The sequence below is a fragment of the Pteronotus mesoamericanus genome, unplaced genomic scaffold (assembly GCF_021234165.1).
Source record: "Pteronotus mesoamericanus isolate MK-2021 breed Mesoamerican mustached bat unplaced genomic scaffold, CSHL_Meso_final contig_20, whole genome shotgun sequence".
NCBI classification, from domain to species: Eukaryota; Metazoa; Chordata; class Mammalia; order Chiroptera; family Mormoopidae; genus Pteronotus; species Pteronotus mesoamericanus.
The window spans coordinates 68,711,839-68,850,994 of NW_026555085.1; the positions used below are offsets into that span (position 1 = coordinate 68,711,839).

Genomic DNA, 139,156 nt, shown 5'->3' on the forward strand with positions numbered 1-139,156 from the left:
TAAGCCTAGAAATGACCATAATATAAGCAAACAAACACAAGATGTATGTAAGTTAGCTCTTCACTACTTACATCAAAGCGATAACCCATTTGGTAAGGGAGATAATAGGATATAAGAAATAAATCTGGAAAATCTCTGAAACTCTGCTGTGTACAAACCATTTAGATTCAGATCAATTAAACATACCACAAGCTAATGATTTCAAGTTTATATACTGTTTCCATTATGGTTAGTGCTGTATATTCTATAAAAATAATTAACATGTAAAGAAAAATTTCAAATACCTATTTTCAACATGGAAGATATGCTTTTCTTGGTAAATGCTAGATTTTTTTTTTTTATAAACCCCAAGGCTTTAAATTATGCATAGAAGTGAATCTGCCCTGGAAAGTTATCCCTAGAGAGAAGTGTATGTCCTTTTATTTAAAAAATTTTTACCAGAAGACTCATAAGTTTAAGTTTCTTCAGCAAATTGTGCCTTTTACTGCTTCAGAACAAAAGTTTATAAAAAGATGACAAGTCCTCATTATAGAACTCCTTGGCTTTTCCCTTAGTAATCCTTTTCACCCTCTCTGACACAAGGTTGCAACAAATTGCACTCGCCCTGCTTCAGCATCCTTGTTTGGGAGGTGTCTTAACACTACCAGATGCCACGAGGTTGAGTTGCTTCTAAAAAGGCACCGCCACTTAGACTTCTGCTGATTCAGAACCCGAAGGCCTGGAAAGGTTGATACAGAGGCCAAAATAGAGTCATTTACGGGATGAGAGGATCCTGTTAAAGATCTTCTATTTATAAAATATTTACATATGGCATCTCCTTTAATCTTCACACAGATCCTATGAGATGTCAGATAAGCATTAGAATTTTTGCTTCATAAAGGAAGAAACAAAAATCCTTGACTATGATTTCAAAAATGGTCAGGGGCAATATTGAGACTCGATTTGAGGCCTCTTGGCTGCCAACATTTCCTTCTTTCCACCACATCATATTTTAACAGAGGCAAATTTTGTTCATGATAATATTTTTTAAAACTTAAATATTGAGTGTTTAATGTTCCAGGTTTTTATATGATTATAATAAATTGACACAGAAGAAATATGTACTCTCTTCTCAGCCAGGACATTTTCATCAAGGTTAAGGGACCAAGATATTTATGAATGGGATCCTTAACGAACAAGTTAATGTAAAATAAGTTGCTAATTATAAAACGAGGTCAATAAATTCAAAAGAAAAAAACAAGTGTGAAAGCTGAACCACAAAATGAACTTTAAACATAGCCTCTATGTGAGAATGGATTGATGGTTTCCACTAGCACTGGAAAATGGAAATTGTTTGACTTTTTCATTTAAGGGGGCAAAAAACAGGATTAGAAGTAGACAAAGCTCTAGAGACTGATATGCTACCTAGAAGCCCTATAGCTGTCTGGTGTTTCATGGCTGAAACTTTACAGACACCGGGAAAAGCACAGCAGAAATGCAATGTGAATTATTGAAGTGGTGCCGCCATTTCTGAAGCAGCTGGGGCAGTCCGTCCATAAAACATTAACGTGACTTTTTTGAGTTTTGACAGGTCATTTGGAAGAGAAAGGGTAAAGAATACATAAGCCCTTTGGTGGGAATGGAGACATTTGTTCAGATAAAAACAAACAAGCACTATGGCTGGTCTGCACACCAGCTTTCACTGAAAAACAGGAAGAAAACATGAAAATTTAAAGCCCGACACTGTAATGGATTAAACGTGATTTGTTCACTATAATATAAACAGGCAGGATTGGATGCATCTAGTGCTTTTTCTCTCCCTTTACTTTCTCAAGAAAGAAAGATGCCTGCCACCTAACCTATGCTCAGCATTTAATTTATGCCTCTAGTAAATAATTGAGCCACATGCCCTTTGTACACAGTGTTTTAATGTGTTTATCCATCATGACTTGAGGGGAATAAAGGATGAAAAGTATTAGTTTCCTCAGATGGCAAAAAAATTCCTTTCTCTAATAATGATTTTTCCTAGTACTGGCTTGTAGGCAGGGTCAACCTTGCTTGCATGGAAGCTACCATGAAGGTTACTGGCAAAGGAACACCTGCCATAATATGCCTTCCACCAAATAATCACCCCTAGAAACCAGGATCACTTCTTTGGATATAGGCACGAATGTTCCAAAAAAGTCCCCATCTTTCACGATAGCACATTTATTATGATAAACATACGCAATGCTCTGAGTGTGAATTCATGGATGCTTAGACCTATTTCTATTTAAATAATCTACACACATATACAAACCCAACCATGTTATACTCTCTTAAAGAAAAGTTTTCTTAATACTACCATATCTTCCTCTATATCTACCTCTATAAAATACAAAAGCAGGGCATTTATGGAATAAAACCTTTAGGGCATATGATGAAATAATTTTATAGATAAATATTTTGCCATATTGGCATAAAAATTGGCAAGAAGGCATAATGTGTTTCTTCACATTCTCTGTATACAAATATAAGCGGTAAGCCAAAGGAGAAAGCCAAATCACAAATAAGTGGATTAGTAGTGGTTGTGATACTAAATGCTAACATTCTACAGGGAACATTTTAATTTCTTTTTTTATTTTAATTTTTTACAAGCTCATTTAATTAAAAAACATAAAATTGATCAACTCAATTAGATTCATGGTGCCTCCATTCTAGTATAGTTTTCCGAGAGTGACATCAAGATAGATTCATGACAGATGTGATTGTTACACAGAAATCAAATTAAAAAATGTCTTTGATATGTGTTTCAAAGAGCCCTGCCCCCCCTTAAATTACTTATTAAGAATCCAAAATCATTTAACTTATTTAGACTTGATTAGAATTATTTATTTTTCATGTTTTCTCTTTTCTTTCATGAACATAAATAAGCAGAAATGTTTCCAAGTTAACAGATACAAATAGACTATATGTTTCATTCAGGAACATGTTCTCTACGTCAGGTCCAGTATTTTGGTTCCTTGCTACAAGGGCACTGCAAGAACAAGATTTGGGGCCATACACAGGCCACAAACCTGTATATTCAGTCCTAGTCCCATCCTGGGAATAGTTGGACCCCAAGGCCTGAATGATAAGACTTCCTTTGCGAAAATATTCAGACCCTCAGCTAATTGGCCCTCCTAGTCTGACCTCATGTTCCCATGGCACTACGTACTTGGCCGGGTCCAGAGTTGGATCTGCACCTCTTTTCCTTGGTTCCCTCCCTGGCTCTCCATTTCCTCCCTTGATGCCTTCCCAGTTCTGTTCCAGTACCGAGTGTTTTTTCTCAGCCCCTCTAATGGTAGTCCCATGGAGTTGTTAAGCTCATCCAGCTACAGTTTCACCTTATATCTCCTGTTGGACTCTGCTCTTACCTGTGCCCTATCTAAGAGGATCCCTGTGGCGTCCCAGTTCCAGTCTTTTCAGATTTGATGTTGACACTAATACGCTAGTTAGGACAATGAGTTCTATGTGGCTATCACAGACATCTTTACATTATACCCTTACATTTATATAAAGCTTAACCTCTATCAGGTTGTAATAGAGGATTCTTTATACTTGGGTTTGGAATTTGATAAATGATCCCCTTTTCTTTTAAATAAAAGATCCAGCACAAATAATGTCCCTTTTTTATTACAAAATCATAAGCATGTGATTCTGTAACATAACAATATCACACTCAAGCACATCATATGACGTTTTAGGTGAAATGTTCAAATTAAAACTATAAATTATTACACCCATATTATTACCCTACCAACCACACTCAAGCAGGCATTACTTCTGCTGGGCCCTGTATTTTATTTACTTTGCTTTTATTTTAGAGAGCAGGGGGAAGGGAGGGAAAAAGAGAGAGAAAAAAACATCAATGTGCAAGAGACACATTGATCAGTTGCCTTTCTCACATCCCCAATCAATCAGGGACCAGCCTGCAACTCAGGCATGTGCCCTGACCAGGAATCAAACCAGTGGCCTCTCAGTTTCGTGGCTGGTGCTCAATCCACTGAGCCACACCAGCCAGGACTGATAAATGATTCTTCATCCTGTCTTTTATATTTTTTTAACTTCAACTATTTCTCCTTTCAGCTTGGCTGACCAAATTAAACAATCCTAATTCTGTCAAAGTTCACCTTCAAAACTTTAGCTTCCTCTTTGTAGTCCTTATATAATTCCCTTATGCTTTCTTTTCAAATAACCAATATTACACATAAAATCCAGGGAGAGATATCCACCATATACATGGAAGATTATGTTCTCTATGATTTACAATTTGTTATTAGGTGTTATCAAACATTTTATTGAGATTTTTATATATAATAGTGCATCCATTTATTCAACAAATATTTCCTATGTACCTCATATATGTCAGACCTTGTTCTAAGCACTTTGCATAATTCAGTGAGCAAAAAAGTCAGTGATCCCTGCCCTAATATATATTTTAGCAAAGAGATATAAACAATAAAAAGAATACAAAAGAAGTTCCAGAGTAGTGAAAAAGTGATAAGTAAACAGAAAAAAAAGAAAAATATATAACAGTGTAAGGTGCCTGAGACTGCTGAAGGATGGGGAAGAACACTGAGGAGGTCAACTAAACTGAATATGATATATATGTATATAATATATGAAATATGGTACACATATTATACATATACACATATGTATACATGGTGTAATTTTTCCCATATAATGCAGATGAAGGCATCAGTATAGAGTTGAGATGGAAGTTCATGATTTAATCAATACCCCAGGCTCCTCTCTTTCTGCTTGCCATTTTCATGGCCCCAATTTGGAAAGCTACCTGGTGATCACAAGATAATAATTATTCTCCATCCATCATGTCTGCATTCCACGTAAAAGGAAAGAGAAACAGGCACAAAAGGCACCTGCATCTGAGTAAAGATTCCTGCATGTAGCTCATTAACACCTGTATCTAAGAGTTTGGGAAGGGTCATTTAGCTGTGTTGATAGCCACCCATTGATGTAGAGGGTCAGGAAGGAAGGAGGGAGGGAGGGAGAGAAAGGAGGAAGGGGAAAGAGGAAGAGAGAACGAGGGAGGTATAGGGAAAGAAGGAAGTGGGGGAAGATACTGGGTAGGCAATTAACAATTTCTACCACAATAGTTTTAACATAAAGTTGCAATTATTCTTAGCCTTCCCATCTTTAAGTCTTAAACTTCTAATATAAATTTTAGTATCAGGTACTTGGGAATTTTTTCTTCCAATTATTGCCTTAAACAAAGAACCTAAACAGTCATTTTTCCTACTCATTCAACCAGTTAACTTCCTGTTGAAGTTTATTCTACTCACTTAGCATTTTTTCTCAGTCTTATGCAATTGTTTAACAATCAAAAATATTTGATATTTGCTTTAGTAAAAAACATAGGGAAAACTTTCATATTATTTTCCATTGAATTTATTACTGATCTTTAATTTTAAAAAATCACTACATATTATAGAAATTCTCCATCAATTATAAAATTTGTTAAAGGGAGTAAAATTTCAAGAGTAGTGACTACCAGATCCTCTATAATTAAGGATCTCCTCAGCTGGATTATGCCTAATAGGAATTACATATCTCTCAGCATCCCCAGCCCAGCTATAACACTTTCTAATTTTCTTATTAAATGTTACATTTGTATGTCAACATATTGCATATAAGTATCACTATGTGACTCCTGTTTTTAAAAATCCTTGGGGAAAATTTAAAAAATATTTTTTACTTAGATGCATAACACCAAAATACCTGATAGTTTCTTTTTTCCATTTTGGAGGAAAAAGAGAGAGAGAGATGAAGATCTAGAAATAGAGGAGTCGCAGATGCAAATGGAGATGGAGCTGGAGATAGAAACATCATGACTACATTGCCCACTCCATCTAAACGAACTGCTCGTAAATGAAAGAGATACTACTGTTATCAATTCATACAGACAAGCATAGTGGGAAATTGTGGCCACTAAGCTCTTGGTTTCTCAACTATATGCTAACAAAGATCTTGATCCTTTGTTCTCCATATGGACAAGAGATTCACAGAACTCCTGAAGGAGAGAAATGGGTATCAACACTGAAGGAAAAGGAAAAGAGAATGAGAAGAGGGAGGAGAGAAGGGATAGAAGAGAAGATAGTAGAGGAGATGCAGGAAATCCTGGAGGACTGAATAAAATTTTCTTATCACTTCTCCATTTCATTTGGGAAGCAGGTTGTTTGATCTCTCAGTTTCTCCTGATCCTTATCGTTTCTTCTAGAGGAACCAGAGGAGCCAACTCTGAGAGAAATGGTCCTTCCAGCTACACCGCTGTGAGAAGGGAATATTCCCAAAAAGCAGAAATCAGTCAAGGACTTAATCCCTCCAGATACTCGCCTACTCCCACCCTCCATTAGATTCTTTTAGTCCTCTTCTCCTCCTGTTCTAAATACTTGTACATGAAGCAGTTGTAAATAGAGAGGAAAGTGGCCTGTATATGGGTTCCTAGTAACTGAGATAGATTCCTCCCCTTCCACAAAGAAGCAAGATAATGCAATGATTCAAGCCATGGACTAAAAGTCCAAGGCCAGCTAGTAGTCTTCCCTCTATCACTTAACAACCTGCAAGTCACTCAACCTCCCTGAGTAAAGATTTTAGCTATAAAGTAGTACAAATTATTTTAATGATCAAGTAAGTTGTGTGTTAAAACTCTTTTTAACAGTATATAATGTTAAAGCAATTTAACAAATTAGCAATAATGAGATGATAAGTAAAATAGTGGATTTTGAATATGTCTTAGCAATTGTATGAGGTCTTTGAGATCAGTAATACAACAAAAGATAAAGCTGAATGTTATCATAATTATAATCTTAGAAAACTAAGGTAAATATTCTTGAAAACTAATATGTTTCTTAAATGTTCTTTGTAGAAGATAGATAACAGAAAATCATAGCCATGTGAAACGAAACCAACTTTGGGGGTTTTATATTTGCTTTTTCTTATTTGCATGAGAGAAGTTCAAGAAATTATGACCACAATGTTACATTTCATGCAGACTTTATAAGCAATAATCACTTAGGTAAAATAGGGAGGAAATAACATAATAAGAGAAAAATAGCCAAAATTGGTTAAATTCTTTTCAGTGACTCATTAATACAATACCATATGTTCAGAGTGTGTAGCTTCTCTTGTAAGGTAAAAACGCGTTCACCTCAAGAGTCTGACAATCATGACACACCTTAGAATGTTAGTGATTAATATAATCACTTTTGCCAAAGAAACATATGCAAGATTGTATTTAGTGTATTCATAGTTATTTACATCAAAGGGAGTGCTTGGATGAGTACAGCTGAACAGTGTGAGAGACAGCATCCCGCTGTGAGGTGACAGTAGTTTGGATCCTTCTTTTCTAGGAATAGTGTGCTCCAGTTGGTATCTGAAAGGATCCTCATTGTTATGGCCTGTTCCTGCCTCCAGGACAGCCCCTTCCACAGTCCCCCACTGATGGGGCCCTCCATCCTGCAATGAGCCATCTGGAGAGGAAAGGCCGGTCCCAACTCCCTCTGGAAGTTGTTAGCTCTGTCCCCCAGTCGGCGCTCAGGGGCTCTGGGGAGTTGACCTCTTCACAGCCTTTCTTTCCATGTCAGGAAGTTGATTGTGCCCTTTTCACTACATTGTCAGCCTCTACCAGTTCTCCAAATTATAGAACAAATCTCTAAAGCAGATATGGGCTTCCCGTGGGAAATGCAGGCTGCTGCCCTGAGAACCCTTCTTAACAAGCACAAGGACCTTGTGGCTTAATTTAAAGGGGGGAAAAAAAAAACCCGCCTTATTTCCTCTATGTGGCTTTTGAAAATAATTTAAAATCCAAAATACGTACAAAGAGAATGAATAATAGAACAAGCCAAATAAGTCTCTCAGTACAGTAGTCTATGATTATGAGCTTGGGAGTTACAAAGGCTTGTGTGACCCATTATTAACCAGCTACATATGTGTTCTCAGGCAAGTTACTTACCTAATCTTGCTGCTCCTCAGCTTTTGCATTTATAAAAGGCGTGTGTGTTTAATAAAAGATTCATAGAAGCTAGTTAGCAGTTAAAACTATCATTTATTAGTATGAAGATAAAAGACTATTACTAATCCTCAACCTCATTTTTTCACAAAAAGAACTTAATGTCCCTATAGGTAAAAGCACCTGTATGAAGTCAACAAAAAGAAACCTACCTTCCTTCCAGGGATTCTTTCTTTAGGGGTGATATGAGGCTAGAAAAGTACTAAGACAGATTTTAACAACAATCTTTCACATTACTGAAGTCAGGATTGTAAAATATCTTAAATAACTATGAGTTTAACCCCTTACTATGCTTAGATTCCTTCTCTTTACTGTCCTTACTGAAGAAAATAGAAATCCCTCCCCTGATAATATGAGACAGCTCTACATAACTGTCCTTAGAGAAAGTTCAAGCTTCAGCAACATGACAGTTGCTTACTCATTATAAGGCCCATTTAAAATGTATGTGATCAGCAACCTTTGCAAATAGCCTTTTCAAGTTGACTCACTTCAAGGTTCACCTTCTCTGCTGCTTAGCATTCTGAGTTCTCTCGGTTCCCCAAGTGTCCTGGCATCCCTCCTGAACTGCTAACCAGCAGGCAGTGGGGCAGGTGATCTTAAGTAGCACTTAGATAATAGAAAACCTGCAGTTTTGATGAGCCACAGAACTCGGGTGCACGGCCTCCACCCTTTGTTTCCCCTGCAATGCACTTCTTTTAGAAGCTGTATTTCTACCGTAGAGCCCCCTATCCCCAGGCGACATGTTCCAAGACCCCCCATAGTTGCTTGAAACCTCAGATAGTAACAAACCCTTTACATGCTATGCTTTCTCCTGTACCATGCATACCTATGATAAAGTTTCATTTACAAATGAGGCACAGTGAAACAATAATAATAAGAGAACAATTATAACAATATACTGCAATAAAAGGTATGTGAAATATAGTACTGTACTCACCCTTCTTGTGATGCTGTGAGATGAAACACCTGCAAGAGGCGAAACGAGGTGAGTGACGTAGGCCTTCTGATGTAGCAATAGGCTACTATGTAATGTACGATGAGTAAAAAGCACTTTATGGCCTCTCTCTGACCTGTCCGAACTGCCAGCATCACTACTGTTGCTCTGTTGGGCCATTATCAAGTAAAAAAAAAATAATAATAATAAGTATTACTTGAACACAAGCTCAGAGAAACCACAACAGTAGAGTTGATCTGATAACCAAGATTCCTACTAATTGACTACGCGGTGAGAGCTTCTGCAGCGTGGGTACACTGAGGAAGGGATGAGGCCCCTCCTGGATTGGGCCTGGTGAAATCCAGAGACCGCGAGATTTCATTGCGCTACTCAGGAGAGCGCACAATTTAAAATTTATGAATTGTTTATTTCTGGAATTTTCCACTTAATATTTTTAGTCTTTCGTTGATTGTAGGTAATTGAAACCATAGAAAGTGAAACTGCGAATAACGGGTGGAGGGGGGACTACGGTATTTTAAATAAAATGGTTTCTTCCTTATATATACTCTAAATATGCCTTCCCTTTTATTCTCCACAACACTATGGAGTAGTCACGCGGCCTGCCTGGGCTTGAATGTGAAAGCTTCGGTTAAGGTTCATTCCCTCTTTATATCAGCCACCCTGCTAGAAACATCTTTCTTATACTGAGCTCAGGGTTGTTGGTATACTTTTCTTGTCACATATCCTACCAGCGCTTCTCTGACCCCGATGCTCCCACCAAGACCATCTGCTTGATGTTCCTCACAACTCAGCCATCTCTTCTCTTGCCTGCATCTCTCCTCATGCCCTCCCTCTCTCTGAATTAGTCTTCCTTTCTCCCCTGCCCTTCCCTTCTTTATTTTAAAATTGAGTTAGGAATATTACTGTCCAGGAAGCTAACTTTGACCCCTCAAACCCACAAATAAACCTCCCCCCAGGTCTGTTCAGCACTCTCCAAACTTCCTATGTCTGTCTCTAGCGTTGTGCCAGTTTTGTTATATTGTGATTATCTCTGAGCCTGACACTCTGGTTCAAAACCATGAGCCTCTTGAAAGCTTAAATCTTGGCTAATTTCACTTGACAATCCCAGTACCTGCTACAAAAGAGTCTTTTGAAAATGTTTGTTGAAAAGAACAAGCATTTTTTTCTCTTCCTGTATCTATCATTCATTCCTTCATTCTACTGTGATCACATAGACCTGAAACAGGGCTAATTCCTTTTTGACACAAGAGTCAGTACATTGGAGGAGAGATATCAGTTCATGTCATATCATTCACATATTCATTCATTTATTCAGTTGATCGGCAAATATTTAATTGCTAGTATTCTACAAGACAGTTATTGCTGATATTATAAAAAAGAACACATAAAGGCAGTGCAAACCCTATCATTAGGAAAAATATAATTATTATAGTGTCCCTGGATCTTATCTTCTCTGTTATAAATTTCAATCACCCACCTTACCAGTCTCATTTTTTTTAATATTTTTTTTAATTTGCTAATACATTCACGTGGTCAAATGAAACTAAATTTAAAAGGATACATTGAGAAACTTTATTCCTACCCTGTCCCTGTCTATTTCATTTCCACTCTGCCTGCTATAGATAGCCACATCTTTTAATTCCTTTTTATTATTTTGGAATTTGATTTTGCAAATAAAAATAAATATGATTATATATTTATTATTTCTTTATTCCTTTCATTTCATGGATAAAAGGTAGCATGCTACATATACTACTGTGAGCATTCATATTTTTTTTTTGCTTAACAGTATGGACTGAAAATCTTTCCCAATTAGTACACAGAGTATTCCATTATGAGAATGTATCATAGTTTAATTAGTTTTCTGATTATGGACTGTTCACTCTGCCTCAATTTCAGATATTTTACATACCTTTCTGGCATCATTAATACATAAGTTTTTTATCAAGTAAGAGATGATAATCTTTTCCACATGAAATGGTATTAAATCATTTTTCCTCCATCTGTACTTTAAATGATTTATTTTAGTATAAAGAATAAATTTTACATTTATCACCATGAAACTTCATTCTGTTTGTTTCAATTCATCATTCCCACATTCCAATATGACTTCTTGAATCTTAACTCTATTATCAATCATATTAGCTACTCCTCCCAGATTGGAAGCATGCACAAATTTTATAAGTGTGTTTTCTATTTTTATTCAAATAATTGATCTACCACAATAAATCTCTTTCTCAAAGGATGATATGTCCTTCCTCATTCCTGCAACTTTCCCTTCTTCCTGGACCCTGACTTTTATTCCTTCCGGTTCCCTGGTTTGGTTCCATGTAACCTAGTCCTGCTCTTTCCATAATATCCTCTATGTTCCCTCTTCACTGATGTTACTCAGAAAGATTCTAACCTCAGAATCTTTCCTTTCCCTCTTATATCCATCTTAAAGAAGATCCCCTAGACCTTGCTAACGCCCTAATTTATTTTCTTCCTTCCACAGGTAACCTCTTAAATACACAATCTAAACTCATGAAGGGTTTCTAGCCACCACATGACTGAAAAATGACCACCAATGGTACCAGTTACCCCCAAGTCACCAGAATCCTGTGCATTTTCCACAAATGTTGAAGTATCAGCAATTTGTCAACACAAGACTTAGAAGCTTCCCTAACATCTTGCTGTTGCTGAGTACTAGATGCCTGTTTTTGACAGAACATCGTTCTTGCTCTCACCAAACTTCCTGTTGTCTTACTCCTAACCCATGTCACTCAATGAATTTGTGACTCTTCTTTGAAGTAACAGACTGATTTCTGAATAAATACACCAAAACCACTCCAAATGACCTCTTCAAAGCAGTCATCTTTCCATACTATGCATTTATTCCAATGATATGGCAATTGCCTAAAGTATTTTAGCAACCTATCTATTCTTCTGTTTAATTTTCCTCATAGAAAATCTTTTTTCTTCTTGAATGATATATTTAAATTTAACTTTTAACCTGAAGTTATTTGAAAAAGTAAATATTTTAATTAGGTTAATCATGCTTTTGGTCCAAAAAAAGTAATTTACATTGTAAATTTTTTCTCATGAAACTATTTTAAAAGACAATTCTAAAAGAGGAATAAAAATATTATTTGAATAATGGCAGTATTTTTATTAAACTAAGCATAGCTTTTTAAAAAGCCTTGCTTATAAATCAACAACACGTTTAATGTCTATCGTTTGGTTTGTTTAAAAATAAAGCCTTTTTATTACTTAACTGTAGTAATAAGCCTTGCCGTGGTTTGTATGAAGCTAAGGGAGTGGCCACTGACAAGAGTGTGGCCTGGTAATTGGGGGGTTTATATTGCCAGAGGGCCCTAGAAAAATAGATTAATCACTAAAGGGGAGGGGAGGAAAGGGAAAAGTCACCCACACTGCTCTACATTTTAATTTGAAATCACATCTTTATTGTGAAATACAATGAACTTTGTAAAGTATGAAGCAGATATAGAAGAAAATATTTATCTGTTCTCTTACTGATTTAGTATAAAGTATCAAATGATGGCACTGGCCTTACTGGCCTTTAGGCACGCCATAAAGAACCTCAATTAATCAATCAAGCAATCTCTCCCCAACCCCCCACCCCTGAGAAAAGAATTGGAGAGTTGGATGTTCACGCAATAATGGAAACAAGCTGGAGACCCAAGAGAGCCAATGGTGAGGTTCCAATCTAAGTTTAAAGGCCTGAAATACAGAATAATCTAGGTTACAGTCTGAAAGCTAGCAGGTTTGAGACCCAAGAAAAGCCAGTTTTTTAGTTCGAATCCAAAGGCTTGAAATGGTCAATGTCCCAGCTCAACCGATCAGGCAGGAAAAATTCCTCCTACCCAGTACTTTTACTCTATTCAGGTCTTGAACCGATTGAATGGGGCCCACCCACGCTGGGGAGGACAATCTGCTTTACTCAATCTGCTGATTCAAATGTTTGTTTCATTCAAAAACACCTTTACAAACACACCCAGGATAATGTTTAAGCAAATGTCTGGGCCCCCTGTGGTTTGGTCAAGTTTACACATAAAATTAACCATCTTAATACATAAAAACCAACATAATACATAAAAATTATTTATTTTTATTTTTAAAATATGGTTTCTGGTTTCTCTTGGCATCATTTAAATTGAATGGCAACACTAGACACTCCTTTCCATGTAGTAACAAAACGATAGCGATGATGAGTAAAGGTTGTCATAATCCCTAGCTCTCCCAATGACACTGTGCTCCCACATTCACTTGCTTTTCCTGACTGGCCTCAGCACACATTTGAATTTGAGACTCACTAGTATAGGCTGTATTGCCTGTGAAAGCTAATATTGGTCTTTGGGAAAGATGTGCATGTGTGTGTCTGTGTGTGTTCTAATAGTTATTATTTTAGACATGAGAAAAACTAAGAGGCATATATACAAGTTATACTAATGGAAAGACCTCAAAGGATAACTAAAACTGGGGTACACATGGCCACCCCAATTTATTCTAAAGGATTTGAAAAACCAAGATCCCTTCTCCTGTCCCCTGACTATCCTAAGGTGCAGTGAATAACAAAAGCCACCCCAGACTGTTTTATTGGAACTCTTGGGGCATTGTTCTAGGCTAAATTATGCAGACACAGGAATATGTTCTGCTGGGGAAAAGGAAATAGATGTTGAGAAAGAACAATAAATTCTAGAGCTTTTGTATTGACTGAAATAGAAGTGATTCTAAAAGTGAGTAAACACCCTAAGAGATTGATCACTCTGCACTTTTTAAACATTGATTTCTCAATCCTTAATTTCAGATAAATATTAGCTGTTTCTTAATGCTAAGAGGCATAAGTAAAGATTAAACACTAAACCAGAGTGCACTTTTGGGCTAAAGGGAAACAAGTTCAAATTTCCTTTCAAAGTGTTGAACCCAAGTACTGAATCAATTAATCAGCTACTTCTATGTACATGGGTGCTTGGGTTCCTCTAACACCTTCTCCCACCATTCACTACTAAATCTCCAGATGAACTTTTGCAGCTTCATTTTGAACCCTGGTGGACTCTAAGTTCCTGTAGGGAGAAAAGCATATCATATTCTTCCATTCCCCATAGCTCTTAAAAAAAGATGTTCACATAATAATAGTTCAATAAACATATATTAAGTGAATAGATTTAATTCGTTTATATATATTCTTCATAGTTGAATACAGCATTCAATTTAGCAAAGGGCTATTAACTAGAAAAAATAACATTGTGAAAGATAATCACACACACACACACACACACACACACACACACACACACACGCACGCACAGCCCTAAAACACCCTGCCTTGTTGTTATTTAATCAACATGGTGAATGCAGGAAGAAGGGGTCAATTCTCAGTCACGTGTGCATAATCCCTTCATAATATATATTAACCAAATTTTCCAAATATTAATAGATTTCTAAATTAACAAGTTTTCTCCACCAACCAACACGTTCACCTAATTTATATTTGATGGCAATGATATAAATGGAATTTCTGATTCCTCCATGTACATAAGATAATAAAGAAATCAGAAAATCAGGTACAGAAGACCCAAGTTGGGGGGAAAAAAATGAACAGGAGATTCAGGATAAAGAGAACAGAGATAAATTGCAAAGTACTCTTTAAAAACGAAATAACATGATGACTTGGTTTTCTAGGAAAAAATAATCTTGCAGCTTCTTCAGACTTTCACCTTCTCAGGCAGGGGAGACAATAATCCAATGATCCAGGTGGGAGAGAGGGGGCTTGTATTACCATGTTGCTGGAGAGAATAAAAAGACAGTGACATATATGAGATGTTTTGAAGGGAAAACTGACAAGGATTCAAGCCTGATAAAGCGGAGGTGATTAAGAAATATCAAGTGCAATATCAAAGTTTCTACCCTATGTGACTGAGATAATGAGAATTCCATTGGAATAATAAGACTGATAGAATTATAAATGGTAAAATTTGTCCTCGATCTGCTAAGTCTGAGATGACAATAGAACAGCAATTTTCAACCAGTGTGCCTCAAGAATTTTTAAAACATCCAATACCTGACCATTTAGTCAGGGGCACTGACCTCTTTTCCCTTATATTGTCAAATAAAAACTGATAACAGCCAACACAATAAAAGCCATCCAGGATGAATGCCCTGTTTTGAACCATAAATATCAATATATAGATCATATACTAGAGTTGCACCTTATTGGTTGTGATGCATAATAAGGTTGCATCTGATGGGTTTTCCTGGTAGCAGAAATTCTTACATACAAGTTGCACCTGATTTTTTTTTAAGTCACGTCGGAGCAAAAATTGTAGGTAATTACTACTTTTTTTGTAACTCAATCAAAATTGTACCTATTTTTGTCAATCAACAAAAAATATATTTTGTCGTGTGCTGCAGAACTTTAGTAATCAGTTTATGTGTGCCATGAGATGAAAAAGGTTGAAAATTGCTGCAAAAAAGATATCACTTCTCCATGCCACAGTTCTGTCCTCTATAGAGAAAACAGCATCTGTTTTTAAGATTTTAATGAAAATTAAATGAGCCCACATACAGCATTTACAGCAGTGTCTGGTACTTGGCAAGTATTATCTAATTCTTTGTTGAATATATAAATATTTATCTATAAAAAGTTTCAGATGTTAAGAAGAGACTTTAAATGTAAGGTCAATCTACTCAGATATGGATTTAAGTGTTACCAACCTCTTTCCTGCCCCAGGCCCTTTGCATTTGCTTATTTTTTCCTGTCCTTCAAAGGTCTGGCTTATTTATAATCATTACTATCTCACCTCATTTGTTACCCCCACAGGAGTATATATTCATGTCTAAATTAGCTCATCCTCCAGTCCCCACATATGCTTGTCCTTTATAACCCCCCACTGCTATCATAAACCTCACCGCAACAGTCTTTGTTGTTTTTACAGGGCACATACAAGAATCAACCAGTGAATGCGTAAATAAGTGAAACAACAAAAAGTATCTCTCTCCCTCTCTCAAATCAATAAATAAAAAAATTTTACAGTGATAAATATCACTTTAAAAAAAGAGGGAAGATCATTTGATTGCAATCATTATACAGTTAAGCAAATTACTCTTACTACCTTTAAACGCAAACTTGGAAAAGATGAGGTAAACAAATATCAAAATATACTGCTTTATTGGAGAAGTCAGGAAAGGAGAGGAGTGAAAAATCATGAAAAACATAACAGACAAAAGAGGGAGGTCCATTTTAAACCTGAAGACTTTAAAGAGACATTTCCCTACTTAGAGATGGAGCAGGCTTCCACTGAGTAATTTTAGGAGATTCATGCCTATATAGCTCAATTACTATCTAGAGTGCAATCCCTACACAGAGTTAATTAGAATGCCCGCAAAGTGTTGGAGATTCACAACCCAAGACAGCCTCTAAATTTTTTGGCAGCAAGAGGTCTCATAAGGCACTTCTCAGCTTTGGTCTACTGATCAGATGTTTAAAAGATCACAAAAGGGATTTTGTTGTTGTTGTTCTGTGAACCGCAGAAATGCTGCAATTGAGAAAACTCAGGCCCTCACAGTAGAACTGAGTGAAATGCTTGTCCAGACATCAACAGTATTTCCAATTTCTCTTTTATAAAACCTATAATTGCCAGCAGTGCTCTGTAGTAACTTCCTTAATATAAAGTATGATAACCTAAGCTTTGAAACATTACATTTTTTGCGAAAGTACTAAACATAGGCACTAAGATCATTTCATAATTTTCTCTAGAAATTTTCTAGGATGAGACAGAAATCTGGTAATCTTTATTTAGCCAAAATATGGGATTATCAAGTCTCTGTTTTCTAAGCATAAGGATGTTGAGACTGATTTGAAACTATCATCAAGCCCTTGGAATTTGGTTTGAAAAAAAAACTCAACTATATGTCAGGGTAAGTAGACAATTAGAGTTTTTAAGAATTTGGAAGATTAACTACATAATTGGGACTATTTTAGCTCCATTTCACCTTTATATACCCATGACATTACCCTCCTAGTTATAGAAAGTGCAGGATTCAGGCAGGACTGCTGGGTCAGAGTAAGGTTAAGGGATAAATTGCCTTTAGAATGTGGGGCAGAGACTTGGTCCGTTTGTCCCATTATCCTCAGGGCTTAGAAAATACCTGGCACATAATAAGCACTCAATAAATAGTTCTTGATTGAAAAATGAGTGAATGAATGATCACTTAACTAGCTCTAAAACATCCATCTCCAAAATGGGGAAGCACTAACAGTGAATCATCCTGGGACCTCGAGTGAAAACTTAGCCTGAGGGTAGCTGAATTAGGTTATAATGATGAATGTGTTTGACCTGAAAACTCCTTTCTGGTTCAGGAAGCTCTGCTTAAAGAATTAGTCCATAGCATGGAAACTTTTCAGTCTATGATTTGACAGACCACTTCTTACCCTGATATTTGTCTCCCTAAATTATTGAATCACCAGCCTGACAATCTGATATCAACAATAACAAGGTTCATACATACTTAATTGTTCTTAGCATAGGTGAAATTTGAAACAACAAAAGTTCATTTATCTACCTTATGTAAGTGAGATGATCCATCTTCACACTAAATTCTGTCTCTGTTGATTCTACCCACAGGTAATTTCTTCGATTTCACATTGACAGAAGGGAATGGAGATAAAGATTCCTTGAAATATTCAGGCCTGAAAGAAAGTGACTTTTTTAATCCATTTTTTTTTTATTTATTGTGTAAGTGGATATTCTAATAAATGGAGTCAGGAACTCTGTCCTGCCCTTCCTGGTAGAAAGCTTTCAAGGAAGGATTCAGCACCATCTGATTTTTTTGTAGAAGTAGAGCTGTGAATAGACAATTAGTAGAGCTCATCTTTTGACTTGGCTTTCAGGCCACATTCTGCACATTTACTCTGGTACCAACTAGATGATGTCTTACCTGGAGTCAGAAAGTTATGCCACTTGGCCACCAGGCACCAGCTAATCTGAGTATAAGCAAATTACACCATCTTTAATATTTCCTTAAGGAAATGTTTAACTCACCATCTCCTGAGAGGCCAGAAGCTGTCATTTTGGTTGTGGAGGTTTGGGCTGTCTCACCCTTTCATTTATTCATGCAGATAATATGTATTGGTCGCCTACTATGCACCCACACTATGCTAAAAGTTGACCAGTTATGGGGTGAGGCTAACTCTCTCTAGAATAAGGAAACCATTGCAAAGTACAAAGGGGCTCTGTTCATGAGCATGAATGAGATTCAGCTCATACTGTTCAGAAACTTCCATGTGCGGGCCACTCCCACATTTACTATTCCATGTGATATTCTTATTTTAGAAAATCTTCAAAACGAGATTAGAATGCTTAGTCAGCTCCAGATAACATAGTTAGGAAACAGGCCTCCTCCTCCTCCACATGCTGTGCTCTCTCTATCAAACCTCATTCTGCTGCATTTGCCACCCTAGAACTGGCTCCCCTAAATCAGCACTTTCTCTTCACACTTGAACAAAAATGTGAGACAAAAACCTATTTTATAAGGGTAAATAAATTCCAAAATTCTCTAAAGAAATAGATTAAAGTTTAAAACAGGGATAAAATTCAGAAGATAAGTGTAATAATTTTGTAACGGTGGGGGAAAGTCTGAACAGATTGCTAGCGAGTAGAGGGTGCCCAAATCTGAGGAAACCCCAATCTGGCATGAGGAGCTGCCTGCCCTGGAGAAGGGAGGTGGGGTTGGGGAGAAACTTGAAGGCAGCAAGAGAGCCTACTTTTCTGGAGAAGAGAAGGGCACTGAAGCAGGGAGGTTTCCCAGGCAACATTAAACAATCCAGCCCAGCCCAGCCTGAGTTGCCCCAGCAACTCAGAGGGACCCTTGAGGTTGGTTGGGAAGTGCCAGAGACACCCTGGGACGGAAATTGGAGCTGGAGTGTGCCTCCCCATTCCTGAGGGAAAGTAAACAACCAAGGCAGCTCATGTCACCCCTTGCACAGAGCCTGCGCAGGCTGTGGGGGCTGGACACTCCACCCTGGGCCAAGATGTCTGTGCCTCCGCACTGGCTGGGAAATTCCTACGCTCTTCCGGATAATGGTGGCCAGAAGAGAGGCAAAGATGCTGTGTGTGCTGACCCTCATGGTGTAAGTTAGCCTGAAATTGGTTGGGATTTGGACACTCCCACAGTGAATGGGATTTTGGGGAAAAGATTTAAAATAGAGGACATGCAGAAGCTCCCTCTCTCTTCCTTGCCCCTCTCCCCTGGTCGGAGTCGGGTGCAGAGCATATGATGGATCCACAGAATGCTGGGCCTTGCTGCGGCTCCTGTCTTGTCTTACTCACACAGTCTGGATGGAGCGGGCTGGCATGGGATGTGCACCCCATCAGCGGCAGGCTGGCAGGATGCTGCAACGCGGCATGCATGGCGCAGGATTCCTGGACTGCTTCCGCTCTCTTGCCCTGAGAACAACACACAGACACATGGGCCAGGGAAGTCCTTGCCTCCAGAGGTGCAAGCAGCCTTGGACACCAGTGCCCCATGGAGGGAGCCCCTAACATGGTCAGCTGCTGTGATCTAACAGTGAGCCCCAACCCATGGAGAGGGGGAAAGCTGCTACAAGGCAATGGAGATTCTGGCCTCGCAAGTGCAAATACCAGAGAGAGAGAAAGTCTAGAGCTAGAGAGATGGAGACCCACCTGTGTAGCAGCCTTGGGCTCCAAAAAGGACAGATAAGCTTGGAATTGGACCTCTGGGCATAGGTTTGGATTTTAGTCTTTTTAAGAAACAAGGGGATTTCTGTGCTTTGCAGAAGAGAAAGGCTTGGAGCAGGGGAGATCTGAGTTCCCCCACGTTGGGCACCCTGTTAATGAAAACCTTTTTTCCTTTCCTACCAATCTATTTTATGGTTGTGTACGATGGCAAGTGGCCAGATCCCAAACTGCCCTGTAACAATTTTGGAAACCTTGCTAATGAAGGTAGATAAAAATAAACTAAACATAAAACTATCTTTTATATTTTTGGTGAGATAAAGGGATCTCTGTGAACTAAACCAAATCTTTGATAGACTAAGAGTGTTAAAAGCTAAAGGTGTAAAACTAAGTTCTTTCATGTCTTAGGAGAGGAGTCACAGGTTGAAAACCCTAATTAGAATGTCTGGCACAAAGGCCTCTTGAGCCTGAAATTCAGACTAGAGGCCTACACATCATATACAAATATTTTTCAGACTAGAATTATACGGTCTTCGGTTTAGCATGCAATTCCCTTCAAAACCTGGTATTGATATCTTCTTTCTGATTTTAGTGTGTCTCCTGAGCCATCATGATAGCCCATGCACATGTGGGTAACAGTACTTACTATACTATGTTATGGTCATCGGTTACCATATTCCCCATAAATGACTGACTGCTCAGAGAACAAAGACTGGATCCTCACATCTAATGTGTATTGAGTGCATATAACTACGTGCCATAAACAGGCTTACTTTTCTTACTTAATTCTAAAAATAAGTCTGTGACCTAGATAATATCCCCACTTTTCAGATAAGAAAATAGGTAACAAGTAAGGGATTAAGTAACATGCTCAAGGTTGACAACTAGTAACTCAAATCTAGAATTCAGATTCAATAAATCCAGCTTCAAAGCCATACCATGCAACCACGCACGGTTTCCTCTATTATTCTTTTTTCTTATTCCCAAGCCCTACCTCTGTCCCTTTGAGGAGCAGATGTTAAATAAGTATTGGTCTGATGATTGACTGAAAGCTCAAAGCAGTTCCTCTTCTACCACTCCCCCACCACCTTATATCTCAACCTTCATAGCAGGAGATTTACTGCCAAGAGTAAAATTAAATTAGATTGCTTTCCTTAACTACGCCCTGACTAACTTGTAAAGGGAGACAGCTCAGAAATATATGACGTGGCAAGGGGATAGCAGACCAGAACCGAGTTTTCCACACATAATCCACTGAGTGGTATTTGAAAGTCGGCTGTCTTTGCTAACACATATCCAAATATCTCAAGATCTTCATGAAATATTCATGGCTTTATGTTTATGAAACCCTCATTGCAATTCATAAATACTAACAATAATATTTTACCAAGAGCAAAAAAAGGCTTATAGAATTAAGTGATTTGACTTGGCAAAGATCTGTCAGTAAATCTCTGGCTGAGGCTGAAATAGAGACTATAAATCTGACCATGTAGTCTCAAGAGGGCAAAACTCGTTTCCTATCACTAGCTCACCATCTTGCTGCTTAACTACATTTTTCTTCTTCCTAGTTTACTTTTTGTATTTTCCTCTGATCTCATTTCTACCCTCTGCCAAACATAGGGAGTATAAAATAGGAAAAACAGGACAACCCCTATAGGATGCATAAAGAAAAAAATTCCTAAATTCCTCAGAGAATATTCACCCTTTCCCTTTCTACTACCTTTGTCTTTTCCTGAAACTACTTAGTAGTTATAACCATGTTACTAAAAGCTTACTGTATAGGTAAATCAAGTGTTCTCTTAAGTGGGCCCAAAGGCAATATTTTCTTAGCACAGCAATCTATCAGAACCATATTGAGATTCTAACATTCTGTATTTTCTCATCCATCTCACCCCAGAAACAATGAGACCAACAAGATGTAAAGTCAACCTTCCTTTGGCATTTTTCCAGTGTTAACCAAGCACTGCTTTCCTTTATTAAAACCTTCTCACTATGTAAGAGACTGCCAGAATATAACCAAGTAATGTCAAAAATGAAAAAAAAATATGTAATTATATCATTTTCATGAATCATTCCAAATCTTTTTCACAGTATTAGAAACTCATCAGCCCTGGCTGGTGTGGCTCAGTGAATTGAACGCTGGCCTGCGAACCAAAGCATCTCCAGTTTATTTCCCAGTGTGTGGCACATGCTTGGGTTGCAGGCCAGGTCCCTAGCAGGGGGCACACGAGATGCAACCACACATTGATGTTTCTCTCCCTTTCTTTCTCCCTCCCTTCCCTTTCCTAAAAATAAATAAATTTTTAAAATCTTTAAAACAAAGAAACCTAATTATTATAATAGAATAAACCTAAAGGACATAATTCTTCTTAAGTCAACAAATTAACTTAAAATCATAATATTGAACACATAATGAAATACAAATCAATTGGTTTTCAGGTCCACCAAAAAGTATCAGTATGATTTAGGTAGTCTTAAAATGTTAACAAATAACCAATATTTGATATCTATTTAAATTTTACTTTTAAAATTCATTAAAGATTTAATGAGAGAAAATAAAATTCTAAGTTTCAAATTAAATAGAGTTAATGCCACAAACAACATATCAGTTTCACTGTTTTCTGAACTAAAAATTGTAAAGCACAGTGGGAAAATATTGCACAATTTTTAACTGGTATAATAATAATTTAACTCTTCTATGAGTGATGATAAAGTGAACTACGCTTAGTTGTCAGCTTTTTGAGTTAGTATTGAAAATGTTTTACTTTTTCCATTAATAACAATCCAAATGCTTATAATTTTTAAAAATTAATTATACAGAAGTTTATTCACACTTCTCTGTTAAAAGAGTGAATAGCCAAAGAATCAAGCAAAGGTATATAAAAAGTGTTTCAGTGCTTCTGAAATCTAATTGGGCATATTGGAAGATATTCAGTGTGCATTATAAAAATACATATAAAAGTAAGAGCTAATATTAGAACACTAGAATCCATATATCAAAAAAGGAACATTCATAAGGGCTATGTGCCCTTACCTGTACTTTTGTAAGGAGCACTCAAAATTACTTACATAATTAGGGTTTAGTGAGAAATGAACTATGTAATTTTGTATTTCTCTAAAACTCGAGTATTATGTTGTAATCTATAATCAATGTCTTCATTGCAGGTCTGAGCATAGGTATTTAAAATCAAGGAAGCTTACTTCCAGAGCTTTTCTTACACAAATGAATATATGAGAATTTTAGATTGCTTTTAAGGTTTTTTCTTTTTTTTCTTCTAATCATAAGTTCTTAGGCAGCAACCTGGGCCCTTCTGGTCAACTTGAAAATTCGTAAAATTAATCTATTTTACTTCTTTGATTTTTGCTGTTACAGTAGCCCCCATTATCCATGGTTTCATTTTCTGCTGTTTCAGTTACCCACAGTCAACTTTGGTCCTAATATATTAAATGAAAAATTCCAGGAATAAATAATTCGTAAGTTTTAAATTGCGTGTCATGTTGAGTAGCTCGATGCAATCCCAAGCTGTCCTGCCCCACCGTGCCCTGTTTGTGAATTGTCCCTTTGTGCAGCATATCCACACTGTACACACTCCCTTCTCACTTAGCCTTCAGAGTTACCAAATCAACTGGCACAGTATCCCAGTGCTTGTGTTCAAGTCACCCTTGTTTTACTTACTAGTACTATAGTCACGCTTTTATACCTTCCGTTTTATTATGTTATTGTTGTTAATCTCTTACTGTGCCTAATTTAAAATTTAAACTTTATCGTAAGTATGTATATATGGGAAAAGACATAGTACATATAAGGTTCAGTACTCTCGAAGATTTCAGGTGGCCATTGGGAGTCTTGGAACATACGCCCCATGGATAAGGAGGGACTACTGGACTTGGTGTTGGCCCTCATTCCCATTTCCACAATATTACATATCTTGCATGCTTTAAAATATTTTTAATGTGCAGGCACAAAAATCAAATCTTGAATTTTATCTTTGCTATCCTCTACATTAAGTGGCATAAATTTCTCTAAAACAGAAGGAAAAGACAATTATAAATGAAGACAACCTTATTTATGCCTAGTCTTTCCTTGAAGATTTGCAAATAATTCCGTGTATTTTGAAGAGTCTATGAAGCAGTTTTATTTGAAAATAAAATCTCTCAAATGACTAAATTTTCCTTGTTTTTTATTATTTTTGCTTCCAAGTTTTGTTCCAAAAGAGAGCAAGTCCTGAGAGACTAACTATATAATTTCTAAGGTTCCTACCAGCTCTAAAATTCTGTGGTTCTATGAAAATAGATTAATGAAGATAATGCCGAAGAAATAGTTTATTGCAAAATCACTTCTATCTGACCCAAGTCTTAAAACTTGGGGTTTAAACTAAAAATATGTTAAAGCCAAATAGAATGTTTCTGCATTATGCATAAGTTGATTAACCAGATAAAGGAAGAAAGATTTCTCCTGAGACTTTGAAGAAATGTTTTCTTTAAAAAGACTTGCATTCTTTTGTTTTATTTTCCTTCTTTCTTCTTCCATTTTTTTGTTATAATTTTATTCTTCAGGGTGATTCAAATGTCTTCTGCCTGATATATTAAAACTCCAGCTTCTTATCACTTCCTTGACATTATTTTAACATGCTCTTAAATGGATTTCATCATTCATCTACAATGAGCCATATTGTTTCATTCTGAACAATTAGAACTGGCATCCATATTCAAGGAAAATGAATAGATATTTTACTGGGAATTACTTGAATTTTTTCTCCCTATTCCTGTTTCTATAATTCAGATAAGACTTACATTTCTAAAGAAAAGCTATCTATCTACTAAAAGAATATTAACAAATTAAATCAATCTTGAGGAAACAGGTAAGAAATTAAACCATAAACAAAGTAAATGGTCCTGGAATAAGAGGTGTATTAGTCCAAAATAAGTTTCTGGACTGGCTTTAGCTCCCCTAAAACAATTTATAAATAAATTTGTAATTGGTATATTATAAAATCCATACAAATTCAATGAGCAAGATAGCAGTTATTCTTACAGATATAACTGAGTCACAAAATGTTCCTACACTAATATTCTACTCCTGCTGAAATAACTTTTAACAACCATACTAACAGCATTCAAACAAGATTTAGTCTCTCTGATTTTTAGGAAGACACACTCCCCTCTGAATCCCACATTCACTGGTTGCTGTTTGTCTCCTCTTACGTTCACAGCCACATGCGGGAAAAGCTGACAGGGTCGTAGATGCTGTCCCTACTCATGTCTCACTTGTGCCCCAGTCCCCCTCAGTTTCACTTTTGCTGCCACTTCTCCAGTGAAAGTACACTTCCTAAGGATTACTTAGAGCTAACGGAAAACTTTTACCTACTTCTCTGGCTTTTTCTCCACCCAACTTTAAATGCCCCCTCCCTTCAGAGACTAAAGTTAATGATTTTCCACCCTCTCCCTCAGTGCTCTTCCTCCTTTACATGGTTTTTCTTACGTCAGCTCCTCCTTAATTTATACGTGGTTTCATACTTCATTTGTGAGTTCCAGTTACAAATATTCAACTCCTTCATTAACATTTCAAGTTGGATGTTTCATAACAACAAGCCAGCTAAGTAGCTCCTACAATCAACATCCCCTTTACCCACATTTTTTCCATGGTTCCATGTTTAATTTCTCTTAGAGGACACATAAGATCATCCTTGATACTTAACTTTTCTTTATCCATATGGCCAAACAGTTCGTAGGTGCTGCTCATTCCACCTCCCAAAGTCTCACGTTTATTGTTTTCTCTGTCTCCGCCATCAACTCATCAGACCCACCATCCCTCTCCCTCAGACAACTGGTCCTTCTAAATTGTCTCCCATATCCATTCTCCATATATTAATGAAAATAATACTTCAAAAAATTCGAATCAGGTCATGCTACCAATTTAAAAGCTTTCAATGTCTGCCCCCTAGGATTAAGAATAAGATTGCAAACCTGGGCTACACAGCCCCCATGATTGGGACAGGCTTTGCCTGGCCAGCTACTTGTGCCTTTCTTCCTCACTCCATACACACCAAACTGAATGTCTTTCAGGTCTCCAATGGCGCCATGCTTTGACTATGTGGAGTCTTTGTCTTTGCTATGTCTACCTTCTCCCTGGAGTGAGTGAACACTTTTTCATCCTTCAGACCACAGTTAACATCATTTTCTCCATTTCTTCCAAATCCCCAGACCTGGTTATGGGTACTTGTTATGCACTCCCATAGCATTCCACATTTCTCTCATAATACTCAGCACAACAGTTAAGTAACTATTTGTGTGATTTTCATTAAATTTCCATGTGTAGCAGAATATGTTAAGATATTAATTGATGTTTTTCTTAAATAATTTCTGTTTTGCTTTGGTCCTCCCACATCAGGCTCCCAGACCATGAGGCATCTATTATCTAAACCGGGGACGAGGTAGATTTTTACAGTAGAAATTAGAAACACAAAAGTCAAATTCTTGTCTTTAGACTTTTAAAATCCAAAGCTTTTGATATGCAGCCATCCGTCTTTGGGTTCATCACACCCAAGGGGAGAATGGAGCCAATGGGATGCCCTAGATGTTGGTCGGGCCTTATTCTGAGATGTAAGGAGAAAGAATGGGAAGACTTCTAGATAACGCAGGAAATCTGAGAGCAGTATTGGCAAGCAGACCTTGGACAGGAAAAAGCATCACAGAACTTCCTGGCACGTAGCAAAGGGCAGGAAGCTCTTGGCTGAGCAGCTCTTGGCTGAGAAAGCATCTAACCAGAGGGGCCAATGCTTCTTCTGGACCCCAAAAGAGCATGGAAATAAGTAAAAAAGAGCTGAGACCAAGAGGTCACTTCAGATGGAAGAAATGATATCTCAGTGAATGGCTATATGAACCTGATACCAGCACCAGACAATTTCTCCTCCCAAAAGCCTTAACATATCATAAGCACCCAGTACTTGGGAAAGAAATACCAGAAATAACTGAGACTTATTTTTCAATACCTGGTGGAATAAAGGTTTGAAATAGACAATGTACTATTCAGAAATTAGATGTTGCAATCTCTAGAAATAAAAGGTTGAAAATAACAGTTGCTTAAATAGCATAATGTTTCTTTCTCTCCTATAGTAGTAAAATTTTTGAGGTCAAAAGTTTAAGGCAGGCATGGCAGCTTCCCTTCATCAAGGACCAGACCCTGCTGACAAGAGATTTCCATCTATAGTAAGGCTTCTTTTTGAACTAAGAGAGCCACTAAGTCCCAGGCCTAAAACAGAACAAAAAGGGGACAGACAAGCAAGGATCGATGCCAGTGCTCTGTTTACCTGTCATGGGGCCTTCCTGGAAGTCCTGCCAAACAACTTTCTCTTACATCTCTTTTGTAACCCCTAGCAAAAAAAAAAAAAAAGAGAGAGAGAGAGAGAGAGAGACTAAGAAATGTAATATTTTATCTAGGCTTCAATAAAATAGATTCTGGTGTTAAAAAGCAAGGAAAGAGTGAATCTTGGATTGCAGCTTACACACTATAAGTTAATCCTTAGAGAGAAAACAAGAAGGTAAACTTGTGCTTATAGATTTATGAGCTGAGACTCATATACCCTAATCTGCCTCCCTTGAAAGATTATAAATTTAAAGAAAACAAGGTCTATTTCTTTCTTGTTCACAATTTTATCCAAGCACCTAACCCAATGTCTACTACTCATAAGCAATCAATATACATTTACTGAATGAATTAATGAATAATTAAGGAAAAGGAATGGATAAATCTGTATGTATGACCTTCCCCACTAAGTATCCCTTAAAATTTACTTGATGTTTTGATGTGGTGTAATAGTATGGGTGCTATTTATTGAGTATCTCTGGTGCCTTACCTCTGGTTACATGGTAGGAAGGCATATCCAGCACTTCTTGTGTCTAGGCGAAGCCATATGATTGTAGACAGTAAGTTTTAAGTGGAAGCTGCAAATGCATCTTCTGGGCCCAAGCAATTAGTTGCCAAAGTGTGCTCACTGAGGTTCTCATTCCCACGACCAGAGCAACTTACAGCATAATGGCTTACTGTTTTTCCATCAGATTGGGTCCCAGAGAAAAGTGACATTAGGCAGCCGACCTGCAGTGAGTATGTGGCATGGGCAATGCCATAACCCCTGGATTCACAGACTCACCTTCCTTATCATCCATATGCAAACTCTTTCAATGTAGTCAACTGAGACATTTTACTTGCTATGAAATACATGAATTTAAGGTATGGGTCTGCAACCAACTTGACCTCTAAAACAATGAAGTCAGCTTTAAAAAGTCAAGTTAAAAATAATCAGTTTGATATAACTAGCATAATGTCTTCAGGTCTAATACTTAAGTGCTTAATCCACTTTGAATTTATTCTTGTGTGTGGTATATGAAGGTGGTCTAGTTTCATTTTTTTATCACTTAGCTGTCCAATTTTATGAACACCATTTATTGAATAAAAACTATCTTTAGGCCACTGTATGCACTTGTTTCCTCTGTCTAATGTTAAGTGACTATAAAGGAGTGGGTTTATTTCTGAGCTTTCTATTCTGTGTGTATTCATTGATTTGTGTGTCTATTTTTATCTAAGTACCACGTTGTTTTTATGCCAATACCATGCTGTTTTTCTTACTTATGGCCTTGTAGTATAGTTTGATATTACATAGCATGATTCTTCCAACTTTGTTCTTCTTTTTCAGGATTGCTGTTGCTATGTGATACCTTTTGCTGTTTCATATAAATTTTTGAAATATTTGTTCTAGTTCTGGGAAATACATCATTGGAATCCTCATAGGAGTTGTGTTGAATATACAAATGGCTTTGGGTAGCATGGACATTTTAATTTTGTTAATTCTTCTTATCCATGAATATGGTATGTGTTTCCACTTATTTGTATCTTCTTCAATTTCTTTCTTCAGTGTCTTATAATTTTCTGAGTACATGTGTTTTACATCCTTGGTTAGATTTATTCCTATGTATTTTATTCTTTTTAAAGCAATTGTGTATGAGATTGTTTTCTTAATGTCCCTTTCTGTTAATTCATTATTGGTTCATCATAAAAATGCACCTGATTTCTGGATATTAATTTTGTGTCTTGCTACTTCACTGAATTCATTTGTCTGTTCTAGTAGTTACTTGGTGGAATATTTGGGGTTCCCTATGTAGAGTATCATTTCATCTACAAATAAAAAGTTTTACTTCTTCCTTTCCAATTTGGATGCCTTTTATTTCTTCTTCTTGTCTGATTGCTGTGGCCAGGACTTCCAGTACTATGCTAAATAAGAGTGGTGAAAGAGGACATCCTTGTCTTGTTCCCAATCTTAAGGGAAACACTTGTAGTATTTGCCCATTGAGTATGATGCTGGCAGTGGGTTTGTAATATATGGCCTTTATCATGTTTAGACATCATTCTCTCTATTCCCACTTTGCTGAGAGTTTTTACCATAAATAGATGCTGAATTTTATCAAATGTTTTTCATAGGCAGTAAAATCTCAGACATTGTTCATAGCAATATTTTATCAGATATATCTCCCTGAGCAAAGGAAACAAAAATAATAATAAACAAATGGGATTACATCAAACTAAAAATTTTTGGCACAAGAAAGGAAGACATCAACAAAATAAAAAGACAACCCACAAAATAGAACATAGTCACCAATATATCTGATAAGGGGCTAATATCCAAAATTTACAAAGAACTTAGAAAACTCAATACCAAAAAAATCAAACAACTCAATTTAAAAAAAAGGGCAAAGGAGCTGAATAGACAATTCTCCAAAGAGGACATTCAAATGGCCAATAGACATATGAATAGACAAAAGATGCTCCATGTCACTAATCATCAAAGAGAAGCAAATTAAAACCACAATGAGACATCACCTCACACATGTCAGTAACACTATCATCAATAAATCAACAAACAACAAGTGCTAGTGAGGATGTGGAGAAAGGGGAACCCTTTTGCACTATTAGTGGGAATGCAGATTGGTGCAGTCACTATGGAGAATAGTGTGGAGACACCTCAAAAAATTAAAAATGGATCTGCCTTTTCACCCAGTGATCTCACTTCTGGAAATATGTCCAAAGAAACCCAAAACACTAATTCAAAAGAACATAAGCACCCTTATGTTCATCGCAGCATTATTTACAATCGCCAAGATATGGAACTAGCCCGAGTGTCCATCAGTAGATGAATGGATAAAACAACTATGGGACCTATGGGACATTTACATAATAGAATATTACTTGGCCATAAAAAAGATGAACATTTTACCCTTTGTGACAGCATGAATGGACCTGGAGAACATTATGGAGAAACTACTCCCATTCTGGTTCACACAATATATGCTAAGTGAAATAAGCCAAAGACAAATATCATACGATTTCACTTATATGTGTATTCTAATGAACAAGCTTAACTAACAACCAAAATAGAGACAGAGTCATAAATAGAGAGCAGGATAAGAGCTATTGGGAGGGCAGAGGTTAGAGGGTGGAGGGATTGAGCAAAAAAAGAAATGGAAATGAACAACAGTGTGGTGATTGCAGAGGCCAGGCAGGTATAAGGGGGTGAAGAAGCAATGGAAAAATACAGTAAAAAAACTCTGAAAAAAAGTAATTAAATTTTTAAAAAAGAGATAACTAGCATAATGAACAAATCACATGTGAAAAAAGGTATAACACATAGGGTAAAATATATTTTCAAGAAAAGCCTTTTTTCTGAGTACTTTAAAAAACCCAGAAAAGAAATATTTTTGAAAATTAAATAGTGGCATTTGAATCAGGAAAGTAATAACATTATAATAACAAGTGGTACAATTAAAAGAGGTGTGTTAAATCCTATTTGCTACATAAAATTAATCATATGTAATATATACTCACATGTAATTTTACAATTATATAAATAATATAATAAATATTATTAAAGGGTACAATATAGAAATGCATATATTTTAGAGGCAAAAATCTCACTGTGGTACCCTCAAAGTGTACTAATCTGGCTAATTGCTTTTGTTTTTCACTTTCTGAATTATAATTAAATATAGATTTTGAAAAATGACTAAAAACTATGAGATCTTTTACCCTGAAAATGTGTGGGCCTTAAAAATTAAATGTAATTTGGTTAATACCAAGCTTTGTTATCTTTCACAAATAGTACAATCAAAGCCTGTATTCTAAAATTTCAGGAAATTATTATTCAAAAATGTTTAGCTTCTTCCAAACTAATCACTTTTTGATACTTTTAACCATTTTTCCCTAACATGAGACTTCATGATTATTAAGTTATATGACTTGAGTCCCCTGCAGAACAATACACATACTAGACACTTAAGGCATGTCTCACATTGGCTATCTTTTTCTGAAAGAATGGGTTATTTTTCATAAGGATAAAAAGATGTTACATTGAAGTCTGTTTCTTTAGATGATCAATGAATAAACCCAGGCAAGAAGAGTAAATAGAAATACTTGATGTCTCTTTCCTTATAATTTAATACCGTATATAAATAGTGCCATTGGAGTAGAGGTTGAAGCTAAACTTGTTAAGGACTCTTAAATTCAAGGTTTGCATACTCTTTTTATTCTCTAGTTTATTCCTAAATGTATTAAATAATTTAAGAGATTTACTATCACTTCTTTAATATAAAAAAGGAAAAATTTAGAGTTTAATGGGGCAATATAGGTAGTGAAAGAATGATGTTGTGAAAATTAAAGTATTGTTGGAGTCATGGATTTAAAAGATTTATAAGTATTCCCTGTCAAACTTCCTAGAATTTTTTTTTTACGATACTACAACAGTGAATATTTGAATCATGTTGAAGATTACAGGCCAAAACTTCTCTGCAATAATGCTAGGAAATATATGAACCCAATATTTTCACATGAGCTTACAGGCGATTCCAATGCCCAAATATACAAATCTCATTTACTTTTTCTTTTAAAGGTGGCCTTCCTCAATGGAAGAACACAATGACACAATTTAAATAAGTGCCCAAACTACTCCCATTCTGGTTCACACAATGTATCTTTTCAAAGGGTCCTGAAAAATCTCCACAGTCACATTACCCACCAGACTGTTTGATCTAGAAACCGTATGCTCAACTGGGCCTTAAAAAACATTATTGCAGGTAGGACACATGCTTGGCAAGGCCATGGATCACCATCTGGGCCCTGCTTCTTCCAGGAAGCTCCAGCTGTGTGACAGAATGGCATCTTTCCAAGGGCAATGGTCCCTTTGGGCCACCAGAGAATCAAAAGAGTTTGGGCCCTTATGGTTCAGTTAGTCCATGGAGTCACCAAGCAGACATGTTATGAGTAGATGTTGTAAATGGGCCCAGCCTGGTATTTCCACACGGCCTATTCTTTGGTGTCCTATAAATATCCCCATTGCCACAACCCAATTTGAAGATTGCTGGGCACTTTGACTTTTTAATGACAAAATATTCACACTTCACAACTATATGGAGTCTACACTGTGCCTCTTTTGACCTTAGGTAAGGTTAAACTATTTCCTTCATAACCTTCTTAAAGAGGCTTAATGGAATTTTGAATTTTTTTCTACTACAAAAATTCTTAGGTTTTTGTCAAAAGAGATTTGAAATACCATATGAAATCATGTAGTCACATCCTTCACCACCACCTCCAAATAACTGCATCACATAAATAAAACATTACATAGAAAGTGCTTTGCTACAATTTATGGGTGGTAAATTTAACAAGAGCTGCTTCATTGTAGGAAAATTCAACTTATCTTTTCCTGATCTTTTTATTCTATACAGAAAAAGAAATTTATGTCAGTTTTTAAAAAATCTATTACTGCTTCTCATAACTGAATCCATTCTTTTTCTCCATGATCAATCAGGTAAAAACAAGAATAATAGATTGCTTTGACAGAACCTTGAACATAAACATCTCCAAGAATCAAATGCAAAAAGTTAAATGGGTTCCAGGTGGTATTAAAACAAGAAAGGACCATCTTTATATATTTGAAAAATCAGATCTTACTAAAATAATTATTCTTATTCTTAGCTGCTATGAAAAGACAAATTATATAGTATTTGAATTTTCACAATTAGACTCAATGACTTTAAATGGTCAACTGATTAAAAAGATCAGTATTTACCTTATTTTACAAATATTTTCTATTCAGAAAGCAATCAAGAGGCTCTATAATTATTAGCTCCACATGACCCATTTTAGTTTCAGTACACATTGTGTATATGTATTATAGCTACTTCATCTCAGGGGATTTTCTTTTTAATCAGTACCTTTCTACCATCTAATCTTCTCTAATTTTATTCAGATAAGCCAAGCTCCCAACTTGTTTCCAGGAAAGATGATCACATTTCCAACTTCTGCAGCAAAACTTATTCTAAGCCAATTGGCACTTAACAACGAGTCTATTACTGGTCCTGGGCTGGGCAGATGACCCCAATTTGTCTAGAGAGAAAAAGAATGGTTTTTATTCAAGATGAAAGTGCAGAGTGTATCCCATTTTCTCTTACCAAATGAGAAGAGAATAGGGAGCCCCAGCTGCTGCTGGCAGCCACCAGTGGCCGTGAGAATGAGGACAATGCTGGTGGCAGAGGGGAGAATCAGAAAGGACTTGGATCTTAGTGGCTATCATTGGACTACTAATGGCGCTCTGCTTAGAGTCCTCCCTACCTCCTGTCTTTCAGTTAGAAAGTTCACAAATTTACGTATTGTTTAATCCACGTTGAGTTGGGGTTACCATGACTGTTTACACATGATCCTCTTCCCCTTTAAAAAAAGATGACAAGATACACTTTTCTCTGGGCTTGTTTCATGTTACTGTACATCAGAAGATCTTTAAATGTGTATTTGATTTTGTAACTACCTTTAAGAACTCTCCTTAACCATCTAATAAGACACATAATTTGACATACCCACTGCTTAGAAAGATGGTAATATTCTTACAAAGGTTAATGCACATTTAAGATGAGTAAGAACCTTCTTGTCCTACCAGACAAAAAATACAGTTTCATAACCAAGGCCAGACATCATTCCTAGCCTAGATCTGAAAGAGAGCTTGATTTGTTTTACAGTCAATTTTAAACTCTGGCCTATATGCCACAGGTACATTTTTTAAATTATTCAGAAATCATAAGCTATAGCAATCCTACTGGTCTCTTCTTGTTTTCCTAAACTATTTTGACACTTACTTCTCAGTGTCAGGCTACGAGAAGTTTCCTCACATGTTTCCATAGATAATAACTCATCAGGTTTACAATCTGATTTCTTAATATTAAGACATTAAAACTAATGTAGGTGATCCTCAGATGATATATACTGAGATATAGGAAAATTCCATCATTTCCATCTCCAGAATGAGAGAAATTTTAATTCTTTTTCTCAACAGCTGCTTCATATTTTTATGCATAGGAAAAAAATATGTGTGATTATTCCAAGTACAATCAAGTCATTTAACATGGCTTTACCATAATTGTAGTTGCAGGATATTTTAAAAGAGAAAAAAATCTTAAAGCACAGTCCCTGCTTTGCAGCAAAGCAATCAAATTCCTTCATAATTGCAGTCCGATAGGATTCAGTAATCCAGGCAATAATGAATAACCACTTTAATCAGTAAACAGGAAAATGCTACAACAGTTACTGAGTAAAAATTGACTACCATTTGTTGATCCTCTTGATTGACATTTCAAACAATAAATAGAAAATTAAGTATCTTTTAAAAAGAAAAATAACTTTTAGTGGGTTTGATTTCATCAAGCAGTGAGAAAATGACAGACCACATTAGACTCTCCTGCAGTATTGCTCAGTCAATGAAATGTGCAATATTTTTTAATAATACATGGCCAAATAGACCCTATCACTTGAATATACCATGCTAAACTCATTTTGCAGTTGGTTGATAAAGCTGTATTTCTGGACTAATTATAGACCTTCATTTCTACTTCATTTTCTGACAATCTTCTTCCCTGTTCATCCTATGAAATGATCTGTATATGAAGAGTCTATTTCAAAATAGTCCTCAAGGATCAAATACAGCCTCTTAAAACTTGGCCGTTCCTTCGGTTCTGCATTCCAGCACTCCAACATGATGTTGTAGAGTTTCTCTGGACAGTCAGGTGGTTGAGGGAGTCTATAGTTTTGACTCAACATCTGGACTACCTGAGCACCTGTCATACCTAAAAATATAGAATGAAATCAACAAAAGACAAGTTAAAGATAAGATTAAATTCATAGAAACTTACATTCGAGATTAAAAAGTAAACTGATTTCATTGGTGAAGCTATGTCTATCATCTCCTTCCTAGGCTGCAGAGATTAAATTAATTCCTGTAGCAAGTAATGTCTGTAAGACTGCAATTCATGAACAAAGGAGAAGGAGGCAATAAACCGCCTCATTAATGCAAATCATTGTCATCAAATTTTATCTCTTATGTTCCCAAAGGCACATGGTATAGTCATTCTCATAACGCTGCCCACTAACTCTGGGTGAAGCAGTTAAAATCATACCTAAGTAAGTGACCTATAACAGAAAGACCCACTTCAGAACTAATTACTCACCACTATAAGGCATTTTGCCATAAGTCATGATTTCATAAAGAAGGATTCCAAATGACCACACATCGGACTTAATGCTGAATTTATTAGTACGAATGGCTTCAAGTGCAGTCCATTTCACTGGCAGCTTTATTTCTTGTTTAGATTCATAAATGTCTTCATTATCTACCTGCTAATGCATTAAAAAAAATCAAGCCAAGTTAAAATGATATATATAGATATATCTATAGATACATCTATAGATATATCTATATCTATTTGCCACCCTCATTCATCTGTAACCTACTACACATCAAAATTTAGAAGGAAAACATTAAAAATGAGCATAGTTCAATTGAAAACTACAGTACCAAATTCCAAAGCTGCCATACAAGACTGAAAGTTCCATGAAAAGTTATTAATAAAATATTACTTGAGAGCCTACTGTGTACTAAACATAGCCCTATAAGGAGCTTTCTACTGCATATGGGAGAATTCATGTATGATGAAATTGGCTTTACATCTGGTCTTTAACAAATAAAAAAAGTGAAAGCAAAGCCTGTCTGTTTCCTGATTTACTGCTAGTTTTTAATAGCATTTGACTTTGATAATTACCATGCAACCACTTTTTAACACTGAAAAGTAGGATCCAAAAGATTTAAATTAATATATCAACTCACTGAGGTTCTCTTTTTTCCTTTTGACAATTTTTTTTATTGTTTTTCAAGTACAGTTTCCATTTTCCTGCCACCATTTTCCCCTGCCCCACCCACTCCCACTTCCCACCCTCAGTCCTACCTCCCTTTGGCTTTGTCCATGGGTCCTTTATACATGTTCCTTTACAACCCTTCCCCTTCTTTCCCACATTATCTCCCTCCCCTCCATTTACTGTCAGTTTGTTTTTTATTTCAATGTTGCAGGTTATATTTTGCTTGCTTGTTTGTTTTGTTGCTTAGGTTCCTCTTATAGGAGAGATCATATGGTATTTTTATTTCTCTCCCTGACTCATTTCACTTAGCATAATGATCTCTAGTGCCATCCCTGCTGTCATGAAGGGTAGTAGCTCTTTCTTTCTGCTGCATAATATTGCAGTGTGTGAATGTACCATAGTTCTTTGATCCACTCATTTACTGTTGGGCACTCAGGTTGCTTCCAGCACTTGGCAATTGTAAATTGTGCTGCTATGACCATTGGGGTGCACAGGTCCTTCTGAATTGGTGTTTTGGGATTTTTAGGGTATAATCCCAGCGATGGAATTGCTGGGTCAAAAGGCAGTTCTATTTTTAGCTTTTTGAGGAAATTCCAAACTGTTTTCCATAGTGGCTGCACCAGTCTGCATTCCCACCAACAGTGCACTAGGGTTCCCTTTTCTCCACAACCTCACCAGCACCCGTTGTTTGTTGATTTGTTTATGATGACCATTCTGACTGGTGTGAAGTGGTATCTCATTGTGGTTTTAATTTGCATCTCTCTGATGGCTAGTGATGCTGAGCATCTTCTCATATGTCTCTGGGCCCTCTGTATGTCCTCCTAGGAGAAGTGTCTGTTCAGATCCTTTGCCTATTTTTTAATTAGATTGATTGTCTTCCTGGAGTGGAGTCATGTGAGTTTTTTATATATTTTGGAGATCAAACCCTTGCCCAAGGTATCATTGGCAAATGTATTTTCCCACAGGCTGGTTCCTTTTTCATTTTGTTGATGTTTTCTTTAGCCATGCAGAAACTTCTTATTTTGATGAAGTTCTATTTCTTTATTCTTTCCTTTATGTACCTTGCTCCAGGGGACATATAGGTGAAAATATTGCTGCATGGAATATCTGAGAGTTTCCTGCCTATGTTCTCCTCTAGAACTTTTATGGTGTCACTAAAGTTCTAATTAATTTACAAAAAGAAGTGATGAATTCATGAAGATCAAAAGAGAATCATTTATTTATTGTTTCATGACCCACACTCATAATTTTAGGGTAAACTGTAGAAATTAAAAATCAAATTCAGAGAAAAACACTTGATATTATATCTCCTAGATCAATGTTTTTTAGCCTAATGTCATGAAATGGAAAAAAAAAAGGCTACAGGAATTTAAAAGCCCCTGACAGTTGAAAAGTTCTGGCAGCATGAATATTAGCTTGGCATAAAGCGAGCAAATGTAGGTTGGGTAACTGTACCAAGTGTGCTGCTCTTAATAAAAGAAATAGAGGCAGGCAAACAGAAGCTACTAGTACTGATAAATAGATTACTGATTCAACTACAAAATTAATTATATACTCTCCCATCTGGTTGATCATCATTTTCCCTATCTCTTTCTCCTTAGAAACAGAAGATAATTTGTCTGTAAGGCCTTGGCTTACTGAAGCATTCTATGGACCACAGATCTTGGAGAAACATTGTTTTAAAGGATAACAATAAATCTATTATTCTACTGATCTGTTAGTTTTTACCCATTACAAAAACTAATTAAAACAAAATCAGACCTTAAAAACTCTTGCAAGTCCAAAATCTGCCACTTTGTAGATATTATGTTCACCAACAAGGACATTTCTGGCAGCCAGATCTCTGTGGATGTAGTTCTGGGACTCGAGATAGGCCATTCCAGAGGCAACCTGTGCGGCCATGTCTACCTGTTCAGTCAGATGGATTTTTGATCCAGCATCATCTAGGCAATAAGAGAAATAAAAGATTTACTTTGGGGAACATTTGAACTACTGAAGTGAATTCAGGGAACGTTGGTGAATGAGCTAGCAGTGAGATTAAGTGCCATAGTACTGATCTGTAGAGGAAATGATAGATGATGTTAGATAGATAGATAGATAGATAGATAGATAGATAGATAGATAGATAATCTCCACACAAGAGTTTTTTATTTTTTGTAAAGGATTAATAAAGCAACAATTTTCAGAGTCCAAACATATTCCAAGGTTGCAGTCTACCCTTCCCTGGATAAGTGTTATACAGAGAAAGAAACAACAGTATCACATGATCCAAACAGCTGGAAGTATCTGAAAGAGTCAAGAATTGCCATTTTCCATACTCTCATATCATTGCTTCATCCCTTCATGAACATTGTTACTTGGTTGCCTAGTTTTTGAACCTATAAAACAATGCTAATTTGCATGGCTGAGCTGATAAAAAGCTACCATTCTTCCATCAAACTGTTCTTTAAACCTAGTTCACTAACAGAAATGAAGCGTCATTCAGTAGTTATAAAATGTGTATATTACATTTGTACTCCAGCTTGATACATTTTTTTATTTCTCTTTTTTAGCCTATTATTCTTTGAATAGGTTGTTCATTTTGGCAAGTGTGGGTGTAAATAGACATAGTTTCTCCTACTGCTCAAGGTCTGTGCAGCCAAGTATAGGAAATTCATGTTGTAGGGGCCATTTGATATTACTAGAGAGGTTAGTGTTATTTTGTGATGACTTTGTGAAGTGGGGCCAGCCATTTTTTGATAGTGTTTAACTGACAACTCTTAGGAGATATGTTCAGCTTTCCGAATAATTTAAAAAGTCTCATGTAAGTCTCAACTATCTTTATCCCTGACTTAATAAGCCAAATATTGTGAAAAAAAAAAAGTGTGTTGCGCTCCTGGTCCAGAGTCTTAGGCACAACTTCTGACTTGAGAGGCAACTCCAGTACGAGCGCTGGAGCTGGTGGGAAGCTGGAGTGCCAGGCGCTGGGTCAGGGCTCTGCTTCACAGTCCTTTCCTGACTGCAGATAAGCTGCTTAACATTCTTATGCCTCAGGCTCCTTATCTATATAGTGATAGCTGTACTTACCTGATGGTACTAGTTGTTAAAGTGAGAAGTAAAATGATTTAATACATGTAAAGCACTTAAAACAGTGCGTTGTACCTAGAGAGAACTCAGTAAACCCTACCTGTTATTACTATCACTGTTGGTGCTGCCTAATCAGAATTAAACAGTTTAGGATTTGTTAAACTAAAGGTGCATACGGATTACCCAAATGGAAATGCCTAAAAGAAAGAAAGCATATCAGTCTGGAGTTCAGGGGAGCACATGCTGCTGGAGATATGGATTTAACTGTCACAGTTCATGAGTGGGAGTTAAACTTTAGTGGATAAAAGTGCTAGAAAGCAACAGAATCATGAGAAACACCAACATTTAGGGTGAGGGAAAAGAAAGTCACCTCCATTGTCAAATTCTACAAATAGATCAAGCAAGATAAGGATTAAAAGTACTTTGTTAAATATAATAACTAGGGAGTCATCAGTGACTTTGGTGGAAGGAAAAACTGTTTCACTGGAGAGAGGGTATAAGGGGTTGAGGTCTGGATGGGAGCTGAAGACATGGAAGCAGTATGGGGAAATATCAATTTCCAAAACCTCAGTCAAGAGAGGAAGACAACAAGGGGCTGGTAGAGGAACATGTAAGTCAAGGGAAGCAAGTACCATTAAATCCATGATAGTGAGGGGTTGTCATTGACAAAGTACTCAGGGGGTTCCAGAGTGCAGGCCATGGTCTCATTCTTGATTTCTGGTTTATAATGAAGGATAAATTCTACTATGTGATATGTGTGCTTTCTACACATATGTTATCTTTTTCAATAAAAAAATAAAATAAATACTGTCACAGACATTTTTAAATGATAAAGATCTAAGAATGGTGTGTGTGTGTGTGTGTGTGTGTGTGTGTGTAGGTACTTATATATATATTTTTGATGCAAGGAGCATATTTCAATAGAATGCAACCTGAAACTAACTGCTCACTGATCTATTTGGCCTTTTTCTTCCCAAACACAGACTTGTTCCCTATCTTCCCTTGCAGTTACATTGAGTCATGTCATGAGTTCTGTGCACTGCAATGTTTGCAGAGAAGATGCTCGTCACTTACAGGCCTGATCCTTATAATCTCCCACATCTTTGTAGCTAGAAGAGATGAATTTCTAAATGACAGAGCCACATGATGAAAGGAGTCTAAATCTCCATGTCACCATTTGAAGAAGAGGTGGCCGATGCATGTCAAAACTGCATATTTTTTTATGTCACTGGGATTTTTGAATTCTGTGTTATAGCAGTTAACAAGCTGATAATAAGACCCTCAAAACAAGCTTGGCCCCGAGTCAATCTCATTTGGTTCGGAAAAGGCCCAACTTAATCTATCCATTAATTTATTCATTCAGTCAGCCAGACACTGTTCTAGCACTAAAAAGAAAAATAAAAAGCTCTGCCCTCGTGGAGTTGTACTTCAAAAGATACTAAAAATAAGCTCCCTAAATGTCATGCAATATAAAATCATTAAGACCTAAAAGGAAAAACAAAAAGGAGGAAAGAGGAATATAAAGACTCAAAAGAGGGAGATTAAATTTTAAGTAGAATTTAGAGGGTGATCAGTGAAGGACTCAATATGATGGGAATGTCTGAGGATATTTTAGGAAGACTTTCATGAAGTAAAAAAGTGCACTATGTGGATAAGTAATGGGAAACCTATTTCAGATCTAAAAAACAGCAAATGTGAAGTGCCTAAAGGAAAACACATCTAGAAGATACAAAGAGCAGCAAAGGAGGGTGGTGTAGCTTCCAGTGTGAACAAGTGGGAAGATGTGGGAGACGTGGTCAGAGAAGGAATAGAGAAGCATGTCACATGGGACTTCATGGCTTTTACAGAGAGAAAAACCAACAGGAGTCATTGAAGGTTTTAAGCTGAGGAGGGACACAGTCTGATTTACATTTTAACAGGATCTCTCGGGCTACTATATTGAGCAGAGAATGAAGGGAACAAGCACCAAAAGAGGGAGACCAATTAAGATGCTCTTGCAGAATCCAGGAGAGAGCTGATGATGGCTTGGACCAGAGTGGGAGTGTTGAGAGGTGGTAATATTCTGGGTATATTCGGAAAGCAAGACAATAGGATTTCCTGGTTACTTAGACATGAGATGTGAGAAGCAGAAATGATTCCAATGTATTAAGTCTGATTATTGATATTATTGAAGAAAGAAAAACCACAAGAGTTGCAGATTACTGGGGACAATGCTAGAAGATCCGTTTGGGACATGTTTTAAAATGTCTACTAGACATAGGTGGTAGGGCTGTTCACATACACTTATTTTTGTCTCCTTTTAAGAACTTTAGAGAATCATACTCTCTTACTCCCTTTGATTAGGCCCAATGAAAAGGACACAAAAGTCATGTCTGTCACTCAAGGTCAGAAGCATTAAGAGCTAGAATAAGATTAGTCATATCCCCTGCTCTTGCCAAGTGATCAAGAGAGTTGAGGCGCCAGTCATGAACATGTATCATGAGCAAAATAAACACCTGTTGTGTTAAGTCTTCTGGGACTTGAAGGCTATTTCTCACTGCATCATACCTATATCATTCAGGCTGACACAACGTTTAAGTAGAAAAGTTATGAAAGCAGTTGGAGATATGATTCTAAAGTAATGGAGGGATATAAATTGGGAGATTTTTGATACATAAATATTACTAAACAATGCAACTGATTGAGATTATCAAGGGAATTATTGAATTGCAATGTAGTCCTGGAAAATTCCAAGTTATCCTGGGACATGAGAGAAATCACTTAAATTGAGAAAAACCAGCAAAAAACTAGGGGAAAGGTCATTGAGTGAAGATTCGTAGAAGCTATATAAAAGAAGTGTTTCCAGAAGGAGAAACTGTCCATTGAATGAAATACTGCTGATTGGTCTGAGGATTAAAAACTGACTATTAGATTTAACACAGTGAATGTTATAAGTGACCTTGACAAACATTTTTGTTAACAATGACCCAAGATAGCTTCTGTACTTTTATCCCTGGAAATAAGGACAAAAGGGATCTATGGCTGAGGTTGGTTTTTTTATAGTACTTAACGTATTCTGATACTGTTAAATTTTATACCTGTATGCAAAGGAGCTAGGTGTATTTTTGTTTTTAACAGCATTAAATAGGCCTTATGTTCTCAGTTCTTCTAATGCAGTTTTGCAATTGAATACTACCAGTTTCACAAGTCACCCTGAACTTGTGCACAAAAAGCTATACACAAATCTTCAACTATGTAGCAGGTCAGCACCAGTAACCCTACATTGTTCAAGATTAACTATATTCTCTCAGTGCTTGATCTCAACTACTTTGAGCATCTCATTTTAAGGCTTATCATTTGGTGCTTATGAAATTATTCATTAATAAACATGCAAATTTTACAGTGCCCTTAAGTCTTCTCTGACTATAGGAAACAGATGTAAAAATAAAGCAATGGTAGATTTCTGCTGTTTAGTCCAAAAATTCTAATTTTGCTTAATAGTAGAAGTATTTTAAACACCAACAAGTACAAGGTAGTCAAATACTGACAAAGAAAAAATAAGGGTACCTCCCCCTTTTTCCAAAAGCATCTTACATTCCCTAATTCTAAGCCATAGAAAATATTGGTCCATGACCCATAATGCTCAATTAGTTATTATAGGAAATAAAGCATCATGCAAAACATCTATTCTTCAATTTTCCACGTTACATTTAAGTACTTCGATGTGTCTATAGTGAACAATTTGTTCTTCCACTACATAAATATTTTTCCTTCCTTTGAGTGCACAGTATATATCCTATTAAAGAGTAGTTGAGCAATTCAATGTGAAGACATTCATTCTCATAGATATACACATAGTAAATATCCTTTAGGTTATAGAAAGCTTGCTAAATTGACATTTATAGGACTTGCTAAAACTAAATTACTCTTTTTTCCCCTTTTATTAAGTCTTTAGCTTACTTTGGAGATATTCTTGCAGACTTCCATGTCTCATCAACTCTGTAATAATATAAATTGGATCTTCTAAAGTGCAAACAGCATAAAGCCGGATAAGCTTTGGATGTCTTAAGTTCTTCATTATCTGTGCCTCCCTCAGGAAGTCATTTGGATCCATTGAACCTGAAATGAGAAGAGGAGGAAATCACTTTACGCTGTTGAAGCATTCCTATCCTCACAGCAGCCTTGTGGGAATCACCAAGATTGTTTCCTGCCTCTCAGTAAAGTAAGAACATTGGTGTCACAAATCTTTGGACTTATCAAAGAAGAGAATCAGTTCATCCAGGGCAACCTAATAATTGGAGTGTTGGTGCATCTGGGCATGTAGTTTATGCATTATGATCTGTAGGTAAAGAAAGGTTGATTCAGGTCCATATGAAAAACAAACAAAAAAGGAGAGACTGATAGTCTAATTGATAAAACAAGGCAAGCACCTTAATAACACAAAGAGAAGACATCCTATTAACATGAATGTTGGAGGACACTGAATGCTTAACTCCTGCACCCAGAGCTTTTTGGTTCAGGATCCAGGGAAGACTGACGGCTGCGCTGTCCTTGGTACCCACTGTGGGAATAGCTGTATAACAAGCCTAAAGCAATGACATTCAGCCATATTTATGTCTTCAGTTCCATAGGGAGATATGGTTTAGGCCAAGCAGAAAATATTCAAAGACCACCCCCCAAACTTAGTGTTTTTCCACCAGTGTTTTATGTCTAACTTGAAATCAATATTCAACATTTTCTCCTGTGTATTAATATTTCCACAGGCAGGGTCCTGATAGCTTGAACAAATGATGAGGGACACAATATTGGGACCTATTCTGAAGACTTATCTACAATACAAATAAATTGCATTTAAATGGCTCAACTCTGACTCAGCATGCAAAGTGCTAAGCAGTTAACAACAAATAAAATCTGAGAGGCGGAAGAATACCTGGAGTTTACATTTCATCAGTAACTTTTAAATCTTTAACTTCTTGTGGGATATGTTGTTTCAGAGATATTATTGTAATTGAAGAAATACTATAATTTTACATTTCAGTTTTCACTATGAATAGTGCAAATATTTCTGTTGATGCTTAGAAAGTCCTCTCACACTGGAGTTCACAACTGATATTTTAACTGAGGCATGAAGATTAGCTTTGATATCCTAAGGTAACACTCTGACTTGATTACTAATGTGCCATAAAGAAGAGCTACATGTAACCCACAGATCATTTCACATAAAGGATTTGGGTAGTCTATCCTTTAACATGCCCTTTGAGAGTCTAGAATTTCATAACCCAGGCTCAATAAAACTCCAGATTCTGAACAAATTCTGGCTCACTGTGTGATTTTTTGCAAGTTATCAAACATCTTTGAACTTCAGTTTCTCCTTCTCTAAACCATGGCTAATAATCTCCCTGGCATCATAAAATGATTGTCAGGATAATAACAATGCCTTGACCATTATTTGTATTATTATTAATATGCATACTCTGGGATAAACCAAACAAATCAACTGTATCCACTTTTTCACCAGCTGAGGGGAAGGGGCAAGGACTTAAAGAAGGAAGATAAGGGGAAATGGCCTATTTTTCCCATCACATTTTTCTGAGCTTCCTCAGTTTCATCCCTACCATTGGTTTGCACCCTATAATGAAATGGTATAAAAATCTTGAATCATAGTGGCAAAATGGACCTGAATATAAAAAAGGCACTCAAACCATAATAAAGGACTTTATTCTGGGTTGTTACTAGTTTGGCCAATGGTCAATGATGAATATAATGGGATCCTCCTCACCCACAAAAAAATAATCTGATTCATGAAGCTTCCAGTGGTACTAGAAATTATGATCACCATTCAGACAATTTATATATATATGCAATATGTTTCTATGTTGATGATTTGGGTGGATGATAGATTCTTGGAATATAGGACTTTCAAATGATTGCTAAATCAGGCTGTTCACAAAAGTTGAAACCACAATATCTCTGCAGGTGAAGGCTGGCTACACTGGTTACAGCTGACCAGCTGCACAGCAAAGGAGACCAAATCTCAACTCCACTTGTAATGCAACATTAAATATTAATTTCTGCCTGTCAAAGCTACTGTGGGAGTTGATTTCAGGCTCGTCTTTATTGTATGGTAGTCTACTAAGCAATAAATAGCTGCTAAGATTGATTAATGGCCCCCGTGAAGTGAAGACATTTAACCAATCACCAAAGCTGTTTGCTGCTATTGCACTGTAAATCAATAATAATTATTCCTGTTGGAGAGAAAGCTATTATGGTACATTTTTTAATATAAGAAATCTGATTTTTTTTTGTTCTTTTTTGACCTCCAGAAAGCTCTCCTTGGAGAGCAATGTTAGGATGAATAGCTAGCTGCTGCTTCTTTGGAAAAAAATTAGATTGGACATTAAAGTTTAGTCTCAATTGTCAACAAGATTAGAATTCAAAATCATAAACACACGGTGACTGTGGAAATCTCAGGTGTTGGAACAAATTGTCCTCACCTGGGGTACTCACAGGGCATCTGGCCACTTAAAAGTGTTCCTCCACTGTTTCATGTGGCAGGGATAAGTGCTGAGACTGGACTCCTACAAATTTGACAATGGTCAAATCAAAGCTAACATTTATGAAGAATTCACTGCGCATCTTTGATGTAAATTTACTCAGTTTGTCCTTATAAAATCCTATAAATTAGGAACAAATATAATGTTCACCCTCAGATGAGGAGATTCAAAAAGGTTCATAAATTGTCCAAAGTCACAGAGGGCAGAGCCAGGTGACCAAACTTTATGCTCTCCACTGCTATACCAGAGGGCCCTGATCTTACTCGGCTCATGGCACATTCATTGTCTCAGTAACTTTTTTCAAGATGCCCCTTAGCCAAGATGAATATCTAACAGTGCTGTTGATTACTTGGTTAAATTCAAACAACTTGAGAAGTATTTGCATCCCAAAAAAATAATTTTTTAAATTTTATTCTTAACTACAATTAATTACTAAAGGGATATGTGCATCTGCTGAGCTCTGCATGATTTCTTGGGTCTTGGAAGTGGATACAACACTGCTACCTACATTTCTGTTCCACAGTGATTTTTGTGTGGACCAGGCATTTGATCACAGCAACCACCAAAAACCTGATTCACAAAGATAAGATGTGAGCAAAAGGAATAGAACATGATCTAATGCTGAAGCTACAAAGTACTTTATACTGTAGCAGTTTGTGCAGTATTTGAGGTGTTTATCTCAAAAGTTTTAAATATGCTGTGATACCCTGTGAATTCAATGTGTTGCCTTAGTGTGCCTTGGCACACAGTTTGAGAAACTTGGTCTTAGACTAGACTGCCAGCCAGCAGCAGCAGGTGCTCAAGTGCTGCCACCTGGTGGCTTTCTAAACTTGTAAGAATTCTGGACTAGGTAACCAATGGAAGTCCCCAGAGAACTCTGTTCTAGCTTCTGGCTACTATTCTTTCCTATGTTATTAGGAGTAGATATGGAGCTACTATAGTAACATTGCATTTTCATGAAATGTCGCTTCCCTGGGGTGTGATGCAATAATAGCAGATGTGAGTTCAAATTCTAAGTTTGCCTTTTACTAATTCTTTAATAATAATAATGATTATTATTGTAACAGTTTTGATTGGCCATGTACTATAAACCAGACATTATGTAAACCATTTTCACTAATGACCTAATTTAATCTTCATAACAATCCTGCCAGGTTGGTATTACCTCTCTATTAACTCTATTTTGCAAATGATAAAACTGAGATAAGTAGTTTAAAATTTACTCAAGATTATATGACTAGTAAGCCTTAGGAAAGTTACTTAATCTCTCTACATTCTCCTCTCACCTTGAAAATGGAGGAAATAATGTCTGATTAAATAACTTTTGATTTTAGTATCCTTTTAATTTTTACTACAGGGAAAAAGAAGATGGAAGAAAAAATACTTCTTACAATTTCAAATAGGAGGTCTTTTAGATGGACCACTTTGCCTCTCACCATATACAATTAGTATGTAATAAAATAATCATTACGTGAATTAACCCCAAGTTTCCACTGATTTTTTTAAATATTTTAAGTGAATATTTTTTACCTAATCTAGACAAAAGGGGGAAAGAAGGACACTGGAGGTTTGGGTCTTAACCCTAGAGAAGAGATGCCTTATTGAAATCTTACATTGGGGATATATTAGGACTTAGCTTATCCAGGGAGCATGCTCTTGCCCTTACAGTCGAAAGCCTTGGCCTTAGACTGTAAGGCCTAGGCAGAGAGTGATCACAGCACTTGCCTGGTGCCTGATTTGGCTGTCCTGTGACCTCCTGGACACATACAGCAGCAAGTTGAAATTAGAAAAATCAACATATGCCATTGAACTTTGGACGCTGTCATTTTTGTACCTGGTTTTAACGTTTTTACTGCTACTGGAGTAGTATTGTTCCACAGGCCTTCCCACACTTCACCAAACTGACCGGATCCTAATCGCTTCAGAAGCTGTATAGAGTTGCGGTCTATCTCCCACTGGTCCACAGTTTTGTATGACAAATCAAAAGGAGTTGGGACTTGTATCTGTGTCACAAAATAATAAAAATACTTGTCAGATATAAGATTTCATAATTTTTGAATGAAAATATATAATTTTAAAAAGGCTTTTTTTAAAAAACAAAATATTGTAAATTTTATTCTAATTACTTTAAAATGAAAAGCAGGTGTGGCAGAATCTGTATAATTACTTCTTCAAGTTGATCCCCGCCACGTCCTGCTAACTCAGGCACCTGCCGTCCATCTGTCCTGCCCCACACCCAATCCCTCCTTCACACGGGTCTGGCATGATTTCTCTGTGCCTCCTGGCCTAGCTAAATCCTCCCAATTTTAAGGCCAAATTGAAGTTTCCACCTCATCCATAATTACTTCCCAAACTTTTTGGCCTGTAGCATTTACTTTATGTGTCATATTTTTTTTTGCATAATTAGTTTTCTTTTTTGAAATTCATTTATTTGTCCATTAATTCATTTACTTGTTCATTTAATACATAAATATTTTTAAGTACAAACTAGGTTCCATTCTGCTACCAAAAAGGCAAGGCCTCTGCTCTCCTAGAGTTAATAGTCTAGTTTACCATCTACCATTGGAAATTTATTGTCTCCTCCACCAAGTCATCAGCTCTTGAGCACAGAGAAGGTTGTCTATGCTTCTTTGTAAACTCTTTTACCCACTGAATTTAACAATATTGGTTAAACTGAGTATTTTGTAAGCGTGGCATATAAGCTTTGTCTATAAGCTATATCTTTTTAAGCTATGTCCTAGCATGAGCTTAGATACTCTTGTGGGGTCATTTCTGTACTAACATGTACATTTTTATAGCAAAATTGACTACTAGAATTTAACTGGAATTGACTGGTAGAATTTAACTCAATATACCCTATACATACTGGGTAAAATTCTTCAGCTTCTGCTTGTCCATAAAATTCTGATCAGGTGTCATCATGAAGTTTTCATCAGTCACCCAGGTGGAAACCGCAGCACTGACTGTCCCACTACAGTATGTGAGACCTGGACTCTGAGGAAGAGCTGAGGGCTTGCCCCACTACAGTATATGACCAGTACCTAACTTTACATACATTTAGGTAAAGCGTGCAAACAGCTAAATAGTGATGGGTATAGATACAATCTGTAAATGTTATCTTCTCTCACCAAACAGGCCAGGTCAAAAGAATAAACTGTTAGAACAGTTAGTTGAATGATACCTACATGCCAACAACTCAATCGAGTAATTATATATTAATATTTTTTAGTACAGATCTAAGTAAGAATTATATTCTGGCACGTTCCCCCCCCCCCCCACCATATCATTAAGTGCTACAATGGCAGATGTCATATTAATTTCTTAGGGCAAAGGATGAATATTTTCTGTCTTCAGTGATTGCCTTTGGTCAAAGGTTAGCATACTTCCTGAAAAGAATGAGATAGTAAATATTTCAGGCTTTGTGGGCCACAGCCTCTATTGCAACTGCTAAACTCTGCTACTACAGTAAAAAAGCAAAGACAATTTGTAAATAAATGAGCATGTCTGTGTTCCAATAACACTTACAAATGTAAGTGTGGAACAGTATTGGCACCTGGGCCATAGTCTGCCTTTCTATGCCTTAGGTAATCAAAGGACTTTTTTTTTCCCCTGAACTGACCTATCACATGAAAAATATCCAATATCTGCAGGGAAAACGTTAACTTCAAAAACGAACAAAAACATCTTGAAAGCATTTCACCTTTAAGCATGGTTTTTCCAGCTTGACACACAGGCCGTCGCTTGCCTTGGTATAGTGGCTCACAAATTCATTCAGTGTTGAAAAGGTCATTCTCCGAGTAAGGAAAAAGCCCCCTTCATCCAGTCTTCTGATTCTGTAGTGTTTCACAACCCTTCCATATAAAACTGGAATCCAAAATAGGTCCTGTTAATAATCTTCTTGCCAAAGCCAAGCAGATTTACTTATTTTGTGGTGACAGTTTCAATGCATGAAATGAAATTTTCACAAATTCTATTTATTTCTCAACTTTGTTTCAGAAAAGACTTCAGGAAATTTACAAAGGACTTATAGCAGAATAAAAAGAAAAGAGTTGTGAAGTCATAATTTAAAGGAAATATAAGATAAAAATAAAGGAGTGATGTTAGCACAAAACAACATCACTCCTTTGCACTGAGGTATAGTTATATTTGACTAAAACAATCCATAAAATTTACTTTATTATTCTAACAATGCAAAGAAGAAGCATGATCAGTTTCAGAAATCACAGCATTTATAAGATAAAAATCACAAAAGGTATTTAAAAACAGTTCAACTCTTCTTGACCACACCAAGACACATCATAACTAAAATGCCAAAAATTAAAAATAATAGAACTAAAAGATAATGGGAAAATATACAACAAAGATTAAATAAAGAAAAAAGAAAAAAATTTATTAAAAAAAGAATTTTAATAACAGCAATAGAAAAGCAGCTAATTACATGTAAAGGAATTCCCATAAGACTGTCAGCCGATTTCTCAAAAGAAACTTTGCAGATTAGAAAGGATCAGCAAGGAGTATTAAAAGTGATGAAAAGCAAGGACCTACAACTTAGATTACTCTGTCCGGCAAAGCTATCATTTAGAATCAAAGAGCAGACAAAGTGCTTCTCAGACAAGGCAAAGCTAGAGGAGTTTATCATCACCGAACCATTATTATATGAAATGTTAAAGGGATTTATTTAAGGAAAAGAAGATCAAAACTATGAACATTAAAATGACAATAAATATATAACTCTCAACAACTGAATCTAAAAAACAAATTAAGCAAACAAGCAGAACAGAAACACTATCAGAGATTGGAGAACATTGGGATGGTGGCCAGCGTGAGTAGGGGAAGTCTGGGGAAATGGGGGAGAAAGCGCAGGGATTAAGAAGTACAAATTGATGGGTACAAAACAGGGGGATGTTAAGAACAGTATAGGAAATGGAGTAGCCAATGAACCTATATGCGTGTCCCATGGACATGAACAAAGGAGGGGGGATCGCCGGAGGGAGTGAGGGGTGCTACATAGAAAGGGGCAAGGGGGGGCAAAGGTAGGACAATTGTAATACTATTATCACTAAAAATAAAATAAAAATAATATGGAAGAGGGATGAGGAAAGAGTGAAGAAACAAAATGGAGTGATTGTAGCCAAGCCAACAAAATTATGTTCATCAGAAAGGGCTGAAACATAAGAAATAGATTTTATTTTATTTCACTTTAATGAGCTCGAGGACTTAAACTCTTGAAACATTGAGTTTATACATCAGTGCCTGAAAAACATACATATCATATATCTCACACATGTATCATATATGTGTGTGTTTGTAGCCTCTAGATAAGCCTCTGAATAACCTAGGAAAGAACGTTCAAGTACCCAGACTGCCTGACATCTGAAAGATCGCCATCTCAGACCAATCCAGAAGATAAGAATGCAGGACTGATTTTTCTCAAGAATGTACATTTTACTTGTAAAAATTCTCAACTTTTTTCTTTAGAACACTATCTTAAGACCCTTGAATAAAAACTTTGTCATTTAATTCCAAAAAAGAAGAGGGAAAGGAAAGGAAGGGAAGGGAAGGGAAGGGAAGGGGAGGGAAGGGAAGGGAAGGGAAGGGAAGGGAAGGGAAGGGAAGGGAAGGGAAGGGAAGGGAAGGGAAGGGGAGGGGAGGGGAGGGAAGGGGAGGGGAGGGGAGGGGAGGGGAGGGAAGGGAAGGGGAAGGGAGGGGAGGGGAGGGGAGGGAGGGGAGGGGAGGGGAAGGGAGGGGAGGGGAGGGGAGGGGAGGGAGGGGAGGGGAGGGAAGGGAAGGGGAGGGGAGGGAAGGGAAGGGAAGGGAAGGAGAGGGAAGGGAAGGGAAGGGGAGGGAAGGGAAGGGAAGGGATGGGAGGAAAAAAGAAGAGAAAGGAAGAGAGGAAATAAACAGTTCAATTTTCTTGATACAAAGAAAGATCAAGAAGAATTTTCTCCCATGAAATCCTATAACATGGATAGTGAAATAGACTTAACAGTGTCCTCAGTACTATCTGACTGTAACACAAGAAATTCTGCAGGGCCATTCATTATACTCTCTCAATGCAGGCTGATAACACAATGTCTTAGCACATTTCAATAAAAGCAGTTTCACAGGCCCTAAAATGATAGAGTTTATGTATATAATTTTCCAGCAGTTTTGCTTAATCCAAGGGTAATTCCTATAGTACCTAGAGGAATAGACCGTTTGCCCTTTTTTAAGTTACCTGACTTGTAGTGGATATTTTGTTGTTTTTGCTTGCCACTAACCATTTTTCTCCTCTCTTCTGGTAATGACACCCCAATATCCCTTGAAGAATCATTGCTCCTCTAAGAGCATGTGGTTCAGAGGGACCTGGTACCAACCCTGATACACGGAAGGCCCAGTCAGGGCCAAGAAGACTGAATTCCAGGACTTGTATTAGAGAGCTCTAGAAACACAGTAAGAGAATTATCATTGTTGTTGTTTTGGTTTGGTTTCTGTCTAACTGCTGGGAGTTTGGAGCTACTAGAAAAATTCTTGCATTTCAGGGAAAGAAAGAGGTTGCCTAAGATAGACTGCTCAGTGGAAAAACAGTCTTGATAGGAAAAGTGAAGCCTCATCCCTGGAGCCACCCAAGTCTGGTGTGTCAGCCAGAAGCCAATTAATTGAGTTTTTCACTTTAAACTAGTTTGAATGGGGTTTTTCGCACTTGCATTCATAATATTTACTGAAGGTCTTCATACCTACTCTTTCACTTAACAAACTTAATGACAGGTACTAAGCAGCATTTATCAGGAGTGCAGATACTCTGAATGACTTGCTAAATATAGAAACTTATGCTTCAATAATCAGTCAACTTGCAGCAATACTCTCATGAAAGGAAAGGACAAGAAGACATCTCAATCTCAGCATAGAGGTTTACTGAGGTCATGCCAACGGCTAGGATGCTATTTTCCTCAAAAAATCATTGGTGTGAACCAGAATAGCTATAATAAAAAAGACAATATCAAGTGTTAGCAAGGAAGTGGAATAACTAGAATTCTCTCTCTCTACAGAGTTGATGAAAACTGTAATTTTTACAACCACTTGGGAAAACTGTTTTTGATCATCTACTAAAGTTGAACATAATCAGACCTATAATGTGGTAAGTGCACTCCGAAGTACAAAAAAACAGAAATGCATGGTATATTCACCAAAACACATATATAAGAATGCTTTCAGTGGCATTTTTTGCAAGACCTTAACCTGGAAACAATCTACATGTCTATCAACCATAGAATGGACTAATAAATTGTTCTATATTTGTCCAGTGGAATACTACAAAAATTTGTAAATAAGAAACCTATATAAATATACATAATAGCATGAATGAATCTCACAAATATAAAACATTGTTCCATTATTTAAAGGCATAAAAAGAAGGAAAACTATTGATACTAAGAGTTAGACTGGTATGTTGGTAACATTTTATTTCTTAACTGGGCACAGGTTATATGAGTATATTCACTTTGTGAATGAATAGACTTTTATGAATTGTACACTTCTATTATGTGTGTCAGAAATCAATTTTTAAAATATGAAAAAATGATTGTCCTCAGGGAAGATGAAACTGGAGAATATTATGCTAAGTGAAATAAACCAGTTGGTGAAAGACAAACACCATGTGATCTCACTTATGAGAAGAATCTAATACACAAAATAAACTAACAAGCAAAATAGAACCAGAGATGGAAACATAGACCAGACTGAGAGCAGCCCGAGGCGGGGAGCGCGGTGTCATACAGTGGAAAGACTGGGAAGGGTCTAGTCCAAGACTTTGTATGAATGACCCATGCCATGGATAACAGAGTGGGGACTGACTGTGGGACCAGGGCGTAGGCTGGGTGGGGGACGGTAAAGGAAGAAAAATTGGGACAGCTGTAACAGAATAACAATTTTTTTTTAAAAAATGGTCGTTTACTCTAGTTCATGGACAGATCAAGTCCCCAAAGAGTTACGTGATGGTGCATGCTGAAGCTATTAAGGTAAATATTATATATTTATGTCATGGGATATTATTCAGCCTTTAAAAAGAAGGAAATGCTGTCATTTGCAAAAACATGAATGAAACTGGAGAGCATTGTACAAAGTGATATAAGCCAAACAGAGAAAGACAAACACTTTATAGTGTCACTTACATAAGTAATCTTTAAAAAGGGAATGAATTTATAGAAGCATTGTGTAAAAATGTAGTTTCCAGGGGCAAGGGAGTGCTAAGAATTGGGAAAGGTTGGTAAAAGGATGCAAACTTTCAGCTAGAAGATGAATAAATCTGAAGATATGGTGTATAAAATTGTGCCAATAGTTGATAATATTGTATTGTATAATTGAAATTTGCTGAGAGTGGAACTTAAATAATCTCACACAGAAAAGATAAGTATGCAATGTGTTATTAACTCAACAGAGGAATCCTTTTGCAATGTATACATATACCAAATCATACTGTACACTTAAAGTATTTTACAATTTTGTCAGTTATACTTCAGTAAAAATGAAAAAAAACACATCCACATGTAGAAAAATATTTTACTTTCTTTTTTTATATTAAAATACAGAAAGCAAGAGTATACTTAGCTCCTCCAAAAGCAATATAAGGTTCTTAAAGTACAATTTTTTTTAGGAATATGGAGCACATTCTTGTGCTCTCTGATTTGCCAAGTTAGCATTCCCACTAACTATGACTTTGGACAATGGTAATTGGCCTGTATAATCATCACTAAATAAAAGGGTTTTCTTAAGATATAGAGCTAAGTTCATAACAGATTCCTACATATGGATTAAAAGGCAAGCAAAATATCAAAGAAAGCTGTGAAAAATATTAGCCCCAGGTCATTTCATTTATTACATTTTATTAAAGTAATAAAATATTAGAAGTAGAAATGTAGCTAAATATGAAGTATATCTGCAGTTTATATAAATTATTGTCCAGAAAATTCAAACTTTGCCACTTACTAAAAAGAAAAGGGCAAAAATTATAGCTGAGATGTCTAGCTAGCCAACAGGTCTATAATTGGAAATGATGAAAAGCAATAAAAGAAATCCCACATACAAACAAGATGGGCAATATCTGGTTCCAAATTGACTACATGGAAATTAAACATAAACTTAGGAATTCCTTTTATAAGTGCATCACAAAAGACCTAATGATTTCCAAGCTAGAGACTAAAGTCAATAGATGACTGAAGGGTTAAAGTACTTTTTGGGATTTTCCTAATGAGTGATGAAAGTCACAATGATTGATATCAATTATAAAGAAAGCCGAAATAAATATTTGCCAACTATTGCAGATAAAGGCTTAAACCCTCAGTTGTAAAACCCAATACTGTGTAATACATCCAGAGTTGTCAAGCACAATAAAAGTAATTGTATTTAAGTGAAAAGGCTAAAGATGAGGAGATGGGAGTACTAGGTTACAATTTAACTAGTATATGACCAAAACATGTTAATCACACTGAGCCTCTGATTCTTCGTCATTAAAAATAAAAGAGCAGGCTGTAGGAAATCTTCACATTTCCAAATGTTTCCACCTTAGTGTTCCAACATTTCTAATGGCCATTGGTTGCCCTCTTTCAATTCCCGTTTCTTTTTTTAGCCCTTTCACAATACTTAATTCTCAACTCAGAGCCTTGAATGCCACTAGAAAGCTTTTCCTATGAATCTTCTAGTAACCAACACCTTCCTTCCAGTCTCAATTTATATCCTCAGAACCAGCCTTCTGCACCCACCTAAAGGAATATACCCCTCCCCCGCTCCTGTTTAATGGTATTTACATATTTCTAATGTCCTGTGATGGTATTTATCTCAGTAGAAGTAGCTCCACATAGAGCAAAGGCTCTGCTGTCTTAGTCTAGTACCCATCTAGAGCTTGTCACAAAGTAACCACCAACATAAACATCTGTGAGGTGGATTAATGATGTCACTGACTTCTGGATTTTCAGTGAAATATAAGCTTCTGGAATATCAGCCGCAAAATTAAATAGGTAATTATACAAATACTTTCAGGACAAGACTTCCTGAAATTTTCTTTTTTAAAGGGAGGAAAACAAATTTAGCCTGAGGACATAAATACTATCATAGTCATTCATGTTTATATCCAATTTATCTTTTTGCAACATAACACAGAAATAACTGCTCCATCTCTTGCTGACATCAAGGGTATTTTTATGTGGTTCATTCAAGTTTTCAATCTAAACAAGATTGAAAGATATACATTTAAAAATTAGATCACAGGAGCTACATCAAGGAAATTCAATACATTATAGTCAGGATGAAGGCTGTGTTAATATTGTGTTTCTGAATAATCAAATCCAAAATATATGATTGATTTTTAAAAGTGGTTTTAATTTGTCAGTAGTGAGTCCACACATTTTCATTGACATTCTGAATAAAGATTGAATTCAGAGGGTCTCAGAACTAGAAGGAAATAAATTTTCTATTTCTTTTCTGGGTCACTATAATCTTTAATATTGAACCAAACCTACTCCAAGTTTTATACACCAGAAGTGAATGATAACACTTGTGTCATTCTCATTAAGAATTACTGTGAGTTCAAATTAGTTAAGCATCTTAGTAGTTCAACTGTAAAAATATATAAGGCTAACTATAAAATAAAATGGAATCATCCATCAAAAAACTCAGTATCATGATTGAATGAACTGAGCTAAAGGCCAGGCATATCCTGAGTTTACATCTTGACTCTCATGTATGCAGTTTGGCCTACAGAAAAATGTTTCACCCGTCCACTGATTAGTCTACCAGAACATGTCCAAAAATTAGGATATATTGCAAAGATCTAGGTAAGCACGTATGAGGAGTACAATAAAGGTTTGTTGAATATTGAAAGAATTCAACTATTTCTGCTCATAAATTTCTATAGGGACTCTGATATAAGTCACCTGACCATTTGGCCAGCTTCACGCACAGAGTAACTGATTCTGGGGAATTCATGTGACATCAGTGGAGCCTTGTGATTTCAGCGCTATTTGCAGGCCCAGTGCTTTTTTAAGTAGTTGATGGCTGATATGGAAGCCCAACTTTCTCCTAGTGGCAGCATCTTATTTTATACTGTCTCTCGTGGTATAAACAGGACAGTGTTGTGAGATTTTACCAAACGGCAGTTCAGAGTCCTGTCCCCACTCTACCACACCACTGATGTATTATTCAGAACATATTAAATCATTATGAAATCCATGATATTCCAAAGTTAGGATTTCTGTTTGTTTGCCTGTTTGTTTATTTTTTGTTGTTGTCGTTCAACTGCAGTTGTCCCATTTTCCCCCACCACTCTCCCCCACCCCACCCACCCCCACCTCCCACATTCAATCTTACCCCCTTCCCCATTGGCTTAAAAGATAGAACTTCCAGAAATTAAATTTTGAATACAATACATACAAAGTTAGAGTACGTGTCTGGAGCACAAAGACAACCTAGTACACTCAGTGAAAAATATCAGTATAACAAGGAGTTTGACATTGTATAGATAAACAAATGGCTGATTGAGCCTGTTTTTATTTCTCAGCTGGCCCTCTGGCATCATTTGGGCATAGGCTTATTCCTGCTGACTGATAATAATCTGTTCCCATGCTGAGGGAAACAATAAGACTTAGATGATTGAGCAAAAGATTGAAAATCAAGAACTCACTGCCCTAATCTTATTCTGCCAGTGATTTGTTCTTTGACCTTAGGCAAGGAATTTCATTTCAGTTTCCTTATCTAGAGAATGAGAATAATGATCTTATCTATATACCCCCCCATAGGGATAGTTCGAGTGTCATTATTCACAAAGGATGATAGATATATCTAAATGTCCAATGTGTGAGTACTATATTAGAATATCAGTATTATCAAAAAGCATTAGCAGCAAAAGAGAGCCACTTCCAAAGTAAAATTTTCCACTCTTTGAACAATAATGGTTATATAACACAGTGACAACCAAACATATGAAGTGAAGAAATTACTATTAATTCTGTGTGAGAGAACCCCTGCACTTGTAAACTACTGTGTATTTGGTTTTTCTGTGGAAGGTTTGTTTGTATATTTTAAAACTATTACAAAAATAATCATGGTAACTTTTTCCATACCATTGCCTCACAAATTATATTAAGGTTGGTCTAAACCAATAAGTAAATAACCTTTAATTGAATTATTATATTGTATCCTCCACTAAAACAAAATTCAAGACACACACATTTCAAATTGCATTTCGTTCTATAGCAAATAGAACAGGATACCAGTATGTAGTTTGGAAAGAAGAAAGTACATCTGTCTTAAAATATTAAGGTATATCAGGTAGAAGAGTTTTTCTCTCCTTTTCTGAGGGAAAAAAAAAATCCACTGAAACCAAAGGAAACAAACAGGACTAACTCTTTCTATACATACAACTCAAATAGTAGGCCCCCTAGGATGCCTGCTTCCCGCTCAGCATATTCACTATGCTATGGACATCAGTCAGTAAGTTTGACTGTTAAACTGGTAGGTTGAGTTAAGTGAAGACCTATTAAGGGAATGTCTATGTTAGGTTAGTCAAAAAAACTTACTTAAAAAGCTCTTTGAGGAAACATCTGATAGCTCTCATGTCCTGAGGTCTTACAGGATTGTTACTGATCTAGGAGACCAGCTGAGGTGCTCTACAGTCAAAGATGACATAATCAAACCCTACACACAAAAATAGATGACCTCTTTTATATATTATATAGCATAAAAATCATGAGTCTTAACCATATATCTGTCCAAATAGTAATGATATTTTTAAGAAAAATAGTGGTCTTATCCTCAAGAACTGTATAGTCTATCAGGGGTGTCCAGCTTGTGGCCCAATGAAAGTTATAAATTTACTTAAAACATTATGAGATTTTTTTTTTTTTTGTAATGACATGTTGCGATGTATTTAATGCATGGCCCAAGGGAACTCTTCTTCATCCAATGTGGCCCAGAGACGCCGATAGTTGGACACCCCTGGAAATCTTTATAAAAATAGACCAATACCTTATGAAAGTTGGCTGTTAAATTTTCAGAATAGAATTTCAACTTCATTGTTTACATATGAAATCTAAAGATGAGTATCTCTTTAATTAACCATACATAACTGTACATCAGTATTTTGTCAGATAATTTAAGTTAAAAATACCTACCTCAGTATCACATGAAAGCTGCCTTCGCAGCATGATATTGCAGAGAAAGTCCCTGAGAAACAACTTGACTCTTTATTCCTCTCAGGACTCAACTTCTCACCCTGTATTAGATCTACAATAAATCACCAGGAATTTACATCACTGGATTATATTAGCTCAGTTTCCTACAGAAAATCTTTCACTAGGTTCAGATTTACTGCGACGTGAGAGCCAGTGCTTTTACTTTTCAAAACTTACCCCAAGGAAATATTCCAACTCTCGCATGCATTTATTTAGTTATATCTCTGCATGGTTCCAGAAAGATCCAGAGACTTGCATAAACTATGAAATTTTTTTTTAATTTAAATAAATGGATGAAGGAAATAGGAAAAAAAAGGAAAGGAGAGGACAACGACTCCAGGAACAGGACAGATGTGCTTTATGTGAGGTATTCTTTAGCTTCGGTTCATGCCCGGTTGAGCGGGGCAAAGATTTGGCTCTCTGCATTTCTAGAGCCCATAGTCAAGAGAGAAACACATTCAGTCACCTGATTCCCTGAAGAAAAAGACTAACAAACTGTTACTCAAAACAAAAACAACAAAAAGAAAACACCACTCCTGGTAGTGAATTGAGAAAGATATTTCTCACATAGGTCCTCAGAAAGAAAACAGAAAATGCAATGAGCAATATCATCATCAACATTCTTAATAATAACCACACCAACACACTTCAAAGGGTTGGGCCCATTAATGTGGGCTCATTTCCAACATAAAATTCAATAAAAGCATTTGTATGGGAAGCTAAACAGAGTTCATCATCCAAAATAGAAAAAGCTGTCTACATAAAGATGTTTACTGCAGCATTTTTATAGCATTAAGTGACTCAAATTGTAATGAATCTTAAAATTAAGAGTTAAAAATATATCATAAAAATTATAGAGTAACAAGAAAAAAAACATTGTGTTAAGTGAAATAAGTGGGATACAAAATGGAGAGAATAATATAATTGTAAGCATGAGGATACATCTGGCAATACACATGACCTGGGGTCATTTACCACTAAAGGAAACCAGCTATGAGGTTCCTTATAAAAAGAACAATTGCATAGGGGCAAAGATGATTAAATTTGCCAACATGAAAATAGCTGTGTTAGATTGGCAAGTTTGTGCATATTTTACTCTGTTTCCAACTCAAATGTGATGAAAGTATAGGGACTTTAAAATAGGGACATATACACAAGGTTTCCAGCGTTTTGAGAGAGGCAACATGAGAATTAACCACCTGAGACAATGTCCACACTGTCTATTATGATCCTTGATAGTCTTTATATAAAGACACACATGAACTGATATCTCTTTGAACTTCATGCTTGAAATCATAATGCATCTCTTCTCACATAAGCCAGTGAGAATCACTGTTTCCCTTTTTGCCTTATCTCCCAGAGATCCTCCCCTAGCTAACCGGACTCCTAAACTGTGATAATTATCTCCCCTTACCGGCTCAGCAAGATCTATTTCTCTGTTCTTTTTCATTGGTTTTGTCTTTTTTTTTTTTTATGTTTAGCTTTATTCTATACTGCTCCTGCAATGTAAGCCAGCCTGAAACCTTTTATAGAAGTAAATAAACACATGCACAAATGAAATAATAAATAATCAAGTGAAATGACACATCTACTAAACATAGAAAAGAATTTCTAATGAAATTAACTATCCAACAGTGGAATGGACTCTAAAGTTTCTGTTCACAAGAGGTTTGACACTCCTCGTAGGAGCTACAAACTTTAAAAAATTCCCCAGAAATAGCAATCCTATACTAAACAGCCTTTGCAAATTCTACTCTTTTGTCAAGAAAAAGACATAGAAAAGAGACTATGATATGGGAACGACCAGAAAGTTTACAAATAATTTAGTCTAAATTCTTTTTTTACTGATGAGAAAAACAAAGCCCAGAGGCCTGAAATGAGCTGCTGGTTGTTTGCAGGGCTGGAACCCACATCTAGCCACTGAGAGTGTCATGTGACCACAGTAGGAACAGTAGAACCTTTAACCACTTACTTCCTGTTTCCTGTTTTTTAAAGAAAATAATAATTTGCTAATTTCTTGGTAGGCATCTTAGATCTCAAAGCTTTCTGAACGCCATCTTTTCCCTCCCCCCTATAAATTCTCTTCCAATTCCCAGGAAGGTTCCCTGAATTCCTCTCCTCCTCATCCAGTTTCAGTAATTAGCAGACGTGTTAAACAGAATGAACATGAAATTCATGGAGAAATGTAATGTATGGTGATTAAAATAGCTTGGAATCAACATTTATCTTCCTATGAAAATACAAGGGACTTACTGTGTATTAAGTAATTCATTTTCTTAGCTGAACATTGTCTCCTACCATTTTTTCATTGTTTTTGCACATGCAAGACATCTATTGGTAATTTGCTCATTATTCATTTGCATTTCCAAAAGCAGATAGCTCTCATTCTTGGAAATTTCTTCATATTGAATGAGGACCCATGATATAAGCTATGTTCCTGCTTTTTATTTCAGACAAGTATTAGATGAAGGTTATGCAAGGCAGGCTCTGTCAATTTAGAATTAGTTTCATTTGTTAACGCTCAGTGCAAACATAGTTCAGGTAAACACTTCACATAAAGACAAACCATCTCTTAGGCCCAGCCTGCACTTCGAAGCCTGACTAACTGTCTTCCTAATAACTCTTATTATTAGTTCAGGGTGAACCAGGTGAACAACTGTGAATACTCAGCATGATCCATCTCTACTTCCAGAAAAAAACAGTTCAAAGCACATGTTCCAATGCAAAATGGGTCAACACCTCTAACTTTCTGTGCAAAAGGTAGCATTGTTTATGCAATAATAATAAAAGCAGTTGGATTTTTATCGAGCCCTTACCTTAAGCAAGTACTGTGCTAAGTGTTTATTTATGTAATATTTTCTTTAATCCTCATAACACCCCTATGGGATATGGATATTATTTTCATCACTTTACAGAAGAGAAACTAAAATGTGTAGAGAGATTAAGTCATTCGTTCCTGTGTACAAAGCAGGTAAATATTAGTGCTATGATTCAAAACCAGACAATGAGACTATGAATCCCACACTCTAAATCCCTTCACCGAATGGCTCCCTCTATTGCCAAACAGCAAGGAGGTTTAGGTAGCTCTCGTAAGGCGCTGATCACAACTCTGGAAGCAAGTCAGCTTACTGCTACTATTTCATAATAAAATGATAAGTAGCAGATCAAGCCTGTTTCTGCAACTGACACCTTTTAAGGGAAACAGAGGTTGAACATTCCCTCCCTGCAACATTTGGCTGCATCTAATACCATGATTCTACTTTTCTTCGTACTGCTTCTCAGGCTTCTCCGCCTCCTCTGCTCCTTCCGTATCAGAAATCGTATAGCCTCTCACAACTGTTACTGGTTGTGTTGCAGACATTTAGCTTCCGCTGACTGCCATGAACCTGGGATGACTCCCTCGTCTGTCTCTCCAACATGGACCTCACCCTGGTCTTCTACAACCCTGCAGGCACCTACCTCAAAGGAACCAAGTCAAAATATTAGTTACTATCTTATTATCTTATTCCCCAAGTTTCTCCCCAGCTTAAATATTCTATCTCGATGAGTAATACTGCCCTCCTGAAACCCAGACAATAAAGCGAGAGAGTTGGGGGTCACCCTCAGTTCCTCCCTCTCCCTGACATCTCATCTCTGACCAAGTGGGTGTCCAAGTAGGACACCCAGTGCCACTCCCACTGCCACCTCCCTGTGGAAGGAGCCCTAAGCTTCTCTCTCCTGGACTCCTACAGTAAGCTCATACACTGTTTTCCCTATCTCTAGCATCACATCCACCTTCCACAGTCATCAGAGTAGGCTTTTAAGATATAAATCTGAACTTAATATTATTTTTAAAGTTCTTCCACTGCCTAGAGCTCAGCTGCCTTAACAGAGTTCTTTGTGGCACCCATCTTAAGGTATAAACGCTTACCTGTAATTTCCTGACTGCCCCATCCGGATTCCTGTTTCTGCGATTTGCACATACTGTTAGTGCCAATGTAAATGCCATTCTGAGCACATATTACTTGCAAATTCCATTTTTAAGGCCCAGTTCAGGCACCTCCTCCTCGATGTCTCCTCGTTTATGCAACAGAACCATTCACTTGGTCCTTCATATCCCACTGTACACCAACTTCTGCTACTGAATTCATTCCACAGTATTGCTCCTATACATTTGCACATACTATATATCTCCTACTGGGTTTTGAGCCCTTTGTTTGAATTTATTTGTACAAGACATGAGGTCAATAAACTTTCACTTGGCCTTGGCCATAGCTTTCAGTAGGTAGAACATCCTTCTCCACCCCACTGACTTAACATGTGGCTATGTGACTTGCTTTGAAGTGGGGACAAACACAGAATATCCCACACCTTAGAAGAGCTTTAAATAGTCTGAATAGTTTGATTGCCCAGCAGCCTCCCATCTTCTGCTTTTTATCGTGAGAGTGCAGTATCTGGGACAAAAGTTGCCCCTTTGGCCTGAGTCCTAGAAAAAAAGATTCATGGAGATGAATGGAAACCTGCTGCCCCCAGCAGGTCCCCGCCAAGCATAACCAACAAACAGCCCTCGGGTAACATGGTAAACCACTGAGATTTACGGGCAAAAACTGATTAATAGAGGACATTTTAAAGAAAGCAGCATTACTTCTGAATAATATTTAAACAATGTCAAAAGCTCCAATTTTGAAGCTAGCTATAGTCATACCTAGTTGTGTTACCTTGGATAAGTAACGTACCTATTTTGCCTCCAGTTCCCTCAGTTACGAAATGAGTACTCTGACCAGATGTTCTGAAAGTCACTTCTAGATCAAATTCTCTAATTCTACTATTGTAGTAAGGCGCTTTATAGAAATAAACGCAATCATCTTAGTATTCAAATGTGATAGAGAAAAATTATCATTTCTACTTTCTGAAAGAGAAAACTAAGACAGGAACTAAAACATTTAGATAAAACCTGAAAATTCTGCAGACTCATCATTGGGACAGAGGCACATCCATGGAAATGCAGTGGGTTACACAGGGAGTAACGTGCTTGACGCTTGGAATTCTGCCCTGTTCATTGGTCATTCCTCCCACCTTGATAGATATTCCACCAATGTGCCTAATCCTCATTTTTGCAACCTAAACAAACAGAACAGAATGCTGAAGCTACACCACAAATTTCAAAGTGAAAAGAAGAAAACCAGTGTCTTCTTCCTTCCATTTCACAGAGCAATTGTCATAATCTCAGGGTCTCAGGGCACCAAGCTAAGATCATGGAACAAACTCCCTAAAGGCTCACTATTGCTCAGGCTTGAATGCTAATGACAATAGCAAATATTTAAATTGCTTACTTTGTTGGCAATGTTCTAAGTATTTTTCTACTTGTTATGTATTAACTCATCTAGTCTAAACAACACCCCCAAGAAGTAAATACTATTTTTAATCTGCATTTTGCAAAAGAGAACACTGAGACACAAGTGACCCAATGATATGCACAAAGCCACGCAGCTGAGAGAGGAAGAGCCCTAACCCAAGCAACCAGGCTGCTGTGTATTATCTACTGCAAACTGCAATATCATTAACGGGAGAGCCCAACTGAAGTTCGAATTGCCTCATCGTCCAAATCTCCGTAATCTCAGAATAAAATTCTGCTTCCCGGTTTCTTTCAAATTTCCAATATTAGAAAGCAGTCCCCACTTCTACTCCACCTAGTATTATTCTGTGTAGAAAAACAAAATGTTTTCCTTGCTTTTAACTATTTGCTTACCCTTTTTAAAAAACACAGTAACACAACAAATGAATAGATATCTTTCCTATATGAGTGTGTCTTCTATATTTAGTTGGAATCTCCCCTCCACTGCCACTAGAATGTACATTTCATGAGGGCAGAAATTGTCTTTTTTTGCTATTGTACCCCTGCCTCCTCAATACTAACTACACATTGTAGGCATTAAATAAATATTTGATGAATGAATGAATGAATGAACGAGTGAATGAATAAAAAATGATTGAATGAATATCACAAGCTCTTTAAGGCCTGAGTCATTATTTTGCTCAGGGTCAGATGTTAAAAATTAAAAAAAAAAAATTATGCTTACTACAATTATTGAACATAAGAATATAATTTTTGCTTTTTGCTTTTTTGCTTTAATGCTTTTGCCTCCTCCATATTTTACTTCTAACAAAACACTTTTAAAAGCATCTGCAGGTGACGAGGAGATATCTCTGCAGAGAGAGGGAATTTAAAGAAGTCCCTGCTCTGTTGAAACAAATATGAAAATAAATTTAGTTCCTGCCACTCATAGGCTTTTAAGACAACAGACAACAAAATACTTTCTCAGATTGTACTTGTGCCAAAGTGCCTAATAACTTAATGCAAATCATGTTTCTAAAGTGCATTAGAAATGACTTCATGATTGATACGATGCTGATAGTTATAAAGCAGCTAATATGCATATATCATTTTGAATACATAGCTTAAAATTAGAGCTACAAATTTATTAAATTGGACTGTATTTATTTCATTCACTTTTTACATAAATGAACATATTTTGTGTAACTATCACCACATAGAAACCATATACTTAAATCATTAAGAAAATTTAAACCTTGGTCAATTTTTTGACATTAATAAAGTAAAATCACTGCTAGTTGGGTGTGTTTTCAACTAAAAATCAGATATTCTTCCCCTTTCTATAAATGAATGGGTCATGAAACTGAAAAGAAAACGAAGACCTCCTATATTGTTTACATGGTGGATTGTTTCCTGACATGCCAGAAGAGATTGAAAGCCCTCCAGCGGCCAGAAGTTATAAAGAGTGGGAAGCAGAAAGTTGAAGCCCACAGGCGATTTGGTTTTAGTGTAAAGGTACACATTCATAGCACTCACCATTGTAAACAATGTCCCTGTTGGTACAAACACCATATGAAATAAGCTGGTTAGGCTTAATTTTACAATATTTTTTCAATAACACATTTTGCCACTTATAGTAACAAAAGGTAATTGCTTAGATAATATAAGAATGAGGCAGCCTAGAGATGAAAACATGTACTTATTATTTCCCTGAAATATAAACTGGACTAAGTTGTGCAGGCCAGTGGAAAGGAGGGGGAATTGGAAGGACGGTGGGTCACTGACTTTCATTTCCAGGGCAAATCCTGTTCAGTCAAAAACTCAACCCCATGCCTTCTGACACGTTCTTCCTTCTTCACTTTGCCTCCATCTGTCTTCCACTATTCACCTCTTTTTTTGTCCTACCTTTTTTTTCCAGTTTGACATTATTAAATGTATATGTTATCTGGGCCCAAGATCCAGAGAGACCAGGGCTCAGTCTCAGTTCTGTCACTGTTCTTGCTATTCAAAAATACAACCCGTGTTGAATTTATAAGGATCACATTTATAGTATTTCCAATTTAGCACCCTGTTAGTTATTCAAGCATATTAGTGGTAATGGCTAAACAATTTACAGATCTCCATTTTATTTGTTAAAGTTTCAAAAGTGCATCACAGAAAATAAGTCCTCATTTTTAATCTAAGAAGCATCACTGCCTTTTTGAAGTTAAAAATTTCTTAAGAATAGGCATTATCTGAGCAGAAAAGTACATTTCACGCACGCTATTTTCTATTTACTCTTACACACTATTAGGTATAAAGTTGACGGTGGTCTCATTATCCTGTGATGCCTTCCCTTATAGAAATACTCTCTTACAGAAAATAATTATCCTTTTATCTGGGCCCTTAAAGCACTTTGCATTTGGTGTTTTGTGTACATAATAATCAAAGCTTGAATTATTTAGTTGTTTACACAATTTTTCCACATGACAAACACAATCAAAAGTTCTATGATGAACGGGTGACCAAATGAATCAATGAAAAAATGAATGGTTAAAAATATTCCTCCCAATAGTTTTGAAAATTGCTTTTCTATATAATGACAAGACGAGACAAGGGGGGGAAAAAATCAGTAAGCACATTATTAAAACAATTTAACCTTCAGTAAACAAATATTTATCAAAAATATTTTTTCTACATACAAGACATTGTACTAAGTCCTGAGCACCTTGCTCAAAGAAAGTAAAAACAAAAGTTATAAGAAGGGAAATGCAAGGCATAATCATGTAATAGCTGGTGTTTATCCTGCAGAAGCAGAGTTTGGGTTAAGGAAGAATGAATGATTAGGTTGGAAAAAAGGGTGCCAGCAACATCCTCAAAGGCTGAATGTCCAAGTAGGTAAGCGTGTGCATGGTTTGCAAAGGAAAGTTATTAAAGGCTTTTGACTCTTTTAGATGGGGGAGAGGGGCAGGGCAGGGGAGAGTAATGGGGGAAAAATGGGAACAACTCTAATTAAACAACAATTTTTTAAAAATTTTAAAAAGAGGCTAATGAGAAACAATAACCAAATGCAATGCATAATCCTTTATTGTATCAAAAAGCAAATAAATAAAGAGCTAAAGATTTGAGTATGTACTGTATAGCAGACAATATCATTGTATCTGTGAAATTTCTTGGGTATAATAATCATACTACAGTAATGTAGGAGAGCGTCCTTATTCCTGGGACCTTCATACTAATACAAAGTTTTTAAAGGTGAAGTGACATGATATCTGAAACTAATATATATGTGTATCTATATAGAGAGATATACACAGATACATGAATGATGGAGAGAGAAAGTAAATGTCACAGTGTTAAGAGCTGGTGAATTTAGGTAAAGGTACACAGTTAGCTTTTCCACTTTATCAATACAATTAGGAGAGAAAAGAAAAAAACTCTCTTAATGTTTATACTGAGTTTTGATATTTAATGGTGTAGAAAAGAATTCTGAGACCAACTCAATTCTCATTTTGGTAATCATTTTCTCCTGGATGCTCACAGAATTTTCCATTTTTCCTTGACATTGAAATATTTTGAAAAGATGGCTTAAGTATGCATGTTTTCATTTATTTTGTTTGCAACAATTTTGACTGCTTTTAATCTACAAGCACAGATATCTTTTTCAAACTTAGGAAAGTTTTCTTCTATTACATATATAACTGTAGGTTGCACTTAATTATTCCAATAAATTTCAAGGAAATGTCCCCTGTTGGTGTATTATCAGCCCTCACAAATTTTCATTTATTTTTCTTTACTCTCCAAAGAGTATCTCAAATTTGCTCCTTATATCCCTGCAATATATGCAATTTTGTTGTTTGCTATGTCCTACATATTGCCTTTCATGCTGCTTTAATTCCTAATTTCAGATTTGTGTTTTCTTGTATTTTATAATTTCAAATTAAATGCTTTCAAAATTTTTCTTCTGATCCTTTTTGTGAATATGGCTCAAAAGTATGAAATTTCTCTGTATCTACAGATTATTGTTTATCATCCTTTATACTATTTCTTTTATAACTATATCTTCTCCCAAACCCTGTTTTATAGGGGAAAATGGTTCTTTAATCAGGTAGCTTCGGAAACTCTGGGTTGAAAAGTTAAGATTTTTTTCCTGTAAGACTTCTGAGACTCCAATGTGCTTTATTAAGTCAGAATAAAGGGAATATAATATGAGGTGTTCTTCAAAGCATTTGACTTCTGAACCTTCTGTTTTAGAAACTACTTCAGCTTATCAAAGAATTTATGTTATAGAACAGTGATTTTCAACCAGTGTGCTGCAAGAATTTCTAAAAATGCAGTATCTAACTGTTTAGTCATGGGCACTGACTTCTTTTCCCTCAGACTGTCAAATTTTTAAAAATTACAGCCAACACAACAATAATTGTCCAGTATGAATAAATCAAAATTGTACCTCTTTTTTTCAGATAGGCAAAAAATATATTTTAGGTGTGCAGCAGAATTTATTAATCAGTTTACATGTTCCATGAGATGAAAAGGTTGAAAATCACTGTTCTAGAATATAAATTGGGAAGTTTTGTTATTGTGTATCCAGAATTTATGACTTTTCTTTTTTTCATTATACTCATCATTAAAAGAAAAGAAACTTGGCATTTAGGAGAGAAACATAAGCACTGTCCACCTCTCCATCCACTTGGTTGGGAATATGTTTCCCTCTCAGCACACACGCACAGCTGGGCTGCTAATGCACCAAGCTTCCAAGCATCCTGCCAATGGCTGTGCTGGAGGAAGCGTGGACCTTCTAATCTGCTGGTGGCCTGCTCACAGTAAGAAACAGAATTCAGTCCTTTGTAATTACTATGAACTGAATGTTTGTTTTCCCCTCAAATTCATTTGTTGAAGCCCTAATCCCCAGTGTGATGGTAATAGGAGGTGGGTCTTTGGAAGATAATTAGGTTTAGAAGAGGTCACAAATGTGGAATCCTCATAATTTGATTAGTGCTCTTATAAGAAGAGTAAAAGGTCAGATTTCTCTCTCTCTCTCTCTCTCTCTCTCTCTCTCTCTCTCTGTCCCCCTCTCTCTCTTTCTCAAACTATGTCATGAATTACAAAATGGTAGCAATTTCACCGACCTCCATATGACTTATCAACATCTTATTTATGTTATACCTAGAGTTGCTTATTATAAAATTACATTCAAAGAGCAATAATAAGTATCTTTTTCTTTTTTGCTGTGCTTTCTTCCAAATAGCTCAAATTACTAGTGCAGAAAAGATTTTCTTAAATAAGTAAAATAAGGTAAGCAAAACCCAAAGAAAAAATATAGATGAGTCAATTTGTGGTGTTTACAGACAAGTGAAAGAAGAAAAAATCTGACTGCAAACCTCCTAGAAAATACTATGGCCTCCGGAAGTGCTAGTCATGGATTTTCAATAAGATATATGATTTCTCCATGAGGCAGAGCCCTAAAGAAAAAGGTTTTTTGCTTGTGTACCTGTGTGTTTACAGACACAAACACAGATATATGTACTATATAATAAAATGTTAATTTAACTTTATAGAGTATTTAAAACATATGAAATACAATTTACCAGTAGTATTGTTAAGAAAAGGCAGAATATAACATAATTCATGAAAAAGGCCACTTGCTATTATAAGCAATAATATTTGCAATTAAGCTGAACACAACTAAATTATGACTTTAATTAAAAGACATTTTGTAAGATGGCACTAACATGTTTAAAATTTAATATATTTTAACTGCGATATTAGAGTTAGTAACATAAAAAGTTCTTTGCAGCATATGCACTTTTTAAAAAGCATAACATTTTTAACCAATATCAAAATGCTCCCAGAACCCAAAGAAATTTCACCACATAGATTCTTGGAGCAATTTTTTCCAGCCATTTAATAATTGCCCCTACTAGGGATATACAATCATATGCACATTCATGGTTAATAGTAATAGAGTTACTGACACACTCTTGTGTCCGTTATGTCCACATTAATTTTAAATGGAGGATGAACAAATTGCTCAGGGCGCTGACAATGAAGCAGCCTTTTGCCACTGGGCCACTCTCAGATTAGAATGTGTCAACAGATCTACAAGTTTGGGATGGTAGCTCAGTGGTTGGTGAACAGTGAGTTTTTGGGTCTGAACCCAGTGCCAGGCAGACAGAAGATACAGAGCTACACTACAAGGGATATTCTTTTCCAATTTTGCCTGCTCTGCAGAAGTTTTATTACCTGAATACAGCTAGCCTTTCAAGTTGAGAAACTGTCTCTCTAAAACAGGTCTAAAACACAGCAAATAGGAGAATTATATGGTCAGACTACAGAGGTTTAAGGGAGCGATGATGGCCTTATCTTTGTTCCTGAGAGAATACAGGGTAAAGAGGTGAGTGTTTGAGCATCAATTATCATTATAAACAATACTGGAAACTAGGGAGATAGGGAAGCAGCCTGAAACAGAAGCAATAAAAGAATCTTCTTTTGCTCAAGAAGCTAAAACTTAGTGTGAGAAGTAAATTTTAGCCTATGCTGAAAGAGTTACTCATAAATATAAATGAATCTTTGAATATGTAAGTTCAACATGAAGGATACACACAAGGTCAACATGAAAAGGTATACATCTTCCCCGATGAAGCTACTGTTGTTCTCATTACTTCTTTAATTGCTTTCGGAATTAATTTATAAGACAGGCAGAAATGCTTACAAAGTAATAAAGTACATGGTGTCACTCAGGTTAATCATTCAGATTATTCAGAAAGTTGCTTCAGATAATTCTAGCCATTTTCAAGTATCCTTAATGAATACATAATTGCCCCAGCTCAGAGCCTTTAAAATACAGCGATATCTTTTCTTTAAAGACACTTCTACCATTTGTGCAATACTTTGACCACTTTCAACCTATTACATTGAAGAATAAAACACATACTTGGTTATAAAAATTCCAGTACACTTATTTTAAAATTAAATTATGTCACTACAAAGGCATATTTCATATCCTCAACAAGGGACTTCATAGCCACCACAAAGTATTATAAAAGTCCTGCATATTCCATGGGACTTTCATGGTCATTGTAATGGAAATTTATCATAGTAAGTACTCTGCTCAAAACCAGCAGAAACAAGTCAAAAACACAACAATGGCTACTTGCATGTTCACCTGCAACTGCCTCACACACCACTGAGCTTATTTCCTTTGTTCTTCTCTCCTCTCTCCCTGTACATCATCCCCTCCTATATACCTGGTCTTGCTAAAGTCACCACTCTGCCCCAATCACTCAAATCAGAGATCTGAGTGTCAGCCTAGAGTCTGTATTTTCCCTTATTTTACCCCATTTATGATCAGCCACCAATTCCTATCAGTTCATATCTTCTAAATATTCCTCGCCTCCATTCTCTCTCTCTATATGCCACACCTCTCCCCTAGGTCAGGCCATCATCAGTGGAGATGGCAGGAATGTGTAGTAATGAACCCTGGGAGCTTTTCCTGGGACCACTGGGACTGTCCTACCATCACCCACTATGCCCAGCAAGAGGGGCTGCACCTGAACTCAACTCCCCTCAGGTCCCATGGTTTCCTCTTCCATGAAAGAGATAGGACAAGCTCCCACAGCACCCAAAGCCTGTCAGTGCTGGGACTTCCAAACAACCCTGCAATTAAGTGATGTCCAAACTCACACTACTTAGCACCAAAGCAAACACTTTTCTTCCTAGTCCTAGGGTCACTCCCACACTTGTCTCATGAAAAAGGAGAGCAACAGAAGGGCCTGTGGCTCCTGGGGATGTCCTGTGCTGGAGCCCAGCCCTAGAGCAGCCCGGGGAGCTTCGGTCCCATTGCCCTTCTCTGCAGAATGCACACAAACTCTGCTGTCTCGCACTTGTTATATCACACAGCAGCCGGTTATGCCACTGCATTTGTCTCTCTCACTCCTCTCAGTCTATTCTCTATAAATCTCTTACCATGTTAGCAAAGGTCAGACCAGGTCACTTTCTGCCCAAGACTTCCCTCTATAGAGTAAGGGCCAAATTCCTCAGCATGACACGCAAGGCCCTGAACAATCTACACACACACACATACACACATGCACACACTAAACTCCACCCTTCACTCCCCCAAACATTGGACACATTCAAAACGCCGTGCATTTGCCTTGCCAGGACTAATCTTCCCACACTGCTACCTCATAACATAAACTGGTCCTGAACCCAAATGTCCTCTCCTCTGTGAAACCTTCCTCATCCCCCCTGGGGACTTGCCCTCTGCCCCCTCTCATTTTACAACAAAGCAGCTGTACTATAATTTAATCCTCCTGCAGACTGAGTTCAGGGCGTGAAGCCTTGAGTCTTTGCTGCCCTTCACCTAGCAAAGGCCTGGCACATAGCAGTTACCTTGAACATTTATTGAAAAAATTAAAAAATATGGAAATAAATGATCTCCACTCCTAGATGCATCACCCCAAATATTTTTGATGAGCTTTTTTGCCTCTTGTCCTCAATGTAGAGATTTTTCAACTATAAAGAATCTGTTATCACTTGCGTTTGAGAAGGTATCACTGAAGATGAATCCGCAGAGTTGTCTAAAGTAAACTAATAGTGCGCAATGTGGAATCTCTTCTGAAAAACTCACCTGCAGCTCAGTTTTATTCCTCCAAATGCATTTTCCTTAAAATGCACTTTCAACAATAATACAAACACTTACAGGATGCCAAGCATCAAATTAATATTAATGATAAAAACAATAATAATTTTCTTTAAACGAATTGATTGAAGTCAAGAAATAGCCAAACCATTTCACACGCAGTCAGAATTTTATATTTTTCATCAGAAAAACAATTCACTACCAATGACAAATAACAGTAGGGCCACTAAAACTACCTGTCATGCATCTAATGAAGACAGATGCTCTGGCTGCCACATATAATATATGTGATATCCAAAAGCGCTGCTGTAATTCACAGCTAATTAGTGTCTTGCCGTTATGAGAGGTGTCACGGCCCTAACTCTCTTCCGAGCTCTACTCAGACCTCACAAGAGCCCACAGCCACACAAGGACCACAACAAGCCAATTAGCAGCCACCCCAGCTTTGGGCTGCTGCTTCTGGAGCACCCCCTCCCAGCCTCAGTAAATCATCAGCTTGTTTCTGACAGCTGCAAGCCATGGCCACCCAAGGAACAAAGACAATACTTCTAAGAAAACTCAGGTGGTAAAGAGACAGAGATAGAAAAGAGATATTATTTGCCTGTATTGAGCAGCACAGCAGTCAGCAAAACTGAAGACCGTCAATCAATTCTGACTGCTTAAGGAGACAACTGCATCACAAAATAAATCCATGAGTGGTCTATCTGAAGATCCTTAGTGGTATTCAACAGTCAGCAATTAGGCTGTTTGTTTGTTTATTTTAATGCAGATGTACTGAAGACCTTTTTTTTTTTTCATTTTTCTCCTGTATAGCTCTCCTTCTGGCTAATAAGAGAATTTTCCTTTCAGTAGAACATAATGGTCTGCATTTATTTTGTCCCCCATGAATACACAGCAATCAGATAATTGTTTGAAAGACTCTAAACTGTGTGACTTATTGAAAAAAAATCTATAATGAAATGGTGATCTCCAAGTAGGGCCTACAAAGCTTACTAAATCCGTAAGCAAGCAGTAGAGTATTCTCAGCACATAACAGTCAATATCCTTGTAATTTTGTTCGAAGCCTATAAAGCCCGTTTTGTCCCATAGCATTCTACTTAGAGGGTTTTCAGAATAGTCAACTGTAGCTCAGGCATTACTCAAAGATATGACTCAGCTAAGTCTACTTTTAGTTTATTTTCCTTATAGAAATATTATTATTCCTTTATATTTTAATGCTAATCTAAAACATTTAATCTAGCTTGTGGCTATATATTGACTACCTAATTTGATATGTAAATATTGGCAAAGGCAAATAAATAAACATGGATTCATTTAATCTCAACAAGGAATTCCCTTATAGCCCTTCTTATCATTAGACATAGAAATTTCAAAACAATTTATTTTTCTTTTTCTAAATATAGTATTCTTATCGAAATCTTTAACTTTTCAAACACTTGTCTACAAGGATATGCATTGCATCATATTTTATAACAGCAAAATAACTGAAAATATATAAAATATGAAACAGATTAAATAAATGATGGCCCCAGCCCACCATGGAAAATAACATGTCTTCTAAAAATAATGTTGTAAAAGTATTAAATAATGTGAAAAATGTTCACAGGATACTGAGATACAAGAAAAATGAAGCCTAGATCCATATTACATACACACATATACACAGCCAATACTTACAGATACACATATATGTGCATCTATATGAGGAAGAACTAAAAAAAAAAAACACCAGAATTATCTTCTGCAGGGTGGGCTCCTTGCAGTATAGGTCCCCCACTAGGTGAGTGCTCTAGGAACCCATCTGTATCAGTGCACCAGTTGGCATTGTTGTAAGAGGTTGCATTTGGCTTCAGTGAATTTTTTTTTAACACTTTTTCAATGCATTAGCCCATTTCATGATGGCTGATTTACGAGTGCACCTGCCCACATCAAGCAGAGTGTTCAGCAGTTTTTTGACTAAAACCAGCATGACCCCGTGCCCCACCCTTCCTATTCACTTAACCTTACCCTAAGTGACTTTTTTGTTTCCCCGGATGAAAAAATTCCTCAAAGGGAAATGTTTTGCTGATGTGGAAGAAGTATAGCAAAAAAAGGGAATAGCACTCAAAGGCATCAAAATTGATGAGTTCAAGAACTGTTTTGAGCAGTGGAAAAAATGTCTCAATAGGTTTATTACATTAACTGGAGAGTACTTTAAAGGTGACTGAAGTTTAAACATGTAAGAATAAATACACAGTTTTTTATAAATAAATTCTGGAGTGTTTTTGTGTCCCCCTTCACTTGTATGCACATCCACATATATTTATATTTTTATTTATAATATGATCTCAATTTTGCTTTCTATGTGTGCATTTTTCTGTGTGTGTATTCAAATTAATATACTTGAATGTTAAGCATAGAAAAAAGCTTGCCAGAAACATATTTGAGTCTTAAAAATGTATCTTCAGAAGGTTATATTGTAAATTATTCTTCTTTAGCTTTTTGCTTCTATAAAAATGTTTATATTACTTTCATAGTCAGAAAAAAAAATCTATTATACATAATAAAATGTTCACTTACGTCACCTGGGTGTACGTAGGTGTAGACCGGTATGAAGGCCCAGCCTGTTTGGGTATCAGTTCTCAGTACCTAATGCCTATCATATACAGTAGTCATTAAAAATGTTATAATTTTTATATGACTGGGTTTATATGGCTGGGTATAACCAAAATTAGAAGAGTCAGTGTCACATCATGATTGGGAATGCTTCAAGAATGGTAATTAGAACAGCATTTTCTAACTGAGTAGGGGTGGAGCCGAATCTACAAGACTCTGTAATACTATATTGACTCAGTGTCAGAACAGGCAAGAACTGAATGACAAAACCTGAAACACTTGCCTCAATACCTCCACCCTTAATTCACTTCAGCTCTAATCCACCTGCTCTGATATTTGGGACAATCAGGTATAAGGAAGAAAATGGGTACCAAACACAGCATCTGGCCTTCGTTCAGGTCAGATCAAAGTTCCCAGTACATGGGGCTCAGGACCACATTCCATATTGTGCCATGCACTCTGTCCTGACTTCCAGCTCAGTGAGCGAGGCAGACACAACGAGGTGTGTGGGCATCGTGTTTGATAAACTTCTGTTGCAGGGCAACAGGGATAAAAGAAAGCAAAATCTCATCTCAAAAGGTTAACATCTAGCTGGTGAAACAAAATATATACTTTAAAAGGGATAATCACACAAATGATTGAACAATATAGAGATCAAAGAAGGGCAAGAAAAAGGTCTCACATGAGAGATGGACTGGAGTAGTCTTTGAGAGGACATTTTGCAGCATTGGAACATACATACATCAAGAAGCACAGATTCTTGAAAGCAGAGACATGCATATACCTATCACTCTTAAAGATAATTGTCAGGTCTTCTGTGCTTCTTTCCTAGAGCACTGTAAATTAAACATGTACTTGACTCTTAGCTGAAAAACTACATTTGACAAAATGTTACAAGTCATGGAGTTAATTAAATGCATTTGGATTCAACATTTCAATTCATTTCCCATTTACCAGTCAAAGACAAATGAAATGCAAAAAAAAAAAAAAGTATTATGGCAAGATCAATTTTGACAACAGTGTAGTTTTTGCTTCTTCCTTACTATTTCCCTTGAAGGATGGGATCCTTGATAATGCAAGTGAGAAAACACAGGCAGATCCATATGTTTTTTATTTCAAATTTAGAGTACATGTTATTTGAAACTGTTTATAGAGACTTCTAGCCATAGATATAAATCTCTTGCTAATTTTTATATTACTCTGGAGTAGCTCAATAGATATAATTTTGGTACTATTGTAAAAATAAGAAAAAAGGCCAGCTTAAAATTAACATGCCCATAATCACACAGTAGGTTCATGACTATAGCAATCAAACCCATAATAAATCATACAAAACAATGGCAGTACCTGAAAGAACGAAATCTCCTTTCTGACTTTCACTTTCTCGGATTAGAAAAGCACCTGTCTGATTTTCTGAGTATAATAGTTGTTTTTCTGCATCTGCTCTCTTGATTGCTCCAAAGAACCACCTACAAAAAGACAGACATGTAAACTTTAATTAACCAATCGACATTCATTTTTTCAGAAGCAGGAAATGTGACAAGGAAGTATTCTAACATCAGGAATGTTTGATATTCTTTAGTGGAACCTCTATAGGTATAAATGCTTTTGATACCTAAGATGATTTTCCAGGATGTTTATAACCCCCAGAGAGGAGTCTTTTAAAGAATTGCAGACCAGAAATTTGGTCGCTTGCTGGCTCTCACATCCTCCCCATTCCTGCATTGTCTCTGAGATGTCCTATGCCCTTTCATCAAATCAAGAGCCTCTGGGTGGGTCTACTCTGTAAACTTACAACATTTCATTACTCTAAAGTTACTCACCATAACCATCCAACTGCCCTCTGCCTCACCTAACCCCTCCCAGGTGTTAGGGGGCAATCGTTCCAATCAAAGGATTCATATATTTCACTTTAAAGTGTGAGCAATTAAAAATGTAGTATTCTGGACATTAATTCCCTTATTTTCCCACCCCCACCATAATATGATATAATTTTGCATACTTAGGGGAAACTTATTAACATAAAGGAAAGCATCATCCGTGGAGAGATTATGTGAAAAAGCTACTTCTGCCAAGGAAGTATTTTCTTAGTGCAACCTCAACTTATTATCTTTATTCTTTTATCCTTTTAGATAATAAGTAAACATTCCAGAAATATAAGTCAGATGCTGAACACAAAGGTTTGAGAATGGGGTTAACCACCACCACCAAATGATTATGAATTTTAATGTCAGAGCCAGTTTAAAATGTCTATTGAGTCAGTAGGCACCAATGTTATAAATAAGGGGGAGCTGAGAAAGCCCCCTTTCACTAAAGACCCCCCACCACAGGGTCATAAAGTTGATCTTTCTCAGTAAAGATATTAGGTAAAACATTGATCTTTCATTTTTAAAAATGTAAACTCTTCAAGGAAGGAAATGCTGACTTGAAGGAAGAAATGAAAGCTGGGTGAGAAATTGCAGGCTGGGAAAGGAAATAAAAGCCATCAAAAATTGGCTCCAACTGGTTTGTCAGGTCCTGAGTATTGAGAAACATGAGTGACATAGTTAGAAGGAGAAAAAAGGAATTAAAAATAAAAAAGAAACATTAAATATAAATATCACCATCCAACAAAGGCATGGCATTTGTTTACCACTTCCCCAATTATCAAATTGCGAATTACATATTAACTGTTTCAGTGAAGATATGCCAGGTTATGTTGAAGTAGTAATAGCTCCAAAAATCTCAGTGGTTTAAGACAACCAAGATTTGTTTTACACTCAACTACATGTCCATTGAAGGTCATCTGGGGCTCACCTCCATATCCATCTCTATGTTCACAGAAGATTTCCACTTGCACACGCCCATGATTGCTGAGGCATTGTTGGAAAAGGTGGCAAATCACAGGCTGGTTCCTGGAGCTTCTATGTGAAGCGTCTATTCAGGAATGAACTCACTGACAAGTAAGTCCTGTCCATGGTCGTGCTTAATGCAAAGGAATCAAAAGTGCAATCCCACAATTTTCTGTAAAGTCAGGGAGCTAGAAAGAGTTGGGAGACTACACTAATGACTGCTACACTGATTAACATCAGGGAGGAAACTTATGCCCAGGGGCTACTGTTTGTCCCGCTGAAATTATGAAAGGCCTGGAAGCATTCTGAGGATGATCATGTAAGGAACTCATGGAAAAATAGAAGTGCGTATTTCCTACCACTGCAAAATAAGTCAACAGAATATTGGAACATGGCAAAAAACTCAAACAGACCCAAACATATAAATTAGTGATTAAAGGATTAATTATTCAATAAATGATGCTGGTACTATTAATAATCCACAATAATCCATAAATTCATGATACCTACAGTATATACAATAATTCTACATAGATTAAAGACCTAATGAAAAATGCAAACTTTAAGAATCTGCTGATATTGGACTAAGAAAGTTTTCTTAGAAAAGACAAAAAAGAAAAAGACATCCAAAAGTTAAGGGAAAAGATTGATAATATTTATTATACCACAACTGAAACTGCAACAATAATATTACCATGAAATAAAATTAAAATACCAGCCACAGACCTGGAGAAAATATTTGCAAAGTATATAACCAAGAATAAGATTAATATTCAGAATATATAAAGACCTATGATCAATAAGAAAAAGACAACACAGAGTAAAAATTGGCATTGGACATAATGGAACAGTCCACAGAAGAAGAAAGCCCAATAAGAAATTTTTAAAAAGAGAAAAAAAGCACAACTTCCCTCAGTGTTGAAAATTCGAGGTATTAGGTATATTAAGTACAAAAACAATGAAATACAACTTTACACTCTTCAGGCTGACAAAATAAATAACTCGCATTCTAAAAATTAACAACTCTCAATCAGTTATTAGGAAAATGTGAAAGAAGAACCTTAATACAATACCAGTGGCAATATAATTAGGCACAAGTAACTCAGAGAGCAATTTGTCAATTTCTAGTAAAGGTAAACATTTGTATACTATCCAATTTCATTTCTAGTCTGTATGTTAAAGGAGAAATGCCACAAGAGCAATCACTGGAAGAATTGTAGCATTAAAAAATTGAAAGTGACCTAAATGTCCATAATAGGAAAATAAACAAATTTATTTATAGAATAAATAAAAATGGAATACTATATGTCAGTTAAAAATAAATTGTTGAAAGACAAAAGGAAGTTGAATGATACATTATAATGTCATTTATGTCAAGTTTATACAAACATATAAAAACACGGTATATTTTTATGGATGCATGCATGCTTAGTGAAAGGTTAAGTGAATAGTTAATATACTTGGGCATTTTTTTAGAATTCATTTCCAGAAATGGGGAGGTTTCTTTATGCAAATATTTCAAGCAAAGAAACAACAGGAATCAAATATACTGATCAATTCCATGCATCTTCCTGATTCCAAGTACACTGAGTATGCATAAACATTAAGATGTTTGATCAAAATGTAAATATGTGTAAAACTTTACAAGAATTGCAATTTATCTAGCAGAAGTGTGATTGTATCTCCTACATTATTATTCTCAAGAATAAATACTCCATTATATAAGTTTTATGTACATGCATTACATTTGTATTTTGGATAATACAAATGATGTATTTTCTCTGCCCAGTTTATGTATAAGCAAGCAGTTTTTGTAATTCAAATGATTAAAAATATAGTAATTTTACTCTTGATGAAGAGGAACCCTATAACTTTTTAAAATCCTTTCTGACTCACCAATTCTGTATTCTTGTATAATAGATTGACATAATGACTTTACATGGCAAATCATACCAGCGTTGAATCCATAATAACAATAAAATGGACATAAGTATTTGACTGGATGCATCAGCTCACTCAACACTTGGAATTTTACTTGGCTGAGCTCCCATCAGAAAGTGAACATAGATAAAAACTTGTTTTCTCTCTGGATGTAGTGACATTATAATGTCATCCTTCACATTCAAAGATGACACAGTTGCCAAAGACTGCAATCACTGGAGCATGTGCTGCTCTAGGGACTAATGGGCAAACAATAGCTCGTTCCACACTCTGCACATGCAGAGAAAACTGTTCCTGAATCTTCAGTTTGAGCCACAGGCAGAACTGTCATTCTCTTTAGTTCTGCCTTTTGGAGCCCCTGCTGTCCCCATTTGGGAAGGGTGTGCACATCCCAGGTCTGGTGTTCACCACAGCCATTGTACATCTATGTACAATGTGAATCTACATTGAATCTAGGTGAATCTATGTACATGAAGGTTTGAGAAATACTGATGTAGAGAAATAGTCAAAAAGTTAGAAATTTACACAAGACAGCTGAGAACAAGTTATAGCTTGGCATTTTACATGTAAAAAATTATCCAGTAAAATGACTCCATACACACTCATAAATACTAACCCTTATTTGTTATTGATATTTAATGAAAGTAATCACTATTGCAATGCCATACCTTCCATGAAAGAGATCTTGGTTAAGAACCAAAAAGGAGAAGAGATCCATAATGATCTACAACCTTAGAGAAATGCTTAAATTTGTTGAAAACAAAGCAAAGAGTATATGACTAAAGTCTAAGGTTTGGTTTATTTTGCAAACATTCATCCATTATCTGTTGTGTATAAATTCTATAGCACTGACACAGAGAGATCTACAAGACATATTGTTCAATGAAAAAGGATTACTTGCAGGGTAATAGTATATCTTAGTTTTACTTCTATTTTAAAAACCAACGAACTAAATACTGTATGTGTTTATTTTTCTGGATCTTAGTGAGAGATGATGAGATGATGAAAAAGAACCTTTACTTTTTACTTTGCATTCTTTGTAATTTAGATATTTACAATACCATGTAGTTTTATATCATGTTACAAGTCATTTAAATATAAAAAATGGGTCAGTCAGGAATATGCTACAGAAATATCCATTTTAAAGCTCTGTACTAGAACGTTTAGCAGTTAGAACTGACAGATACAAGGAAAATCTCAGAGGAATATGGGGCAAGTGATTATGGATAATATATCCGATAACACATTAGAAGTAAGAGTATAATAATGGTTAAGAATTACCTAGGGCACCTTATTGGGAAAGTTATTTAACCTCCCTATGCCTGTATGTCCTCATTTTTAGTCAGAAATAACAATTACCTTATAGGCTTGTTTTTGAAGTTAAAAAATAAAATAAAATATTTAATGTGCTTGATGCTCAATAAATAGCACCTACTTGAAGGTGCTAATTTAAGGAAGAAATTATATATTTTCTTTCAACATGTTGGATTTGAGGTCATAGTGGAACATGAATGAATATACACACACACACACACACACACACACACACACACACACACACACGATCTCACCTGTGTTTGTATTGAAATTTTCCTCCCAAGTGACCTGCCATTCTTGACTAGGACATTCTACCAGCAGGTGGCAGTAGGCCATTTTACTAACCCAAAAAGGCTAACTAAAACTATAGCATGACTTTTTTACAAAAGAGACAAAATAAGTCTTTTAAAAGCAACAGAATTTATACAGTGTTACCTAGTGTCAACACTTAAAGAGTATAGCTATGGGTCAAAATTTAGGAAAATGAACATAACCAGGCTGTCCACTATTTGACACCAACCATTTCTTCAACATTATCTTCCCTACAACAACTCTCTGCTCCAGCAAAAATTTCTACTTTTACCACTTTTTGCAGTGGCGCTACTTAAACTCACCTACCCAGAGTGCCTACGCCACTCGGTGACCACCCCTCTGTTTTGGCACGTAGCACGCAAAAGCTAGTGCTGTATTTAATTTTTTTTGTTTGTTTTAATTTTAAACTATTCCCTGTGTGCGCTTGAAGCTGCAGCCCTGCGCAGCACAAAGGCTGAGTCTGCTACAGGCCATGTAACCTTTGGGATCAGTTAAATACTCACTGATGAACCAATTAATACATTTTACCTTGATGTGGGCATTTCATAGAGTCTTTTGATTTTTACTGAATGTTGAATGTTAGGTTAGAGAGTGTCTGTGTTGTCACGTGATCTATTATTAGTGCTTGTCACACATCTTGGAGTTTGAGTGCTTAAGGGAGAAGGCTTATGTGCTCCTGTCCAGTGGCAGCTCAGATTTGAATGTTAATTGGCCTCAGACCATAGATTCCAATCTGACGACTCTCTTCTCCCAAAGAGAACACTTGGTATAAATGTGAAGATGATAAATGAAACTGACTTTTCTATCCTCCAAAATGCAAGCATATCAGGGCTTCGCACAGGTAAAGAATGTATAATAAAGTGACAGTATCATGTCTAGTCTCTGAGCTAGGATTTGCAGTCACATAGAAACCAGGAAGTTCCTTGCATGTGTCATTTGATAAAGGTTTTTTTGTTGTTGTTGTTGTTCACCTTAGTCATTATAAAAAGGGAATTTTGAAGGAACTTCCCTAGAGAGGAAGAAAGGTAAACTAACTGGTACTTTGTTCGGTGTGGAAGGTACGGTGCTGAGTATTTATGAAAGAATGTGATTATAAACTGGGAAAATACCTTAGTTCACAAAACACCACACAGGTGCATTCTGGCTCTGTTTTTGAATAAGCTTTTGAGTAGTAGTACTTATTTTTAATAGTTATATGGGGCTTTATCTTCAGACAAAACAGACCACTTAGTATCTTAGCCCCCCAAAAGTTATCTCCTTTCATAGATCACTTTCTTGATATCTCCAATAGGAAAAAATAAAAGGAATTTTTAAATTTACTTAATTTTAAGGAATTTTAGTTCCCAGTGTCAGGAATGATATATCATCTTACTGTATTTAGGCACTGAGTATTTGTTTTAAAATATACAAACTAACGTGTTTTTTGGGAATTACCTTCATGGAATAAACAAGGCCAAACACTGACTTCAGTCAGCTGGTAACCTATGTCTGCATCCTGCTCAAGATGGGTTCATAACAGCCTGCTTTGGATTTTGCAGCTCATTCTGCATTTCCCAGATCCAGGTTTTTCTTACAAAAATTTTTTTAAAAAAAGAAGATTCTGTCCTTTGTTAATGTTTTACTTATACCAGGTGATATTCAAAATATTTTATGACTGATATGGCAAGGCACCCACCATCAGAATAGACACTAGCAAAACCAGAGACTTACGTTTATGTTCCAGTGAGGTACCAATCATTTTAACTCTAAATGATGCCCTATATCATCACCAAATTCATAAAATCCTTATCATAAAAAATGATAGTAAATATCTGAAACATATCTTAACTTTCATATTACCCTACTGGGGTTGGTGTCCACTATTTGACATCAACCATTTCTTCAACATTATCTTCCCTACAACAACTCTCTGATAATACTGATATAATACTGATATAACTGTGCATGTGCTTTCTGTGATGAAATAGATCGGTAACATTTATTTCATGGAGAATAGATTGAAAAAACAAAAGGGGAAAGGAAGAGTATATTTCTTTTCCTTTGAGAATCTTAGAGTCTCGAAAGAGGAATAAAATACCATTTTAACTAGGTAATATGTCAAAAAAGTGATAACATTCTAAAAATTATTAAACACGGTGACAAGAGAAATAGTATAAAAGCCAAGACTTCTATGTTTGGGCCCAGCTGTGACTTGTATAAAAAACATGAATTAGAGTGGGTCACTGAAACTTTTTGGTCCTTACTTTTATTGAGTGAAGATGTTTTACCTGATTATCAATATTCCTTTCTGTTCTAAAAGGTGATGCTATACCTATTTTTGCCTATATCTGTGTATCTATATTTATATCCATGTTCATGTCTATGCTATCTGTGTAACAATGGGTAAATGTAAATAAAGAAAAATGATAAAGAAAATAAACTTTATTCTAAATCCTCCCCCCAAAAAAGAAAGTGATAAAACAAAATCAAAAAGAGCATTTAATTGTTGAGGGAATGCAGTCAGAGAAATGAACAACCAGCACTGTGATGATGATGGAAACCTTCTAAAAGAAAACAGTTCTGAATAAGTATTTGGAAGAGATGAGAAATTAAAAGGGATGAAGAACCACAAGGTCTCTATCAGCAGACTGGTTTGGGGGGCAGTGGTGGAGAGGAGGGTTCTTTAAAGGGGAAAGCAAGAAAAAATAGTTCTTTGATGGTTATAGGTCATTCTGTGTGGAAGCTACTAACTCCATGGGAGAAGTAGATCTTTAGCAAAGTAGAAAATTTTAAGTTCTGGGCTCATCAGAAAAACAAAACAAAACAAAAATGGAAAATTTAACCTGTTTTTTAAAAATTCTTTAATGAACAAATTTAAAAGGTGAACGTGGGGAGGGTAAAAGCAAGAAAGAATTCTCCTATGGGAGGAAGACAGAATTTTAGAGCTGGAAAGTTTTTATGAGGGCCCATGAGTAAATCTCTGAAACTTGTAAATGTGTTTTAATATACAAGCATTTTTCTGGGAAAAGAGTCTGATGTTTCATTAAATTTTCAAGGATGCTTGTGACAAAAAATACTCATCTCCTTCAATAAGGCTGAGTGTTTTCTCCAGGTCCACACAACAGCTGGTGACAAAGCTATAACCACAGCCTATCGCCATAAAATTAATTCACTCGTTCATTTTTCATTCAACAATTACTTATGGAGCACCTACTATGGAGCAGAAATGCAGCAGTGAATTGGAACAGACAAAATGTCCTGCCTTTGTGGAGCTCACATATAATGGGGAGAGACAGACAATAAGCAAAATAAATGAGTAACTATACACTGTGTTCTAAGGTGTTAAGTGCAAAGGTGAAAAAAAATGAGCAAAGTGAGGAAGGAGAAGATGCATTTTTAAAATCATTTTTAGTGGGCAGTGATGTGTGGCAGGTGGAATTCAGAGGATTTTCCTGTGTGTTCTTGAAGTCAAAGTAATCAGGAGAATAAATAGGGCTGTGGAGACAAATTAGATATAAGCTTTGAGAGAGTTCACTAGTGAGAATCATAATCCATGCTAGGACTGAAGCCAGTATCCAGATTTCTCAACTGCAGCTTGACTGAGATCTATTAGCATTTTTTTTTCTAATTAAGAAATAAACAATGTCCATCAACTTCATTCATTTTTATCACTGATGTTTATGGAAACGCAAAACACCAGAAGCTACAAGTATCCTCCAAGGAAGGGGCTATTTCCCTTCAGCCAAAGAAAAGCGAGCAATCTGTTTAACAGGAAGAATACTGTTTTGTGAAAAATAACTATACATTGAATAGAAATAATATTTCTGATTATAATAAGATAATTTAGGTAGATTTTCTTCATAGTATCTCTTAAATCCATATAAAAATAAAAATGTTTAAATGAAATTGTTGTTTGCACTTGGCAAACACAAAAACAGAATCTCTATTGCCTAATCTTAGTCCATATGGCACAGATACACATGTATACGGGGATGTGGATATGTGGATGCACCAAGGGTCTGTGGTGTGTGTGTGTGTGTGTGTGTGTGTGTGTGTGAAGCTATCATCCCAGATGTACACTAGTGTCACTGCCTTTTTAGGGGTTTGAATGAAGCACATGCCTCCAGGCAGACAAGGGGTGACACAGAGTCCATTAAAGGTCAGAATGGACACACCCATTCCATTCTCTTTTGCTTTTCTTTTTTTAAAAAATAATTTCACCCTGTGCACACAGCTACCCACTTAACATTACTGTAATTAATAATTACCAATAATAATGCCAGCACTAAATAACTGGAGGTTGTTTATAACCCACAGAAATGTCACACACTGGACTTTGAAATGGTGGAAGTTGAACACGTCTACAAAGCAGCTTGTTGTCAAAAGAAAAAGTCAGAAGCAGTGCCAGAAAATACACCTTTTGTTTCCAGTGCCGACAAGCTATTTGTCAGGAAACAAAAGGAAGGCTTGGCCAGCCCTGGTGGATTTTTCTGAAACCTGAAAGTTAGTTTTTTGCCTTGTTTTTGTTTAGAATTAGAGGGAAAGGCAGGTTGCGCAAGAATATCACAGCCTCACTCCTAGGAACCGCTAAAGGCCGCTTGAGAAAAGGAAAAGTGCCTCCGTCCCCATCCTGCCACAAACACACACTAGGTCCAAGTAACTTCCTCTCCAGTCTCAGTTCTCAACTCCAGCTGCCTGAGCGAGCAGGGAGTGTGTTCCAGGCAGATGCTCCCTGTCAGAGGTGGAGCTCAGCAAGATGCAGGCTCCCAAGTGCAGCAGAGAATTCCCAAGAAAGAACCAGGGAATTTCGCAAAAGCACAACCCTGTTTGGTGAGGAGAGGGACTTCCCCTCTCCTCTGCTACCCGCCACCTTAAATCTTTGTCCTTTCTGGGCCACTCTGCCCCACACTGGACCTTACTCTTTTTTTGTCAACCTATTCAAAACATCATAGATTCATTCCAAACTTTGTGCAAAATTTGTCAAGTGTGAAGACTTAAGTACAATCTAGGCTAAATAAATAAATAAAAAAGTTCAAACACATATCAGAAATCTCTGTTGCTAGAAATGTAATATCCTGTCCCCAAAGAGGGAATTTCCCAAACTATCTTTTCCCTCAAGTTCAGGCTGCTAAACCTTCCTTGCCAGGCTGCTGAGTCTCCCTTTTCTGCCTCTTCCTGCCAACCAGGCTTTTACAACAAAATTCCCCCTGCTTTTGTGTGCAAAGCAATTAGCTTCCCTACCCCACCATCACTCCAAACTAGGTTCTGGGCCTCCTTCTGTATACGCCAACAGAAGTGAAATTGTTCTGCCCAAAAAAGGCCAATCCATTCCATGTCTTGATTCTCAACAGTACAAATAACCAGAGCTTTGAAAATAGAATTTTCTTTAGTACATCAGATCCTTAGGTGAAATACCTCACACACCGTTATCCATAGCAGAGGGTAGCAACAGAATTATGCATATTCTTGCCATCATGAACAAGTCCACAGCAAGGATAAGCATGAAGAGGCAGTTATCTTTCAAATAATGCAATTTTATTAAAATTATAAATTTCTTGAATACTTGTTCTTTCAATGCCTCTTCCTAGGAGGATGAACCCTAATGATACCCAAAATAAATATTATTTGTTATTAAATAGCATGTGAACTATTTGTATACAAGTATATGTTCCAAAACACTGAAATAAGCCCTGCCTCTATGGCCATCTTACTAATTAGCAAACTGCAATTAAATAAGGTTTCATTTCATATTTTTGGTGATACAAAGACTTTTCCAGGTACTAAGACACGAACTTAACTTCTTTCCCTGGGATTAATTGAAGAAAGAACTCACTTAGATTCAGAGTATGGTAAATTCTAACCGGCCAACTGGGACCCAAAAAAGAGTTTTATAAATCCTACAGATTTGAAAAGACCTGCTTTTGGAATGAGAACACAGGACAGGAACATTCTAGAGTCTTAGAACTGAGACCCCAAATAGGCCTGAGCAGCAGGTTTTCGCAAGTGTGAATGGTGGCAGATTCATTACATGAGCACTTCCCTCCCACCTAACAACTATCCATCCCTTGGATTGTAACTCAGAAGTCTTGAGATTAGAGATCCTTGTCCAAGACCAGTTCAGCTGGAGTCCTATATTCCTTTCCTTAACATCCCTTTCCTGGGTTTCCTTTTTTTCGGCACTATTTGATTAATTCTTACTTCCATACTATACTTCTAAGCTCCAAGAAAACAAAACCTTAATTTTGCTCTGCACCTGGCTTTAAATATACTCTCAATGAATACCTTTAAATGAATATATGGATGAGTAAAATGATTATTTGGGAATGTGAATCTTACAGTTAAAAGTTAAAGCTGGCCAAATAACTTCAACATACAGGAAAAGGATAGAAAGAGAATTGTCTGAAGATGTGGAACAGACGGCAAATCTCAGATCTGAAAGATGTCAGATCTTTATCAGTCATGAATATATTCACAGCCAATCAGGTTACCACATTCTTAGAAGAAAGGTGAGAGTAATAATCACAATAAAAATAACATTTGGATTCCACTTTATAATACACAGTGTCATCACCTACATTATGACCCTTATGGCAAATATGGGAGTAGTTAGAACAGGTGCATCAGTATCCTCATTTTGTGAAGAAAAATTAGAGCCAATAGAAACTGCCTGACTTGTTCAAGTCATTTATATGCATGAAATAAGCAGTTCCAGTGTGTTGGTAGAGGTGCAAAGCAGATATGTGTGACCCCTTTGTAATTGTGCAGAATATGGAGAGGGAAACATGGACTTGTTCTCAATTCATAATTTTACTCTACAGAGTGGGTCAGAAATATGAAGGAACCACTGCATGAAAAGGAACCCTGGGTTGAAAATACCATAAAGAGTTACCAGAGATTTTCACCTAAATTCATAGAAAATTTCCTCACAATGTGACCTCAGTAAAAACTAGGATGTTTAGGGGTACATCTCTCTCTCTCTGTGAGGGGATGAGCTATCTTCTACGATATTTCCCTGAGAAAATTTTAAATAGGGTAATTCATTGGTTTGAAGTAGTGTAAGAAGTTGTATATTTTTGTTACTGATTTTTAAATTTCTCTTTAACTTCATTAATTTTCCAGAAAGAAACATTACATGAGGAGACTTACTGATTATTCTCTTTGATATTTTGCCTGAAAAAAACATATTATACACAGTATAAAGAATCAATTACTTTCAATAGTTATGACTTACTAATAGCTAAACTCCAGGTTCCAAAAATATTCCCACAGATATGCTTTTATGAAGTTAAATACTAATTCCTGTTTGTTGCTTAAGGGTAAGCTTGGTTGCATAAGAATCAAATTTTGAAAATGGAAAGTCAAAAAGGATTCAAAGAAATATTTAATGAAGTAAAACTATCTTAAAATGATAGTGACTATTACAAATATGAATTATGAAGCTTAAAAAAGGCTTTTTCTAAAGTATCAATAAAAATTAACCAAACATTTCAAAGTAAAACAAAGTTATTTATGCTATCTATAGAAAATGGTATTACAAAATCATTGTCACATAAAGATTCAAAGAAAATAAGTAAAAAATGTAGGGGGGAAATGTATAAAGAATGTAGTTCATTGATATTTTACTGTTGTTGTAAAGTTTATTATTTGTCCTTAAGTAATGTGCAGTCATCTCTTCTTCTGTTCTACATAAATATCCCCCTTTCTACTAAATTTTGTCCACACAGTATTATATTTTCTTATAGAGAATCTCCCTCTCGAAATTATATTAACTGTAGGCCACAAAATACAGATCCCCCCTTGTTCAGAAATATTTTCTGAGACAGAGATGCTCAATTACACGACACAATTTTCCCATCTCCCTGAGTTTTCAAACATACACTCATAGTGGACATTTTTGAACTTTGCATTACAGAAATTTTCAAGCATAGTCCTAAGTGGAGAGAATAGTATAATGACCTACTTTTTACCAACAATCAAGTTTAATAATTATTAATAATTATTAATATTCTAAATCTTATTTCTTATAATATATACTTAATTGATCTGAATATAAATGGTTTCCAAAATGTGTTTGGAATATTGAAGTAAACAAAAAAGACTAATAATCAAATGTCAATGGTTTCATGATAGTTTTTAAGAGTGACATTATATGATCAATTAAATTTTAAAAACAAATTATTCTTATTCTTTAGAAACTAAAAGTATGGACTTTTAAACGTTTTAAATGCTGAGAGACACTCAAAATTTTTAAAAATTGAAATAAATATTTACTGGGACCAACTATGATAAATTTTAAAAAAAGACAAGACTATACTTACTTACAAGTTTATATTATAATTGGAAAAACACACATGTACACCAATGTAAAAAGAAAGAAAGTGAAAAAACAGAAGCTACCTAAACATACCATATATCATTTTGATGTCAGATAACTTAGAGAAATATATTTTAAGAAGAAATGAGTCATAATTAACATGTAAGGCAGAGACTATGAAAAAAAAAGGCCTATGCAGTACAATTGCCTGAAATATATCATTATACTTTTACCTTCAAATTAAAGCGCTATTTTTAGGCATTTGGTTTCACAAGTAAAGAACAAGGACGTTATACCTCATGGTAGGTCCCTGTGCTGCCTGCCATCTTCATGCCCATTGCACGTAATTAATTGAAATTATATTTACAGCAGGGATTATGTCACTTTAACTACATCTTACCCAAACTAACATAAAAAAAAGTAGAATATCCTTAATAACTTTACATTTGTTAAAGAAATAGTATTTATAATTCAGAATCTTCTCACAAAGAAAACTTCATATCCCCAGAGCTTCACAGGTAAATTCCACCAAAATTTAAGGAAGAAAAAAATATCAATCTTACACACAAACTGTCAGAAAACACAAGAGGACAAACTATTTTCCAAGTTATTTTATGAGGTCAAAGTTACCCTAATATCAAAACCGAAGACATTACAAGGGAAGAAAGCTACAGAAAATATCTCTCATGTGCACAGATGCAAAAAAATTCCCTAAAATATTTTAGTAAAATAAAATACAAGAATATAGAAAATAGGCCTCACTGGTTGGCTCAGTGGGCTGAGCAGCATCCCATAAAACGAAAGACTGTCCACTGGTTTCCCAATCAAGACACGAGCCTGCGTTGCAGGCCAGGGTCCCAGGAGGTGGCACACAAGAGGCAACGATGCATTGATGTTCATCTCCCTCTCTCTCCACCTCCCTTCCCCTCTCTCTAAAAATAAATAAATAAAATCTTAAAAAAAGAAAATGGAAAATAATATCTCATAACTAGTTGGAGTTTATCCCAGGAAGAAAGTTTATTTATATTTAAAAATCAATATAATTGGTCATTTTAAGGGACTAAAGGTAAAAACTATACAATTAGCTCAATAAATGCAGAAAAAACTTTTGAAAAATTCAACACCTATTTGAAATTAAAAGCAAAATTCTTAGCAAATTTAAAATAGAAGAAAATTTCCTCAGTCTTAAAAAGGGCAACAGTAACAACAACAACAAAAACCCTTCACCTAACATCATACTCAATGGTGAAATAAGAACAGAACAGAGATACAGGCAGCAATATACCATGATGGAGATAAAGTTTGCAGTTAGAATGCAAGCACCATAACTACTACCTAAAACAGAAAGCCAGTAATTCTCAAAAGAACGTGATAGAATCTAGAGTAGCTACAACAATGCCCTGTATTCAACCAAAAATTAGCAATATTGCCAAAAACAAGAAAGTGTGATTCATACTCAAGAAGAAAAATGCGATCAATAGAAACTCCAGGCAGGCATAGATGTTGGGTTTGAAAACGAGCAGAAACTTGAACAGACACTTTACAAGAGGAGATATAAAATTGGCCAACAGGAAAATGTGTCCTACACCATTAGTCACTAAGTAAAAGCAACTTAAAACCACAGTGATATATTTTGTACCCAGTAGAATGGCTAAATTTTAAAAGACTGAGAATATCAAATATTAGCAAGATATAAAGCACCTCTCATATGTTGTTGTAAACATGGAAAAAGTATAAACCCTTTGGAGAACTATTTGGCAACATTTTATAAAGTGAAACATAAATTTACTCTATGACACAGCAGTTCCATTCTTGGGTATTTACTTAAAGAAATGAAAACATATGTCCTCAAACAGACTTGCACAAAAACCTTGATAGCAGCTTTACTTATAATGGCCAATACTGGGAAACAGCCCAAATGTCCATCAACAAGAGAACAAAAAGCTCAAGTATATATTATGCAATGAACTAAGTATTCAGCACTAAAAATTAAACTCATGCTACATGCAACAACATGTCTGAGTCCCAAAATCATTATGATGAGCAAAAGAAGCAAGACACAAAAAAGTAAATGTTGTATGATTATATTTATATAAAGTACAAGAATAAATAAAACTAAGCACTGGTGATAGAAATCACAACAATGCTTGTCCAGGACAGGGGAAAGGGAAGAGTCTAGAAGGGATTATGAGGTAACTTTCTGAGGTGGTGGTAATGTTCTACATCTTAACTGTTGTGTTGTTTATATGGGTGCATACATTTACTCTAATCAAAATGTAAACTTAAGATCTGTGTATTTTTCTCTATAAACTGTACTTTATAAAATTAATTTTTAATAAACTACACTATATTGTTTTTAAAATCCAAATATTTCCTTAGTAATACTTGAAAATGCCTAGGTTAGCATTTGTGAAAAACACTCAATTGGAAAGTTTGACTCAGAATTGTCCCTTTCAGGTGCCATGACACCTGAGAATGTCCTGCTTCATATTAGGCAGCCCTGTGTGAATAAAACTGCCCTGTCCCTTCCTCCTTGGGGTCCTATTCTCAGCTGAGGAGTGCAAATGGAAATGGGACTCTCTTATGGCTATTAGTATCTGCTTCCCTGGTGTCTATTCTCTTTTAAAAAGAAATCTTTTGGAGAGAGGGTTTCAAGTCAAATGACAGCAAAAATTTCAGATTCCATGAATAGGAGAAATTGGAATTAGTGAAGTCCCGGAACATCTGCTAAATGATACCCCATAGACTGCCACCGTTTCTCGGTTTGTAAAGGTATAGACATATTCAGAATTTTTAGAGAACTAGCTCAAGCTCAAAGCTTGGAGTCAGGAGAATAAATATCTAATCTGCAATATATTACGCAAAGTTATGCTTCTTGTACCTCTTATTTTTAGAAAGGAAATATTAAGACTGAGAAACAAAAATATATTGTTTTCACTTTTATTATAAAAATGACTATAAATTTCATTTATATATAATATATTCTGTATTTAACTATAAAAAATTATTTTAAATTTCAATTCTAAAAAGAAACTCCTATTGGTACTGTTGAAGTCTTCATGAACTTATGCCTGGACCATAAACGTATTTTCAAAATAAGGAAGTCCTTTGTAGAAATAATAACGCTTAAAGCTACATCCTTATAATTTTGACCTTTTGACCATGTGATTTTATCTTTCTTTGTAATAGTCTGTTTTCAACAATGTCCTTAATATGACTCAGCTTTTGTGTGTTATCCTTTGTTAATATAAGTCATCTACCATCGGTTTCGTAATCTGGGATGGTAAACACTCTCAGAAGAACAAGCTCCAGTTCTCTGCTTGTGCTTGACTGCAGTCTGCCGTTTACCCACTGTAAATGAATGTTTCACATGGTGCACGACCTCTGGCCTCAGTTTCCTCCTTGACACTTCCATTGGAAGGTCCTCATTCTAGTATTCTACCACGAACCCCATAAGGTGCAAACTTCCACACTGTTCTTTCCTTCAGGACAGTACTTACAGAAGGAGGCAGTTTGTGTTTCTTTATATAGAGAGTATGGCCTATCCATTCAAGTATTCATTTACATAGTTTTAACTTTGAAATCAAGACTACTAGATTCAGTTGAGGAGAATATAGCAAGTAATTCTCTAATTAAAATGCACTGATGTACCAAAAACAAGGAGAAAATCTTCAGGGTCTAGGCAAAGAGATTCTCAAATATTTCATCAAAAGTATGATTCCTAATAGTAAAACATGATAAATTGAACCTCAAGAAAATTAAAAAATTTTATTTTGTGAAAGATTCTTTAAAAAAAAATAAAAAAACAATCACATACCAAGAGGAAATATGTAAGATATTTGCAAACCACATATTTGATAAAGGACTAATATCTCAAAAATATAAAGCATTCTCAAAATCCAACAGTAGGAAAAAATCTATTAAAAAAATGGACAAAATACATAAAGAGACATGACATAGAAGAGGATATACAAAGGCAAATAAACACATGAAAAAATGTTCAACATCATTACCCATTAGGGAAATGAAAATTAAAATCACAAGATATCATTACCACTTATCAGAATAGCTAAAATTAAAAATAATGACAATACTTAATGCTGTATCACTCATACATTGCTGGTGCAACTATAAATTGGTACAGCCACTATGGATAAAAATTTGATAGATTTTATAAAACTAAAAATGCAACTACCATATACTTAGCAATTGCATTCTTGGGAATTCATCCCAGAGAAATGAAAACTTACGTTCACACAAATCCTGTATACAAATATTCATAGAGGCTTTATTTGTAATAGCCAGAAATAGAAAATAAATTGGATGCCTTTCAATGGGTGAATGATTAAATAAACCACATACACGCATACCATGGAATACTATACAGCTCTAAAAAGGAGTAGACTATCAACACAAACAACAGCCTGAATAAATTGCCAGGGAATTATGCTGAGTGGGTGGGAAAGCCAATCTCAAAACATATGATTCCATGTATATAACATTAGTGAAGTAAAATTAAAGAAATAGAAATTAATAGTTTTCTATGGTTGGTCTCAGGAACTAGAAAAGCCAGGGATGTGATGCTGAGAAGGAGGGTAGTGATGACTATAAAAGAGTAAAAAGAAGGAGTCTTGTGGTAATGGAACTGTCGGTATCTCAACTGTATCAATGTCAATATCCCGGCTCTGATATTGCAGTAGAGTATAGCACAATCTCTGTGTAACAGTTTTCCAGTAAAATGTTTGAAGTCAGTGAAATGACAAATAAGACATTCTAATTAGTAAGGACATTCTAAGTGGCTTAAGAAGAGATGACTATAGAGTAATTATTGAGTTATAGTGCCCAGAATTTCGAACTTATTGTTGTTGTTTAACTAGTCCCCACATCCATGACAAAGCACAATGGGGATGAAAAGAGGGGGGGAAAAGTAGATCAAACATCAATGATAGATGGATACATACATACATACACACATAGATGATAGATAGATAGATAGATAGATAGATAGATAGATAGATAGACGATAGATAATAACAGACAGACAACCATTAGGTTTGTTTTTACTGATATAAATGTGTCAGAAATGCGAATAAGGCATCCTTCAAGGAGTCAGGTTCATGTTAATATATATAAAATAGAATAAATCAAAATAACATACAGCAAGAACTATTTGAAATTAAAAGGGAAAACAGGACATATTTAATCCAATATTATAGGTCTACAATCGATTCAATAAACAAAAATTTATAATGGCTTAATGAAGAAAAAACAATATAATTTAAAAGATTAAGATAAAAGACATTGCTTGAAAACTTCAAAATGAAGTGAGAACTTCAAAGAGGGGTGGGTGTTTGTTTTTGTTTTTTTAATGCTGAGGAATTGTTCAGAGATAGGTTCAGGGCTCAATGGAGTAACCAGGCAACATCTACAGGAAAAGAAACTGAAAATCATTATGATATTCATAAAAAGTACTCAAGGCAGGGAGTATACAATGTTATGTCATGAGAAGATGGTTGGCTAAGGCACAAAGCCATTCTAGCCACAAGTTGCTTGAATAAAAATTAATGATAGAGATATTATGAGTGAACAGAATCCCCAAATAGTACCTCCTAAGGAATGCTTTTGGTTGAGTTCTTGGATTCATTCGAAGTATGTTAGCAAATACCATAGCATGGCCAGGCATAACACACCAAAAGAAATAGCACTTTGTGGGATACAGGAAGGATCATTCTCTCTGACTCCCCACTGACCCATCTTTGGACTTGAGAAAAATTCTTGGAGAGGGTTTAACTGTGGAGTGGTGGGCTCATTATCATCTTGCTGTCTGTCTGTACAGTGATGAGGCAGGTAAAACTGACTATATAGCACACAAATCCAAATAACACCTTCTTAAGAGGGGTCTGTGACTCATAAATAAAAACTGATCATGGTGTGCTACCAAGAAATTCAATAAATTTAAGAGTAAAAATTTACACAGTGTTTTCTGAGATGGTCAGAAAATAAGACCTAGAATTACTAAAGTTAACTTAACCAAAATCATAAAAATAAAAAAATAGAGAGAGACACAAATTAATAAAATTAGGAATGAAAGAGGAGAAGTAACAACTGATACCAGAGAAATACAAAGGATTATAAGAAAATACTAAGAACAACTATATGTCAAAAGATTTGGACAACCTGGGTAAAAATGGATAAATTTCTAGAAACATACAGTCTTCCAAAACTGACTCAGGAAGAAGCAAAAAACCTGAATAGACAAATAACAACTAATGAAATTGAAGCTGTAATTAAAAATCTCCCAGCAAACAAAACTCCTGGACCAGATGGCTAAATAAATAATCAGTAAACATTAATAATGGAACTACTGAGTAAATTTAATTATGTTCCCCTAAAATTTTTATGTTGAAGTCCAAACTGCCTGTATCTCAAGAATGTGACCCTATTTGGAAATACTGATACAATTAGTTAATTTCAGAGATAATAAGTTAAGAAATCATACTGAAATAGTATGGGCTGTTTATCCAATATTACTAATGACTTTATAAAATTCAGAAATTTGAAGACTCAGATTCACCTACACACATGGGGAGAATGCCACGAGCACATGATGGCAGAGATCCAGGTGATGCATCTACAAGCCAAATAAAAGATTGCCAGAAAACCACCAGAAGCTAGAAGAGAGACATAGAAGATAGATTCTCCCTCATAACTCTCGGAATGAACCAAAATCTTAACGTCAGACTTCTAGCCTTGAAAGCTATGAGTCATTAAGCTTCTGTTGAAGCCACTCAGTTTGTGATACTTTGTTATAGCAGCCGTAGCAAACTAACACACTAAATGAATGTTTTCTTTTGATAGAGCCCATACACAATGTTAAAAAAAAATAATAAGATCCAATTTTTAAAATGTCAAAGGATTAAACACGCATTACAGGAAGCTACAATTAGTAAAAGAACAAAATCAAAAAGTTCAAATTTGTTAGTATAAAAAGTCTTAGAAAATTGTAATTTCTGGTTAGAAAAATGACAATACTCAGTGGTGACAATGTTTTGAAAGAAATTCGTCCATAAGCACTAAAAGCCTTAAAACTGTTCCTTACCTTTGGCTCAGTAATTCAGATTCTGGGAATGTACCCTAAAATATCATACAAAATATGGAAAAATCCTTATGTAGAAATATATTCATTGCTATGCTATTCAAAACACTTTAAAAATTAAAAAAAAGGGAAAAAACTAAATGTTAACTATTAAGGAAAAGGTTAGATAAGTTATGATGCATTTACTGATAAGAATGTTATGGAAATTTTAAAAATTAATATAAAGACTGTATAGTACCATAAAATGCATAGAAGTAAAAAAGCAGAATATGTGCACTGATTATTTTCATGCAGAATAATGTGCATATGAAAACTAAAAAGACATTTTTATATTTGTATATCTTTTGTGTATGTGTATCACTTGGGAAGTGTTTTAAATAATCTTCACAATATCAACACAAGACAACATATGATTAAGTATCAAAACTACGAGAATCTCAGAGAAGCAAAAACGTACTTCCAGCTGTAGTAGTTGAGGAGAGATGTGACATAGCGAGTGGATTTAAACTGAACTTTTAATTTGCATTCAGAGAAACAAGAAAAGCACATTAAGACAATACTTTTAATTTCTGTTCCATTCTACACATCAGCCCAATTTGGAGAAGGAAGGAATCTACTCAGTAGATCTATGAACATCTAAGCCAATCAGAATTAGGGCCCATAGAGTTCTATAAAGTCATGTGACTTCCATTTTCCCCATCAAAAAGACATAAAGATCAATTAGTAGTAGACTCAGTATAGTTTTCTTTCAATTTGTCATGGAAAATAAAACTGTCACAAAATTACATCATGATTACGTTTAACCAATTACATACAAATTCTGACGCAATGGATTGGATGTCATGATCACTCACTTGAAATACGTCTCAATATCTCAGACATAAATTCCTGAAATATGTTCACTGTTGTTTCTGATGGACTATTTAGGACAAAATATCAGTCTAGCAACGTATTTAGTAAATTGAACACTCTAAAATATACCAATCTTTCCATTTTTTCCAGATTTACAGATAATGACTTATCGTTACTCCATCTAATAGACCCTCACTATAATCCTGAAATTATAATTAAATTAAGATATGAAGGAAAATAATAGAGAAATTTCCAAAGTACATTTTCTTCCTTAAGGAGAGAAAATAAAAAGAATTTGGGGAGAGAATCTTTAAAAATCCCTTATTGAATTCTATCTGTCTCTCACTCCTCAGACCTACCCACAATGTTAAGCACATGGCAGGCAATAAATTTCTTTCTGAGAAAATCAACACAGGTAAATATCATAAAATTAAAGACTTTTAATAATAAATAATATTATGTAAAAATTATAAACTTTATATTTCAAAAACACCATAATCAACATCAAAAGGTAAGCTATAAACTGAAAAGCATTATTTGTAACATATATGAGAGAAAAAAGTTGTTTTCCTTAAAATGTTCTCATATATGAAAAAGAGGCAAAACTTGAATGTCAGTTTACAAAAGGAAAATTATAAATCACCAATTAGTAAAATAAATATGTTCAATTCTCCTAATTTTTAAAAATGCAAACTAGTATAAGATTACTTTTCACAAAATAGAAATGCAAGGATGAAAAGGAAAAATAGCATTAAATATTGGTGCAGGCATATGATAAAGGGATGAAGGTTCACATAGTATGTACAGTATAATAGATTTCACTTTTACTTAATAAAAATCTATACAAACACACATATATATGTAAATAATCATCACATGATATACATAATTCCTATATAATATATAGGCAATTCATATAGAGAGAGAGGGGGAAAAAAGAGAGAAAGAGGACATTGAACAAGAAAAGGATTTCTAAAAGAGGATATACATAAAAAGTGTGGACAGTTACTACCTCTGGATGTTCAGAGAGGACATTTTTCTTCACACTTTTCAATGTTGTCTGAAACATTTTATAGTGTATACTTATTTGTTCTCTTAATCAGGAAAAACCTAAAAGATTTTGAAAAACCAAGATACTAACATAACCAAAACAAACAAAAAAAAGTAGGCAGCTTTGCTTCTCCTAGAACCACACTTCCAAAACCACCTCTCACTTTGAGGTTGTGCCTCTCTCAATCCTGCCGACCCAGACCATGGAGCCTATCACCAACACCACAATATCCAAGGAACGAGTAATATCTACAGACAAATACAGCAGAAAACTCAAGACTCAAGTAGTAGGCATTATAAACTTGCTTAATAATGCATCATTCAGAAAGAAATCTTTAATTAGCATGAGATCTATTAATGAATGTGCCCAATCTACTCAGCATTGTTATTACACTTCATGTTTGAAGCACTTCACATTTCTAATTAATGTTGGTTAACATTAGAAGTCCTGTTCATTACAACTAAAATGTCAAGTAGCATTACAGCAAACACATATTAATTTATATTTCATGACTGTTTTTAATTTCTTAGGGGAGGGAGAAACATAGTTCAGATACAGAGAGTAATTTTACATAATGACAACACAGAACTGACTCAAATTATTTTTTGGTGTGTTCAGAGATAATTTTAGATATGCACATATTGCATTGAATTTATTTTTTAAAATCTTATTTAAAGATATAAATAAGAGGAAAACAGATGCAATGTCAAGGATTTTAAAATAACTAGGACTGAAATACAGGTACCTGTTTACTAATAACACAGTGTTTTGTTGGCATTATTAGAAGTACAAAAGACTATTTTGTATACTCCCAGATTTTCCCTTCTTGCAGATAGTATTCTTGAGCCAGAAAGGCTGTGTTCTTAAAAACTGTACAACGGAACATAAGTTGCCACTTAGAAATAAGAATCAGTTTCAAATGGCAAACGCAGATGAAACATCAGCACAAGCTAATTAAAAGGCCACTCTTCAATTCCAAATTCTAAGTGAAAGTAATACTTTCCCACACTACCAAAAGACCTGAAAGTGGCTATGTTCTGCAATATTAGGAAAAATGAAGGTACATATATATACATGGACCAAGGAGGCCATTTTCTCCTTAAAATCAAAATAAAAAATTCAGGGTTGACTTGGCCATACCTTGTAGATCAATGTTCAGGGTACAGCAAGGTTAGTACTGACCTGCAAATTTCAGCTTTTTAATTCTATTCGAGCAAGTCATTGTCTCCCTATTTCTCACACTTTTATTGAGCAATAATTCAAATTCCAGGCTATAAGCAAAATTTAACAAAATCATTTTTGGCTAAACCTATACTTCTCCCCTCCCCAAAAAAAAGTTTTGTGGCATATGTAGAAGAAACCAAAGGGAGAGAAAGAAGGAAGGGGGGAAGTCAGAGTGGTAATGGTGCAGAGCAGCAGGCAGCAAGGAGATTTGGGGGTTAACGCCGAGTGACAGAGGAAGCGCATGGGGAACTTTGAGCAGAGAAATAATTTTAAGTTCTTGGCATTTCAAGAGTCCCTCTGCCTGCTGGGTTGAGCATACACTATATTTATGGCCACAGTCAAATCAGAGAGACCAGTTAGGAAACTATCACACTAAGCCAGATTGAGAGATCAAGATGGGCAGGACCAGATGGTGGAAGGGGCTGATGAGAGATGGTTAAATTGTGCGTATATGTTGAAGATGGAGGCAAAATAATCCACTGGAAGTGAGGCATAAAAGAAAAGTGAGAGTCAGGGTGATTCCAAGATATTTGGAGTGAGCAACCGAAGGCCCAGTTGCTACTCACAGAGCTAGGGGGAGACTTTGCGGGTCATGAGTGAGAAATGTAAGAGGTCAGTGTTAAAAGTATCGAAAATGTCTAGAATTTGGAAACCTCCTTCTGAATATAATAATGTCAAATAGATCAGTGAATAGGCATGAATATACATGTCTCAAGTTGAACAAGATGAACAAAAACGTGGGAACAGATAGAAAAGAGGAGCAAGATTGAGGACTGGGCACATGGACATTTAGTGGCCAAGGAGAAGAGAAGGAACCAGCAAAAACTATCCCCGTCAGTGTTGTAGGAGGAAAACAGGTGAGCAGCTGTCCTGCAGATCAATGAAAGGAAGTATGTTAAGGATGGTAGAATTATCAAGTGTGTTAAATAGTATTAGTAAGATAACTAAAATGAAGATTAGGAACTGATTCATGGATTTTATAATGTGAAGTTTCCTTGGTGACCTTTGATAAGGGCAGCCTCCAGGAATGGTAAAAGTCTGATTGTAGTGTGTTCAAGTCAGCAAAATCCATATTGTGGAAAACTGCAGGCAAAGGAAGTAAGTTTCAAGGAAATAAACATAGAGCAGAGAAAGAAGATTAAGGGAAAAATCAACCAATTGTAATGTATAGGCTTTATTTGGATTCACAGATCACAAAGTAAATCCAACAGAAAAAAAAAAAAAAAAGCCCCAAAAAACCTTGATTCAAACAACCGAAGCATTAAAAAATTGTATGACTATGGGAAGCTTCACATTGACTGGATATTTGATAATATCAGGGTTATTTTATTTTTTTAAAGAGTGATTATTATATTTTAATTATTTGTTAAAACATTTCATGTCTTTTAAAGATGTCTACAAAAGAATTTACAGATAGAATTACATGATGCCTAGAATTTGCTTCAAAATAACCCAGTGGTAGCGGGAGGGTAGGGGGAGGAAGAAGGAGAATAAGGATGAAATGAGATTACCATGTGACAGTAATTGTTAAAGCTGAGTGATAGTACATGAGGGTACTGTTTCCTTTTGTAAAAGTTAGAAATTTTCCATAGTATAAATAAATAAGAGAGAGAAGGGGAGAAAGAGGGAGTGAGAGAGAGGACAAGTTAAGATGCCATGTATAGGCAACTTTTCCAAGGTTTGCTGCACAGGAGAGAAAATCAATGTGCCAGGGAAGAGTAGCGTTGTGTTTAAGAATGTCTGTTTTATTTGTTTTCTGATGCATGGCTTTCCAAATAAATAGTTCTGAATAATAATTTAATTCTTTGTAACTAGATTTCAAATCACAATGGTGAATTTAAGTGAGGTCAAGAATTTTTATAAGAAATCACTATCCACATATGCATTCAGTTTCCATTGAACATACAGAATGCTTGAGAATCAGGCACATTTTAAAGCTGCTAATTCTTTTCCAATAGGACCACATCCATCAAAAACATGCTTTCAGAAACCTTCTACTTAATAACATTGATTGAAAATTCTCTTTTGAAGTTATAATCTGCTAACATATGCCTGAATCAAAAAAAAAGAAGTAAAAAAAATTTCATATATTTTATATAGCTACTACTTAAAATCAAACTTTCCAATCATTGACCTCTCAGTAGAGTTATTATGAAATATTTTCCTTAGTTCTCTACAATACTATTTTTTCCCCAATAGTGGTGGCTAAGCTACCAAGTACAAAGCTTTTGTGTTGCAACACCTATTCAGCAATAAAGAATGAGCAGGTGAATATCTGTTTGTATGGTTTACATTTACAATAGAGAAGAACATTGACAGTAACTGTTACTTTCCTTTGTAATAGAAATTTAAGTATTGCCTTCTCCTCCTTTGTTCCTGCTGTATTCTTGTCCTCATTCCATCTATTTCCTTTCTCTTCATCGGGCTTTTCTCAACGACCATTACTACTCAGTTCCATTATACATGATTTCACTTCAGTAACCCATCCTACAGGAAGTATCTGGACAGAAAAGGAACATGGAGTCCCTCTGTCTGCTCTCTTTTAGTAACTTTGACCAGATACTTTGTTTCTGAAAGTAGATCAGCAATTTAAGAAGAAATGACAAAGTTTTCTTCTTTCTTTGGACAAAGGCTCTTTCCAAGACATATGCTTGAATAATAGGGATAGTTTCTGCCTCTCTTTCAGCAGGGGCTGAGATCCATTAGATAAAGTAAGCTTCAGGAATGCAGTGAGCTTTGCCAATTAATTTGGATTGCCCTCAGCCAATACATTGACTTTCTGCTGGATCAGACTAAACCATTCATTATTTATGCTCTTATTTCTTTACAATAGCACAAAAATTATAGCAACCAAAATTTGCTAAATATGTCAAATGAATAAAAACTTATGTTTAAAAAAACTAGGCTAGGTTTATTTTTCTCATACAACTCCCTGTACAAAACGAATTCACTGTGTTCAATGATCTCTATCAGTTACAACAATGCAGTTAGAATGTTAAAATGTTCTTTTTGAAATATTTTATCTCCCCAGAAGTGTTGAACAAACATTTCTAGGAGATGTTCTTCCTTTGCATTTGAAGTTATTTTCAAAGTCAAATAAACTGAAAATACTTCTTTGAAAAAGAAAAAAAAATAGTATTTTGTCCATAAGTGACATAGCTTTACAGGATAAATATCAGGCTACTTAACTGCAAATGTAAATATACAGATAAGGTGAGTGAAACAAGTGAGCTTCTGTCCTAGGGAAAGTCAACAACATAACTGTGCAGAACCTTCCTTGATATAGGTTCAGCTATTTATTCTTTTTAACTTCTTAAAGAGCAATTCATATTTTACATGAGAAAGTGCCATCAGAATAAAAATTGTTTTTATTATTATTAATATAATGTTTCTTTGACTATTAAATCAATGAATAACAAATTCTCAGGTTTGCCCTAATGCATAATGTCAGGCATATCCAAATGCATCATTACTTTCTTTGTGACACTTTCTAAATTACTGGGAACCAAGCAAGGCTATTAAGTTCTTCTAATCCCCTGCAGAAGTCCTTTGTTTCACCACCTTGCCTGTACAGCCAATTTCCATTAGCAAATGTAAAAGACTTCTTATATCACTATTAAGTTGCTTTAACCCAATTTTTCCACCTTGTAAGAGGTCAATTCATCTTTAGGTCCCTGAAGTCTGTACAACAGGTGTATGTATTTGGAGGGATTGTCTTCTTTTTACATTGTGAATAATAATCAACTCTAAAGTGTAATATATGATTTGGATGGTAGAACTAAGGTAAAATGAAGGAAGAAAATGATTCAATTAGCATTTTATTTTCTTCACTATAGATCCAACTATAGAGTCTGAATTGAAAAGTTGCATCTGGTTAAAGTCTCCTTAAAATAAATCTTCATGTAACACAAATGCAAAAAGCTATGGGGATATTTTTTTTAATACAGTTCAAATCACATAGGCCTAGAATCATGATCTTCCCTACATGCCCATATTTGTCTGATTTATTTCTATTCTTAGCATACTATCATTATCTAGTCTTCCATCAACTAGAAACCCTCAAGTTATTATCTGTCTGTTCATCAATTTCCTTTCTTAATCTACTTTCTCAGACACTCTCACCTTGTTTTCCTTAAACAGTAGCTTTTTTTCTTACGGGAACTCCTGTTTGTTCCTTACATCATTTTTATATTTGTTGAAATTTATCTCTGTATCTTACCCACATTTTCAACCATTGGGTCCCCTCCTTCCTTTTGCGTCTGTTTTTTTCTCACCTCCTTATCTGTTTCTCCTCTAAGGGGTCTCACAAGGGCTGAGCCCTGCCCAGGGGCACTTTCCTGCCTCACTCTACAGATGAAGAGAGATTCAGAATGAACGAAAGCATTCTGACTGCAATCCCAGAAACAAGGAGGAAGGGGCCAAGATTGTGTCTAAGTCTCCAGCAGACAAAGATTTACGCCTGGTTGAAATTGAGAAGACATAAAACAAACAAGGTAAGAGGCAAGAGAGACAGTTCCAACCAGTGCTAGAGCCAGGAAAACAACGTGGGAACAAGGTAAGGGAGGGGTGAGGTAGGTTTTTTGGCTAATAGTCAGTCATTAATTGTATTTAACCTTTCATGTTTGGCTTAAAACTTTCTCTCAACCAAGCTCAGAAAGACAATTTTAAAAAGTGGTTTTTAATTTGTACATAGATTAAGATATAAATCTTCTTTCTTCATCATTTAAATTTCTAAACCATAAAACATATATAAATTAATTATTACATGTATAATAACAGGTTGTAAAACAGACCCCACAAAACTTAACATATGTTCTGTAGAATAGGAATAAGAAAGGAGGATACAAAAAAAGAAAGAGAAAAGGAAGGAAATAAGCCAAGTAAGGTCAAATATGTTTATTGTGAACAAGCATTCAACTCGACTCTGAGCTTCTTGGGAACTAAGAAGTAAATATACGTGTGTGTGTGTGTGTGTGTGTGTGTGATATGCAATAAATTCGATGTTATAAGGAAGTAAATTTTTCAAGAGGAACAAACTTTGCCTGCACTAATTTTATAACACAGGTTCTTAACTTTTTTAAATATTATTTCTTTAGAATGGCATAAAACCCATAACCCCTTATCCTAAAGAAATGCACAAATACACATCACACAAATTTTATAGATAATTTCGGAGGGTTCATAGACTCTCTCAAGCCTATCTCTGGAACCACAAGGAGCCCATGGTTTACAGGTTAAGGATTCTTGTCACTGGAATGTGGAGGAGGGATAACTTAAAAGTCGTAGTAGATAATGATAACAGATATTGCAAAAGCTATGTCTTTTTATATCTTTCTTATTTATGTTAGGAAGATAATATTAAAGGATAATTCAGTGAACATACTTTTGTGAGAAAGGTAGAGTCATGAACTACATATGTTTGACCACAATATCTATATTTTAGCCTTTGGCCAGCAGAATTGCTATCCTTTATTTTTCATGACATAAGTCATTTATATTCATATCTTTAAATAGTCTACAGAAGTATGGAATCTATAATATCAGATGAGTAAATCAAATAGCTCCGTTTATCATTCCCCGGTTTTATTTTATACTTTACTAACATGCATGCCCAAACATATATTTTTTGGTTTTCCTTATTTGTAGACATTATAAAAGAGAATAATGTTATTTGCAATCTCTTAAAATTTTCATTTCACTCAACATTATGCTTCCAAATTTATCAGTGCTATAGCATGTATCTCAATTAATCATTTTCACTATTGTACAATATTTTATAAGTAAACTGCAATTTCTTCCTCCCTTATTGGTGGACATTTGGATTGATTCCAGTCTTTTGCTACTAGAAATTGAGTTTCTATCAACATTTTCTAGGTAAAAGGTTTTATTCTGGTGATGGGGCAGGGAGGAACTTATAGACCCATCATCAGTAATACTTTAGGTCACGGGCTAGCTTGTTCTATGGATAATCCTTGATCGTTATGCTTAAAAATTTACCTTAATGGTGCAGATATTCTTTTGTACTTATCAAACACATTTATTTAAAAATAATAATAAAATTACAAGAAGCCACTGATAAACTAGAGTATATTATAATATTAAAATTTTTGGAAAGTGGATAATTGTGCTGTAAAAGACATCAGAAGGTTCACTAAACACCAGAATTACAATAAGTAAAAAATCATCTGTTGAGATTTTTTGATCTCCAGTACTGATTATGTAACTCTTGCCCTTTCTACCATTTTACCAGGACCAGCTACATCAATAGCACGACTTTCTCTTTTTATGAAGTTCCTTAAATTAGGCTTTAGACAAGAGATAGCAGAGAGTACAAGCTGATTCAGCAACAAAACCAGTATCTGCCTGTTTTCCTATAAACTATTGCCTAACACAGATACAAGATATTGATTCAATTTTGCATTGTTTTTATCTGAAACAGCAGCATTGTAGTCACTGTATTATAGTAGCCTGAAGCTAAACAGAGAAATATCCTATAATTACAGCATACAATGAAAGGCAATCTGGGCTTACTGAACCGGCTCCCCAGCTGTCCTCTAGGGAAATGCAGAAGACCGTGCACATACATAAGACATTATAGAATAGGTGAACTTAAATCAATTATTTTTATTTTATAAAATAGTACTACTACTGGACCATAGAAAAGTATTAAAAATGTATGTGCTATGTATACAGTTAAGTATTGAGTATTTTTAGGAGCTTTTAAAATGATTCAGTATTTCCAAGTAAGTTGGGACCATGGTACACTATCCTGGCTCCTTGGTACACTATCCTGTATCTCTCCTCCACAGAGAGACTTCTTTGAAAGTTACATATTTTTGCTGCCTCTATTTTAAGACCTAGACTAAGTTCAATCTTCCAATATGAATCACCCCAAAACTTGGGAGTATAGCACTCAAGACAAAAACATTAATTTTTCAAAAAATTTTAGGAAGTCCAAACTGTGCTAAAGATGAACCCTCAATGAACCCTCAACCTTTTCTTACTCTGTCTCAACCTCTAAATAGGAAATATTCAAACCCACCAGGAGATGTTGAAAAGCTACCCATTTTGAGGCCTTAGAGAGAGTGAAAGCTTCTGTAAATCCCAACCAAACATAGTCCTTTGGACATCACACTCTTCTCGGAGATGGAGACAGCTGGGTTCCACTGCTTCATTTGATTTTGTTTTCCCTCAGCTCTTCTCAGGACGCACCCACATCCCATGTGTAGAGCCCTGACATATAACACTTTTTCTATGGCTCAACCCAGTCTAAACTCCCAGTGCAGAGCCCCAGGCAGAATACAAAGTTCTCCATTACAACTCTCTCTCTTTACTGCACGCCATCATCCACAATTACTTTATGACAATGGTTTAGTGTCACCAGTAATCTTTCAGCAAATCTAATGGTCTTTACCTCTTTCTCATTCTCTGACCCTTTTGACCCCAAGCCTCTTTCTTGACAGTCTATCTTCTTTTTTCAAAAAAAGATGCTCTTTGTTTTTTTTCTACTTTTATGAATTCTTCTTTATTATTTCTTCAATATCACTTCTTCTTCCTTATGTTAATTGTTTTGCTTCATAACAACTACTTTCTTGATTCAAGAATCTAAACGTGAGCAATTTGTGATGGGCTCTGCTGATCTTAACTGGGCTCGATCATGAGTCTCTGGTCAGCTGGTGAGTCAGCTGGGACAAACATAACTTCTTTTCTTTTGGTGTCTCATCCTCCAGAAGATTTGTTTGGGTTCTCTCATAGTAGCTTGCATAACTTCAAGAGCAATAAGAAAGCTAACCCCAACATGCAAGTGATTTTTCAGTCCCTGTTTTTGTCACATTTAGTATTGTCCCATTAGCCAAAGCAAATCACTTGGCCAAACTGAGAATTTGTATGGAAGGAGACTACCAAAGAGTGCAGATGCAAGAAGATGTGAAGAAACAGAGCCATTACTATACACAATCTATACAACACACTTACTCATCTAACCTATGGACATTTCTAAAGAGTTGATCTTTGGTCCCTTCTCCTGTTTCTTAGACTCTCACTTTATGGTCTTATGATCCTTGTGAAGTCTACATTACTCTGTACATGTACTCTCTACATTCCATAACATCTATAAACACCTTTGTATAAATGCATTCAAAAAATCATCTTTATAAAATAGGCTTGTCTCTTTGTCCCACTTCTTCTAAATTTCTCTTTGACATCTTCATTGAGATGACTTACTAGTACTTTAAATTCAATATGCCAAAAAATGAGTGTATTATCTTTCTTTCTACTTAACCATATGCCCCCAATAAAAGTTACTTTATGAAATATATATTTCTCTTAATATTTCACCATGTTCCAAGTCATATATTTGTAAATCCTTTCTCTATTCTTCTCCTACACCCAACCTATAGCTTTGTCTCTACTATTTACCAGATAAAAATACTTTTTGATTTATTTAAATTTGAGTTTAAGTTTTTTATCCTAAAAATAGTAGTAAGAAAACTTGCTTTTCAAGGCTATTATAAATATTAAATTAGCTCATGTATATACTTCTGTGTGCTTAGCACATTGAAGGTACTTTAAAATATTATTTCCTTCCCCCTAAGTCTTCTTGATTTTCTTTCATGGGATTGTTCCAACCCCTACTCTTCTTCTTTTACTTTTTTTAAAAAACAGTGCCACAAGTTGAAATTAAACCCTTATAACCTCATGCTGAGGATCTTTGAAATAACTTCCCTACCCCTGCTTATTTTCTCACTTCTCTGATTCATCCCCACATCAGTCTTTTCAAAGCTCTCCTTCCCATGTATTTCCTATCAGACAAAAATCTAAATTTTTTAACCTGGAACACATGGTCTTTTCCAAAAGTCTCCACTTCTTTTTTCAGATTTATTTCTCATTGCTCTCTCCATGAATGCTTCAGCTAAACCATGCAATTTACTAATCCCTGAACAGATTTTACTTCCCTTCCTTTATATTCAACAATTTGTACTGAATTGTTCCATCAATAAGCACTGAGTAAAACTGAATAAGACAGTGTTCCCACTACAGGGAATTAAAAATTTCACAAGGAAATTGATGGTCTTACCTCTTGAGATGATATATTCTCTGGAGCAGGAAAACGTCTTAAATAGTTTTCCAGGCATGATATAGGAAACACAGGTATCCTTCCCTCAAAAACTTCACAATCTTATTTGGAAGACAGAAATTTTACAACTAGTAATTGTATGATAAAAGTACAGTTGCTGGAGGCAGGCTGTAAGCAAGCAACTATTGGTCCCTTTAGTTATTAGCTGTGTAGCTTTGAGGAGTTTATTTCAACTCTCCTAGCTTCAGTCTCCTCATCTGTAAGTGGAAGTAATAAAGGTATTTTGTTCATAAGGTTGTAATATATAAGGTAATGCAAGTGAAGTTATTTGTGTGGTGAGTAGTGCAATGGTAAGTCCTCAATAAACATCAGTTATTATTAACTAGTGCTCTACTCACAAGAAATACAAAATCATGAGAACAAATTATGAGGGTTAGAAAAAGCTTCTTGAAAAAGGGCCATGTGAGTTGAGCCCTAAAAAAAAAGGTGTGATTTCCCCCATCCAGGACTGATCTCTTCTACCTCTGTACACATTCATTCACATATTTGTCTTTTTCATTCACTCATTACACAATTTTTTTCAACTGCACACTTCATGATGGACAGTTTGTGCTACTCATAACATTCATCAGCATCTGTGTTATGTTAGATGAAAAAGACAAAGCAGTCCCTGGCATCCAGGCGATGGTTTGGCACGTAGGACTAGGCCTTGCTGTTCTCCTGTTGAACATAAACAATCTCACAGAACATCAACATCAGACAAGGCCACCCTGTGACCATAACAGATCAGAAAACAAGATCAGACCGCTCTTAATCATGTCTGAAGACCCATAGTAACATGGACATTGTCCAACCACAAAAATGCCCAAACATTCGCTTACTTTGGTTAATACAAGGAAGTGTTGTTTCTTTACCAATTATAGCTTAATCTCGAACTAAGATATTAGATCATACATTTGTTCCCACTCTCTCACACAATCAATTCTAGAGTAAAGTCTTGTTTCTTAAACCCTCCCCCAAATCATATATCTTTAATGTTATAATGCACCTTTCTAACATAGTCTCCCTGAGATGCTCTGCTATTATCCATGGTGCATGCTCTCCTTCCCTGCAATGACTAATAAACCCCTGCAGTGGATTCCTGGTGGTTTGTGGTTGAACGCCATTAACATACATTCTCGGTATTAGTATTACCTCCAGAGGTTGTAAAATTCTCTAGGGAAGAAGCACCATTTTATTCATTTTGGTATCTCTCACTATACAAAAATCAGTGCCTTTAATAAAGCAAATATATGAAAAAATTTATTGAATGAATACATGAATCACATAGACTCCATCTTCTTCAATGACTAGAAATGCTGAAAAGATTTTGGAGAAGGTGGCCTGAGTCTTACTTCACAGAAATGACACAAGCATCCTGCAAAGATGGGTTCCTGGCAGTGACTTTATAAGCGGCAAAATTCTTGGGCTTACAGGATTATATCCCTTCTGAAATGGGGATCTTGGTGTGTTGTAATTGAATAATATTCAGAAATGGCAAAAAGACACAGTGAGATTAGAATAGCATTAGAGTTACTTTCAGTCTATCAACAAAATTGGTCTTCAATGGGAACCATATAGGATTCTTCTGAATCGATCAAACCATGCTGACAATGTGATAGGAAAAATTTGTATAATAGAAATATTTATTTTGATATAAGATTCTAAATGTCTTTCAAATTAGACATCTGATATAAAGTTCAAAAGTTCTTAGTAATAACATTTCTTGAATTGCTAAGTTCTTAATAATAGTACTCCTTTAATTACGTTCTTTTAACCCTAAAAAAGGCTCAGTATTAATGAAATAAACCCCTAACTGAAAAATCCAGTCTGAATTTAAAGACACTATAAAATATGCTGCATGAATAAAAAACAAAAAATAAAAACATTAAAGAATCTAAAACTAAATTAATTCAATGTTTAAATGAGAAAATCTAACTGAAAAACTTTGTAGAAAAAAATGTCATTATAACAAAAATATCTTACACAAGAGCCTATTATAGCATTTGAAATGAGCCAAATAAGCAAGAAGGTAGGAAATATAGACCACATGACCTACATTTGCATCTATGCATTTTAGCAAAATTTTCCTGTTACATTAATCTTCAGAGAAATATCCACATAAACTAATTCTAAAGTTGCAGGTTCCAGGAAAATAGCCACAAGGAGGTCATCCAAGCTGGTATTAATCTGCATAACTACCTTCCCCAGAAAAACTGGCCCAGCCTTTCCAGTACGAGAAAGTACTAAGAAGCCCCATTAAAAATGGGAGCCAGAGGATGCTGCAGAAAAATTAGCAGCTAATTAGTAAGAAGACGAATAAAAAGAACAATAATTATTTTGTTAGGTAATATTTTAGAATGTAACAGCAAAATATCTATTAATATTTAGTAAAATAGTCAAATTTTCAGCATGCACAAACTGAAAAATATATTATGTACATAATAATTTGAAATTATGTATGATGAGCACAAAAACTGAGCGTACAAGTCTGGCCCGCAGCATTATTTTGTAAATAGGGTTTTGGTTTTCTGTCCATTTAAAACTGCAAGCCAATAATTCTTTTATTCTAAATATACCCAAAGTTTAATAAGTATAAATGTGATTTTTAGATACCACTTCAATGAGATTCACAATCTGCTCCTGGCTTCATATTCATCCTACATTACAAAGAATATTTGAACCTGTCTGCAACCCTTAAATTTTTTTCCCCAGGGGTGGATTAGAGTCACTAATTTCTGGGGGCTTGGATTATGCTGTTATGACTATGGGTCTAACCAAAAATTAAGGCAGGAACAATTCAATGAGAAAAGAATGCAAAGGAGCCTATGCCTTTAATAAGGAAACTCAGGAGACTTTCCTGGTAGCATGAAAAACAACTCAGAGAGGAACAGTTGAAGGAAAGAGATGGCTCTGTAAGCCGCTCCTTAAAATACCAGGGATTTTTAGATAAGCAATCATTCATTTAATTATTCACTTACCCAATCAATATTTATGAGTGCTGATTATGCATAGGCACCACACGAAGCTCTGGGGCTTGAGGCAATAAATGGCTCTCCTTCCCACCTACCGCATCCTGAGCTTATGTTCTTACAGAAAATAAATTTGCAATAATGACAAAGGAGGTAAAAAGCTCTAAGCAGGAACACATAATGCAGTCTAGAATATGAGGAAAGGCTGCAGGGAGAAAGGAACAAACAAGATGAGACTTAAAGGATTCATGAGGGCTGGTCAGAAAAAGAAAAGGAGAGAGGAATATCCAGCCCGTGTAAAGCCCAAGACCACAGGTGAGGAATAGTATGGAAGAAAGGCTCAAAGATGCTCAACATGTGAGCTGAGGCTAGAGTGGGGGAGTATGATCCATGTGGACGGAAATAAGGAGCTGCCCAACTAAATAATAAATAACATTTATTAAACCCTCATTATTTGTCAGTTTCTCTACGGTATACTCTTCCTATACAAATAATCCCATTTATGTCACATAACAATCCTATGAAATAGGTGTTATTTTTATTCCTGTTTTACAGATAAGAAACTGAGGCAGAGGGGTCAAATAAATTGCTCAAAGTCACAAGCTAAGTCATGACAAAGCCAGGTTCATAAAGGGCAACCAGCATTATATTTCAGTTAAAACTCCATATTATTGTTTGGACCTAGTTAAAATACCCACCAGAAAAACCCAAAGATTACTCTGACTTTTAATTGCCATATAGATTGGTAGTTACAGAACCTGATGGGGATTTTCTAAGCTGATAACCAAACAGATTTAATTGAGGCAAAGTCTTGTGTTTTTGTTTCTGTTTTTGTTTTGTTTTTTGTTTGTTCAGGTTTTTTTATTTGTTTGTTTGTTGGTTGGTTGGTTGGTTCATTGGTTAGGTGCCTCAAGACCTAGTAGACAGGACACAATTGTTGCTTAAGAAAAATTAGAATATTTGTCTACTTTGACAATACCATTGTCACTTCATTGCTTCTCAAAGGTATTTTGAGATTCATGTAATCAAGTTTTACTGCTATTAATCAGCTATTTTAAATGACTGTTAACTACACTTACAATTTAACTGTGGTTTTAATGCAGTTCAACTGGTTCCTTTTTCCTCACTTCTATGACTTGGTCATCATTCTTATAAAATTTATTTTAACTTATCAGTCATTATCATTTTCTTAAAAATGGTAAAATTTACACAAAAATTCATTATATAGAAAATTAAGATAAACACAATTATATTAATGTAAGCATAGTACAGTTATATTAACATAACAAATCATGTATTATACCTGAGATGTAATTTATAATAAATTAATTATTTTAGCAACATATTTGTCATTGTTATTTTTACATCCAAGGATAAGGCAAGAAGAATCCATCATAATTCTATAGGTAATGCAGTCATTTAATAATAGGCTTTGCTAATTAATCTCTGGGCAAATAAATATGCTTTTCTTGATTTAAATTATTTGTCCTAAAATTCTTATAGATTTATCCAAAACATTTTATAAACAGACATATGTATTCTTATAATATATTTTACTTAACATATGTAGGCTTATTTTTTACTTGGTTTCTAAAATTATGGAATTTAGGTGTACTTTGTTCTAGAGGGAAGAAACTGAAAATGCATTATTTTCATTTTCCTCATATATACATTTACTCTTCTCTGAAAACTAGTACAAAGGGAAAGAAAAAAATGATCTGGATAAAGAACAATTTTGGGACTGCTTGCCTACAGGCAATTTTCTAGTGATTTAAACTACTCAAAGTAAGTATGTTAGAATAGTTTGTGAATATTCTGATTCATTTTTAAACCATTGTTCCTCTACCTTTAATTTAAGATTCAAAACAGACTTCATATCCCAGCTGATAAGGAAATCTACTAATATCTAGATTGAAAATAACCAGGAACACTCTGTACAACTTGTCTTGGATAATTATTAAATTCAGCAATATACAAATCACCAAAGAGTGAAGCTGCAGTTCCACTTTAAAATGATGGTGTGAGAAAATTTTCTTTTTGAGAATATACCACTTTATTCTCCACGCTGCTTTCATCAAGTCAGACAATGGCAACAAACTTAAATTAGATAAAATCTTGAAAGAACTATAGTCTGACATATTAGAGAGAAACACAATTAAGAAAACATACCCTAAACAAGGTGAAAAGAAATCTCATTACCTTATACATTATAAAATTTTAACACTTTTATTCCTTAAGCATAAATTACCAATAAAATTACAAGTTACAAATATATATATTTTCACTTTCTTTTTCAAGGCAGCCCATAAAATGGTGACTAGGAGAGGGACTGGAAATAATCTACCTTTACATGGCAATAGGAAGAGAAGAAGCTTTCCAACATAGCCTAACATAGCATAAAAGTGTGTGGACAGCATCTAGACAATGAGGCAAATGACTTTATAGACTCTTTGTATATAAATGATGCTTGAAGTAAATTATACAATTGTTGATTATTTGCTTTTCATCGATATGTTGCATTACTTGAACTTTTTCCTATGAAGGCAATGGAATTTAAAGTTGTTGCTCTTGGTTCTAAGATTGATATGTAATTTACATGTCATTATTTTCTAGGTCTAAAAACTCCATGAATAATATAAAAGGAAAGGATGTTCTGAATAATCAGACCATAATAAGAGAAGGTTTATTTAGGGATTCCGTGTTGAAGATGTGGAAGAACACTCATCTATGAAAGCATCTTGAGATTCAAATTGAAGATAAGATAAATATAATCATTCACTTCACAGATAAAATAAATCATTAGGAATGGATTTATTCAATTACTCCTAAAGAAATTGAATCAGTAATCAAAAATCTCACAATGAAGAAAAACCTAGGACTAGGTGGCTTTACTAGTGACTTTTACCAAACTTTTAAAGAAGAATTAACACCAAACCTAAACCCTTCAAAAAAAAAAAATCAAAAAGAAGGAAACACTCCCAAACTCATTTCACAAGGCCAGCATTATCCTAATACCAAAACCAGAAAAAGACATTACTAGGGGAAAAAATTAAAATAGCAGGACAATATCCTTGATGAATATAGATGCAAAAATTCTCAATAAAATTCTAACAAACTAAAATAAGCAATACATTAAAAGAATTACATACCAGACATGATGAAGTGGTATTTATCCCTGGGAGTACAAGGATGGTTCAACATAAGCAAATCAATCATTGTGACACATCATATTAACAGAATGAAAGAAATGAAATATTTGATCATCTCAATAGATACAGAAAAGCATTTGACAAAATTCAGCATCCATTCACTAGAAAAACTCAAAAAATTAGGCACAGAGGGAACATATCTCAACAGCATAAATGCCATCTATGACCAGCCCACTACTAATGTTATTCTCAATGGTGAAAGATTGAAAGCTTTTCCCCTAAGATCAAGAGCAAGGCAAGGGTGCTCATTTTCACCAATCTTATTCAACATAGTACTAGAAGTATAGTTAGAGCAATTAAGCAACAAAAAATAAATAAGTAAAAGGTATCAGAATTAGAAAGAAAGAAAAATTATATCTATTTGCAGATGACACTCTTTCATTTAAAGAAAATCCTACAGGTTCAACTAAAATCCTGTTACATCTAATCAATGCATTCAATAAAGATGCAGAATACAAAATTCACATACAAAAATCAGTATACAATAACAATGCATTTTCTCAAATAAAAATAAATATTCGATAGATCCCATTTACAATAGCATCAAAAACACTAAAATACCTAGAATAAATTTAACTAAGAAGGTGAAAGATCTCAATTCTGACAACCAGAAGACATTGATAAAAGACATTGAAAACATAAATAAATAAATAAATAAATAAATGCAAAGTTATTCTGTATCCCATGGCATTTTTTACAAAAGTAGAATAGCCTCCTGAAATGTATATGGAACCACAAAAGACCCTGAATAGCCAAAGAAATCCTGAGAATGAAGAACAAAACAAAAGGCCTGATTTCAAGCTATTCTCTAAAGCTATTATCATCAATATAGTATGGTACTTGCATAAAAACAGAAATATAGACCAGTGGAACAGAAGCAAGAGCCCAGAAATAAACTGAAGACTATGGTCAACTAATACAAGACAAGAGTCCAAGAATACTCAATGAAGAAAAGGCAGTCTTTTCAAAAAATGGCATTGGAATAATTGGATATTGACTTGTAAAAGAAAAAATGAAACTGGACCCATACCTTACACCACTCACAAAAATTAACTCAAAATGGATTAAAGACTTAAATGTAAAACTTAAAACCATGAAACTGCTAGATTAAAATATAGGAATAAAGCTCTTTGACATGGGTCTTGGTAATGATCTTTTGGATATGACACCTAAAGCACAAGCAACAATATTAAAAATAAACAAAGGGACCTATATCAAACTAAAAAGCTTTTGTGCAGCAAGAAAAACTTTCAACAAAGTGTAAAGAAAACCCACAGAATGATAAAAAAAATACTTGCAAACCATATATCTGATAAGGGGTTAATACCAAAACTATGTAAAGAACTCATACAACTCAATAACAAAAATAATAATAATAATGCAATTTAAAAAATGGGCAAAGGACCTGACTCCACGGAAGATATATGAAAAGCCAACAAGCTCATGAAAATATGCCCAACACCACTAGTCATTACAGAAATGCAAAGTTAATCCACAATGACATATCACCTCATGCCTGCTAGAATAGCCATCACCAGGAAGACAAAAAATTACCAGAGATAGAGGAATGTGGTCAAAAGGTACAAAATTCCAGTTATAAGATAAGTATTAGGAAAGTAAGGTAAAACATAATGACTAAAGCTTACACTGCTTATGATATATGGGAAAGTTATTAAGAGAGCAAATACTGTGACTTCTCATCACAAGGAGAAATTTTTTTTCCGTTTTTCTTTTTTCTTGATTTTCTTTATATTGTACCTATGTGAGAAGTTGGATGTTAACTGGACCTACTCTGCTGTGCATTTCACAATGTATGTAAATCAAACCATCATGCAGTATACCTTATATTTATATAGTGATGTATATGTCAATTTTTTCTCAATGAAACTGGAAAATAAATAAATAATAATCTTTCTGGTCCTGAGAAACAAACCCTAGAGAAAAAATTGGGGGAGAGTAAGTTTATTACATTGCTTAATACAAGATATTCAGAAAAGAGAAAGCATTTATAGGTGGAATAATAATCAATTATTAAATAAGTTTATCTTTTAACAATAGTCTAATTCATTATTTGACATCTCTATTTCCTAGCATTAAAAACAAACAAACCAACACACCAAACACTAACACTTTCAACTCTTGTCCCTGGCACTAACTCCAGAAGTATTTGCACTGTTTTCTTATTAATGCAAGTCAAGAATAAAAACACAAATATATGAATACTGTTATGCACTACATTAAACTAGTCTAGTTAGGAATTAGATGACTCCATTACCTCTCATTGCACACATGTGAATATAAGCAATAATCATTACTGAATGCTATATATTGAGCTCATTGTAAAATAAACTGCATTAACTTTCACAATATTCATTAGGAAAAAAAATGAAAAAGTTTGAAAAACTCACAGAAGGCAGATATTAAAAGAAGTCGTTTTTTTATCATTTCCAAGTTATTAAGGTACTCTGTGGGCCAGTTGTGCACCCTCGCTCCAAAAACTGTTAACTTAATATGACTTCTACTTGAAATAGAGTGGAATTCTAGAAGCCACAGCTACCTGCACTGAAAGTAATGAAGCAGTTTAGCCATTTGATGGCAAGACCTTCACTGGTAATCTGGGTTCACAGGCAAAGGCCATGGTGAACACTTAGAAGAAACAAGGGGCCTGCTCTGACCAGGAGGCACAGCAGCAGCAACTTGTGGGCATCAAGCTTTTCTTCCTGTGGATGTGAAGATCCCAAGGGAAGCCCACTATAGAGATCTAGGACAGTAATGACACGTGGGAACACTGCTGAGAACTAATCCCAAGAGGAAAGGTCAGGAGTCACGCATAGAGGGAAAAAGTATTCTTGGCCACACATAGCCCCTGAGAATCAAAAAATAGCCACAATGTTTTGGTTGCTTTTCTGTGTATATTAAGAAGACTCTGAATAAGTAAAGACACTGTGCTTCAGCCTCAGAATATTATCAGTTTTGAATTGCTTGTCTTGTTTCAGGACATGCTTTCTTTAAGTATGTCAAGTATGAACATAGCTGAATTACTACATAGGAAACATCAGATAATCCAGAGACCTTACAGAGGAGAAAATGGAGGCCCTAAGCAGTTAAATGAATTTAATATATTTAAAAGTCATAAATTATAGATTCAAGGCATTAGTGTTAATATTGTACGGTTCATTCTAATGGTATACATATTTTATGCTAAGAATAAAATATACATGATGCCATACCTTACATGGAAATCATAGTAGTGAAAACATAAATGCACATAAGTAAGCACTCAATATATAGTATTTCCTATAGATTATCACAGAATATATATATCCATGCAGGTGATTTTCTCATTTGAAAACTGATCAATTCTACTCTCCAAAAGTCTCTATTTTCATTCAGCTTTATTTAGGCCTAAAATAAAACCCTTCCCAACATTTACAGACTCTTAGCGTTGCAAAGAATTTCAAAAACCACTGTAAGCCCTTTGTAATTGGATTTGAGTTTGAAAAGCAGCAACAGCGCTCCATGGCTCTTCCCTACCATTTTCTTCCCTGAACCAATAAAGAACACTACAGTCCACATAAGAAGAAAAATATGAGAAAATGAATGCATCCCCAATGGTTCCTCTACTAAGAATCCATTCTATAAAATGAGTCCTGAGAAACATTCCAGTCTTGGGTTTCACTGCAACCAGGCAGGAACGAGGTTAGGGCCAATAACAGACCCCCACTTGCTTCTTAACCCACCAGACCTCAAGTTTCCATTGTCAAGATCATGTTTTATCTACTTTATATTCAACCACCACTACCATGATTTTCCCCTTCTCCCACTCACCATGCCACTACTATGCCTAGCACTTGCATTAATTGATGGACAGACTGACTGATGGATGGACAGACAGACTGATAGATGGATGGATAATTGAATAAATACAGGTTTCAGCAGAAGTAAGGCTTGCTTGAGTGTGGTTAATAGGGTACATGAATGTCTTGCACAAGATGGACAGCAATTTGAACATTTCACCTAAAATATCATATGGTATGCTTGAGTGTGATATTGTTGTGTTGCAGAATTACATGCCTATGGTTTTGTAACAAAAGATTTTGTCATTTAAAAGAGGGGCATTATTTGTGCCAGACCCTGTACTTGCAATTTTCCTCTTTGGGTCCACTATAATTCATAACATTTATCCAAGTATCAGGGTAAAGTCTTTATCTTCTCTAGGGAAATGTTGTCATTATTTTCTTGTTAAAACTTACCAAATAGCCCTGGCTGGTGTGGCTCAGTGAACTGAGCACCAGCTTGTGAACCAAAACGTCACCAGTTTGATTCCTGGTCAAGCTTCTCTCCCTCCCTTTTTCCTCCCTCCCCCTCTCTCTAAAAAATAAATAAATAAAATCTTTTTTAAAAACTTCCTGAATATGTATAGGTGGAAAATTTTTAATCATAATAAAAAAATACCATAATTTGGGTAATACAACTTTATATTCAGGACTCAAAGAAAAATGTCTAGTCATGAAAATGTAGTGAAAAATTAGGATCTTCTAAATGTTACTTCCTATGTCTAAAATAATAATATGTCTAAATATAGACATAGAGATATGTCTATGTCTAAATGTTACTGTCTGTGCCTATCAGAATGAAAAGGGAGTAAGATTAAGTTAGGGCTGGAGTTGATGCTTTAAATGTTAAGAGATAGAGAGAGAGAGAGAGAGAGAGAGACTTTAGATTTGAAAGCATGGCTTAAGGAATATCTATGATATACGTGCAAATGAAATGCAATTCTGTTGTTAAAGTGAGGGAGACATGACTTATTTTACAGCCAAAGAAAAGATAGAATATTAAATGCACAATTTGTTGATGTTGATGAAGATGCACCTAGAGTCTGTGAGTTTACATACTGAAATAGAAGTCTTATCAACCACAATAATCTGCCCAGTTCACTCTCACTTAGCAGGGGGAGGTATGTTTCAAATAGAAGGTTCTTATCCATACTTCTTCATAGTTTCTAGGCAGCTTTTTGGAAAATAGAGAGTTGCAGATAGGTAAGAAGGAAAACTCATTACCCACCCTCAGAGAGTCGAGAAACAAAATGTGGGTTTGTACTACTCACGGCTCTGCCTCTAGGCTTCTGTCCTCAGCCACATAGTTAGAAGGAATATATCCCTGCAGCTGCTGGCCAGAGCGGTGTTCCTTTTTCTCCAAGTGCCTGGCGAACCACCAGCCCTCATGGGAAGTGTCCAGGACTTGGAGCTTATCACCTGCACAGAAGCTCAGGTCCTCTGCAGTCCGAGCCTGGTAATCAAACAGGGCCACAAAGTAGTGGCCCTGTGGCCTGGGAGCATTAGTGGGGCAGGGGATAGCTGCATTCTCATTCACCACCTGTTTGTCTGCCTCCTGGACAAAGCAGGGGAGATAGGACTTCAAGTATACCCAGAGCCTCAGGCAGACGTTGCCCATGATGCCCTGTCGCAGAGAGGAGGACAGGAGAGGGGCTTCTCCCTCTCCCCTTTATCTCTGCAGATTCACTTTCTCTTCCTCCACTGGGCAGCTTTGAAATCAGCACCAATTCACTAGGCTTCAGAGAGTGTGCAAAACCCTGTTTCCCAACAGTCAGGCAGACCTGGCTGCTTGGAGAGACTCGTCAGCTTGCTTTCTGTGGCTGTAGCTGCTGTCCCAGAGCAAAGCCGAGTGGGAGCTGGGCAGCTGCTCAGTGACAAGACGCCTCTTCTTGTCTGCTTTGGAATCCCACGACAAAAATAAAATTAAGAAGGCTTTATTTAGACAAACGTCTGAGAACAGAAAAGAGTCCCCTTGCCTTTTGTCCCAAGAAAAAGTTAACAAGAGAAAGATGTTAACTCCAGGTAAGACCTCCACGCCTTGCCTTTGCCAGGAGCTCTCTCCCTGCTTCAGGTCTGTCTCCGTCTTTCGACCAGTCCTGACCCCCAGTGCTCTTTCCTTTTTGCTAATGAGTAACCAACAAGCCAGGACGATTGCCTTTAACATCCTGAGCTGTGAACAGACTCTAATAATTTCTCCTTACTTCCTGGTTTCTCTTTCTCTGGAATCTAAATGAGATTCCCGCCCTCTTTACCTCTCCCTTCTCCAACACCCAAGAGAGACCAGCGCCCTCATCAGGAAGCCAAACTCTTAAATTAAAGCAGCTGCCAAAATCCCTACTCCTGGACAACAGGCTAGCCCAAGGAGCTTTTTGTCTTGCTATGTTCCCAGCACAGAAATCAATGGCAGAGATTCCCCCCAATCCCTGCCCACCCCCAAAGATGAGTAGGATTGTTTTGCCACCACTAGGGGAAATAAAAAAACAAATTAAAGTGTTTAGGTATTGGTTATTAGGGGAAAAAAGGCAATTGGGAAAGAACCATTGAGTTCCTACCTTTTTTTAATCACTATGAACATGTTTTAATAGCTTCAGAGTCTATCTACAGTCTAGAAAAGTATGAATGCAGATAACTAAAACGCTGAGAACCCAAAACATTGCTTTCTCCCACAGAGGTATTTAATTTCCCATCTCTCAAGCACTATTTCTGAAACACACACACACGCACACAAACTAGGTTACAGGTGGAGAGAAAGGGTAGAAGTGCAGTGTGTGCGCTGCTAGAGGCTCTTTCTCCGAAACTCTGGCCTCCAGGTCTATACTAGTTACTACTAACTTTATTAGCAGGCGCTCGGGACTTCATGAAGCCAAGACCAGGTCACAGTCCCAGCTGGCAGTGGGTTTTCCTCTACTTCTCCAGTTCAGGGCAGCTGGATCACATCACATATGCGTGTCTGGGATCCCAAGAATCCAGATGTGAGTTCGGATGGATCAGTGTATTGTCATTTTCGCTAGTAGAGAGCACTGCAAACTTGTTAATGATGTGTCCCTTGTTTCTGTATAAGACATTTATTTAAAAGTTTCTCTCTTAAAAACAATCTCTTTGTTGATGGAGTTTGAACCTGGCTAACCTAGTCCTCAGTACAATCTCAAAATTCCTGCTCTTTGTCAAACAGCAAGGCACTTTTAGTAATCAGAAAAAAAAATGAACAGAAGAAAAAAAAACAGAAAGAAAGAAAACCAAAGAACAATGGCCTCAGCCCCACCTGCCATGACCTTGTAGTAAAATTAGGCATTTATGCTGGATAGAGCATCTGGTTCGAACAAGATCTCAGGTCACAATCCCAGGTTTCCCCAACTGTCTTGAGAGTCAGAGAAGTACCCATTCTGCAGGACTAGCAAAACTAAAAGCTGAGCCAGGTTGGCTTTTTCTGTTTGTTTGTCATATAAGATCTAAAATATAATTCCACATATAAAACAAAAGAATAGCAATTATACAATACTGAGAAACCAGAAAAACATTTTGTTCTAAACACAGTACTAATTGTAAAAGTATAAGATTCTGTTAATCCATCTGAACAGAGGCATAGATGCTAAAGTTTTTCCAGAGATACCTACATGATCTGAAAATGAAATATTTGGAAGAGAAGAACTCAAAACCAATTTGTAAGTAGAGTTTGAGACTTCAAAAATTTGAAGGTTCTAAATTCAAACATGCCTCCGTTATGGTTATGACAAGGCATTCCAGGAAAGGACAAAGGGGCAGATGTGCACGGACAGTCCCTGAGCTAGTGAATGAAATTGAAAAAGCAGCTGACCAGCCAAAGATGTCAGGCAAGCAGTGGCCTGAGAAAGCTAAGTCAAGGGGTGGGAGGAGAAAGGGTTTCCTTGTGTCGGCAGCGCCAGAATTCTGCGGTCAGCCAAGCTTGAAGCCTTGCAGTCCTGTTTTATTCTTTCCCTCGTTTCTCTGAGCTAATCAATCATCAAATTTTGCTCAGTCTTCTTTTTCATTTACTTCACAATTATTTTTTTAATTTCTTGCGGATGACAGCTGGTACTGGGCAAAAAAAAAAAAAAAAAAATAGAAGAATATTCTTCCCGAGGTTATCCCAGAGGCCTCCTAACTAGTCTCCTTCCTCTAGTTTATCCACATATCTCTGACTCACCTTGCACACTACTCCATTTTTATAATGGTAATAGTGCTAGAGGTCATATGTGTGTACTAGTAAGAGTAGCTATCAGTTTTGGAGGGCTTCCTATTTGCCAAGAACTGTGCTAAGAATGTTACAAGTGATACATCATTTAATCCTCAGAAAATAAAAACAGTACCTAAGAATAGTGCCATTTTCTCTAATCTTAGAGAAGAAGAAATTGGGGCTTAGAGAAGTTAAGTAACATGGCCAAGGTCACACAGCCAGCAAGTGGCTGAACCATTAGTAACAAACACCCTAATCTCTGTCAGACTCCAGAGCCTCAGGTTGTAACTCCTCGATTCTGATGACTCTTAAAAAAAGTCTAATGTCAAATCTACCATGTAAAATTCTTCAGGGACTTCCGACATGTTGGGAACAAAACCTAAACTCTGAGGCTGAAAGAGGTCCTGACAACTTCTCTAACTTCACAGCCTTTTTCTCCTACACCAGCGCCCTGTAATGCAGGTTCACCAAGTCACCAGCCGCTCTTGAGGCCCAAGGTCCTCCCCTCTCTGCACCCTTGCTTTATCCTCTACCTGCTTCCTGGGCAACTTCCTTGTGATTTCCTAGTGACTTCTTGTGATTTTCCCAGGCTGGGTTCAAGGGGTCCCTTCTCTGCCATAGAGGTTAGAGGCCCTCTGTTCTGTGCCCCCTAAAGCCGGGCACACTTTTCCACTTGTTTTCCTATTGAATTCCACTTAGTTTTCTTACTTGCTTGACTTTCCCAGGAGAATAAAATTTCTATGGATGAAAAAAGAATTCTGTAGCAAAACTGACAAGTACAGTGATAGAAAGTGAGTCACAGAGTGATTTGATCATAAATTTCTAACTGGGCAGGTCATGGTAGCCACACCCTAGGCACAAAACTTCTTTGACAAAAGGTTTACCTGCGCCCTAAGCAAGCCTAGTCCATTGTTGTGCATCTAAGTAAATACATTTTGGGAATGCCAGAGTAATCCTCTTCTTAAGATTTCTCCAAGGCATGATCGTCCTCAAGGGGGCACATAATCTGTTAACTATCCTATGTGAACGCTGAGAGAAAAAGACACACACTAAGAAGGGCTTCTAGAGTCTAGCTGTGCTCAAATTTTAAAAACCAGAGCCTAGCAGCCATTTTGCACAGGGACTTCTCACACAAACTGCACTTTACAAAGAATCTGCATTGGACTGCCTGCCTCTGGGCTGAACTACCTACTTGCACTGTGTGTCTGAGGTTTGAGCCAGCCCTTATAAAGGTGTTTTTGGAATCCTATTTCAACTATTAGGACTGAGGACTTCCCCATCCAATCAGAGCTGCATGGCTCTGGCCAATCAGAGCAGCTCTATTCAGATCAATCAAGACAGTGTCTTTTGGACCAAACTGTGAGAATTTGTAGTCCTCATTTGCATGAGGATGGATCAATCAGGGACCTAACAGATGGAGACTCCTGTCCATAAAAGCCAACTTCCTTCTAGCTTGGGAAGCGCACTTTCCATCAAAGACTAAAAACTCTCTTCCCCAGCTAGAGCTGAAACATCAAAGGCACCTTACCAGAGCAGAGTGAAGCAGACCAACACAGGGAAAGCAGGTGGGTACGGAGCAGAGCAGGGCTGGCCATCAAGGAGCAGAACAGAGCTGTCTAGCCAGAGGGGGGCCTGGCCTCAGCTGGTCCACAGTTGTGTTGTTCTCACAGCCATGCCGTATCACAATTGAGCTGTTTTGCAGTGAATAAAGTTTCCTCCTTCACTGAACCCTAAATCGGAGATTGCTGTTGGCACTGAATTAGTGCCATCCTTTGACAGTCCAATCCCCCCCAGACCTTGCTGTTTCTCCCCTTCAGGTAATCCCTAAATTCCAAATGCACAAAAGAAACTTCGAATTGCCATTTTTCAGGGCATTTGAAACCTTGCTTCCTGACATATGTCTTCAGTTGGATTCGAAAAACTTAAAAATTCTCTACAGGTTTGGACATTCTTACATTGATATGTCCTTCTCAGAATTTTCAGGGAAGAATGAATGTCCGATGCGTAAGTAATAAATACTCAGTAACTATTAGTGGGTGGCGGAGGGGGGGGGGAAGGAAGGAAAGAAAGGAGGGAGGGAAGGACAGAAGAAGGGAGGGAGGGAGGGAGGGAGGGAGGGTGGGAGAGAAACCATTGGAATGAGATAAACACATGCAAGAACTCACAAATGACAGAAAAATTCCAGTGTGAAAAGTGCTGGGAACACAAAAAGAGTGATGTTCTGTCTATTGTTTCTCAGTCCCTTTTCTTTCCTCTCTTACTGTTTCCTGAATATCGAGTTTCTTTGCCAGCCTCCTAAACCAGTTTTCCTGCCCATCATCCTTAGAGCAAACTGCCATCACTTTAATCTTATTAAATCACTCTCCTGCTCAATAGCCTTCAACAGATCCTCTCTGCCTGGTAGATATGGCTTGGAATTTAAGGCTAAAGAAATTGTACTTTATCTAATCTTTATCAGATGTATCCTTTCAACATCCTCCTACTATTACCGCCTTCTTTTAGCTCTCCTACTCAGCCAAATTGGTTTACTGTGTCTCCCAATAGGTCTTGTCTATTTCCACATCTAATTTTGTCTCCTTTGCCATTCTTTTGGTTGGTATTCCTTCCACTCCCACAGACTCGTGCCTGCATTTTGAGGTCTGACTAAAAATCCCACACCTCCTTAAGAACTTCTTTGTCCATTTCTGCCAAAGTAATAATTCTCCTCTTTTTTGAATTTTTCTAGTTCTTGCAACCGACCCCCCCAACAACACACAATGAATTTAAATATGTCCCTATATCTGACTTGCTGAACAATGCAACAGAAAAATTCTACAGCTATTATTCCATTTTATACCAGGATAAATCAATGATCTCCAACTCCTGCTAAGTGCTTAGCACTGCTATGCATTTTTTTACATGCCGGTACAGTCAGCTGCCTTCTGTTCATTTTCTCATAGCACTATTCCAAGTCATGCACCATTTTTCTCAGGATCTCTGCAGACAGGCCTTTTAACCGATAATGTTGTAGTCACAGAAATTCACAAAAATTCCAAATCTATTCAACATTAACCAATTGAATTTCCTTTCCTTGTGTCAGAAAATGTACCTCTATCCACAAATCCTTGTGCTTTTCTCCAGGGAAAAAAAATTCTACTTGCCTCCTCAATGTCCAGCTTCTTCCTCCTTACTAACAGAACCTCACTTTAATAGAAACAAAAAGCTAGAGAATACATTTCGCAGCCCCTCTTGCTGCTAAAAGTGGCCAATAAAAAATAAGCAGAAGTTCCTGAGTGGTGTGTCAGGGGTGTGCCTTGAAGGGGGCAGACTCAGCGGGGAGGTTCATTCTTTTCTTTTCCTCTTTCCTCTTTCCTCCTGCCTGGAACTCAGTTGAGATGGCTGGATCTTCAGCAAACATCCTGAACCCTAACGTGACCTTGAAAATATAAAAAGCACAAATAAACAGGAATTTGTGTCCCAGGTGTACCTATCTTCACACTTGTTTGCCATATGGGAGTCAAACTATCTTCTTTCTATGTGAGCTATAATTATTTTGACTTTTTATTATAGGTACCTAAGACTAATCTTAACTGATATGTTTTCAATGACAGAAAAAGTGGTTAAATCTCAGGTCTGTGGTATGTGATTCTATCAGTTAACTTACCTCATGCCTTTCTCAGTGTCTTCCTCAAAGTCTCTGGTCAAGCTCAAATCTCTCAGGCATTAAAAAAGAAAAGAAGAAAAGAAAAATAGAAAAAAGAAAATTACATTCTTTATCCCCACTCTACAGTGGATACCACTCTGTCTCTCTTCTTTCTTCAGCCATATTTCTCAGAGAAATAGTGAATGTTTTTTCTGTTTCATTTTTTACTCATAGTCTTCAATCTGGCCTTTTTTTATGCTATATCACCTTGCCTTTTGCCAATCAAGTTATTCTTCTTGACTGGGTTCTTTTCTTCCTCTGTCTACACTACTGAGTGGCCAAGCCCTCTGGATCTATGGCTTCACCTGCTGATAACTTTCATACCTTTACCTCATCCCCAGACTGATCTGCTGAGATCCCAACCTACACTGTCATATCCTATGTAGAATGTCCTACAGGTGCCTCAGTTTCAAATTCACAGATCCAAATTTTTATGATTCTCTCAAAACTTTTCATTTTTATGTATCATCTGCCTTAGTCAAAATCATGTCAAATAAAAACTTTAAGAAGCATCTTAAACTCTTCTATGTTCTTTATTCCCTATAGTTGATCATGAACAAATTATCTGAATTCAAACTGGTTAATGTCTCCTCTACTTATCTACTTCCTCTCCATCCCACTAATGCTGCTTTAAGTCAGGACATCCTTGGCTTTTTCCAACTCTTCAATAATCTCTAACTGTTGACTTTCTCTTCAGCCCCACTCTTCCCCAACCATCCTTTCTTCTGTAGGCAGAGTGACCTTGCTAAAGTATAAATCTGCTCATATTGAACCTTTTTAAAAAAAATGTTTTAATAAAAAGAGAAATATATTCAATATATCAACATGTCCTATCTACAGTAATCGAGACTGTGAGAAATCATCAGAGGGATAGGCATATAGATCAATGAAACAGAATAGACAACCCTGAAATAAACCCATGCAAATAGGCCCAACTGATTCTAGACAAAGCTGGGAAAGCAACTCAGTTGAGGCAAGATAGCCTTATCAACAAAGAGTGTTGGAGCAATTGGACATCCACAGACAGAAAAAAGAAGAAGAAGAATTTTGACCAATTCTCATAACTTATACAAAAATTAATTTAAAATGGATCATTGACTTGAATATAACTGTACAACTATAAAACTTTTAGACAAAAAAATGAGAAAAACTCTCAGTATCTAAGATTTGACAAAAAGTTTTAGACCTAACACCCAAAGCATTATCCATAAAAAGAAATTTGATAAATTAAACTTCATCAAAATTAAAAATTTTGTTCTTTGAAGGGTCCTGTTACAGGATGAAAATACAAGCTATAGACTGGGAGATAATATAAAGCATTTATATTATCTAATAGGTAAAATATACAAAGAACTCTCTAAAATCTACAGTAATAAAAGAAACAACCAATTTGAAAATGGGCAAAAGACATGAACAGGCATTTCACTAAAGAAGAATATAGAGCTGGATAATAAGCACAAGATGTTCCACATCACTATCAGGAAAGGCAAATTAAAAGTATAATGAGACGCCTATCAAAATGTCTAAAATAAAAACTAACACAACACAAATGAGGATGATAAAGATGTAGAGAAACTAGATCACTCATACATTGCTGGTGGCAATATAAAATGGATAACGGTTTGGCAATTTCTTATAAAACTAAACATGTGACTATTATACAAAGCCACAGTTGTACTATTGGGCAACTATCCCTGAGAAATGAAAAACATGCTCACACAAAAACTTGTATACACATGTTTGTAGCAGCTTTATTCATAACAGCTCCTAACTGGAAAGACCCCAGGTGTCCTTCAATGAGTGAATGGTTAAACATACATACCGTGGAATATTAAGAATTTAAATGAACAAATTATTAATATCCACAACAATCTGAATAATCTCTAGGAATTTATGTTCAGTTAAAAAAAGGAAAAAAAGCCAATCTAAAAAGGTTACTTATTATATAATTCCATTTATATAACATAACACATCTTGAAATGATAAAATTATAGAAATTGAGACTCCAGTAGTGCTTGCCAGAGGTTAAGGAGGAGGTGGACATGAGAAGGAAGTTAAGTGTGAGTATAAAGAAACATGTGGGATTTGTAACGATGGAAATATCCTGTACCTTGGATGTGTGTGTGTGTGTGTGTGTGTGTGTGTATATATATATATATATATATATATATATGTATATAAAAAATATATATCAATATCTGGATTATAATATTGTACTACAGTTTTGCAAGATGTCATCATTGAGGGAAGTAGAGAAAAGGATCCACAAGATACCTCTGTATTATTTCTACCAAATACAAATCTACAATGATTCCAAAATTAAAAGGATAATTTTTAAAAAATTAGTCTTCAGTGATTATTCATAACCTTGAGGATAAAAGCCATAATTACCAAACAGCAAGCAGGGTCCCACTGCTCACTGCCACCCTATAGGCAAAATCCCAGAGGCAAAGGTTTGGTGATAAAGGAAAGGAGTCTTTATTCAAAAGCTACACAATTTTGGAATAACAACTTTCTACATGCACTAGTCACTTATAGCTTTAATCACTTAAGCCTTTCAATTAAGGCTAAATCTTTAACTCGTAAGTTCTCCTGTCATTCCCTCTAGCAGTTTTTAATTGTCTTATTTCTATAGGATGAGTTTATAAACTAAAACAACATAAGATACAAAAGCTACACAATTTTGGAAGAGTGACAGGCTTCTGTCTCAGAGCCTGTCCTGTCTAGAACACACAAAGAAAAATAACCCTGCCACCCTCTGCTGGCCCAGCCTGATCCTAGGCTGCACCTGGAGTTTCTTCTCCCATCCAAAATCCGTCCAAAATACCATGCTTTGGGAAACGCAGGCAGCTGCAGCACAGTCATCCAGGCATCCTCAAGGAAGAAGGCCAGGGAGCCTGTCGCTGCCCTCCATTTATTTTAAATTTTATGACCCATAATTCCATGCACTCTGGAGGTGTTCAGCTTCTCAGCCAATCCCATTCTAGGCTGTTTACCATTGCCTTGGACAACCTCCTCCTACAGCCCCTCCCTACTCTTTCTTAGTGATCTGACCAGATCTCTCTGTATCAGTTTGGGTTCTCTTGCTTACAAGTAAATCAATTCAGTTTTGAAGAAAAAAAAATTATTTAAATATCTTTGTTTCATTTCTTGGCACTATCAAAGACGTAAAATAGCCATAATATATCTAGATTTCAGCAAGATACTAAAAAAATATTCTAGAGATATCAGCAACAGGGATTAGGTGAAGAACTTGCTTTCTAAAAAGACTGAATAGTCTCCTATATACAATCTCCAGGGAGCAGCTGATAAGCACTTTCTAGAATGGAGATAGGTATCCATGGTCCTTAACTATTAAACAGATACTTTACTAACCAAGATTTTCATCTACCTACCAGAAAAATTATTTTAGTAATCCTGAGGAGACTCTCTAGCCTCTTAGAGACTATCACAGTTCTCCAAAATGATAGAAAACCAAAGTACCTAGAAGTCTGTTTTCCTTTCCTTAAGTCCTCTCTTTTGTTATTTTGATAAGCTTGAGAGAAAAAAAAAAAAAAGGACTTGTGGTAGACTGAGCATCAACATATATATATTAAAGTTTCTTTAGTATTAAAGCTCCTTATGGTTAGTCTTGTAAGTTTCTTGGCTAATTCCGAACTCCAAACGCAAAGATTAGCAGAGCCATGCTTCTGTTGGGGCTTAACACCCTCAAAAATTAATTTTCACTCAATATTGCCATAGAAGAGATATTTTAATTGTACACTAGATAACAGTAAAATTAGGTAGAATCACAACTGGATGAAGAGATGAACCCAAATGGCATTGTTTGTAAATTGGTATCCCTTGGATGGGAGTCTCCTGGGCACGCCACCGGGACACAGGATGGCCTGTGGGTGAGATTTCCTGTGCCTTTGGCATTTTTTGGCTCTGTGGTCTTAGATACATATTATTGATGGCTTAGCTTCAGTTTCTTAATCTGTAAAATACTGACAGTTCCTTTACAGTAACATGTACCTCATAAAGTTATAAGAAGAATTAAATGAGAAAATCTATTAAAATATTTAGCTCACTATCTAGGTCATGGTAAGTGCCCCATAAATATTAGCTGTTATTGTGAAGAAATGTAAGTGGGCCACCCTCCTTTTCCCAGCAACAACAGTTATAAGAAATTGATTACATTCGAGGCTCACTTTCTACCTCCAAACAAAAGCAAAACACATACCATGCATCCAACTCCAAAAGTAGCTCCACATAAGTAGCTGGAACTATGGTTCCATGAGCATGTGAAGAAGATGGTTACATTGCACTATGCACAGGAAAACATCTTTAAAAATCCATTTTAAACATCTCTGCTTTTTCCCTAGAATTTCTCTCCGTATGACTACTGTTCCACCTGTGAGTTCTTAGTCCTCAGCTTCCCCAGTTGTATCCCTCTTCCCGTGCCTTCTTATCTCTTCATTTGCATACTCTACCCCATTTTTATAAATTGAAAATATCAATTTATAAGTTTATGTGAAGTAAAATAGATTCTATCTGCACCACCCTCAGCAGATCAATTAAAGTACATTTTAATCTTATAGTTTGTGTTAAGATTTGCTGTCAAAAGATTATAGAATACTGGAATGCTTTTGTTTACATCCATTAGAATCCAAAGTGGATGGATGCTTGCAATAGGTTCATCTATTTGCAATTATCATATTGGCCACAATATGTTCTTCATCAGATACTATCCTCCAGGGGGCGATCACCCCATGCCAGGGCAAGGAGAAGGGGCTGTAATGCCAAAAAACACTTTTAAAAGTGTGTTTCTGCCTTTTAAGGGTGTTATAAACTCTGGAGTGTCAGACTTTATGCAGGTTTCCCTTTTCCCAGAACCCTGCTGGCTCCAAAGCAGAGGTATGCCCTAGCCCCATAGATGAAATGGAGGAGTCTCTTTCTTGCTCTTGCTTTCAATATAGAAAAGCCTCTGAGGTGTCTGAGAAAAGGTCTATGTGAACCATGTGGGTTGAGAGCCTCATTAAAAAAATAGATTACGGGTGTGTTCACATGCCTGTGTGTGTGCGCTACAACTTCTCTGTTGATGAGATAGATTGGAGCATATACTATGGAAGGAGAAATCTATCCCAGATAGGCATGTGAGAAAAGAGAGCATTTAGAAAAAATGAAGTGATATCTAGACTGAGACTCGAAGAAACAATATAAATTACCCGAGTGAAAAAGGCAATGAAAGAAAAGAGTATCTGGTAGAGGGAAAGTGAGTGTAAAGGCCCAGAGGCAACAGATAAGCTGGTGTGTTTTTAAGAAGTAAAGACCAACTTCACTTGGTATTTTATGGAGGTCTTATCCAGGTACGAAACAGGCTCAGCTCTGCTGAATTTCTCACATGAAACAAGAAAGAATTCAGGCTGGGAGACCTGCAGATGGTCAAGAGAAACTTGCTGGGGCTTTAAGCCACCTTCTGTCCCTCTCATCTTTGACACAAAGCATTGCTGTGTGCACAACAACATTCACATATTTAATCTAGCTGAACTTCTTCTCAATCTTTAACGTTCATGTGAATCACCTGGGGACCATGTCAAAATGTAGATTCTGATATAGTAGGTCTGTGGTGAAACCTGGGAGTCTGCATTTCTGACAAGGTCCCAGATGATGCCCATGCAGTTTGTGTAGCAAGAGTTTAGTGCCTCAAGTCACAGCCTGTTTTTCTGAGCAGCACATCAGCACATCCTCCACTCAACATCACTTATTTAGGAAAGTAATGTTATTATCTAGTCTCTTCAATCCTTCATCCTAGAAGATATTTTAAAGACCGACTTGTCCACTTATTTCATTTTTGAATGAAGGCAACAGCCCAAAAACAAGAGGTGACTTGCTTCAGGTCATGGAGCTATTAGTGATAATAAAGTCAGCAATACCCTGCATTCTTGCCCAGGATGGTCCTCCTTCCACACCACACAGCTGCTCCTCCTCAGGAAGTCCAGTCAACAGATGATTCTATACAATCTTTGGTTGCATGGTTGGGGGAAGAGGATTCAGGGAGTGGAACATGGAAAGAATGTGACCAAAAATCATTTTGATGTTACTGTACCCAAGATCCCAGGATAAGGCTATATTCAAATCGGGGTAGGACTTCTCAATCTAGGCAATTTATTTTGTATCTAAGAATGTGTCCACAAATTAAATAACCTTGACCACAGGCTTTACTTCCTTATAATGCTGCATTTATGATATAATATATGCCAATAGTATTTTTTAGCATTTTTAGTATTTGCAAAATTCCAATATTAACAAAATCTTAACCTAAAAGGGGAAAAATAGTGCCATATGTCCAAACAGGATTCTCCAATTCAAAGATATATGTCACAGGTTTATTTTTGTTATCCAACCTGTAAAAATTTTAGTCATCAGCAACAACAAATGTACTGGTTCTTACTTATACATACATGATTTTATATAGAAACAGAGAAAAAAATTTTATGCTAAACTTCCCAGATTTAGAATATTCCAGTGTCCATGCCAAGTAATTGGGCAGAGCTTCAAGAATTTCCTTTCCAGCTAGGCCCTTTTTTCTCTCTTGATAAATAAGTAGTATACTTGGCATTCTTGATTTTGATATTGGACTATCCTAAGTAACCACATTCAGGTTTTTACTATTTGTTCACATTAATGGTTACTGTTTAACTGTTCTTGTGTTTTTAAGGATTTCTCTTCATTTGTTTCCTGATTTAAAAGAAAAACAAATCCTATTATCCTCATAAATTTCTATTACTTAAAGCTAAGTTTAGAGAAATATCTTGGTTAACTTTAGATAAATTATTCTAATAAAATTTCAAAAATAATAAAAGAATCTTGATGATGGTTAAATTTTTTCAAGCCCATGGCATTTTAATAACTAAACTCACAAGAATGGTGTTTTAGCTATGGTTACATTGAAAGTCTCTTGTCAAACCATGTAGTATAGTTGTGTATGGCACAGCAATTTACAGGCTTGTAATTTGTGTAATTGGTGTCCTGGCCTTGAAAGATGGAATTGATCATTTCGGAAATATAACCAAGTCTCAGGGCCTTAGAAAATCATCAAAGTAAATATGTTCAGGATAATAACAGCCTATTAGAAGGTGTTCGCTTTTTCTCATTTGAAGTTAAACCACAAATCACATCTTGTCCCATATATACAGAAGTATGTGTGTGTGTGTGTGTGTGTGTATTTCACTTCACACACACAAAAAAAATTCCTATTATCTATGTACTATCCTCATCTTCAGAAAAGAGTATACATTCCAGTAGGGTTGACTGTGCACATTTTCACAACTCCCCAGTTTATAAAAATTCAGAATGTTGAACTTTTAAAAAGTACAAATAAATCATGTTACAAATCCATTCTACAAACCTAGGCCCAAATGTAAGAAGGTGACAAACCTCCCTCATATTATTCTCCACTTTGTGGCTCCAGCAGAGAGTCTGTCTCCATCTGTTAAAGCTCCATTGCCCAGTTAGTGTCAGATGCTATCAGAACTTCATCCAATTACAAAAACACTCATCTGCTACTCTATAAGAAACAACTGTAAGATACATGCATTAGCAGATTAAGTCGTATGTTATTAATGGACCAGTTGAAGGAAGCATACCCTAGTGACTGTTATAAAACAGTGGCCTATCTATTAACAATTATTTATTTCAGAAGTTCTTAGGGCTTACCGCTTTTGCTTCACTGGACCAGCAAATATTTATTGAGCTCCTACCATGCATCAGGCACTGGGCTGGTGCTTGGAGATACAAAATTAAATAAAACAAGCATAGTTTCTCCTGTGTAAGGTCATTATTGCAAACCAAAAATGTGACCCAATAAATACTGTCAGTGCAAAGGGAGATACAGATATAAATAAGGTATAAAGTTGTTTGGAAGTAATGTTTCCCTCTTTAACTTCCACAAAAGTTTTCTTCTTATATAGTTTATTGAAAACATAATCATCGAATATTACCTATTAAGTATCAGGCATGGTACTTGATCTTGAGAATATAGATATGAAAAGAGATACAGCCTGTATCTAATATAGAATATACACTAGCAGACAAGATAGAATTACACAGTTACAGAGATAATTAAAACCATTTGCTAAGAGCTATGTAGCAGAAGTTCCAAGTGCTATAATGAGACTATTGTGCTCCATTACACACAAGTTTTAGATATATACTTTTTTTGTCTCTTTTTCATACACAGAGCTCAGAAAAGTACATTTAAAAAAATGACAAATATTTGTAGAGCTATCGATCCCTGAATTTGAGAATGGGGTCAGAAAATCAATCCTTAAAACTAAAAATATTAATCAAAATGACTAGTTATAGTACTTATTATTGCTGTTCAAGGATATTGCCAGTTCTTCTCCTCCAAGCACATGGACTGTACTTTCCTATCCCTTTGAAGATAAGCATGACCATATGATTTGATTTGACCAGTTAAATATTAGAATTGATATATATCACTTTCAGCTAAAAACCTTTAAGAGGAGCGTGCAATTACATGCAATTTCCCCCTGTCATGACCACAATGTTCCAGATGAGGGTTATGATCTATTAGCCTGCTTCCTTGGCTGATCAAAACATGCAGCAGAGCCTCACTGAAACCAGACAGGTACATATAACCCAATGGAGAAATAACCTTTGTTGTTTTAGTTTTCCCAGATTTTAAGGGCTGTTAAAACAACAAAGGTTATTTCTCAGAGATAATCATAGCTCTTTCTTGTAGGACCTTAACCTAGTTCATACTAACTGACAACTTAAGGTTAGACATTTTATAGAAAGTTTAAGGCAAGTGGGGGGATCTAGGAGAATATAAACTACTGGTAAGAATAGAGCACTTCCTAAATCTCAGCAAAACTTACAGTGCTCCCTGAAAAAGGAAATATCCCTTTGAAATGGATTATAGGAAATGTAATATATTTGTTAGAAGGCTGTTTATTCATGCTTTAGAAATATTTTGCATATATGTGATTGTTATGAAATACAGAAAGAGAACAATGGACAAAAAGAATGTACCAATGTGTCTCTACTGTGCTCTAATTTACTTACCAGTTATTATTACAGAATTTTGGTCATAATGAGAAAGGATCATATTCTAGGACATATTAGAGTGAAGTTATCATCAGCTTAGTTACACCCAATTATCTTTTTCAGATTCTGTATTCACTAAGTGACTTTCTCTGTTTTGGATTCCTGAACATACCTTACTAGCTTGCCAAGTATATCTGCTGTTAGGAATTAATAATTCTCCTATGAATATTATTAACTATACTATATTTTATACACTTGATCATTTGGGGGTAATTTTGATTTTTATAGCATTTCTGAATGTGCATTATTGAGAACCTGGCCATACATCAGTGTTGATTCTACTAAAGCAATGATTTTTAACTGGTGTGTTGTGGCACACTGGTGTGCCTCAAGAATTTTTAAAACACGCAAGTAATACTTGACCATTTAGGCAGGGGCACTGACCTCTTTTCCCTTAGATTTTCAAATAAAAGAACGATAACAACAGCTCTGGCTGGTGTAGCTTGTTTGTTAGAGCATCATCCCATAAACTGAAAGGTCACGGTTTGATTCCCAGTCAGGGCACATGCCTAAGGTGTGGATTTGGTCCCTGGTCAAGATGCATAAGAAAGGCAACCTATCGATGTATCTCTCACACACTGATGTTTCTCTCCCTATGTCTCTCCTTCCCTCCCCCTCTCTAAAATCAATAAGCATGCCCTCGAGTGAGGAAAACAAAAAAGACAACAATAGCTGTCAATGTGAATGAATCAAAAGTATACTTATCTTTTGTCAGATCATTAAAAGATATATATATTTTGGGGCATGCAGAATTTTAGTAATTAGTTTACATGTGCTATGAGACGAAAATGGTTGAAAATCGCTGTACTAAAGTACTGATGTTGCAAGACACTCAGTCTGAAATGGCTGTCAGCCTTACTGGGGCACATTTGGTGCTGGAAGATCACACTGTCAGTGTCTTAACTAAAATAGCAGCTACGGCTGGAAAGTTATGTAGGCTGAAGTTATGAGGAATGAGAGACACATCGACAATACCAATCTTGATCTTAAAGTTAGAGAAGATACTTCCAGAAGTTAAACTGTTAAAGTAGTTAAAATGACCACTGTCTCCCTGCTGTCACAACATATGAAGCAGAATATTTAAAAATAATCTTTCTGAATTGGACTATCTTTTAACATTTAATGTATTTGTATTTTTGCCATTTGTAAAACATCACCATTATGAATACTTTGAGAATTTTTACTAATAAGTATTTTAGGAGAAAGGTATTACTTATCTATTTTGTATGATCCATAAGTTTAGCTAAATACCGAAGTATAATTGTATCATGTTCAAAATCCCATTTTCTTCCAGTTAAATATACTTTTAATTGCATGCATGAGAATATAAGAAGGAGGCAAGAATTCATGTAACAGACATTTGATGTGCAATGATCTTGACTAGAGAAATATTAGTCTCTTAAACAATGGGTTTTAATAGTTATTCTTAAGTAATGACAAATGTCCCTAATATATTGGACAAATTTCAATGTGGGAAAATCATAGTCAATGATTTAGAAAATTTTAACTGGAAAGAGGAAATGTATTGAACACAACAGAAAAAAATGTTTTAATACAATAACTAATAAAAAACAAATCAGCAGAAACCACTGTTGAAAATATTAAATAAGAAAAACACTAACCAAGTTAAAGATGAAAGAGGATACATAGGGGATCAGATGAATAACTGATAATTATTTCAAAATTGTTTCAAGAAGACACTATAGTCCATGGCTTATTTTCCTTCTGCATATAATATTATGTAAGAAACAATTCTTCAGTTCATGCAGTAATATTTATACTGCAATTTTTTATTTAAACATGTTTATAAATATTAATCATTCCTACAACAACCCTGTGCAATGACTAAGAAACACCCAGAGATGACAGACTGAGAACTTAAAATGATGTTTGGCTGCGATGCCAAGGACTGCGGAGGGAATTAATAAAAGAGCTGACAACAGAGTCAAAAGTGCTGCCGGGGCAAAGGAAGCTGTCAGAGCTCTCTTGTCCTGTCTTGACTTCTGTCCTCCAGAGAGACACACAGAGTCAAAAGCACCTGCTTCCACATTACCCCTGCATGGTCAGCAAAGCCATGACAGAGGCTCCTCCTACCCTAGCTCTTGCCGTTTCACAGAGTTAGGTAGCTCACTTCTCCTCAGAAAACAAGAGAATTTTCAGATCAGAGACCTGCTTCAAGAAGTCTTCCAGAGTCCAAATGAGAGAAGACTTCCTTGGGCCTAAGAAGGAATATACTGTGTTCTGCAAAGCTAAAACCAGTCAAACTTGTACTGATTCATTGGAATTCTCCGTGACTAACACCTGTGTTTACATGCGTTTAATGTTGGGGAGTTTATAGTTTGTATGTAGTTTCTGGTGACCAACTGCCCCAGTTTACCCGGAACTGAAGATCTTATAACACAAAGGATTTTCTGCATTAACATTGGGGAAGCAACAGGCAAACCCAAATAAATAGTTGTTTACTTTACCTGTGGGTTGTGAAATATGCCAGTTCTTTATTTTATGTGACTAATGAAATGAGCTAAACCAGTTGTCTTATTTCTGCAGGTAAACAAACATACATAGGAAAAATTAAATTTGAGCAAAAAATTTTTAAATCTATTTTTAAAAATATATCTTTTAGTGAGTTTGGCCAAATTTTCATAGATAGTGTAAGTTTATATATTGTATTCAAATTGCCATGGGGTAGGATCGTCATTATATAATAAAAATCCATAAAGATCATTCATTTAAAAGGGGGTCGAGGGCAGGTGGAGATGGGAAAAAGGGGGAAAGAGACTTTGCTTGGGAGAACCGGTGAATGATGTAGTGTGCAGATGATGTTTTATTTAGTCAAACAATTGAAACCTGCATTTCAAAAAATCCACTGGTTTTGCAAACCAA

General features: G+C 35.9%; 1 protein-coding gene across 1 annotated transcript; it reads right to left on the reverse strand.

Annotated features, from left to right (window-relative positions):
• Positions 1 to 34,634: 34,634 nt before the first annotated feature.
• On the reverse strand, positions 34,635 to 120,906 carry FRK (fyn related Src family tyrosine kinase). The gene is made up of 8 exons (XM_054568901.1): positions 120,560 to 120,906; positions 76,587 to 76,708; positions 49,206 to 49,369; positions 47,340 to 47,508; positions 42,912 to 43,070; positions 37,668 to 37,849; positions 35,222 to 35,387; positions 34,635 to 34,840 (listed from the first exon to the last, which is right to left on the reverse strand). Exons 1-8 carry the CDS (start codon positions 120,904 to 120,906, stop codon positions 34,635 to 34,637), a joined length of 1,515 nt encoding a protein of 504 aa, XP_054424876.1.
• Between the last annotated feature and the right edge of the window lie 18,250 nt (positions 120,907 to 139,156).

Coding starts and splice junctions, on each gene's coding strand:
- FRK (XM_054568901.1), bottom strand. CDS start 120,906: ATGGGCAACGTCTGCCTGAGGCTCTGGGTATACTTGAAGTCCTATCTC. Junction 76,709..120,559: donor AGAAGCCTAGAGGCAGAGCC/GTGAGTAGTACA, acceptor GTCTTTTTGTAG/GTGGTTCTTTGGAGCAATCA. Junction 43,071..47,339: donor AGTAAAAACGTTAAAACCAG/GTACAAAAATGA, acceptor TTCTCATTTCAG/GTTCAATGGATCCAAATGAC.